At 40.8% G+C, this 129,166-nt stretch overlaps 5 protein-coding genes across 9 annotated transcripts; 3 read left to right on the top strand and 2 right to left on the bottom strand.

Annotated features, from left to right (window-relative positions):
* Positions 1-8,396: 8,396 nt before the first annotated feature.
* fam78ab (family with sequence similarity 78 member Ab) lies at positions 8,397-24,349 on the bottom strand. 3 transcript variants are annotated; one of them, XM_080510015.1, is made up of 4 exons: positions 24,221-24,349; positions 21,287-21,564; positions 20,121-20,424; positions 8,397-13,605 (listed from the first exon to the last, which is right to left on the bottom strand). In XM_080510015.1, exons 3-4 carry the CDS (start codon positions 20,381-20,383, stop codon positions 13,080-13,082), a joined length of 789 nt encoding a protein of 262 aa, XP_080366141.1. In that variant the 5' UTR covers positions 20,384-20,424; positions 21,287-21,564; positions 24,221-24,349; the 3' UTR covers positions 8,397-13,079. The 3 variants fall into 3 exon arrangements, with proteins under 3 accessions (XP_080366141.1, XP_080366142.1, XP_080366140.1); XM_080510016.1 differs by lacking the exon at positions 24,221-24,349 and adding an exon at positions 21,687-21,769; XM_080510014.1 differs by lacking the exons at positions 21,287-21,564; positions 24,221-24,349 and having other exon boundaries at positions 20,121-20,655.
* On the top strand, positions 23,962-30,985 carry LOC308140307 (inactive phospholipid phosphatase 7). The gene is made up of 2 exons (XM_080510013.1): positions 23,962-24,516; positions 29,495-30,985. Exons 1-2 carry the CDS (start codon positions 24,033-24,035, stop codon positions 29,881-29,883), a joined length of 873 nt encoding a protein of 290 aa, XP_080366139.1. The 5' UTR covers positions 23,962-24,032; the 3' UTR covers positions 29,884-30,985.
* A 3,070-nt stretch (positions 30,986-34,055) lies between these two features.
* On the top strand, positions 34,056-55,502 carry prrc2b (proline-rich coiled-coil 2B). Its single transcript, XM_080510519.1, is given in 33 exon segments — positions 34,056-34,189; positions 38,891-39,068; positions 39,180-39,357; positions 39,658-39,760; positions 40,050-40,113; positions 40,250-40,393; positions 40,638-40,954; positions 41,058-41,182; positions 41,271-41,434; positions 42,031-42,118; positions 42,212-42,374; positions 43,456-43,792; positions 43,897-44,087; positions 45,186-45,384; positions 46,474-46,681; positions 46,792-48,831; positions 49,373-49,539; positions 49,759-49,874; positions 49,968-50,109; positions 50,350-50,426; positions 50,584-50,874; positions 50,988-51,089; positions 51,210-51,402; positions 51,491-51,588; positions 51,668-51,795; positions 51,917-52,157; positions 52,275-52,442; positions 52,551-52,630; positions 52,761-52,842; positions 53,173-53,211; positions 53,213-53,287; positions 53,289-53,384; positions 53,896-55,502. Coding segments are annotated over 32 exon segments (6,699 nt in total). The 5' UTR covers positions 34,056-34,189; positions 38,891-38,953; the 3' UTR covers positions 54,064-55,502.
* A 3,522-nt stretch (positions 55,503-59,024) lies between these two features.
* On the bottom strand, positions 59,025-60,311 carry plac8.1 (placenta associated 8, tandem duplicate 1; the record flags this gene model as incomplete). The annotated part of the gene is made up of 3 exons (XM_080510067.1): positions 59,025-59,129; positions 59,216-59,340; positions 60,227-60,311. 3 exons carry the CDS (start codon positions 60,309-60,311, stop codon positions 59,025-59,027), a joined length of 315 nt encoding a protein of 104 aa, XP_080366193.1.
* Positions 60,312-68,725: 8,414 nt separating this feature from the next.
* adamts6 (ADAM metallopeptidase with thrombospondin type 1 motif, 6) lies at positions 68,726-128,327 on the top strand (the record flags this gene model as incomplete). Of its 3 annotated transcripts, none has more annotated exons than XM_080509581.1 (24): positions 68,726-68,825; positions 69,801-70,192; positions 72,609-72,783; positions 73,465-73,676; positions 74,769-74,852; positions 76,257-76,402; positions 77,918-77,961; positions 80,877-80,982; positions 83,694-83,840; positions 89,274-89,415; positions 93,454-93,561; positions 96,381-96,526; positions 99,467-99,530; positions 103,519-103,621; positions 104,858-104,991; positions 108,443-108,566; positions 109,978-110,058; positions 113,385-113,548; positions 115,808-115,946; positions 117,938-118,067; positions 120,520-120,724; positions 121,328-121,504; positions 125,857-126,013; positions 128,218-128,327. In XM_080509581.1, 24 exons carry the CDS (start codon positions 68,726-68,728, stop codon positions 128,325-128,327), a joined length of 3,390 nt encoding a protein of 1,129 aa, XP_080365707.1. The 3 variants fall into 3 exon arrangements, with proteins under 3 accessions (XP_080365707.1, XP_080365709.1, XP_080365708.1); XM_080509583.1 differs by having other exon boundaries at positions 72,609-72,787; positions 73,499-73,676; XM_080509582.1 differs by having other exon boundaries at positions 72,609-72,787; positions 73,481-73,676.
* Between the last annotated feature and the right edge of the window lie 839 nt (positions 128,328-129,166).

Here is a 129,166-nt window from a genome sequence, read left to right as displayed (position 1 = left end):
GTTATTGACAGAAGGTGATGCTCTTCAAGAAGAGAGGCTTATTTTTTATAACAAAAGGAATACAAAGATTGCAAGCACATATTAGAAAATAATTGTAATTTCAGAGATTATATCAAACATTAGAAACCCGGCAACGGGATTTGGTGTAAACGTGAAACATTTTATAAATTACTAAAGCTAAATTCTTTTAAAGTGTTTGCTTTTGAAAGCTCTAACCTTCTGAACATGTTTCCACTCGGTGAAGATCAAACATCCAAGATTATTCTTGTAAAACTCTAGTATTTAGACATGAAGGATGTCATGACAGCACGTTTTGAATGAGTCACTAATTAACAGCAAATCCTTTTTGATATGCAGCTTATTGATCCTCCTCCAGTCAAGACTCTTTCCATGCAAGTGTGCCGTGGGAGAATTCTGATCGGTAGCGGTTGGTGGGGGGGGAAATCTGTGGCTCGTATCGGAGCATCGACCTTGTGGCATTTGGTCTCCGGCAGCAGACTCGCATTCTCAGCTCATGGCTGTGGAGAATGTCACTGTCACTCTGTCAGCTCTTATCTCGTGTCTCCAGCCAAACGGATGGCGGAGGTCCCGCCTGCTTTGAAGTGGCGCTTGGAATGTCGGGGTCAAAACACATGACCTGTAAAAGACACCTGCTAAAATAGTAAAACCCACATTCCCCCTACAGTCCGTGTAAACAAATCGACTGAGATTTGTTAATGCATACTTCAAGTTTTGTATTTACGGATTTATTTTTGGAAGTTGTACATGTGGAATACGTTTGGTGTGAGAGTACTGAGATTTAATTCCCACAAGGATATATATATATATATATATATATATATCCGTAAAAGTTTTACCCTACTGATGATGTGTTGTTGCAATAGTAATCCTGACACATACATATATATATATATATATATATATATATATATATATATGTATATGTTTATGTTTATTGCTACCGTTTGTTTCCCAATGGTTTGAGTCTTTTGGGGGGTTTTTCACCCTTTTTCCTTTTTAGATTTTCTTTCCTCCATTTATCCTTTCTTTTTATCATTTCCATTGTAATTTCTTAGTTTTGATCTTTTTAAATTTCTCTAAATTTTTCCTTTTTCTCAAATTTCCCTTTATTTCCTACTTTTTTGTTTTCCTTTTCCTAAAGAAAAAAGGCTATACTAGTAGTTTTAGATTTCTTAATTTTTTTTATTTTTTTTTTTTTGGGGGGGGGGCATTTTTAGCTTTTTATCCATTTTTAGCAATTCCATCTATTCTGACTCTTTTAGCTGTTCTACCTTATTTGGTTGTTTCCAGCATGGAGATTGATTATTTTTTGAAAAGCAGTGTGGAATGCAAGTAAAATATAACTTAACAAAATCTTTATTCGCATTTCATATTCTGAAAGCTTCAGAGAGCCGCTACTGAGGGGCTGAAGAGCCACACGTTGCTCCAGAACCACATGTTGCAGATCCCTGACAGGCTCAGTTTTATCAACACAGGGTCGATCAGTTCCGGTAATGTCATCTATGAATTAAATCTGCACGAATACAGTGCATATTACTGTCATGAGGTCTTTATAGCAAATATAAGCATCTGAGAGTAAACAAAACCTATCACAGTTGAGGGTAAAGATGGATGTATTTACATGTCAGTATGCAGAAACAAAAGGAGACACTCGCACACAAGTAATTCTACTGAGATATTTTAGTTTACATATGTTGAAGAATCTTTACAAATAAGTGGATTGAATGGATGTTATTTCCCAGCTTCACATACATTCTGCTGTGGAATCTACTCCAGATCAAGTCTTAGGAATCTAAAGTCTGTAATGCTTTCTGATGAAGCGGATGAGCTTATGATCCACTCCACAGCTGGCTCCAGTGAAAGCATTCAAGCGGTTTTGTGTTTTTTTTTTAAATTTTATTTTTAGCTCCAAATCTCAGAAAATGAGAAGTAGCTTCACTTGTGTTTCCCATGTCATTGTTCCCGGTGATTCAGGGGGAATAAAAAGCCTCTCGGACACTCTGGAGGACGGCAGCTGTCTTCATGGCATCCAGATAAAAATAGCTGAGTCCAAAACCAAACACCCCACCCTCATTCTGCGCCCTCGCCAAGCCCCTCCCCTGCTGAGTGATGGTCAGCGGCTCCTGATCCGCATCTCATATCCTCCGCTGTCGTCTCCTCGGTGTCAGGCGGGTCAGGACTCACCCTGACTCACCGACTTCTGAAGAAGAATGCAAAATAATTGTCCGAAGGCGTGATTTGGTCTGCGCAGATGATCCGCGTCTATCCTGAGTATTCAGTGACCATGCCAGAACATTTTTTGTAAAAGGTCAAATGAACTTAGGTGGACATGAAGATTTCAGTAATAAATAGTAGGTAGGAATTACAATGTCACTCTGAAATATATCTAAATATTTAATGAGCATCCATACAGTTATTTATGATGCTTGATCCTGATTCCTCAACTCTTCCTCAAACACCATCAGCAGGTTAAGATTCTCTCTTCTTCATAGATTGATGTTGATGATGGAAGTGCCTCAGCAACTATTTATGTGCCCGTCTGCTTTAATTCTGATGTCTTATAAACATTACAGAGAGTTCCATCTTCAACTATTTCTGTCTTTCAGTAGCCATCCATTCATCTTCTAAATGCTTTACCTAATTTATGTATGTGCACACAGGCAATGAGAAAGACAACCTCACACATTCCCATCCACACCTAATGGCAATTTCTGATGACTATTTACGTTCAGGACATGTTTTTGGACTGTAAGGAAGCTGGAGAAACGGGTACACCCAGAGCTGATCAAATATTTAAATATGCATCTGTTCTGTGCTCATTTAAATTTGCTTTGCTATCACAAAAATATTTCGCAATGAATGCATAGCTTATTATACGAGCATTTATTTTTCCGGCCATTCTCAAGCTTTCCTGCAAGTTGATCAAAGTTGCATTGACCGCTTGTAATTTGACATCCACCTCACTGTCGACCCGGCAGATGCTCACAGAGCGAGTAAATAACGACATCCATGTCAGCCCATCTTAACCTCCCATCTTTTAATTACCACCCTGCCTCGACTCCTCCTCTTCCACTTTCGCCTTTAACCGACTCACGGGGATTACGCCGGTCAGTGTCATCGCTTATCTTGATACTTCAAAGGAGCTTTATCGTAAAAGTTTTAATTTGATCCCGAATCCGTTCGCTCGTCCAAAAGTGATGGAGGGAGTGTCGAGACGCAGCTCTGCCCCTGCAGGGTAAGCCAAATACACGTGATGCAAACAACAACGACAACAACAACAACAAAAAACAGGTGCAATGCTGCAGCAATTTCACCACTTGGAGCATGTGAAGGGATTAGTGAGAATGGGCTTAAGGACTTATCTAATAGACATGATCGTGGATGCCGGGCTTTACTGCAGATGTCAGTCGGAAGGATTTCAGTACCACCAGAACTGTACAAAGTCGCTTTAGTCTTTGGAGGAAGGCCCAAACGCTCGCGATGAAAACTCAAGACACCTACTAAGGCTCTGCTGTCCCCATTTAAATTTCATGATACTGTTAATCCCAAATCCCTCCGCTGGATTCCAGCTACTGGAGCTCAGTTCAGTTGCAGTGGTTTTGATTTACCTTTCCTACACTTTGTTCCTCTGCAAACGACTCAGTTGACTTATAGTCTCTTTAATATCTCTTTGGGAGTATCTCAGTTTATGTTCATGAACCTCTGTCCTCACGGCAGCTGAGTCTCTCGTTGGAAGATTTTTCACTTTCTCAGTTACAAAGCATGTTAACATATTAAACATTGCTGGCATCAGCAGATGTGTTGCAGAGGCCAAGGGCAGGCACATAAAATAATGGAAGTCGTGTGTTTACGAAATAAACTTTATTTAACTTTTTTTTTTAAAACATTGATGTGTTTCAGAGATTTTCTACCAAGTCTGTTGTGATTCAAGATAAACAAACATGTAACAGTGGTTAGCACTCTATCCTCAGAAGGGAAGGAGGTGAAGAGCATCCATTTGCATATTCTCCCTGTGTGGAAACATTTATGATTGGTTTTTTGTTTTTATTATTTGTCCATCGCACTTTTTGAATTTGCTACCATATCATGGAAATTATTAATTGAAAGTTTAGAATTGGCAAAAATGATTATTGGATTTGCTTGTTTATTTTGTAATGTGTTTTTTTAATATGACTATAATATTATCTTTAATAATAACAGCATGAACAAGAAAAATCATAAAACATTCACTTTGGTTTTTCAGAACATTTCTATTCTTTTTGCCACATACCACTTACCATTTCAATTTTTAAAAAAAGTGTCCTTTTTGATCAAATTATATTTAGGAATATGTGAAGCCTGACTTCAGGCCTAGTTTTCCTCCTGGTTTCTCTACTTTTATGTTCAAACTGCTTCAACCAACTCACACATTCACATCACGAATTAATCTTTTTCTTGACTGTGGAAAAAAAAAACCAGAGTACTGACAGAAAGCCCCCAAATACTCAGGGACAACCTCCAGGCTCACAAGTCCAGAATCGAATCGGGAATGTTCCCGATGTGAGGCAACAGTACTGACCACTACACCGGCACTCGTGAAACAGAAAAAAGCACCAATTCTTTTGTTTCGATGCAACAATTCATGAACATTAAAATTATCGACAAAAAAACCCATCTATGGTCACACGAGGTGTTCCGTTAAAAACCTCTCAAAGAAAAGTTGTTGAGCTCATAATTAGTAATCTGGATGCCTTCCCCTGGGGAGCCGCTTACGAGATGTGAGTTTATTGCAAAAAAAACAAAAAAAAACCTTGGCAGTGTGTCGGAGGTGTGGGAAGCAGCTCCCTCACATGCTGTAATTACATTGATTGCAGTCAAAGGTTAAATATAAGTACCCCTTCCCCGGCTTGTGGGATGTTCAGTGCTTAATGACTGTCATTAATTTAAATGGGGAAAAAAATGAAATTATACAGTATGATAAGCAGTCATTGTCCTCATCCTGGCTTCGCCTGACAATCCAGATGTGCTTGTTGTTTTAGACGTCAGTCCCTTACGTAACTGTAGAGGGGTGGTAATGTGAACATCGGGCTCAAGATTAACCGTGATTCATCTGCTTCGCCGCAGCTTTTCATTTAAATAAAAGTTACATAATGTTCTCTGGGTGGCACCTGCAGGCGCTCCAAAACTTAGAAAAGAAAAATAATAAAACTTTGCTTTTGAATTTACTTACAAACATCTGTTATCGGTTTTATTGTCGGGTATGAATTATTCTTCAGCCTTGACTCATAGGGACCTTCAAACTACGATGACTCTGATTTCTCAATCTGTTCTACAAGTTACAAAAACTAGGAAGTTCAGTGGCACAGAAATCATGCACTTGTGGGGACAATAAATTAAATCTGATACAATAGATGACTTAGACAAAAGTTTATTGGACATTTCTTTCACTTGTGCATTTTCTGTCATTGAATTAATTGCATATTTACAATGTGCACCAGTAGTTTTAAATTCCACAATATCTAGAATATAATACTTTCCGCTATATCTTCCTCTGGAGCAGGAATAAACTGTAATAAATCTTCAAATTTCTTACTATAAAACTGTGTATCATGCGTCTCGGAGCTCTATGTTTGCCGCAGTGACGGTTCAACTCAATATGGTGCAATTCGGATTTAAAGATCCAGTTTTGCTGCAGGGAATATAGTTCTATACTGTACAGAGGCCTATCTGAGTAAAGATGTTATCAAGGCGGAATACCCGAGCCTGCAGGTTTCTGTGGATCAGTGTTGCCCCAGAGATCACGAAGAATGATAAAAGCGGTGTTGCCATCTATTAATGCCGACACCGCCGGGGTATTATTAGTAACGTCTCGGTCCAAAGATACTCTGGCGAGTTGATTATTTGGAATTACAGCCAGGGACAGGTGGATGTATGTGCGGCACACCCGCGGCCTCTTAGTCCATGTAAATTTAGCTGTGAACACACAACTTGGGAATGTGGTCGGGATAACACGGCGCGTAGAGGCTGCACGTCTGGAGCCGACTCCAGCCACGGAGCGTACTCCCGTACCACACATTCTTACACTTCATGTGTGGATTTATTGTATTTGTAAATATCTCTCATTATCACTCTCTGGGTGAACTGAAAGAGGGGGGGGAGATTATCAGTTTCCCTGGTTGTGTTGTGGTCCAGATTGCTGTTGCCAACTCTTACCTATGGTACCTAATGTTGTATTATTATATGCCGAGTAATGAACAGGAAATTAAAGAGCCCTACGGAGCACTTTGCAGTCCCTGGAGGACTTTGGTGAGAGTTATAATGGAGGCGCAATGCAGATGGAGTGGGAAGACAAATCCTCTGCTACCGTTGCTGCTCAGCCGACCTCGGCAGCCTCTTGCATTTCAATGACTTGGTTCAGATTTGGATGAATTATTTGCGAATTATTTCAGGGGGGGGGGGGGGGGGGGTTTCCACACAGCCCGATGAGAGTGGCATTTTTACATGACGCGTGCAATGTTCAGGATGACCACACTTAACTTAAACAGCAATGGGTAAAGGCGGACACGGAACCTTCGAATAATTGAATCGAGTGCCACGTGTGGCCCCGCATATTCAAAGTCGGTCCGTACCTCATGGCTGCGTAGCTCACTCCTCTGCGCCTTGAGTCTCAGTGTTCTCCCAGCAACAACACATCAGTCAGCTGCGCAGCAAAGCAAAGTCGAACTTCCAGTACCTCCTGTTCCTCCTGAGCTCCGAAGAAGTCTAATAATCTCTAAAAAAAAAAAATTCTATAATAGTGTAAAAGATTTAGGCACTGCAGGCAGCATAGGAAAGTGAAAAAGCTCGACAAGGAAAATCTAGGCTCACTCCTCAAATGAATTTACCACATAAAAAGCGTTAAAGCCGTCATATTTAAAGATTTATGAATTCATAGGGCATCTAAAAAACATTTCAGATGAGAGAAACCCCAACGTGCAGCTCACATTAGGGTGGGATAATGTTCAGGTGTGGTCGTTTTCAACACTCTGGCCTCATAGTGTGAAACCTCTTGGTTCAAGTTTGTGTTGGGCTCAGTCTTTGCGTGTTTGTTTTATCTGTTTTCAATATGCTTACATGGGCTTTCTCACAGTGAGGACATGCATGTCAGGTTAATTGGTGACTCTAAATGGCCTGAATGTGTTTTTAGCCTCTGATGGACTGGTGAGCTATCCAGGATGTACTCCACTTTCACCTCCAGCTGGCTGGGATTGGCTCCCGTAAACATTTGATTCGGTCTATTAACAGTTAAACCGTGTTAGTTCAAGATCAATGAGCAGTGCCCTCCCTAACAAACAGGAGTTTAGTAATACAGCAACTGGAGGTAGCAGTCACCTCAGTAGACAGAACATAGAGAGACTTACAGGCTCACATAACCTTCAGTAACTCAATTATGTAATATTTCGCAGTTGCTGCAAAACGTAGCAGCGTTACAGTCACATTATTTCATAACAGGTTTTCAACGTGCCTTTGAGCAAGACACTGGCTTTTGTATTGCTCCTGATGGATGGATTGAGTGCATCACATGGCAGCCGCTTCCACTGGTGCATGAATGTGTGTATGTGTGTGTGGAAGGCATGAATGTGACTAACATTACATTTGGGGGGGGGGGGGCTGTTAATTCAGTGGAAAAGCAATCCCCCTGACATGTCATATTTCTCGTGCTCTTTCCCCCCAATCTTGCCTCATTTATTCACGTAGAATCAACGTATTGTCTGAACTTAAATGTCCCCTCATGTCTCCTCCTCACTGCCTCCTCTATTAGCTCTTTTCCAACAGCAACAACCACAACGGTACTGACAGGCATTCAGTGCATCATGTGCTCTGCTGTGCATGCCTTGGGGAGATTTCTTTTTTTTTTTCCCCTTCTTCTTCTTTTTACTATGCACTATGCAGGCTTTCAAGACTTCTCAACACAGCACATTAAGACTACATGTTTTGTCCGGGCTGTGGAGGATCCTTTTGGTTTGTGCATATTGAGGAGAAAACCACCCTGAAGAGGAACATGTAAGGATGAAAGGAGTAGCCAGCTGTGCACTTGCAATGTAACGGGTCATTGGAAAAGAACATTTGATGTGTAATTACTAGTTAGCGGAATGCAGTGTTGATAAAAGCCTTTAGATATATAACAAAAAAAGCAAACAAATATAGCTGCTGATGATTAAAAAAGTTGCTGACTGAGCGTACTGATTATGTCCAGTCTGCAAACATGGCTATATTTTCAGACATTTAAAAAAAAAAAATGTTTATAGGGCATCTCATTAAATTAAAACAACTGTGTGTGAATATATGTAGATGTGGGTAGAGCTCAAAAGAAAAAGAACGACAACAATATAATATTTGTACATTTTATTCATTCATGAAAAAGAGCTTCTTTTTTTTAATTTTTATTATTCATTTTCCCCTCAGGGGTTGTTTCCCCAGTGTTGTGCATTTTCACAGTTTTAAATATTTGCCAGAACTGACCCATTTTCAAGTATTGGTGGAGAATTCAAAGCTGAACAAACGAAGACATTCTGTTCCATATTTCAGTGTTGTAGTTCCAGAAACAAACAAACCAGACAGAATGGCGCTCGTATCATCATTTGTGCTACATTTGGGGTTTTATTTTTTAAAAACAAACAACAGTTTATAGCTTCTGATGTGAGGAGATGAGAGAGATGACATATGGAATACTAACTTTAGGGTTTGTTTTTTTTCTCCTGATAGAACTAAAAGAGCCAGGGAACAAAGGCAAGTGGTCCTGAGTGTGAATTTGGTTTGAATAATAAAAAAAAAATAAAAAAAAGGACAGAGACTCATTGAGGTTTTATGGAGGGACACATGACTATATAAAGATGAGAAGCAAAGATAGCAGCCCTCAGAAGAACTGTAAAAGTGTGGGTTTAGGAGAGGAGACCTTCCTCTTGGCACAGCCCTGCATGCATGGCGACATTTTGTAATTATGTTAAATCTTGTTGATTTAATTTTTTTTGTTTTAAATAAAACAGCTGAAACTAGTTCTTCATTGCTTTTGTGGTGGTGGTGGGGTTGGGGGGGATTCAGGGTGTCGCAGCAACTGGAAAGAACATTTGGGTGAATTTACCCAGCAACTTTTTTTTTTAAACTCTCGAAAAGATAGTGATTCAAATCACCCTCCCACACTTTGAAAATGTGATTAAAAGCACTAAAGATTGACGACTAAAGGCTTGTTATTAACTGCCAACAGGTTTTTGAATTCACAAGTGCCCTGCTGCATTGTTTTGGCTTTGTCCAATTTTGACACTTATTGCATTTTTTTTTTATTATTATTATTATTTTTTGCTGTCTGTCCAACAAACGAAAATGTTTTGGGTTTTTTTTTTTTTGTTTGTTTTTTCTGTGGCTTAGTTGAGCAAACCTGTAAAAGATCTATAAAGTTTCACATCAATAACACAACCGACAGACAAACAGAAGACCATTAGTGCCTTTAATAGCCGACACGCGCCCACTCAGTGACCTCCATACGTCTGTGTCTCATGTTCTCATTTTGAATACGAAAGTGTTCACTGACAGAAGAGCCGATTATCCCCCCCCCCCCAGTTTATCAATAAACATGTGTGTGTCTGTGCATATGGCTTAATCACATGTGCGTGTGTTCAGACGGTCCACGTGCGGCACTGATAAACAAGTTCACGCTGCCAATGTGACGCTGCTGTGACAATCAGATACCACGCCAGGCCAGGCCTGCGCCTCCCCCCCCGGGGTATTTCTGTGTGTTTGCGAGGGTGAGTTCGCCGTCCACCCCCACCGCTTTAAAACAAGGACACAAACTCTCTCTGCACAACGAGGGAGGAAGTCACAGTAGCAGAAGTGAAACTCCTCATCCTGTTTAAATCCGTTCAGCGGGATTGACCGTACACACACACACACACACACACACACACACACACACACACACACACACACACACACACACCTCGAGTCTTTGCTGCTCTGCATGTCAGCGTTTAATTACATTACGTGTAGTCCAGCCTCGGGTCGGTGTCCTCGCTGACGAGGTGCTCCGTAAGAGTGGCGGATTTCTCCGGCAGCCTTTTAATACAAACCACAAATTGAAATTAACTAACCTCTTGGAAAATGTCAATGTTCTTTGAAGCGTGCATTACTGTCCGAATTGGATGCACTTGCCACCCGATTGGTTGCCGCCTTTGTTTTTGCTTCGCTCGCAGACACCGGCGGCCTGGGTTGGATATTTTGGGGCTGTGACAGTTCCGCTCACACAAAACGCTCCTCGGCCTCCTGGGCTTGGCCGTTTGACCTCACTTAAACCTCGGGCCGCGACTCTACAAAGCCGCCGCGTTGCGCGGCACGGTTCGACCCATCTAGGGCATCAAAGTGTGTCACTTTGGGTCTAATTAGGACGGCAGGCCACCATAGCTCCTCGCTTTTCTTTTTCGTTCGCTCTTTGCCACGGCGCCCTCAGACTTCGTCTTTATCGTGCTCAAACGGGCAAGTCAAGAGTGTCGTCATGTACGAAATTGAAAACGTCACAGTGATTCATCTCATGGCAGAAAAAGCATCTTTGAGCTTTCAGCTTGATTATATAAAATGATCTGCGGAGGTTTCAGCTGGGATCTCGTGCTACTATACTGGCTAACAATCAGATTCAGATATCGGTGAAGGCAAATTGGCCAATATTTATACTCTTGCTATGAGTTGGATGAGAAGACACACTGCTCAAGCAGGATTGCTTCTCATACCTTGTTGTCAGAAAGACAACTAACAAGCCAATTCTAAAAATATTGGACCATTCCTTTTGACTGGTACTACTGTGCGTATTTTTAGACCTGAAGTACATTTGCTGGATGAATGATATTCACAGTCAAAAAAAAACTGCAGCAGCCGCTTAATATTTGTGAATTACAACAGACTTGCATGCAAATTCATTCTTTCCTTAGAGACAGAGCACAATAAACTCTCCTTATATATATATATATTTTATAAAACAAATCTGACTATCTAACTCATATTTTCGGCTTTCCATCGCAAAATATAATAATAAAAAAAACAAAAACCTAGTGCTGAATGCTGGCTGCCTTTTTTTGTTGTTGCTTGTAATGAAAGATTCAGGTTGCCACTGAAGGCCATCTCAAGGATTCACAGTTGAACAGACACCACCTCGCTGAATGTTGATATTCAGCTGGCCGGCGCTGCTTGTTTATTCGTGCATGTGCGCGCGTGTGTGTGTAAGTGTGTGTGTGTGTGTGTGTGTTACACTTGCTGGCGGTGAAATAAAGGAAGACAAGACCCACATTTCTGCAACAAGAGTTACAACTGGCAAAGCAGAGAAGTGGGTCATCTATATGCCAACCGAGCAGTCAGCATCAAGCTCGCATGCTCTCCTGCTCTCCTTTTCAGCCTCGACAGCAGATGAAAAGTCAGAGAAAGAAGACGAGGGGAAGGGCGGAGGGGAGGGGGGTGGGGGGGGGGGGGGGGGGAGTGGGAGGAGAAACACTAGCGGAAGATGAAGATTAGTGGTGATCGAGGAGGAGGGGCGACAAACAGGAAAGTCTGTTAATATAGACGACAGATGTTTGGAGCTTTAATTCTATGAAGAGGAAATGAATGCTACCGTTTCAGCAATAAAATAAATAAATGCGTGAGCTTGTCTTACAAGGGGAGAGGAGACAAAAAGCGGATTGCACAAAGCAGGCTGCTGTTATTATTTCGTGGATATAAAAAAAAAAAAAATTTCCTTAGTCTGTGGCTGCTTAGCAGTAAAACTATCAATTGTTCAACGTGAGCAATGCAAACATGGCAAGAAGGGGCAGAAAAAGAAAGCAATAAAAGGGAGGGAAGTAAAAAGAGGCCCTGAGATGGAGGGATACAGAAAAAAAAAAAGTTGGTTTTGGCGGTTTGGACTCTGCTCCAGCCCATAAACAGATGAAATTGGGTGAAAAGAGGTCAGTGCTTTCGAGTACAGTTTTTGCCCCAGTTGTTATTGCGTGTTCACTTAATTGTGCCATCAGGTTAAGAGTTGTATTTACGTCTTTGTACGTCCATCTGCACAGATGAGTCTGCTCTTGTTGCATAATGCACTTGAAACACAACTCCACTGCTTTGCTCGGTTGTATAACTGTGTCTACCCGCACCTGCCAGGCCATACATCCATTAGGTAAATTCAACACATCATTAAATCCAGAATCAGAGACCCTGGTCCTCCTCTGTGCTGCAGCTCCTTTCCTAAACCCACACACGCACGCACACACACACATACACACACACAAGCACCATCAGTCTGGAAGAAACGGGACAAATGTGACCACGTACTGCATTGCACTTCGTTTAAGGCTAAAAAGTTTGCAGTGGAAAGCAATGTAAACTTAAGGCAGCATGGATTGAATGTCTTGCATGTTCTTAAAAAAAAAAAAAAAGCCAACATCTAAGCATGTCACCCATTGCAAATTGTCATATAAATGACACTACAAATACATTTAACACAAATATATGCACGCTCTTCCAGCCCATAAATAAAAAAAAACAAACAAACAAGCAACACAACTGGTAATCAAACATGGAGTTTGTGCATATCCATGTACGTAGCATGTGCACACACACATGGTTATGTAAATACTTCAACCCACCCTGCATTCACAAAACTTGCGTCACGTGGCTCAAACAGCCAAAATGTAAAATTCAAAAATAAAAACAAAAATAAAAAAAAAAGTCTTTCATTTTCATCATTTAGCACAGTGAGACCCAGTTTGAAGGTAGAATGGTTGCAGTTTGTTGTTTTTTTTTTCACTCCAGTTTTAAAAGTTTGTTCAAGCACCCACCTAAAAGCAACTGCTGGTCTTATGCTCAGTGCTGGTTTTGCGTTTGTCTTCTTTTTTTTTTCTCCTTTTCTTTTATCACGTCTTCTGAAAACATGAGAGGCATAAAGAGGCAAAAACAAGAATAAATATAAAAGGAGTTGGGTAAATGCGGTGGCGGCTGGTGAAGAGCAGGAGTCAAAACAAAGAGAAGAAATAAAAAGTGATACTGTTCAGGTATCCAAGGCCAGTCTGGTCAGTGAAAGCAGGTCAGTATTTGGGCGGGATGACCACCACAGGGTCACCGCTCTTTGGCCGCCACATCAGCACCTGGGCGTCGTTGGCGTTAGGCTTGACCATGGCGTTGGGGGCGATGGCCTCGTTCTTCCCCAGGATCTGGGGCTGCTCCTGGGCCACGGGCTCTTTGAGGACGGCCCTGTGACCCAGCGGCTTCTCGGGGTCCACTTGGACGTGCAGACGCATCCTCCAGCGGATCGTCTGCAGGACGAGCGTCTCCGAGGTGGCCTGATTGATGGCCACCAGCCAGGTGGTAAAGCTCTGGTCACGGCGAATGCTGCTGAGTTGAGGCACGTTGCTGTCACTGACCGGCACACCCCAGGTCACGCTGGGGTAGAAATTGTCGTTCATGCTAACGGTGAATTTGCTGTCCTTCTTGGTGGGACCCACGATGGTGCAGGTCTCCGTGGTGTTGCCGTACCACGGGTAGTTGACCCCGTCCGAGTCGCTGATGGCCTGGATCTTACCGTCACGCAAGTCGGGGAGCTCCCAGCTCGACCTGCGAACGGAAACGAGTCAGAAGATCAAAGATTAGGAAATGTAAAGATTTCTGTGGATGAACGTCACTGCAGTAGTCTTGTTTGGCGAAATACACACAAGTAAACTAAAGTGCAAAGGTTTGCTTTAAACCTCTTTTACAAATGTGGGAAGTTGTGAGTTGTTGTGTAATATTTCTCAACAGTACGAAGCAACTTCTGTGTGTGTGTGTGTGTGTGTGTGTGTATAGTGTCATAGTAACAGAATCACATTAGATCTATAGGAAAGGTCACAAACTATGAATATAAATAATGCAATCACAAAGGAACATTGCGATTGCATTATTTATATTCAGATTTACTGTGAAAATAATGTAACGTATTAAGGTCGATTTATTTTCAGCAATCACATGACATTAATCCACGGTATGTTTTTTTTCTTTCTTTAATTACATGCATGATTTACCAATCTAATGGTGAATAGACATGGACCACATCATTATCAACGCACCACTGTGGCACAAGGTTCAGTAGGAGAAGCAAAAGCAACTGGAGGTATACATGAATGTTCAGTAAGAGGATGAGAATGTGACAGTGAAGTGCAAACTGTGCAGGCAACCGAGCATCATTGTTGCCGAGAACATTCTTGTGTATACTTTCTTTTCACTACAAATCGAGTGGTACGACACAAGTGTATGTTTTTTTTTTCTTGTCAGTGACAGGAAATTTGGCAAAAAGAAAAACGCAAATACAATGCAACATTTACTCACGACTGCAATTCTGTGCATTTTAAAGAAAATTGTCAGGATTAACAAATAATACAAGTCACTTTCAAAAGGAATCTTGGCTGAAAAGACCCTTAAAAATAGGCAGAAGTAAAATTGTGAAAAATGGCTAAAACCAAAAAAAAAAAAAAATGCTTAAAAATCCTGAAATGACTAAAATTTCTAAATAAAAATAAAATGAAAACATGCAAACCTGCTTTAAAAATAGCCAAAACTGTAAAAAAAAAACACTAAAATGTCAAAATGGTCCATAAAAAAAGAATGAAACTGCTACATTCAGGTACAAAAACAGGTCAAATGTAATGAAGTGTTCCCCATCCTGAATTGTAATTGAAATGCAACATAAGATCCAGTTTGTGTACGTGTATCAAAACTATATATAAAACTTTATAAGCTTTAGTGTCATTTTAGAGGTTAAACTTCATGGTGGCTCCACTTAAACTTGATTTGGTGGAAAGTAATTCATATTGATCATTTGGTCATAAAGGTTACAGACCCCTGGTTTGGGGCATAATGAAGCAATCCACAATGATTTATTGTACTATTTTTAGTAATTCGGTACAGAGAGCTCGGAGCCCACCCTAAACTTATCTGTGCCGCTTCAGCCAGGCCTTTAGAGGGCAAAGGAATTCCGTCAAACCGTGACAATTTTGATGTCTCTAGCAATTTCCGTCCAACTGAGATGAAAATCAACCCAAAGAAAAATATATTTGGACACGCACAGCAGGCGACACGAACGACCCGAGCTGCTCTGTCCACCTATCGATTTTCTGCCCACAGCGGGAGAAAGATTACCTCTCGTTCCCTGAAAAACCCAGAATGAGCCGAACAGAGGAGATAACAGTGTGATCACCAGCCACATGACTTACTGCCTTGCTTGGCCTGGCCTCACATTGTGATTTATGAAATCGTCTGGGGGGGGGGGGGGGGGGGGGGGGAATTAGCATGTCAGGCATGATAATAGCGGGCCCCTGTGTGTGTGTGTGTGTGTAGATATATGTGTGCACGCGCACATTTCTGTTCTGAAGGATCACATAATCTCTCAACTCATCTCTCATCGCCAGTTTGCAGCAGCTCTCTACTTTCATGCAGCAAGACAAATGACCTCGCATGTACGAAAGAAGTGGGTTGCTTTGGCACTTTGTTCCGCTGCATGTGCTTTTGTCTGAGCGCGTGCAGGTAAAATGTCAACTCGTCTGATGTGTGACTTTCATCACCACTGAGGGAAGCGTTGCGGGCATGCGGCTCGCTTCCTGTTTGCGTCTTCGCTGCCTGCTTTGTCACAGTCGAGTGGTCTGAGTGCGTCTGACAGAACCTCAGGCAGACTAAAAAAAAAAAAAAGAAGAAGAAGAATTCTTCTATTCTGAAAGCTGAGCAGCCGTCTCGCACTGTGACACCTGAGCACGTCGCTTTCTGGAAATGTTGGGGGCATTTATATGCACACAAGACATTAGGGTATTTTCAGAAACCATTCATTATAGACATAGAGACAGTTTGATCTGACTGTTACACCAGAACACCACATATGGATGATGTATAAAAAAATTGAATGATCAAAATACTTGGTCTGCAAACTCAACAACATATTCACACTTACTTAAGTGAATAGTACTCAGAATAATCTGTTCCATTGATACAACTGAAGCATGATGTGTGAAGCATTCAGATTGTGTTTATTTTTAGATTGAATTGAAACTTTTACCCACCACATTCACAACTATCAGCACAGGTTTGTCAACTCATTTTAGTTGAGTCACATACAGCTATATATACTCAAATGTGCCAAAACGGTAAAAAAAAAAAAAAAAAAACTTTACATAAAAGGAAATAAAGAGCGTGTATTCAAATAAATGCCTCCTGGTGCAAAATATAGTTATAAATTATGTCCATCTGATGATCATATTATCCCTTAGATCTCTTTGAAATCCATTTGATTTTGTGCTGCATCTGAAAATGCCACAAATCACTTGAGGGTTGTTTGGTTTTTACGTAAAAGGTCTCAGATCCATCCTGTCACTTCTCGGGTCACATGATTCATGGAGACTTCAGCAGTACGTTTTTTTGTTTGTTTTGTTTTTTTCCTTTTCACTTCAGAGCTTTGATGCTAATGCTATTCCACTTGCACTAAGGTGGCTCGCTTCCACCACTGCACCACTGACCCGTCAGCCACAGGCATCACTGCCATTTACTTCTGTCCTTCAGGGGTCAAGTCTGGCGATTCGAACTGAAACCATCCAACCCACAGGAGTTACTTTATAGGACAGTAGTACTGAGAAAATGCAGCACTTATGCATTTCCATGAGTGCATGGTGGGCGTAAAGTTTCTAACCAGACAGAACAGATGAGACAAAAGACCTGCGTCAACTCCAAAAGCTACTGTGGATTGGAATATTCTTGCACATATTTCTGTACTATATATTGCTTTTTTTTTTTTTTTCTTTCAAGAGAAGTGTACCTTTGCCACCTCTGAATCTGGGTCACTTAGGTTCATTTGACAGGTCTTTAAAATAAATAAATAAAACAGCTGTAGTGCATGGTTGCAATTTCCTGTTCTGATTAAAAGAACATCAAAGCTCAGCGCAGACATCAGAAGTCCGCCAATAAAAATGGTCATGTATAATGCAATATGTTAAAGCTCTGGACATGTTGAGAGGACATGGCTCAGCAGTAGTTTGTAGTTTCTTCCACTGTGAGTTCAGCTATCTGGGGGGGGGGGGGGTGGTGGTTGTTAACACGTATGAGCGAAAGCAATGTGGAAATGGTTCATTTCCTGTTACTGTAACACACTGCCATGTTCACTTACATGCTGCGAGCAAAAAAGTTTGGAACGTCAACTGTCCGTAAGAAGTGAACAAAAGGTAAACAAACAGGATGCCAATGCAATCCAATGCCAACGCAATCTAATCAATCCGAGCATGATTAAACCTCGCAACGTGGGTCAGTGTGTTGATGGCATTACTGTCTGGCAGAAGAATCATGTGTCCATTTAGCAGTTTTCCCAAATTTAAGTTTCCGCTCCATGTGCTTGTGATTTTATTAACACTCAGACTGTCTGCACTCAGCAAACTGCCTCTCAGCAGAGCCCACAGATGCAAATGGGGAAGGGCTCGCTGAATGTGTACAGAATCCTGAGCACATCGACCAAAGCCAACAGAGAAATCATCCACATTACCATCCTCAGCTGTTCTGTCCAATTACAGCTCGGCGAAGCTCTATTACCATCAAAGAAACTACTTGGTATGAGAATGTGTGCGGCGAGAGCAGCTCCATCTCCCCAATCCAAAAAAGTGACTGCAAGAAATGTGCATGGAAATTAAGGTAGCTTTGATATTTTTGGGGAAATTCTGCTGTCAGCCGCCTTTGTGAAGAGGAGCTATTTAATGCCTTCAGTGGTTTAAGTTGTATAAAATACATCTCTGTATGCATGAGCCCTTGAAGTGGATAGGTCTTTGTAAACACTGCTACAAAAGGTGGCTGGGTGCACCAACAGCCCCACATACAGAGCGGCGCTATTAATAAACATATCAGTTACACTCATGTTGGTTAACTCTCAATTATGGTTGCCGTTCGTCTTTGTAAACTTAACCTCTTTGTGTTTTTGATTTGCTTATATGAATTTTGAGAAAAGTCACACACACACGGCTTTAAGGTGGCGTCTAATATTAAATGTTTATTACCAGCTTGTATAGTAAATTCCCATTGTTTCATTGTGTCTGGAACAAATTGAGTTTTTTGAATGTTTCTGTGTCTTAACATCACAAAAATGTGTCTGCAAGAGGCCTCCGTTGAATAAAAGCATACATTCCTGCTCCTAAGAAAGATACTACTACTATTATTATATATGTAAATGAAAATTCAGTTCATAGCATGAAAAAGTAAGTGGGGGATTTTTCTTTTCAAACTTTTTCCAAAACACTTTTTTTCCACACAAACATGCAGACCCACACAGGGGTGGAGGTGTTGTTGGGGAGGGGACGGCGTCTCTAATCTTCGTTGTGCAGGACTCAAACATCCTCTGCTTCAGTGTGTACAAGATACTCAGAGATCAGCTTGTGGCCATCCACCACATATCGTGACAGGATATGAACATGACATGTCTCTAGCTCCTACTAAAAATAAACGGTTAAAGTTAATGAGCGAAAGACGTGCGCACCTATGTGTTTGTTTAGTCGATGGCCTGCTGATGTAAAACCATGGTACAAACGAGAGGAGCCATTTGAAAGGTCACACCAATTATTTCCCGTCACACTGTCCCACTCTCACATCTGTCAGCTTTTCAAGTACATCGTAGCCTGCAGGAATCCAGTCGCACGTCCACATACTGTCGACAGCTGAGCTCCTGACTGAATACTAAAGCGCTTTGACAGACAAGTCCATTTAAATGCATTTTCGACAACACATATTTTCCACTTGTGATGATTTCTATGTAAAATTCTGACTGTACGATTTCAGACTGAGCAACCAAGATCTGCCCAAAGACAGATTTCACTACTGTGGAGTAAATGTCTTTAAAGGCTAATTTTAGAATGAGTCAAGAGTCAAGAGACAAAAAAAAAAAAGGGGGAACTATGACACTCTTACAACACAAGCCATGTTTCATACTAAAATCAAGGTTCTGCTTTCACAACTGGCATTAACAGGGTCTGCTTAAAGAGAAAGACATCAAATTAAAATGCAAGGAACCGACATTTGCAACCTTTTCAAAGCTTTTTTGTTGTTGTACTTTTGGAAACAAAAATTATTCCACTGAAGTCTCTGAAGTGGTTTGATGTTTAAATCAGCTTTGTATTAAATGTATGTCTCAACACTTTCCAAAGTCATGCATTGCCTGTTTAATCATGTCCACTGGAGTGTGCAACTTGTTGGGTTTTTTTTTTTGGGGGGGGGGCAATCTTTAAAACATTATCATTTTCAAAACAAAAATAAAAATAAAACTACAGCAAATTCTGCTGCCTGTGTTTGTCATATATGAGAAAGAAATCTATGGAGTGTTCAAATTCTGGCCTGTGGGCCAGTGACAACCCACAAAGCATTTTTTGTGACTACCGAACAGTTTACCTATAAGCAAATTGTCTTTCCGAACCCAGAAAAGGCTTTGTGTGTGTGTGTGTGTGTGTGTGTGTGTGTGTGTGTGTGTGTGTGTGTGTGTGTGTGTGTGTGTGTGTGTGTGTGTGTGTGTGTGTGTGTGTGTGTGCGTGCGTGCTTCAAGTCTGGTTTCCTCCCACAATACAAAACCTTGTGATTGAGGCTAAACTGGCAACTCTGTTAGTGCGACTGTGAATGTGTGTCTCTCTGCGTTTGCTCTAGGACGAACTGGTGACCTGTCCAGGGTGTACCCTGCTTTCCCACAATGGCCCCAGTGCCCTGTGAACCGGTGCAGCACAAGGGATGCTGCAAGGATGAATTTACCTATTGACACTGCGAGGTTCAATACACTAGAGGTAGGCTAAAGGAACATTCACTCTGCAAGTGATCCATCCTTCCTATACATCCTAGACATTCCTTCAGACATCAGCTTGAGATTTTTCATCATTTTAATGATAATAAGATTGGATTATGTTCTATTTCTATTTGTGTTGAATTAAATAGTTGTGTTGTGACTGACAGGAATGGCATAGGCCTCCATAATAAACACAAAGTAATAGAGACAGTTGGAGTCGCACCCATCAGAGCTCAGGTTCAATAAGGCCCAACAATTACGCACCACCTGAGCCTCATAAGAGGAATAAACTCAATCCATGACGGATACTTACATCCCTTTGTCCCCATACGTGTTGAAGAACTCCATGTGGTTACACGCTTGGATCCAGCCGATGGTCCACGTCTCCTTGGCTGCTACTGGCGGCACGAGGACGCGAGCATTGGCTCGGAAATGCGGCGTCCTGTAGCGCAGGACCACGCTGGACGCCTCGTCGATGCTGGTGGGGTTGGAGTCAATAGATGTGTTCAGCTCCAGGATGATGATGCTGTCTCGGAAACTCTTGGGCTTACACCTGATACTCTGGATGCAGCCCATTGCATTAAATAGCAACACAATCCGCAACAACGTCCAGAGGTCTGGAGGAGAGGAAAGACGCATGGAAACAGCAAGAGAATCACCACAGTTGGAAGAAGTTTTGCCCTTCTCCCAAATAATAGTTTACCAGATCAGAAAAGTGTGGTTTTTTTATATAGCAGACTGACTCATAAAAAGCCATGCATCGTTGATCCAAAACTAATGCCACAAAAAGTGAAGAAGACAGGCTGAGGAAATCTTGCTGGACGCATGCTTTCCGGTGCGTGAAAGCAACTTCACCCAAAGCTGCACAGACACAAGAACTGTCCTTATCCGTGCACTGATGTTTTCATGCCAGTCATGTCAAAAGGCATTGCCTTTTAAATATGCCACGTTGCAAGAAAAAGGGACCAAAAAGTTAAAAAAAAAAAATCAAATCAAAAAATGGCCTTTTGGCAACATGCATCCACTGCACATGTGCACATGAGAGGTTTAGTTTAATTGTGCGCTAAATAATTAACAAAACCATCTCATGTTTCAGCTTGGCGTCTGATTCTCTTCTGTAACGTTGTTTATGTCATCAAAAGATAATCCATTGACAATAAACTCTATGTCCAGCTGATGACGAAAAAAAATAAACACATAAAAAATGTGTTTGATGAGAAGAGCAGATGAGGAATCTAAACTCAGACTTGATTTAAATTGCTTTGTTTCCAAGGAATTAAAAAAAAAAAAAAAGATGTAATTTAATGATTTCACAGCTTTGCAGGCTGCTGGACGTTTTTTTTTTTTTTTTTTCTACATTTAGCCTCCGGATTAAAGGCTCGTGCAGTGCAATCACTCCAATGCTACTCTATTTATAGGCGACAAAAACATGCACACCAAAAAAAAAAACCAACAAAAAAAAACAACAAAGTAGTCTACCTATAAAATCATTTAGTGGAAAGTCTCCAGAGTCTTCAGCGGAGGTGGGGGGATCGTGGAGAAATTCAGGTTGAACGCAGTTCTCCGGTCACGGAGGTAATTCCGTTATCTCCTCCCGTTATTTCACCCGCTGGTTGCAGCTGCAATTTACTTCACCGTCCCATGGGAGAGGTGGCCGGTCCGGGAGCACTGAAACGCGGTCGACTTTGACACGGAGCTCCGCAACATCCAGAGGACACCGCCGGGTCAACTTTTGCTCCCATTTCACCGGATCCATTCTTGAACGTTAACAAAAAATAAATAAATACATTGACCAGAAAAAATATCTATCTATATATACAAATATATACATTTAGAATGAATAACGCCTCGGATGGGAGCAATGCCAGCTGTCACATACTTCGACCGAGCTGACAGTTGCAATCCTCCCCGTCAGAGGGGACGCAGTTCAGCCTAAATTCCTCCACAAGCTGTCATTTCTCCGAGCTCGTCCCATCGCAGCCGCGGCAGGTTCACCCCGCCACGCACGGTCTGTCCGAGCCGCCTGGGAAGCGGCTTTATAAGGACATCTGGGACGTCACTTCCGCCCTCAACCGCGGGCATGCTGGGAAATGTAGTGCGTGCAATGAGTGTCTGAAAATGCATTAGAAATATGGCAGTACGTTTTCTTGTTTTTTCGTCTGGTGAAGATTTAAAATAGCCGAAGTGGTTTATGCAAACATGTATGTTTTTATCACAGCAAAATGTTTTGAATGGCATTGTTGTGTGCCACATTTTGTTCACTGATGTAATCATTTTTCTAAAATAGGAACCAAAATGTGACTGATTTAGCACATTCGAGCTTGATGTAAACATAACTTCTAATAAATTTAATGGAAATCATTAAACATTTCTCAGTGATTTATATTAATGTATAATCCAATTATCATTTCCTATTCTTTTATAATCTGCTATTTTGCACATCATCTACAATTGTTGTCACACGGAAGCTTATTTTATTATTTTGTTGCAACATCACAACCACACAGGATAATTAGAATGACAGTTTTTCACAACATAGAAATCCACGAAATCTCCACTTTGGAGAGAATTTACATGGTAAAATTGTATCCATTATTTTTGCACCCAATATCAAAATTAATCCTTTGTGTTTTGGAGGCGCTGTGGAAGTAAAGAGGCAAATCATTTTCAGGTATTTTGGAGTTGCCCTGCTGTGACTCCATTTTGGCTGAGCATACTTCAAATCCTGGAGACTTTGTTTTCAACAAAAATAACTTTAAGTATCAATTTGTTCTATTTGGTTGATTTGGATCCTGGAATGGAGGAACAAAGATAAATACTTTAAATACTTGCTAAGACTATTACTGGTGGCCTGTAAAACGTCCTTAACCAAGAAGGGGCTGAAGGGGGAGGCACCCAGTGGAGATTGATATTGTGCACAATATCTTTGTGATGGAAATAATGACTTTTCATCTATGATGACAAGAGAAGGTATTTATTGAAAATATGCAGAAAATGATCGCATATGTCTCTTCCTCCAGACCGGACTTCAGTTAAACTTTGTTTGGTCTTTTGTTATCACTTTAATTCATTTACTTTACTGTTTACACTATTTCTTGTGCTAATTTTCACAACTGGGGGTGTTTCCCAGTCTCTTTATGTATTTGTTTTCTCCCTGATGTTCATTATTTGTTTATTTCTATATAAAACTAATAGAGCAAACAACAACAACAAAATAAATAAAAAAACAACCTTTTAAGATTTTTTTTAGGTTTCCCTGTGCAAAATTGAAAGGAAATAATTATTTTGGAAGAAGACATCTTCCTTAACAACTCCCCTGTTCCTGCTGCGACAGACACGTTGAGAAGTGGGCTGAAGCATTGCTGTTTCCTCAACAATAAACAAGTGCTTTTATTGATTTTGTGACTGTGTTTGTACGCTTTAAAGTGGGTGGTCGCTTCGCTCTGTGGGTCAGCGTGAACGTTCCACTCGTCCGTCCACCCGCAGCTGTCCGTTTAAGCACCATGGAGAACTCCGCTCCTCCGCACGGCGCACCGCTGCAGCTGAATCCCACGTTGTGCGTAAACTACGTCAGATCCGAACGGGAGCGTCAGATGCTGCGCAGGCAGGGCTGCCTACTCCCAACCCATTGTTGTCGGTTTGTGCTTGCTGATAACTTTCTCAGATTCTCCCTGCTATGGGTTTATAATAGGGTACACCTCTTCGCTCGCGCGCTCTCTAGATATCAGACGTTTAGGTGAAGCTGCGGGGGCTTTTCAGTGATGTTGTGCGGTTTGCGTTCATCCTTCGTTTGGTAAGATAACAACACGCGCCTTGCGTATTTCATGCGCATTTTTCCACTGACATTGTTTTTACGCGCTGTTTTGGACGCGGTGGGGCACCTGTTCGCCGTGCGGATGTGCCATTCTGTGGCGTAACGAAAGGCGCACGTTGTTATTTTATCTCCATGCTGTAGATCGGGTTTCTCTGGATTGGCCGAGGCCAGTGCCATTCAATACACTCCTTCTGGCTGCACGCTATAAACAGCATGGCCACCGCAGATTCCAGAGGGTCTAAATATATCTAATAAGGTCACAGGAGGGGGGGGGGAGGACTGGTTTAGAAAGGGTGGGGGGGTTTATCCTGGGACGTTTCACTGTCGTGGCGGACTGGCACCAATTGAATTACCCGGAGATTGACAATTGCTTATTGTGCCCACCGGAGGAGAACTTAGCCTCGTCCAATTATGCCCTCAACTTCCAACGTCAGATCCAGGACGCGGGACAGAAACAACAGCGTCCTGAGCAGACCCGAGTTCATGTCCCTGAACCACCAGCCCCTGCGCGGCGCCGCCGGCCCCTCGGAGAGCCGCGCCGGCTCCAGGCGAGGGGGTCAGCTCAAGCAGCAAAGCAGCCAGCAGGGCGAGGAACCTACCGACACTGGCAGCAAGGACCGGAGGGAGTCCACCAGGATGCCGGAGGAGGACTGCATGCTGCTCAACCCTTCCTTCAAGGGGATCGCCATGAACTCCCTCCTCGCCATTGACATCTGTCTGTCCAAGCGCATGGGGGTGTGCGCCTACACGTCCTCCCCCTGGGGAGGCTGCCGCTCCATGGTCGCCCTGCTGGCGCTCACGGGGCACGGCATCACGTGGATCATTGGCACGATCGTGTGTCTCACACGGAGTAACACTCTGGCTGGACAAGAGGTCCTAGTGAACCTGCTGCTTGGTAAATGCCACGACACACTCAACTACAAGCTCTCCAAAGCATCAGCTGCAGAACCAAAAAGCACAAGCGCACCATGCATGAGTCCTGACATGCTCCCAACAGTGTTCTTCCAAATCAGGGGTGTAGATCCATGTAACACAATTTGACCCTGAGTTGGCAAGACCTTTAGCATATTGGACTACTCACTTTAGTTATTGCATAATTGAATTAAAAATAGTCTCCATGTGTGCAGTTCAACTGTTGTGTTATTTTTAACAATAACGTGTAAAATATTAGGAAAGTTCCAAAAATCAAGTTGTTGATTTTTGTCACTTTGCACCCTTGACCATGCATGTGTTTAAACTTTCGATCTCTTTGTATGTGTTTAATACTACTAATTAAGGTAGCTATCTTCCACTACAGAAAAACCGATGCACCAGCTTGGGTCTCGGAGTTTATATATATATATATATATATATATATATATATATATATATATATATATATATATATATATATATATATATATATAGCATGCTGTGGCCCCTGGGTCACATGTTTAACACTTTTGTGCTAAATGAAACTCATGCACAACCACATTATGTGTTTACACCTTTTTTCCCCATCTAGTAAAAGCAAATAAATCCATGTACACATTACGTGATTACATCTTTTTTCCCATCTTCTAAAAGCAAATAAGTGCACAAATAAGTGCATGCACTAGCGGCATCTAAAAGTATAAAGCAGTAGAGCAAAGTCAACATCACCATTTAAATGCATTTTTCCTGCTGTGTATTAATTGTGTATTTGCAAAGGTACTGTAATTGCACATACACACAAATATCTGCAGTCTCCCCAAGTACACAGATTATCTTCCTAAAGCAATACAAATCTTTTGGCTGTAGCTACAGTGGACTCTCTGTGGAAGCCAGTAAATCTCAGGATTTAGGACACTGCTGTATTGTGATTAGAACATTGTTTGGCCTCAAAATACTTGTTCATTATTTGTTGGTTCTGGATCATTTCAGGGTGTGTGCGTGGAGGGGTGGCAATGTTAAATGCTGGCTGAAAATAGTGTTTTGTTTTGATCCATCAACAAAGTAATCAGGCTTGGCTGCTCTATCAGGGTCAGTTTAGTCCACTTAACTGTTGAAACCTTGTGAAGGGAAGTACTGCGAAAGTAGTCTTTATGTTCCACGGCGACTGGGAGACTTTTATTATGCCAGAACTAATCTGCAGAAGATAATCACTTTCTTCCCTTTGTTGATGGTGGTGTGCTCTGGTTTGACATAAATACTCACTTTGTAGTAAAAAAAAAAAAACAAGTTGTTTTTAAGTTAGTAAATAGTGTTCTATTTATTGTCTTTCTCCCTAGGTTGTTTTTTGCCAGCTTTTTACAAGCATCCCTTCAGTGTTGAGATTTTCATTGTGTTAAAGACCATATTTAAAATGATCTTTTTCAGAAAAGTGTGGAGAAACAGTACAGTTGAATGACACATGAGTGCTTGAGTGCACTCCCATCAATACTGTGGAAGAGACCTGCCGGGAGAGTGACGGCAACAAACAGACATGATTAGGCCATGCTCACACAGCTGCTGTCTGTAATTAATTTTTCATTGTGCATGCTGGAACAGATAGCTCGGCATTGTGTTTGAAGGGCTCACCTGTTGGCAGCTGTCTATTTTCTATTAGAGACATTTTTTTTAAAAGATGTGTCGCATCTCAGCTTGTGTCTTAGAAATGCTTGCTGGAGAATTAATAAAAATGTTACAAATCAATTCTCCTGTTATACAAATGCAAAATATTTGGGATTGTTTGTGTTTTAGAGCAGCACTGTAGCACAGGAATAATATGCACGTGTGTTCGGCCATCATATTTTTTGAACAATGGATTATTGATTGCAGTGAGCGACAGCTTTTGAGCCTTTTTGGAACCGAAACTCACAAGAGCCATAACATAAGTCATGGTGCCATTATTCCTTTATCTTTGCTCACCATTTTGAGCAAACAATACGTATTGTTGGTTTCTCCTACAATATAAGGTGAGCCAGGTTCTGCATGATGCTGTGGTGGTTGGCACACTCTGTATATCCCTTGTTTGAAGCTAAGTGTGAGGGGATTATAGTCATTTCCTATTTGTTCATGGATTCTTTCCTAGTCTAAAAAACATGCATTTAATGTGCATTAGTGATCATAAATTGCCCGTAGGTGTTAAATGTGACTGTCTGTCTGTGTGTTTACCATTTGATGGACTTCACCTATAATCAGCTCGGATGAACTCCCTTTCCTGTGAGCCGAAGTGTGATGGAGCAGTGAAGACGAACAGATAGAAGAATGGATGGATAAGTTGAGCTTGAACAATTATCCTCCTGCACACATTGCTCCTTTTGGAACTTGAGTTTCCATTATCAATAGAGTGGGTTTCCTTCAAGCAGAATATTAGTGGCTGATTACTGACTGACTGTGCGACTTCAAATGCGACTGTCCTGACTTCACTCGTGTCCGTCTGTCTTGGCACTTTCAAATGCACAAGAAACTGCAGCCTGCAGTGGAAAACACCCTCCGCGAGTATTGCACTCAGTATAAGATTATGATAATACAACTGAGATCTGTGCAAGACAGATTGCACCCTAATTCTCCCCAGATGTTCCCACATATTTCCCTCTGATGACATAGAACAAACCCACCAGGACAAACTGAGTCATCATTGTTGGTCTGGTCGGCTGAAGGGCATCACAAACAGACTTGTGCTTACAGCTGATAATACGATGCGTCACTGCTTGGCTCACCTTCTGCCCCAGTACGTTGGAGAGAAATGTGCACTGCCAGAGGGCAACATGGAGCCCTGCATAAAAAAAAATAAACAAAAAATACCCAACTGTCCTCAGTCCCCTTTCACATGATCCGTTTTTACTTTTTATGAGCCTGCTTTGCCCTCCTTGAGCTTCTATTAGAACTCGCATTGTTTTCCCATCGCACATGGAAGTGACATGTCACCAGCCTCCCTTTAAGCAACTGGGATTGAAGGTAAAATAATGGCCCCGCTTGGACTGCGCGTGGGCGAGTAGAATAAGAAGTAGGGTGGCGTAACCAATATGTCAGACAACTGACAGCACGGGCTTGGTTGAATGTGTTTGTGATGATGGGACACTGGAAGCAGTGTTAAAGATAGTGGAGATATTTTTGGAAGTTCTGTGGAGTTAAAAAAAAAAAAAAAAGGGACCTACAAATTTGTGGTATGCGGACTCGGAACAAATGCAGTTCAACATTGTAAGCTTACTGGTTATATCTGTCACCAGGGTGTCTGTTTACTAATTTCCTCCAGTTGGTCACTGCTTTACACAAAGGCACATCACGATACATTTTTTTTAAAATCCTCACAAAATGTAAAATGATTGTTGGATACAATTATGAAACATAATTGTTGTGAAAATTACTTTATTCATAAAGCACATTTAAGACGCTGCAGTGCTATAGTGAATAAATAAGATGTAAAGGTTCACAGATCACACAGTTACATACAATTGATTAAAGATACAGGGAATACAATAAAACCAATACATTTAAAAATATATTAAAAGGGATAAAAACATAGGTCATATAAGACATTAAAAGAGGAATAAAAATGATATAGAATAAATAGTCAACAGCTCACATGGTGTTGAAGGCCACGGAGAAAAGGTGGGCTTTTAGGTGTGTTTTAAAAACTGAGAGACGGATCCGGTCTGTTTGACAGGAGCAAGTTTTTCCACAGCGTAAAAACAATGATTGTAAAGACACGGTTTGTGTCGTCTGAAATAACATTAAGAAGTGTGATCAACACCAGTCTTTTACGGTCCACACTACCTTCATAAGCTTTTTAAACCAGGCTAAGCTATTTAATCCAAGTTGCAGCTTAATAGTAGTAATGAAAATATCAGGGGTGGTTTAACATTTATAATAATTCATTCATTTTCCATGGGAGGTTGGAGCTGTACCGAGCCGACTATGATTATCTGTCCTATGACATCCGGGACAGATAATAAGTCCATAACATGGCAAACACAGAGAGACAGACCTGGGTCATTTTATAGACACTCAGATCAGAGCACTTAGAGAAAATCCACACATGCTAAGGGAACATGCAAACTAAACAAGGAAAGGCCACCGAACCCAGAATGAAACAAAGGGTATTTTTCACCTCTTCAGAATTTCACAGTTTCTTATTGATGGGTATTAAAAGTGTTATTCGCAGATAAAAAGATATTGTTCTGGAGGTAGACAGATTTAGAGTGTGGCCAGCTGAAAAGCCATGCAGTCATTCTCTGTATTTTATAATAAAATGAACAGGATTATTGATTATGTTTTCAATTGGAATAACAGGTTGACCCCTCAAATTTTCAGTAAAATCTTTTTGTATTGCTCGCAGTTTAATCCACGTCTGGTTCCTGGTATGTTATTTACTTTCATATTAAGTGTCAAGTTACAGAACTTTCTGCTTTCTCACAAAAAACAATCTTTTGTTTTCCTTTCTACTGTTAAGCTCTGTTAATGGTCTTATCAATCATCTCTTTCATCTGAGGTGTATATGAGGTAATTTTACAGTAAACATTTTCACTGCAGAATGAATGCCCATTCTTTCATACAGGTACAACTTACTAACAATACTGGTTCAATTCTGTGCGTACCATTTTAGATTAATATTTTTAGCTTTAGTTGTGCATTTTAATGTATCATATACACAGTACACAATAAATCTTCTGGCAAATGTTGTGTTTTGGCCTGGAGTTACACAGTATGGGAAAGAGCTTCCAGAGCTCCAGCCTTTCATTATTAAGTGTTTCGTGTCGCCGTTGAGCTCCAATAAATACAAATGCTTTTGATTGAAAGTGTCAGATTTTAGTTATATAGTCGACAACTGTCAACATTGTTGCAAGAAATTCAGCTCTGAGAATGTGTTTAAAAAGGCACGTCATCCTCAATTCACTCTGTCTGGACTTTCTTATCCTCTTTTGTGATAGCCCTCATCCTTGATGTCTTGACTGTGGCCGGAGTGCAGAGGCTGGTGAAGCGTAAAGGACCGTGGGAGATGACGCCAGGCTTCCTGGACTGTGTCGCCATGGACATCTACTCCTTCCCCGCTGCTCACGCCAGCCGGGCCGCCATGGTCTCCAAGTTCCTGCTGTCCCACCTGGTCCTGGCTGTGCCGCTTCGCATCCTGCTGGTGCTGTGGGCCTTCCTGGTGGGCATGTCTCGGGTGCTCCTGGGAAAACACCACCTAACAGACATGGTGTGCGGCTTCGCTCTGGGCTTGCTCCACTTCAGCCTGATGGAGTCGGTGTGGCTCTCGTCAAGCACCTGTCAGACTCTGATTTCCATAAGCACGTTCAGCTGGAGCCCCTTTTTCTGAGCTTTAGATGCGAGGCAATGCTTGCACCCACACGGGGCTTATTTGATACTCTGACCTTGCATATCAAGGACTTAAGGAGGTCTAGTGAAGTTATTTTTGCAAGTGTCACAAGTTTCTACTGCAGGCTGGGAACGGACGAGCACTAATACATGGATGCAATTGATAACCTGCATGCAACACTCAAAACCGGCAGGTAACAAGAGCTTATGAAACTTTATGAACGTTTCATCGATGTCACAGGACTTGTTTGCTTTTATTTTAAGTTACAACAGCTAATAATAGAGGCTGAAATATCAGCAAATGTCATTGCAGGTGTAGATGACAGACCGAGGTTTTAGAAACCTACACCTATAATCTCTTTTGACGACTTTTACGTTTTTATAAACATTTTCTTTTGTAATTTTTTTTCTCTTCATTTACTTTGCGAGTAGTTATATTTTAAAACCAGGTTGATAACGGAATAGATTTTCATGTGAAGCAGTAGTAAAAGATATTAAATTATTGCAGTTTCGATACCCCACCTTGTTCCTAATTGGCATGAATTATATAATTGTGAATTTATAATGACATTTACCTTCCTTCAGTATGTCTATGACAACTTATTCCCAATTCAGCTTAGTAATGTGCCACTAATGTCACCCTTGCACTGAATATATCTTACAGATTCTGGCATATTTTACTTTAATGTGCCATTTGTGATTTAATGAGTTTCAATTTACTTTTTATGGCTAAGAGCTGTTTTCAGCTTTGTCATTCGAGCCTTTTTTATATCTTCACATTAGCCTAACAAATGTTTACGGTTTGTTAGTGATTCCCTGACCCACTAAACTACTGAAGCAAGTATGTGTGTGTACACATTGGCAAGCACACTGAGTAAATCTGTTTGATTGCATTTGTGTTGAGTAAATTATGCTTTTATTCTGCCTTTGTTTTATTCTGGATATTTGAGAGAAAGCTGCAGGTGGTGTGGTTTTGTGAGTTTTTTTTGTGCCAAAATATGTTTTCGTGCACTAGTTTGGTTAAAGACGGTAGAGTGTACACTACCTTACTTGTTCTGTACAGGGATGTTTTTACTCTGTTTTCTCATCTCATTATTAAAATGGTTGCCTTTGTGATTTTGCATTTTATATGTGACATAAAGATGTCAGTAACCATCCAAACTGTTTTTGTATTTCTTCTTTGAGCGTTGGGGGACTTTTTTTTTTTTTTTTATTACTGTTCATCATCTAAAGGGTAAGATAATGGAATTATTTAGCTTGAAAATGTGAGCTGGGCTGTGTTTCAAGTGGGTAAAATATCATTTCACAGGTTCATTTCGTAAAAGAATTGTACCCCTTTTGATAAAAGGTTACTTTGTAGATGTCCATGGATACCCAGAATTTGTTTAAAACAACAAAAAAAAGTATTGGTTTTATTTAACATTTTACGTGATTCCAAGAAATACATTTGTAATAGTATCACTCGTTTGAATCAGAATGACAGCGATTTCAAAAAGCTCTGTGCAGCATAAAGCAGGAGCGGTTGGCTTTTACCAGACAATATGTTTCCGTCTCAATCTCAATATTAATTTTATGCCCAGCTGGCAATGGAAATTGTGTTCCAGACCGCGAGCACAAATGAGGTACTGCAACCTCATGTGTGTTTCAGAGGTTTCAACACTGTTTGTGTCACACATCTGTTACCACATTCAGTCTGACAGGAAACGTATTCGATGTTGTGTGCCTGACAAAGTCCCAAAAGCAGGAACAGAAACTGCTTTAAAAAAAGTTGCAAAAAAAATGCTGTACCCTTGAGTGAGATGATTTATCATTCAGAAAATATTGTGTGCAGATTGTGAGTGATGATAGCTTCATTAGTGACTCAGAAAATGTCTGCATTTAGTCGGTGGTTTATTCAATCAGCAGAGATTGAAATAGTTAAAACATGTAAACCAGGAGGTACCTTTTTTGTGTGACTTTTAAACATTAATACAACAGATTCTGACCCATTCAGCTCGAAATGTTATGTTCCCACGTTGTTCTGTTTCTATCCTATCAGATGATGAAATTATCCAACAGTCGAGATAAGAAACAAAGAGCCATGCAACAAGATTTATGTCAATCCAAGCCATACAGATATAATACCGGTAAGCTTTTAATGAAAACATTTGATTCATACATTCATAGAAAAAGTAGTTTCCAACCGTTGCTCTGCATCAGGATTAGTTTCACAATTACCACAAGCAATACCTCAGTGGATAGGTATACACAAGAAGAGACCCTTGAGGGCCACAAACTAAAGTAGCCCAATCGATGACTTTAATTGAGATTTATTCCATATATTTTTGTTATTTTGCACCAAAGTGAAAACTTTTATTTCCATGTGCTCACTCTGGTATAGTGGCACTCTCTGCATGGTTTACAGAAACTTAACATGGTTCATCACCTTTCAAGTGTCTCTGCCTCGTCTGCACGTTGGATTAAATCTAAAGTTGTTTCCACCCCTCCAAGTAAATGCAGAAATGCTTTTAAAAAAATATATATATATAAAGATAAAGATTGCTGGATGGTGATGACTGTATAACAAAACAATTCTTAATCAGTGTCAGGTACTTCAGGAACGTTTGCAGGTCATTATAACGATAGTTGAGGCAAGTGCTCCCTCTAGAGGAATCTGTTACTTCTTGTACTTGTATCGTTTCAACAAAGGGTCTTATTTTCTTCTATTCATCTTCTACGCTGCTTTATCCAACTCAGGGTCATGAGAGGCTGCAGTGCGTTTAGAATGTGAAAATAATGCATCATAAAAGTTCTTGTATAGTCTTCTTGTTTTGGTGAAAGCTCTCGACTGAAGACGGCAGGCCACTTCAGCACCTTAAATCTTCAGTAATGTCATGCTGTTTTGACTGATGCAGTGTGTGGCCTGGGATTGTCTTGATAAAAACGGAAAAGCCTCACCTGAAAGATAGGTCTTGCTCTCAAAGAGCTAGTTTTTTTGCCTTGATGGTATCTTTGCAGATGTGGAGTCGGGTTCAAACCCTCAGGGATGCCGGTTTTTAAACTGTGTGCATAACCCGCATTTCTTCAAAGGACATGTCTGTGATTTACTTTGGAAAATCAAAATCTGCTTTGATTTATCTGTCCACAGAAGAGCTTTCCATTTAGCCTCAGTCATTTAAAATGAAAAAATATATAATAATTTTTTGTTCCCATGGTGATTTTTAATACAGAAGTAGGGCTGCGGGTAATGCAGTGTTGAATATGGGACCTGTATATCAAAGACTTCAAAGACTTTACAATTTAGTTTTGTGGAACATGTTTCTGTTTGACATATTTATTTATGGATTGGGGAAACTCTCCCCATTTCAGGCCTTCCATTAAACAAGAGATTTGACTGACTTAACGCATTCTTAATAAAGCTTTTATTTTATTTATTCTCCCTTTCATGCCTTTTCTAATCACTCTGATTGGATGCCTTTTATTATCTTGATTATTTAAGATACTTAATCACCTTGTGTTAATGTATTTCCTTGTTAAGTATTGTGAATTGGCTTGTGTCTGAATGGTGCTTTATACGATAAATAAAATTGCCTTGTCTTACTATTTAACTGTTGAAGAAAAAGACTTGGGATCCTGTGTTTGCAGGTTTGAATCCCCACAGCAGACGGGTCACCACTGTGAGTCCCTGAGCATGACCCTTGACCTCCATAGTCGTAATGTGGTCGCACACCTCTGCATCATAGAAATAAAATGGGTCAATGTGTGGAAAAAGGAATGATAAGTTTGTTTATTTGTTTTATGATGTTATATTGGAAAAAGAAGTAAATAAACACAAAGCATTTGAAAAAGGGATTTTAGGTCATTGTGTGAGACGAACAGGTAGTCCAAGCTGTTCATTTTATTTACACCACCACTCAGATAAAATTATAAAGATGGTACAGTAATACTACATACAATTCATACATACTCACAAACTAATTGAGAGTTTCCACTCATATGTTAATAGTTTAATCACATTTATTAACAGTATTTAATTATAAAACCATAAAACGCGTTTCTATAATTACTCGAATCCACCAGCAGATGGCGCCAATTTCAACTTCCTCCCGACGTCGCCTGGTGACGTAGGACGCAGAGAGCCGAGCCGATGCAGCCTGCACACAGCCCCGTTCATTCTCAGGCCGGGTAGGACCCCAGCAACAACACCGCGAGCGGTTCAATCCTGTGAAGATTGGGCTCTACAATCGCCATCCATCCTCCCAACATACGACACTTTGTGGAAATACATCACTGTCGCTGATCAGAAGACACCCACAGTTTTTCAATCGGTGAGTCCATGAGCGCGGACAGCGCCGTAAAATCGGCTGTTTTTGCTCGTCTTCTCCGCTGCCCTGTTTTATTGTTGCTTTGTTCTGGGCAGCAGCCATTTTTAATCGCCTTGTCCTACATTCCCTTCGCTGTCTTCAAGAGCGTCCAGAAAGCCGAGCGAGGGTTGAAAGCTACTGCCCTGGTCAAGAGGTGTGGCAGTAAAATTCACCAGAGGTGCTTTATTTTGCTGTCCGGATATGAGTGAATGTTGTTGCAGAACTCCTGGCCTGTCACGGTGTTTTTGTAACATAACCCTGGAAGTTGAACAGGGTTGCCGTGAGGCTAGTTTTCCAACAAGCTTCGATTGCCCTAGCCAGTTGGCTAAATGCTCAGTTTGAGAAATGTATTGCCAATTTACCCAAGTTAACTATATTAAGCACACGGGCCAGTGTCGCGCTGTGCTTTTACAGTTTAAATATTATAAACGCAGTAAAAAAAAGATAGCTCCACGAGACTTTTATCGGTGGTGTTTGATGTTTACATAGCCATTTTGGGCTAGCTACAAGCTAACGTATTTTAACACGGTTAGCAGCCACATTCTTTCCCCTTGGTGGATCTTGTACGCTTTAAGTCGACTGTTTAGAGTGTCAGACTAATCGAAATGACTTTGCTTCTTGGTCGTATCTCTTTGGAAATGGGCAGTGTTTTGTTTTTAGTGCAGTAAACTGGGTGGTGGTGGTGGTTAGCTTCAAGTGCTGGAACTGACTTTAGCGTTAGCTCTCAGTAAGGCTCCGGTACTTCCAATTAATGTCATAGCAATGTACTTTCACTGTTTTCCAGAATTTACATTGTTGAAATGTTTTTTTTTGTTTGTATATTTGTATGGTGAAACTGTCAATTAAACGTCGCCAAAACCGAGACATGCACATCATTAGGTTATGATCGCGTTAGCTTCCACATCTGGGGGGGGGGGGGGGGGGGGATTTTCTTTCTCTTTTTTCCCTGAATTTGGTGCTTGTCTCGCACATATCTGGGCTGGTTTAGTATAATGGACAACACCGAACGAACCGGGGCATTTTTATGTATATTAGACAACCTTGATGGCGAGAGATTCGTAGTTCTCTCTCTTTTGAACGCCTATGCGGGTCTTTAACCCGAGCGGCCTCGGATGCAGGGTGGGTTGCTGTGTTTTTACCACAAACGATGGCATTCAACCTTTTTTGTCGCCTCAGTATTTCTCCTGCAACAGACCTGTGCATGTCAACCTTTCAGCACCGAGTTTAGCTCCCGGTGCGTTTGTTAGGGTTGTACATCTGTCATACATGCATTGGCACCGTTTTAGGCAACACCTGTGATCATATACAACTATTGTTAAAGGCTTTATTAGGTATGTGTTTGACCGTTTAGAGTTTGGCTCATGTAAGTTTGTTTACACACTCGTGTTTGAGTTTTTAGTGTAATTGCAGCTGGTACTGTTTTACGTTGTAACATCATGCTCGTGGAAAGCATTGAAAGTTACGGTTGAAACTAAAATGTCTTTATCTTACAACTGAACGTGAGTGCAATAATATTATTATTACCTAAACTCCAATCCGACAAAACACACTAAATGCAATGTATATGAATGCACTTGTTATTCTATACCAGTCCCAGTGGTTTAGGACAAGAAGCCAAAACAGAATGCTGCAGAAAGTCACAGGCATTAAAGTCCCTCTTGACAAGATGAGCGGTCCTCCATAGTCTCAAGTAACTTTGTTCTATCTTGAAAAGACCTGTGGCATTAAGATGGATCACACCAAGTTGTGTCAGCTTGGAGCTTTTTAGTCCATGATTGATGTCTTGATGCTTTAATTGCCTTTAGTAGTGGGATAGGTTACTTTGATCACAGTGGGGGCTGCAAAAATATGATCCTCACTATCAGAGGGCCAAATTGAGGCCGAGTACTCCTACCACAAGGATGTATGTGAATAGTAGCTCCAAATTTATATAAAAATTAATTGTATGTCACTAATTCTAACAAATCTGCTTGCAGTAGACCAGTAATTTTGAGTTATTTCAGTTGATACTGTCCAAATGACCTGTGAAAGGAACATTTTATTCATCTTTGGATATTGGCAGTCAAAGTATAGGGACAGCAGTTGGATGTAGTGCATGCATCTTTACTGTAAAATCCCTTTCAAGTGTGTGAAAATGCTCCTTCAGAATGGGGGATAAATTATCTGCTATCTGGGTTCTTACTGAAATTTGTGTCTGTAGTTGAAGCAACTTCTACAGACATTAAATACTTTTTTACAAAATAGCTTAACCTGGCATATTTGATAGATTGAAATTTAATCATGGAGGAAAAAGTGAGAATTTGTAGTTTATTGACATCTAAAAACTCCTTCACTAACGCTATTCTTTGTTAACCAACACTATTGATAAAAATGTCAGACTTTTATTATTATTATCTAAAAGAAACCTAATTACTTTGTGCAGTTTTGTGTTGTTACACAGGTGGTTGCAGTTAAGTGTTTGGAAGTGCTTCTACTGCTCTATCTCAATTCAAAATATATTTATTTTGCATTTAAAGCAGTAACCAAGTTCTAATAAAATTATTGAAAGACTATAGGCCACAGGCAATGTGAATGTTTACTTATTTGCCACACTAATCTGATTAATTTCAGGTTTTTTGGGCAAATTCCTGAATGGTTGTTTGTAGATTTAATATTGCAGAGTACTAAATGTTCTTAACCTAATTCATACTGCATATCTCAAAGAAATGTTTGTGGTGTATGCATACCTGGACTAAATAACTTCTGCACACACACATAATTTGTGCCCATCAAGGGTGGGATTTATTTTTGAACATAAAGTCTGTATTGATCTGTATTTGTGGCGTGTAAAGCCTCAACATTATGTGTGTTTGACTTTTGGGGTCACATTTTCGTTTCTGAAACTGTGACCAAATCTACTTCATATGGAAATGTTGACTCATACATGACAGACACAGTCGCTGCTGAAGAAATAAACTGTAACCTAAATTCCACAGATTCTTTAGTAGCCTACTGCACAAAGAATATATGTATGTATGATAAAAATATCCAGGATAACGAGTCAATGAATAGCCTCATAAAATCTACTGATGGTGGATTTGTGCTGTTTTTAAGGGCCTCAGGGAAAATGTATGTATGTCAGGAAGTAAATGTGCCTTCCAAATTTTTCTGTTATATTCATGTGATCGGGTCCTTAAGAAAGGTTGCTTCTCCCCTTTTATTGACGTGGTGGGAGAGTTACAGGCCATGACCTTTTGTTTATAAGTTTACATTTTATTCTGAGCCTTTATTGAGCATTATGTTAATATGTTTGTGTTGTATTCATGCAGGGGCTCCCATCAATGTTGACTACTTATAGATTTAGTTTTTTCTATTAATCTTTTCATAATGAACACGCAGAGTACAGTACACTAGTTACACTTGGGCAAGAACAACTTCTTAAAGAGAAAAAAAACCTTCTTTTTTATATGAATTCTAACAAATCGGTATGCAGTACTGCAGTTGTCTTACTCTACATTTTTAATCACATTCCATTAATTATTGTGTTTAGTACTTGGATTATATTACATTTTTAATTAAAACAATTCAATATAGCCTATAATTTGTATGCGCCATGTGCTCCTTAGTCTTGTGATACATCAGTGTTTCTATCAAGTAGTTTTTACATGTTCAGTCCACTGCAAGGCATATACATTGAGGAATCCAATACATTATTTTAAGTAGGTGAGGGATCGAACAGCCAGTATTTAGTTAAAAGAAAAAAAAGGTTTAGATCAACCTTAATTAAAATCTTTAACTTTTGATACAGAAATGCTCTGCCTTGTCTGCTCAATCGCTTCATTATCATGGGGCAATAGCATCACCCTCAGAGAGGTCAAGTCACCCACTAAATAAGAATTAATTATTATTATTTTTTTTTAAACCAGATGCAAGGAAATGTTACAATGTTAGTGTCTTTTAATCATGGTTTATCTTGAATTTGCTCTAGTAGGGAAAAAGTAGTATATATATTTTTTGCATTTATTCTCTATACCTTTTGTATGTAGTGTTTGGTATGCAGCATGTCTGCACTGTTTTTTCTGATCAGTTTCACATAACACTTAAACCAAAAAGTATCAATTTGTTTCAAATTGCAAATATCCTACCCTCACCTCAGGTTACTTGTACAAGTTACACTTCCTGGCAGTGTTGCTCTGATATCAGCGTTTCATTGAAATGAACAAGTGAAGTGAAAATGTGTTCCCAAAGTTAATGTTCAGGTTACTACATTTTTCTTTTTAATATGAAATGTGCCTTAAAGAAACAATGCTAATAGCTGTTCTGTAAATATTATAAAGCACATCCTTTAAATTATGTTTGAGTAACTGAACACAACAGATTGTTGATAATGGCACTTTTAATCAACCTTGATCAAACCTTTTGTGGAAATGCTGGCTGTGCCACTAAAGTAACTAAACATAAATTCAAATGCAAATTAACCTATAACACTTCTTGTCCATCTCAACTTTGATCTATGCCATCTAGTTGCATATTTTTTAGTATAAAGGTAAACACTTGAGTTGTTATTTGTATTTTGCACCGCCTTGACACTCATTTTCTATCCCATAGGTCTGAATATTTCACACAATTTCCTGTCTTGCAGTGAGTTTATATTCTCAATGTAGAATTTTCTTCTGTTCTTTGCAGAATCAGAAGGCACTGGGAAGAGGCGCAAAGAAAAATTTCCATACTCGATGACCTTACATCGCAATGTCCGATCGTTTGGGGCAAATAACCAAGTCCAAGGATGGGAAAAGCAAGTATTCCTCACTCAGCCTATTTGACAAGTACAAGGGAAAATCAATAGAAGCTCAAAAAAACACAGGTATGGTCGATTTTTGCTTCCACTATTTGACAGTCTTTCCGGTTCCTCTGTGATCTTTGTGTCTTACATTATGTACTACCCCCTGTCTTTCGACCAACGTTTTCTCTCTAGTAGTTCCGCGACATGGCTTGCAGAGTCTTGGAAAAGTGGCCACAGCCCGGCGCATGCCCCCACCTGCTCACCTACCGAGCTTGAAGTCTGAAAACAAAGGAAACGATCCCAACGTGATTATAGTGCCCAAAGACGGTACAGGATGGGCGAACAAGCAGGAACAACCCGAGCAAAAGAGGTCAGTTGAAAAAAACAATGAGCTATTTAGTGTAACAAATAAAGCACTTAGGGTTGGATTTTGTTTGACAGGGGCCAGATGAATACATATTGACTGATTGATTAGTATCCATTCTGTGAGACCAACAGCAACGTTTAGACACTTTTCCAGTGCTTGCGTCTAATAAAAAAAAACATATTTGTAATAGTCAGCAGATTCAGTGTGTGAGAACCACTGTCTTGTGATGCTTGCTTTTCCCCTCTTTGCCTTCAGTAACACCACATTAACAATTGTCGTCTTCTTCCCCACTCTTGTTTTTAGTTCTTTTGCATCAATACCACAGCTGCAGGAGTTGCAGCCGCAGCTGGCTTCACAGAAATCTGTCTCCAATCTTCAGAAGCCCTCACCAGTAGCCATCCAGGAGGTGTGTATTCACTATTCTGTTATGTTAAACCTTGAGCATTTTTTTTTAAATTTCTGGAACAGCTACATCTTGTACTGTTTGTTTCTTCCTTAAAAATTCTGGTTTAAAATATAATCGCTGGTGGAGTCAATCGTGTTATTAAACAACTTTGCAAAGGAAAGCCACACCCCCTAATTAGATAAGAGAAATTATCCATATTTAAGTTCAAGAAAAGCTGCCAATCTGTGTTTTACAGATCAATTTGATTCAATCGGTTGAACTCTGACCCTGATTTCCTTCTTTTCCACAGAACACAAACACAGGTGGACCAAAGCAATGGGCCCAGCTAAATGGAAAGGCAGTAGAGCAAGATGGTGCGTCATCTCACTCATTAGTGTGTGACTCTGGTTTAGTTGTGTTTAAAATCAAATAAGATGTTCCCCGTGATCAATTTGTTGTCCAGACTTTGTTTCCTATTAGTGATTGTGCTTGTGTATTTGCACACATCAGGTTTAAGGGTCTCAAACCGACTTCAGCCCTTCTCTCACGAGGAATTTCCCACGCTGAAGGCCGCTGGAGAACAGGACAGAGCTGGCAAGGAAAGAAGCGGCTTCGATCCGTCGTATGGGCCCGGACCAAGCCTCCGCCCCCAGAGTGAGTTCTGCGTCTGCCCCAAAGCTCTTACTATATGAATAAACAAAATCATATTTAGAAAGATCAACTGGGAAATGTAAAAAAACATTTTCATAGTCTTTTTGAGAAATTAGATTTTGATATTTAGGAATTGCATTACACGTCAAAGTTTCTATCCTAGTCTGAAGAATTGCTCTTAGTACTCCAAAGTACATTTCCAACTCAAGCTCGGCCTTTTCTGAATCCCTTCTTTTTCCATTTCAAGATGTGACGAGCTGGAGGGAAGGTGGTGGCAGGAACCTTCAGCCCTCGTCTCTGACCCTCGGCCTGCCAGCAGATCCCGAGGGTAAACTCACTGCCCTGGGTGAGACTGGCACCCCTCCAGCCACATCTCACCCCACCTCTGCCACCGCCGGCACAACCTCCTCCAGTGTGGCGACACCTCAATCGCCAGGCCTTGACCCCAAGGAGCCTTCCTTGCGCCCTGCCCAACCAGTCCGCAGAACGACCGTCCCCACTGCCCTGCAGTACCAGCTCCACCACACTTCAACTGCTGTCTACCATGACATGTTGCCCGCTTTTGTGAGTACCACATGACTTCACACGCCAATCAGTAACACAAACCTGCATTTAGACGTTCAGGTCAATTCAGCTTGTTTCAAAGTTTAACTTCTGCTGTTTTCAGATGTGCTCTAAAGAGACGCGTGAAGCTCCGGGTACTGACAATGTTCCTACCACCATAGCAGCCCCAGCCCGATTCGAGAGCAAACCCACTTTCAGGCAGAGCTATGCCAAAACTGAACTTGTCAAGTGAGTCAATACCAAAACTCCAAACTGTTTTTCGTAATGACGTAGTTTGAAGTTTACTAATTTATGTTTATCTGCCCTTGTCTTGCAGTGGAGATGTAAGACGAGAGAACCGATTTATACGTGGGCCGCCCCGACTCTCTTCTCAGCCCATCCGCAGGCCCGGTGACAGGCCAGTCCGCCCAGCCATTATCAACCCAGAAGATTTGAAGGATCTCGACGAGCTTGACATTGACTGCGAGGACGGATGGGCTGGTCAGTACTTTCTGGACCTGAACCTTTTCAGCTAAACAGATATGAAAAAACAAAGTTCTGAGTTTCATACGTATTGTTTCTGCTGTACGTCTTCATCTTCTGAGTCTTTCGCTTGTGAAAATATATTTTCTAACATTCTTTATCCAATGTCCGCATGTATTATTAGGATCCACAATCCATCTCCTGGTTATTTTATTAGCTGATGAGTAAGCCAATGTATATATTCATTAGAATTTGAATAGAGAATGGAAACTCGGTATTCATCGTTATGTTTGCCCTTGGCGCTCTCTGCATTCCTCTGCCCATTGGTTTTTAATATACTCACCAGGCTAGGATTTTCACAAACCCAAGAGGAAAGGAGGAAATCCACAGCGCACATAGTTAATCAGGATTTTGAGGATAAATTACCTGCAGATGCATAAAGGCCTGAGATTACATATTTTCTTTCTAGTCAAGATCACTCTGCGTGTAATATGTAATGTCATGTTTTCATTTTAGCCAGAAACTTCAAATCTTGTGTATTTTTTTAAAGCATTCTTTAAAATTCTTTCTCAATCTCCAGCACTGCTGACTGTTCTATTTCTTTTTAATTTCAGGACTTCATGAAGAAGTTGATTACAGTGAAAAGCTCAAGTTTAGTGATGATGAAGATGAACACCATTCCGGTGAAAAACACAAGATGTGGTAAGAGCGCTTTTCCATTCCAGCTTAATGGTGCTCTAAACACATCACAGTTTTGTCATTCGAAGGGTGTCTTTTTCAATTGTTACTTGTCAGGACTGAGTGGGAGAGAGAGAACCAGCGGGACTGTCAATCCTCCCTGAGTTCCGGAGAGGCATCTTATCCTCTAGAGGGCCCTGACGAGAGTTATTCCTACCAACATCATCACCATGAGCAAACCAGGAAGACCAACAGCAGATATCTCTCTACGGACACCCAGGTAACTGCGCAATCTGCAGTGATTTTCCACTTTGATCCTCCTCTCATGAGATTGCTTATCTAAGATGAGCTTGTTATGTTATTCACAGTTCAAACCCATCTTGTCTTTTAATTCCTCTGTAACTACAGAGCATAAGACTATTGAGCATATGAATAGCAGTGTGCACTCACACACCCTCGACTCAGACTGTCACTGTGAATTGGCAGAGATGACCTTGCAGTAACCATAGCGATATGTGATGGCCTACTTTTTATCTGCTAAGCCTTTTGCTGTGCAAGCGAACATGATGTGACATGTATAATCAAAGTACAGATTATACCAGTTTGTCGGTTTTTAATTGTTTTTTTTTTTTTTTTCCCCTACCAAGTCTGATGTGAGAGGTGTTAAACCACCTGCCCAAAGTATACAGTGTACACACAGAGAAACTGCCTGTAGCCATGGTTTGAATATATAGTATTCTTCTCAGTGGAACAAGTTTCAGAGACTTTTACACTCTTGGAATCAAAGGAATCTTTCCGTTTCATTTCTCTATTGCAATCTGTTAAGTGGTTTAGTTGTCGTACCATTGTCACATTGATCCTTATTTAATATTTTGCTGATTTCCACTGGTTTGTGAATACTTGTAGCTGATAGCTGTGTGATGAGTTGGCTGTGTTGAAATTTCTAACACCATCACTATGATTATTGCACGTTGTCGATGGTTGCGTAACCTTGACATGAACCTGTGTCAATGCACCAAACAAGACCACAGATTTTAAGCCACAACAACAGATATCTTCACAATTGCTCATCTTTCCTATGATGCGGCCAGGATCACTGTGTGTAGCCAGAAGAAAAGGCATGATTATTTTTAGTTTGGGACATACAGTTGTTTGTCAGCTTAACTATATCATGTTTATTTCATCATTCGATTAACAGTCGCACTGTAAATGACCTGTTATCAAACAGTCCGTATTTGAAATAAATTGCAATCCTACAGTTAAGTGTACATTGTGTGTGTAGCTTTTAAAAATTTTTTTTTTTTTTTTTTAAGTCAGACAATTTTAGCATGCTTTGTCTGTACCACCTCTTGGCCCCACAGAAAAACCAAGGCGAGCCACTGGCTGACCCGGATGATCACCAGCGACAGCCTCACTCTCAGGCACCGGCCAGGACAAAGTACGTGTCGCCTGAACTCTCTGAGGCCGTGGAGAGAGCCCGCAGAAGGCGGGAGGAGGAAGAGAGGCGTGCCCGCGAGGAACGGCTTGCTGCCTGCGCAGAAAAACTCAAAAAGCTGGATGAGAAATTTGGGAAGACTGAAAGACAGACATCCCGATCTGAGGATGGTCAGAAGGAGGGAGAGGGCAAAGAAGCCCCTCTGTCCCCAAGCAGGGAACAAGATAAAGGCCATCATGAAAACTGGCAGTACAGCACAAAGGGTAAAATAGGGAACCACTTTATTTAGTTATTGAAAGGATTTTTGAACCTATTGCTGAAATTGAAAAGAAGCTAAGGATTTTTTTTGTGAATAAATGATTTCTAGATGGAAGCGAATGTCCACCGGACAACTCCCCTGGCCATAGTTTCCGTGAGGAGTCTGGGTTCTCTGCCTACCGCGGCAGTGAGGATGATGGCCAGGAGCCCTCCTCTCCCTCGGGAGACTATAGCGGACGTCACCCCTCCAAGCCAGTCCCACCTCGCTTTCAAAAGCAGCCGCAGCATCACCAGCAGCAGGTGAGAACCATATTGTCTCCCCTCCTATTTTAAAACACCTACACTCGCGTTGTAGCAATAATCTGTTAATGACATCATAATAACAAGGTTTGTCAAGAGTTTGCGGCTCTATACTTTTTTTATAAGACTTGTAAAAAAGTGAATTATTATGATCTTGCGTTGATATCGTTTCCAATACTCTGGTTCTTTTGGTCATACTAACTAACGTTCATTGTTGATAAATGAGGTCACGAGAAGTTTCAGGAACGCTACAAATCGGGGCAAAAACGCCAAACCTTCTGTTGTGTTCCAAACAAACAAATTAGCTGGTTGGAACAGCCGTTTTACTAAATGCATTAGCGATCTCCATCTGAGTCAACTTACTGGCTGACCTAATTACTCTGCATTGGATCAGCCAGTATAATCATTCACACATGCGAACATGGCCGTTTTTGTGTGTGAATATAGGCCGTCACTTGGCCGAACATGGCTGTTTGCATGTATAAGGCTGTGGATACTGTACAGTATAGACTGGCATTCTTCTATATTCTAATTGGAATTTCATTTCTTACTCTTTGATATTTTGATTATATTCAAATTTGCCATGAAAATGCAAATGAGATATACCATCTTAATTTATATACCCCATGTATTTAGTTTCTTGCTTTATCATTCTCACAATCAGGTAGTTTTTGCTTGTTTGGTCCACAAGAGGGCATACAAACACAGGAAACCAATACTCTTTAAATTGGCAACAGGTGACAGAACAAATAACCCAGTATGTACACATATAAAAAACTTTTAACGTATTTAAAAAGAAATGATCACATTTGATTGTTTATTATTCAAATTCTATTCTATTATACCTGTGTATTTGTTTGTTTTGAAAAGTGGGCTTCTCAATTGTGTTAAATGTTTTATTGTAGCACTCATTGATTTGCCCTTCACAATAAAGGACTTGTATAATGTGGATTGTGATAGATGCAGTGACACGTGAAAGTTAAATTTAATTGTATTGTTTTTTGTTGCATGCCTTTAATCACATGCTTTTTAAAGTAAAACTGGGAGAATGGATTTCACTATAATTGTTTGAGACTCTGTGCTTTCTGCATTCTTTAGGAAGTGTTCAAAATGCAGCATTGGCAGCAGCCTGGTCACCCTGCTCCATCAAGTTCCAGCCATGCCCAACGGGGATATTATCCCCCACATGTCCTTGGGTTTGATCCCCGCTGGATGATGATGCCACCCTTCATGGATCCCCGCATGGCCCAAGGGCGATCTCCTGTGGACTACTATCCTGGTGCTGTCCACTCTTCAGGTAAATATTGGGGCTGTGTGAGTGAACGTGTTGGTGACACTTTCCCCAATCAGTACTCAAATGTTCATGATGTATCTACACGGTTGCACAGTGTTGTGTGGCAGATAACGTTTGTGAAGCAAAGTGCTGATAACTAGACTTGAATAGGTGTGTGTGTGTGTGTGTGTGTGTGTGTGTGTGTGTGTGTGTGTGTGTGTGTGTGTGTGTGTGTGTGTGTGTGTGTGTGTGTGTGTGTGTGTGTGTGTGTGTGTGTGTGTGTGTGTGTGTGTGTGTGTGTGTGTGTGTGTGTGTGTGTGTGTGTGTGTGTGTGTGTGTGTGTGTGTGTGCGCGTGTGCGTGCGTTCGTGCTGTCAAGAACAACATGTTAATTGATTTGAAACGTTTAACTCGCTAAAAAAATGTTTACGTAATTAACGCCGCTTTGTTTACTTCAGGTTGGTTTGGGGGATTTTTTTGTGGTGTTTTCACACTTCTTTGCATTAGCTGCTGCATGTGCAGTGTCTCTGGGCGCAGCACTGTGACTCCAGAGCAATACAATGCAGAGTGGAATAATATTAAGGAAGAAAGTTTTACTTTAATAGGTTACCTGGTGGCTGATTGTGAAAGTAAAAGTCATTAGTTTTATTTTATATTGCCGAATTTATTGACCACATACATAATCAGCAAGCGTTTTATCTCTGCTGATTTTATGGGTTATTTGCTGATTGTGATTCTGAGGAGGAACATTAAATTAGCTGCATCGTGTTATAAGCCGCAGGGTTCAAAGCATTGGAAAAAAGTAGTGGCTTATCGTCCGGAAAGTACGGTAGTTTTTTTTTTTTTTTTGATGGATTGACAGCACTCGTGTATATATATAGATTTTTTTTTTTTTTAAACTACATCTGGGAGCATCTCACTGTTAAACACAGGAAAAATGTGAGCTGAGTTGTCCTGGTTGATGGTCAAGATTAAAAGTGAATAAATCAGAAACGCAAGTGAAGAAAATGTATAGAAAAACTAACACTAACTAATAATACCGGCCCCGGATGCCATTGGGGGGAAAAAAAACAAAACTACTTTTGACTGCAAACCTTCCTCTTCTTATTTCTAGCGGGAATGGTAAAACCCATCATGCATCAAGAGCACTTGAACAGTCCCGGTTCTGATGAAGGATGCCATCCCAACCTGCATCAGGAGAGACGAGCCCCTTCCACTGAGCCTTATCCTATGTGGAGCCAAGATGGCTACCCTTTGCGCAGCTTCACTCCACCTTACCAGAGACAACATGAGAGTTCAGATGGTGGCCAGCCTGATGACAGGTCAGTTATTGTGTTGTAACAAAGTGCCCAGTTGCTCCGGAATACACCACATGTTGTTTTCAGTCTGTTTGTGTTAATATATACTTTTTTGTTGGTTTTTAACCCTGCAGAAATGATCTGGTCTCCTCCCAGCAAGACTCCTATGAAGACAGAGGCAATGAAGGCTTGACCCACACTCAAGACGATCTCTCCCACCACTCTTACCAGAGCCGAGGCTCTGACAGAGAACATCATGACCGAGGCTTGCTCACCACTGCTCAGAACCTTTCTCAGAATCATTCAGACAATGAATATTCAAAGCAAGAGTCAAGAGACAAGCATCTGAAGGAGGGCCTTGATTCTCATGATGAGCCCCTAGATTGCTCCAAGGACAACTGGAAAAGAGAAGGACAGAAACAAGATGGAGTACTCAACAATCCCCAAAGCCAGTGGTCTGAAGTCAGCTCTAGCTCCAGCAGCAGTGTCAGCCAGCCCTCGGAGAACAGTGGGCGGACTTTGACTCGCAGAACTGGGCCCATAAAGAAACCGGTTCTTAAAGCTCTGAAAGTGGAGGACAAGGAAAATGAAAAGCCCAAGCCTGAGCCTGAGGAGAAGCCGGTCCCCTACCGCCTTGAGAAGGAAGTCCTCACTAACGTCTATGACTTGAAGAAAGATAACCAGCCAGTCAACAGCAGGCGCGCCGCCTCACCTGTGGTTGAGAAACAGCCTGAAGAGAGGCAACATCAATCACCAGCTCCAAATAAAATTGAAAGGCCTCAAATCACCCTTAGTGACGACTCTCCCAAGGAGAGCCCTTGGGGAAGTGGCAAGAGCCAATCACCTCGAGAGAGCCTGGAAAACCGAGAACCTCAGGTACCACGGCGCAGTAACTGGATCTTCATCGATGAAGAACAAGCGTTTGGTGCAGTCAGGGGCACAGGTAGAGGTCGCAGCCGTGGCTTTAGAGAATTTAACTCAAGAGGAGGAACCCGTGGAGGCCGAGGAGGAGATAATCTCAGAGGGGCATTTAACAACAATAACAGCAGCAGTAGCAGTGGTGCTCAGCGGGCAGGCCGAGGTCGAGCAGCACCCAGGGACCTTATCAAGGTGGAGGAGTTCCAGAGAGGCAAGCCCCGTAGGCGAAATGTCAGTGAGACCTTGAGCGAAGCCTCCGAGTATGAGGAACTTCCTAAACGGCGTCGCCAGAAGGGATCTGAAAATGGAGACGGTTATGTCGATGCGGGAGAAATCCGTAAAGCTGACAGAGACTCGTGGAGATCCAATAAAGTCTACTGTGATGAGCAGGCGGCTGCAGATTCCAGAGAGAAGACCAAGGTCACCAGAAGCTTCGGCGGCCGCGTCCTGCCTCCCAGACTGAACACCACTGGTAGTTACAGTCGAGGTTATGGAGGACCCAGGGACATTTCTACATGGCGAGGTCGTGGGCCTCAGTTTAACAGCAGCAGTGGCTCCATGCAAGAAAATGGCTATGGTCCCGTAGTTGACACTGCTTACACCCGCAGACCTCCAGTTGAACGTGACGGCTTGAAGTACGCTCCTAAATTTACTGGCTCCTTTGTGGAAAATGGTACAGAGGACCGTGACGGAGAGTACTATTTTGACAACGATAACCCCGACAGACAGATGTTAAGGAGACGGCGTCCTCCACGCCAAGACAAGCCCCCGCGCTTCCGCCGTCTGCAACAAGAGCGCGAGCCCGGCTCAAATCAGTGGACAAGCGATGAGTATATAAACGGAGACTTTGCAAACCCCTGGCCGGGTCGTGCCAAAGGCAGTGGTGATGATAACTGGCCCACCAGTCACTATGCTGGACGCTCCAGCCAACATGGTCAGACAGAGGAATGGGAGACGGGTTCAGACAATAGTGACTTTAATGACTGGAGAGAGAAGCGAGGTGGGGGTGGGGGCGTAGCGGCCCAGGTTCATGGCGACATCCCGTCAGACTCGGGCCCTAACGAACCAGGCTCGGGTGAAAAAAGGGAACTTTCCAAGAGAAGTTTCTCGAGTCAGAGACCACTGGTGGAACGGCAGAACAGGAAAGGAGAGCCCTCACTGCTTGAGGCCACCAAGATGGTGCGTGCGCCTGATGCTCCCACCTCCTCCGCCAGCAGGAGTGACACTTGGCAGAATGGAGGGACTTCTTGTAAAAGGTAAAAATATAGCAAATTATGAAATCCAAACTTTGTCAACTGACATTTTTGTAGTAGGTCTTCCTATATTAAGTGATCCTAATACAAAACAAAGGTTTTAGGCTTGTATGCTCATGTGCTACTAGTTTGTCTGGAGACTCAGTCATCCAGGTCATTGTATTACTATTTCTTGTCTTGAGAGGCAACTAGACTTCCTTTATTCTGAAGGCACTTTGTAAACATTTCAAAAATGTCTTTTATTCTGAGAGATGTTAAAGACAATTCATTTATATGGTGTATTTTCACTTCAGATAAAGACAGAGCGAAAGTCGTTTAGAAGATGAGTTGCTCTACCATCCCAATACAAAATGAATTTGTTACCAATCGGATGAATTCCTTGTGTTATATGATGATAGAATTCTAAATATAGGTTGTAATTATATAACACCACTTGAAAAGTGTTGAATTTACCCTGGCTAACACACTGGGTGAAATAACAAGAATTTAGTGTTCGGGTTTACTTTAGCCGACACAAAACATTAGTTGTTTTCGTGTTTTTCAGCCGAAGTCCAGACGAGCCAGGCTCGGTCTACGGCTTAGAGCAGCCGACTGATGACCGGGAGCCCAGTGAACCCACAGGGAAGAAAATGGACAAGGACCTGAAGTCAGGACCTGGAAAAGCAGACATGGTTGAACCTCTGTCCCAGTACGAGCTCAGCAGCTACCCAAGTGAGTCCAGCTTTTTCATTTGTCCTATCATAAGTTTTCCCGGTTAATAGGCAAAATTAGAAAGAATAATTTACTGCATGTTGACTGCATTCATTTAATCTTAAATGCTTAAATGGTTGCAATGCTCAGAATTCCTTAAATAGTGATATCCTTTTACACTGCGTTTGTTACTTGTCTTCATGTGATGTTGAACTGACAACATGCTGATTTATTTCCTAGTTGACGGTGACACAGGGGGGCCAGGCTCGAATTCAGATGGATACCAGGATGGTTTGACCAAAAAGCAAAGACGTCCACAGGAAGATGACAGGCGGAGGAAAGAACAGGGAGCTAATGTAAGTAAAACATGCTCAATTCTGATATTCTGTGATTGTGTCAAGGCTTAAGAAAAAGCATGTAATTAAAGCTCTTCCTTCAATTTGTTCTAGGTACCCGTGAAAAACAGGCCAATCACATCCAAAATACCGCCACGCTTTGCCAAGAAGCAGGGAAGCATGAGCATCGAACAACCCGAGGAAGCAATTTCTTCAAATAACCTTGGAACAGAAATCTGGGAGACAAACAGCTCAGGTAGTTAAAGACCCAGTTTGACATTGCTGACATGTCTTAACTCGAGAACTTTTGATATTCTACTAAAAGAGTTAGGACCTCATAGAAACAGCTGGAAAGTAAAAGGCTTTTAAAATGTTCTAGTATGTGTTCCTAATACATGCATGATTGGATTTGGTCTCTGGAGAGGATTTTTGTTTTTGATGGACACATACATCTTAACTCTTCCAGATAATCACTGGTGTGTGTTTCTATTTTTAGCTCTGTCAGTGCAATCTTCAGGAGGAGACTCGTGGACTAAGCAGGTGTCTTATACTGGTAGCGAGCCAAACTCTGAGGTACTGAGCTTTAATGCAAACTGCACATTTTCTGATTGGAAAATAATTGTTGTCCTTATTTTAATATTCATATAGTCACTTATATGTTGGTCTTAAAGTAAACACCGATTAAAAAAAAAACAAATCACTCTGTTTCCCGTTTATTCTCTTCGTCCAGGACTCTGACGCCGGCCCAGAACAAACTAAAGAACAGCACAAGCCTGGGCCCATCGGAAACGAACGCTCCCTGAAGCACCGCAAGGGCTCCGAAGGTGTTGATAGGCTGGAGGGCGGTCCCATTACTCCAGTCAATGGTGTTGATCTCCATGTGGACAATGTGTTGCCCGTGCCTCCCATTGAGTTTGGCGTCAGTGCCAAAGACTCCGATTTCAGCCTCCCGCCTGGTTCCACCCCGGTGCCCGTCTCCAATCCTGTGAACAAGCTTCAGGACGCACTTATTACCACCAATGTGAGTGGTCCTGACTTATTGTGGTGGCAAATATAAATGCTCCAAAAGTCTTAAATGGATTAAATGGTATTACTTTTGACCTTCTTTATTTGTTTTTGTTTTTTTTAATCCAGACGACTCTTAATCAGAGCATCCCCATGTTGCGCTCCAACCACCTGCAACCTGGCATCAATCTCAACCCGATTACCTTCCCCAGTGCTGACCTTACTCTCAAGGTACACGACTTATGAACATGGCTAAATCCTTCCATACGTGTTGAAGGGAAGCGTCAGTTATACAGTAAAAGTGACTATTTATAACCACAAATTGACCTGAGATTTCAATTTTTTGGGCAGATGGAGTCGGCGCGCAAAGCGTGGGAGAACTCGCAGTCTCTCCCTGAGCAGGGCTCTCCAGTTGGGGGCGCTTCAGGTACTCAGCCTCCCTGTAGTGTCGGCTCATCCACTGGCGTCAGCTACAGTTCTTTTGGAGGCGTTTCCATGCCTCCAATGCCCGTTGCGTCAGTGGCTCCTTCAATGTCAATGCAAGGTGAAACGATGCTTCTTTTGCCCAAACGATGGTTTCCGTTAAGAATACACCGCACTGAATGCCGTTCTGCTTGCTGTGCTTTGTGTAGGTAATCACATCCCTCCACTGTATCTGGACGGTCACGTGTTTCAGAGCCAGCCGCGCCTCGTTCCACCCACCATGACCCAGCAGCAGACCTACCAACAGGTAGAGAATTAACGCACACAAGCACAGGCTTGTTTGGGATTTGGCAGATTGTCACCGTGTTGCATCTCTTTTAATTCAGGCGGCAGCGGCCCAGCAGATCCCCATCTCCTTGCATACGTCTCTTCAGGCTCAGGCTCAGTTGGGGCTTCGAGGAGGTTTACCGGTGTCGCAGTCCCAGGAGATGTTCAACTCCATGCCCCCCTTCAGGTAGTGCCAACTACCTTACTTTCATCATAATCACATTTTTTATGAACAGGGCAAACCGATTGCACCAGCTTGTGTAGTTTGTCTTGTTTTCACTCACTCTGTTATGTCAATACGTTTCTAGGTCGCAGGTTTACATGCACCCCAACCTGTCGCAGCCAAGCCCCATGGTGCTGTCCGGCGGGGCCCCTCTGAAAGGACCATACTCGGCTTTCCCCGGCATGCAGCCCTCAGACATGGTCAAATCACAGTCAGGCTCTCACTACCAGCCAATGAATGGCAGCCAGCAGCTTGTGTATGACAGCCAGATGAATCAGGGCCCAGGAATGGGTTCCTCACAGCTGATGGACTCTCAGCTCATCCAGGTTAGTGGACTGCTTAAGCCTTTAAAAGTTTATCCACGGGCAGAAAGATTGATGTAACAAAACACGATCACATAACTTTTATCTTGTGACTTGAATATTAAACTTCATTTCCACCAGGTTACAATGCCGCTGCCTGGCTCTCAGCTGCGTTACGGTTCAGCTCAGCAGCATCTCATCCTGCCACAGTCCATCCAGCTGCAGCAGGGACAGAACTTATCTGTGGGAGCCCCACGTCGGATGTTACCACCGGGATCCCAAGCTGCTGTCATGAGCGGCAGCCGAGAGGTGAGCCTGTCGTCCCACTGAATGGTCATTGTCGTCTTTCCGTTGAGCACATGGAGAAAATCAGCCCACAACTGTGGAGTTATTAAAAAGTGCGCCTTTTATTCTCAGGGCTCCCAAATGGAAATGAAAGGTTTCCAGTTCTCTGATAAGCCCAATCACTCTTCAGGCATGCCCGGGGGCTCTTACAGGTGAGTGCTTGTGATTCATGCTTAGAAGTTAGAACTGTAGATGCATTTTAAATTTCATCCAGTGTTTTGCACTTTTGAGGAGCAGAATCATCAAAACTGCTTCTAATTTCTTCCTTCCTTTCCTCTTCAGACCTGGTTCTGCCAGCCCGAGTGGAAAGCCCTCTGGCCCTGGGGGGCCTGTCGGTCCTTTGCCGACCCATTTCACTCAGCAGGTATCTATTCGAATTTTTATTTTTATTTTTTAACATGACCAGCGCTGGAAGATCTTTTAAGTTCTGTGTTTGAATCTCTAAGTAATGATCACGCAATGAACTTCTAACTCAACCTACTTTTTCAAAATCAACGTGCTCTTCATTTTGAACATTTGTTAAAAAAAAAAAAAAAAAGAAAAGAGTGCGCTCAAGTGTGGATCAGATCTACTTCAAAAAGACACATCTATCCTGCTAATTGTCTCTTTCACTCTTTCCCCCTCCCCGTCATCCGCTGTCCCTCCCCCCCCCCTCCTCCTCCTCCTCCTCCTTGTCCTCGCCAATGGCCAACAGGTCCCACCTGCTCAAGGCAGCATGGTGATGCACATGCGCCCCCCCCCCCACAGGCCCCTTCCCCAACCCCATCCAAAGACCTGTCATGCAGGTCAACAAGCCCATCATCATCCGTCCCCCCCCCTTACTCTAACCCCGGCCGCGACCCCACCCACTCCACCCCTCCTTCGGCCCCCGAGCCCCCAGTTAAAGGGCCAGAGGATGGCATGAAGGTGAGCCACCCACTGTAAATATAGGTAATTTGATTTAATCTTTTTTCTTTTCTCTCTGACTGATTTGTGTATTTTCAGTGAATGCTGTATATTATATTTTGTAGATAGATAGATAGATAGATAAATACTTTAATGATCTCCAAGAGAAATTCACAGTTCCAGTTGTAAATGTCAATTAGAGATTTACTGTCATGTTTTAAACTGGTAATTGTAACACATTTGATGTTCAACTGCAGTAAGTTTTCCAAGCAAGTAACATTTGAACAGTTGTGATTGCTGTAATGAAGAACCTTTTACTTAAATGTAATTAACCGTAAACCGCTTCCAGTTTTTAGTCTAATAGTTGTCTAAGTAACAAAATATTCTTTCAGAAACTGTAAAATATTGTTGTCTTTACTCAAAACCTAAATATGAACTCTGTACAGTCTAAAACCTTAATAGTGCATGAATGTATAGTTTCCCCAGCCACTGCTGTAGATCTTAGGATTTGCACTTTTATTTTCCTGTACAGAGTAAAACAATGCGGGACATGCGCAAGGCAGTGGGAGAAGGCAAAGCGCCATCTGGGGGTATGACCAGCAAACTCCAGGAGCCCCTACCCTCCGCAGGGTCAGCCAAACCAGCACGCACTGGAGCCATCAAACCCCAGGCTGTCAAAGTAGAAGAGGGCAAGGCGTAACAATGGACCTTTTTAACCAAGCCCGCCGACATCAAACGGCCCCGACCAGAGTCTGAACCTCGCCATGACCCACCGTGATCCCACTGAACATGGCGGGGGAACACGCACACACACACACACACACGCACACACACACATACAGACGTCATACAGAAAAGCCTCGCTGGAACTTTCTGAACTGGACACTTATGTCACACCACGTATAGAGATATATAAATATATATAAATATATGCATACACACAGTCTTTTAAGCAGATCTCTTCAAGGTCCTCTTTAATTTATTGTTAGTCACTTTTAAGGGGAGATTGGTAAAAAGACATTTGTTTTTTTTTGTGTTATTCTCTGAAGTGGGATAGAGGAGAATAGCCGTGTCACACGGCTCATTTTTCACACCGTTTTTGCCAAACTGTATTTACTCCTGTTGATGGACTGTAGCCCTTAAGACCAAGCAGACACTTGGTACAAGTTATTATCGGAAGCAAAGTCTGTTAAACGTTTTTAATCGATTTGAAATGCAGTGGGGCATTTTTGTCATATATTTCTTTGGTGTTTTTGCTGGTAAATAAAGTTTGGAGTCATTCATGATATTGATAAAGGACTTATTTTATTAATCTGAGAGAAAAAAAAACAACAAAAAAACAGTCGTCTTAGGTCAAATTTGTTGGACATCTTTGCATGTCGACATAGCAAAAGTGAGACATCTTGTAGGGGACTTTACACACATGGACTGGCAAATCTGCTTAGATTGATCGAAATGATTTCTTAACTGTTATTTGCTTCTTCCTTTTTTTTTCTTTTTTTTCTTTTGGTTTTTCCATTCTGTTGCTCTTTGTATGCGAAGTGAAAGAAAGAAAAAAACAAAACAAAAAAAAGGGCGAGGAAGTTTTACTAAAATCATGTTGCTTCCATCGGAACTTGACCGGCGTTGATGCGGCGCGTGCATGCGATGTGCTGAACGTGTGTTTACTGCAGGACTCTCCCTATCTCTCTCTCTCACCCTCTCTCTCTCTCTCTCCTTGAAACTCGCAACATTTTACAAAAAAAAAAAAAAAAGACTGTCTGAATTTACATTCACCATCCATATATGTGTGGATTTTTGTCAACCGGGCTGGCATTAGTTTGGGACTCATTGTGAAGATTGTTTTTTTTTTTTTTTGGGGGGGGGGGGTGGCAGATTCACAATTGCTGTAAATTACCCCAAAACAGCTGAATGAAATGTTTGCTTTCTTATCTCTTTGCTTAGGTTCTAATGAATCAAATACTCTGTTCTAAACACACGATGTGACATTTGTTTTCTTTTTTCTTATAAAGACTCCTGAAATAGTTTTCTTTCATTTAGTTTAAATTCCACATTGTGGATTGTGAAGAAATACACGATCTGGTCTCTGAGGTGGCACGAGCAATAAATGCAACCTAACTGTAATATCACAATCAGGGTCCAAAAGGCTTTTTTTTTTGGTTGGGGGGGGGGGGGCTTCCACTTCTATTCAATGATCACAAATAAGGGGTGTTTAGTGTTGAATTAAAATACAATCCTTGCTTCAGCTTTTTTGTGTGTGTGTGTGTGTGTGCGTGTGCGTGAGCACAGCAGTTCAGCGAACTACGAAGGACTTTCTAAGTGTTTGTTCTATTTGGAAATGTGAAGCAGTTGAAATCATTATTTTTCTTTTTCTTTTCTTTTTTTTTTAATGGACACATTTGGAAACTCACAAATGCCAATGTCATAACCGGTCAAATGTTACTGCTTACGATAATGCTTCATAACACTACAAAAAATGTTTATGACAGTGTTTCACTGCTATATGTGTATATGCATACTTAACTGTACAGTCGAGCCTTGTCAGCGAGGGGAGGCTTAAAACCCACATTTCATTTTAGATATTGTGGCACTATAAAGATTTAATGTTGAAAAGGTCACTGTGTTCTCAGAATGGACTGCTTTCACATGTTGATAGGTCTCTTGGGCTTGGAGTGTTTTTGCCTCTTTATCCCTTACTGCAAAAGATTTTGATGCTTCTCATTGTACCTACACCAAAATGTTGCCCTGATTTTTTTTTTTTTTTTTTTTTTTGTATTTTTAAGATGCATATTTCTTTTTTTTTTTTCCTTTTTTTTTGTCAGAGGACCAGTGCTTTCTACAGCTGATCCAGCATTTTATTTATCCTACCTGACCTTTATCCTTTCAGGTATTTGGTCATTACCCTCCCTTGTTTAAAAAAAAAAACTAAACAAAAATAAGAGCTTATTGAAAGAAAAGAAATAAAGCAGTGGTGATTTCTTAAATGTACTGTCGATTCTGTATTCTCACTTTCATATTAAAATTATCCCTCAGACTCTTGTGACATCAAGAATTAAAGAGTTATTTTAGAGTTGGAACTAGCGGCTGCATGTTGTGAAAAATTGGCTACAACGACAGCTACGATAGTCACGCTTCAGAAAAATCTTTTTAATGTTTTTCTTTTTACTATTAATGCAGTAATAAACACTTTATTAGTCTTCATGTCAAGGCAACCTGCATCGTCCAACTGCCTGGAAGGGAATTAAACATTGTGCTGGATACTCGTATGCACATCTTTCTCACTGCCTCATGTCGACTCTTCTTGCCCCAGCTCTGTCAGAACAAAACTTTTCCACTTTGAAAAACATTTGATTTGCATGGATGGTTTTTAGTCTGTATGGTTACGCCATAAAACCAAATTTGGAACACGACCCCGTTTCTTTGTCTATCTTGTACACAATGAAATACAGAGAATCTGGCGGATTGTACATGGTTACGCTTGATATTTGTGTGTCGCTGCTCATCGTGGGGATGCAGTTTGGCGCGGTGGGCAGTGGTTAGTGTTCTCACCTCACAGTGAGATTTTGTAGTTTCAAACGCATGCGAGGTTAATTGGTGACCCTTAATTGCATCCAAGTGTGTGTGTTGGGGGTTGTTTGTCTCTGTGTGTTTGCCTAGTGAGTGGACTGGTGACCTGACTGGGGTGTGCACACCCATAACATTTGAGGTGATTTTAGAACTATTAAAAACTATGACGTTTGCCTTGCGTCATCACCCCCACGACAACGTACCCTGGTCACGTGACCACAACAGGACGTTAAAGTACGTGTGACTAAATTGGCATTTTTTACCGGTGTCACATGAAGAAATAAATTCTGACAATGAGCGGAGGTGACTATTTTTGTCATGTGAGTAAAACGACAGTTGTTTTCTTGCAGATATTGTTAAAAAAAACAACAACTGAAAAAGCTTCTAGATAACAGTTGGGTTTGTAATAAAAGGGAGGTCAATTAAGCCAAAATCCAATTTATTGTACATTGCCAAAAACACACAACTCATGTTTATACCATGCTACAGTGTAGCCTTTGTACTTCTTTCTATTACGTGTCTTCTTTTATAACAAAATACACAACATAACGGGGACATTTTAGAACTGTATGATAAAAAAATAATGATCACAATGAACAAAATAAAATATGTAATCTCTAAGAAAGCCCTTTTTTTTTTTCAAACATTGTCACGAATGTTGTTTTGTAGAATTGTTCTCAATGCTGATGGTTGGGAGAATTCATGAAGTGCATGTTTGGCTGAGTGTGCATATGAAAATGAATATATGGTGCAGAACTATGTAGTTGTCCAATAGTGTTCAGAATTGAGTTATATTTGAGTTGAATATACATATGGTTGTTTTACAAGATGTACTATGACCTCAGTGTCTGTGGCGCCGAAAAATGGGTTGATAATGAAATGTTTACAGTACATTCATGCAGCTCCTCAGTGTACATGAACCTGATGGTCTTCGGTTGCCTTGAAGCACCATGAAGGTAGCTAAATGATGATGACGGTACACCAAAACAAAATCAAATATCTGCAGTATGTCCAGGCAAGTCATCCAACATTTGAAGGATCAACAGTTTGCAGTTGTCGTAGCTGAGATCACGTAAAAGTAAAGGTTTTATTATCACTTTAACAACCTTTTAGCATGCAGGTCAAAAGTCTATGCACTTCGTCCAAGATCATTTGTTTAATATAGTACAGAGTGTTTATAACTGAGGCCGACAACAAATGAGTGTCATGAGACTTACAAATGAACAGAAAGTTTCAACAATTCTTATCAGCAGAACACAGTTAAACATTAATGACATAGACTGGTTCATTGACTGGAAGAGAATGAGAGTGGATAGTAATAATGTACCATGTAAAATGTGTCATAATTCAAAGCGAACATCCTCATAAATGGGTTCATGCTGCAGTCCAGTGGATTTACAACTTCCTTGTTGTCCAGGCCGCACCTAGGGTATAAACGATATCATGACTTCCCGTCATATCCACAGTTTTATTAATGTTAATGTCCAGAGACACTCAGAATTACTGGCAATACTTGTTTTGACGCCCAGAATTGTGATAACTTACTGTCACTACCAGACTCTATATGAACAATTTGATACAAAATGCTACATGTGTAAGAATATTTTCTAGCAATAAAAACGAGTTGTGTTTTTACAGTTCAATGATTTTTCTTTCTTTCTTTTTTTTTTAATATGCTCACAGTTCATAGGGAATAGTGATATATATGTAGTAGAGTTTCTAACAGTGTGTGAACTTATTTGTTTTTAATGTCAATGGATAACCTCCATGTTTGACATGTGGAAAGATACTAGAAAATCAAACCAGTCAAAAAAAAAAAAAAAAGTATGTTGAAAAAGCTTAATATGCTAAAATGGCTAAAAGATTTGAAGCAGCTCTTTCAAAATGTGTTAAAAAGAAACTAAAAGAACCAAAGAGGCTAAAACTTGTGTAAATAACGTATTTTCTATTTGGAGTCTGTATCTTAACAAAAAGAATGTTAGTCTGCTCTTGCTGTTATTACGAAACTTTGGACAAAAGTTTCATTTTACAAAAATGTGTTCATTTACGTTTGGATTTTCCAAATGACGCCTTTAGAAAATACTATTCACCTGCTCAGAAAACCCCCTGGCTCTTGCGAAGGTCGATATCTCTCTTCAGCTGGCAGATGGCGCAGAGAGCGCAGCAGGCAGCCGCACAGAAATCCCTGAACATTGAGCCCTGGGAAACAAAGAAAGTTGACAACAATTGTTGTTGCTTTGGCTCTGAATGCCGTCGCTATGCAGCAACATCCAGTGTGAACTTGCATTTATGTTGTATCGCGTCCTGTAGACACTGCGCATGGGCCACAACAGGCCGCACAGGCAGCACTCGTTCATGTCGCTGGAGATGGAGCAGCCGAGGCACAGGATGCAGCAAGAGGCGTAGAAGCCTGACACGACAAGAGATTGATTAAAGGAAAAAATTATATATATATATATATATATATATATATATATATATGCTTAAATAATAATAACCTTGAAACTTGATCATGACAGTTCATTAAAATGAAGACGGACTCTTTTTCTACAGTAATAGTTATTAGTCATAGCAATAGTATGTACTGAACCAAGTCAGAAATATTGTTTGATTCATGATGATAGAAGTCAGGGTTATGGTTATTATGGTGCAACAATATAAAAAAAAAAGGATTCTTTTTATGATAGATTAAAAGCCAAATCCACAGTAAGAGGGTTGGTTTTGAAGGAACACTTTAAAGTTTAATCTGTGATCATTCAAGTGAAACTTAAGCAACTGGGGATTAAATTTAAAAAGAAAAATAAACTCGACAGAAGTTATCACTAAGTAGTTGTTCTATATGCATTCAGATGGGTGTTGCTGATTTAGGATTTCTATACTTGGTGGACATCATGATAGTTTCTATTTAAAGAAACTAATGGGTTTTGCCACTTTGCACCAAAATGATGCATTTAAATTCTAAGGTTTAAAATAGAGAAATTAGATATTTTACACAGTAATACAATAGCAGGCAACTCAGCATGGGATGTGCAGAATGTAATTAAGCAACAACTGGGCACCTCATTTCATAGACATGTACAGACATCGTATTACATTTTTTTTTTTAAAGAATATAGAAGGATTCTATAATAGGAAATAGAGGATACTCTTGGGGCATTTTTAAGGGATGCCCAATAAAACTATGGGTATTTTGAACAAGAAAATTGATTTCAGAGAGAACAAAAAGTACTTGCAACATTCCATGCAAGTTTGGGTTTTATTTCTTCTTCATAAAACCAAGAAGAAGTGTCGCTCACAGGTTCCGCAGTCATCACAGCAATCACAGAGTCCGGTCTGGAAGTCGGATGGTGGGAATCGGCCCGGTTGGTTGACCACAGCCATGATGAGAAACACCTTTTTGAGATGGAAGCATAAAGGCCTTCATTCTTATCACCAAGAGCAAGATATTTGTCTTGTTCTGTGCCTATTACTTCTCTATCTTCTTCTTCGCTCTAAATCACTCCACTTTTGAACATCAAACAATGTCGAAGCTGAAGTTATCCGTCATGTTTTCCAGGCAGGCGGCTGTTTAAGAGTAAAGCTTACCAGATGTCTCCGGAGGGTTGAAGGGCGGTGAAGACCGAAGGCAGGAAGCTTTGAGACCAGGATGTATTGCAAACCTTTATAAGTGATCCACGCAGGTGACTCGTGTGGTCGTAAACTTTATAAGCCATTCCTCGCAAACACATTTACACAAGGCCCAATAAAATAAGATAAAAAATAAAAAAATAAAAAAATACATGGCATGATTTCCTGTGCACATTGGTCATCATATCAGGGAGTGGTTCTCATACTGGTAATTATTGCTCAATAGCTGTAATTCACTTGAATGGTTTATTACAGTATTTACAGAAGGTTGAAATTGAAGAACAAGGTTGAAGGGCATGACTCAATAAACTGCCATCATATCTAACTGCTTCAAGGAAACAGACGAAAGATTTTCATGAAAATGTGATTGATGTTGACATGATCAGTTTGTTGTTGAAGATACCGTATTGTATTTGTAGCTGTCAACTACTTCGACTTGGCTTTGAACTGATTCCTGGAGACTCGACTACTGAGCTATTATTGTCATCCTCTCCTTTGTCTTTGCCTAATTAATAATTAAATCAAGATATAGCAGAACTATGATCATGGCCATAAACATCATTGAGGTATATTATTTTTGTAGTATTTTATATAACTGTATACAGTGCTGTAAAAAAGTAATATTTGCCCTCTTCCTGATTTCGTACTTGTTTGCATATTATCCACAGTTAAATGTTTCAGATCCTCAAACAAATGTAAACATCAGTCTAAGATAACACAAGTAAACACAAAATGCATTTCTTTTTTTTAATGAAGGGTTTTATTAATGAGGAAGAAAAAAAATCCAAAGCTCCATGGCCCCGTGTCAAAAAGTGTTTGCCCTCCAGCTCCTGTTAAAACATAACTGTGCTTATCACACCTGAGTTCAATTTCTGTAGCCACACCCAGGCCTGATTACTGCACACCCATTCTCTATCTGGAAATCACTTTTAGTTCCTCCAACATCGTGCTGAGATCCAAAGAAATTTAGGGACACATCAGAAAAAAAAAAGTAATTGAAATCTATCAGTCTGGAAAAGGTTATGAAGCCATTTCTAAAGCTTTGGGACTCCAGCGAACCACAGAGAGCGCCATTATCCACAAATGATGAAAACACGGAACAGCGGTGAACTTTCCCAGGAGTGTCTGGCCGACCAAAATTACCTCAAGACCACAGCGACGACTCATCCAAGAGGAGACAAAAGACCTCACAACAACGTCTAAAGACCTCCGGGCAGGTTCCTGACTCCACCGTAAGAAAGAGACGGGGGGCAGAAATGGCCTGCATGGCAGAGTTCCAAGACCAAAAACCACTGCTAAGCAGACAGAACATTAAGGCTCGCCTCAGTTTAGCCAGAAAGCATCTTGAAGATCCCCAAGACTTTTGGGAAAATATTCTGTGGACGGACGAGACAAAAGTTGAACTTTTTACATCTGGCGTAAAAGTAATGCTACATTTCAGAAAAAAACCCAAAACATCATACCAACAGTAAAACATGGTGTTGTGCAGTGGGATGGTCTGGGCCTGTTTTGCTGCTTCAGGACCTGGAAGACTTGCCATAATAAATGAAAGCATGAATTCTGCTGTCGACCAAAATATCCCGAAGGAGAATGTCCGACCATCTGTTGGTGACGTTAAGCTGCAGCGATCTTGGGTTCTACAGCAGGACAATGATCCAAAACACACCAGCATGTCCACCTCTGAATGACTGAAGAGAAACAAAATGAAAACTTTGGAGTGGCCGAGTCAACGTCTTGACCTTAATCTTATTGAGACGCTGTGACAGGACCTTTAAAAGGCGGTTCATGCTTGAAAACCCTCCAATGTGGCTGAATGACAACAATTCTACAAAGATAGGTGGGCCAGAATTCCTCCACAGCGTTGTAAAAGACTCATTGCAAGATATCGCAAATGCTTGATTGCAGTAGTTGCTGCTCAGGGTTGCCCAACCAGTTATTAGGTTTAGGGGGCAAACACCTTTCTACACAGGGCCATGTAGCTTTGGATATTTTTTCTTCCTCATTAATAAAACCTTTCATTTAAAAACTTCATTATGTGTTTTACTTGTGTTATCTTTGACTAATGTTCAAATTTGTTTGATCTGAAACATTTAACGGTGGAAAACGTGCAAAAAAGTAAGATATCAGGAAGGGGGCAAACAACTTTTACCCACTGCTGTTCATATAATAAATATTGGACAATTGGCCCTAGAAATCCATAAATTATACTCAAAGTTTACTCAAAGATGATCTTACAATGTTCATGTATTTAGAATATTAAATTGTGACACCATCTTTGAGTATATTGTGTGGATTTCAAGGGCCAATTGTCATCTTTTCACATGCTTTCTTTCTCAATAGTAATTTATTTTCTATTCTGCAAGTGTGACACTGTTCTACTGATATTTCAGGTTTTAAACTGTTATATTAGATCCAGTTCTTTGTTTCACTGTCCTTACAATCCCGTCTATGGAAATTTATTTTTGAACTAAGTGAAAATCAGGTTGGTTTCTCAACATATCACCCCCAGAATTCTGTTTTTACTTTCTATTCTTAGTGGGGTTTAAAAAAAAAAAGAAAGTCAACAATTATCATGCTGGTAGTCATCATCAACTCGTGCAGCTTTTGGATTTTATCCATTTCACACATGGAATAGTTTATATTATCTGACAGCAATGCCTGCAGCCCCCAGATGCATCAACAGACATTTTACTAAACAATAATTCGCGCTGATGTGATCTTTGAAATAGTACACAAATCTGCACTGGAAGACAATTCTATCTCTTCGGAGTTTAAAACCTTTTTTGCAGAGCTTCTTTCTGACACACGGTGGCGCTGCTGCCCACAGAACAGGCGCATGTTGTGCATTGGGGGGAGTTTGTAGTGAGGAGCTGCCTGTAATGATAGAGCCTCCGACATAATGAGCGGCTGTAACTGAAGCTCGGGAAAAAGGCACGAGGTTCAATTTCCGACAGACTAAAGATAGACGACTGAATTACAACAAAGTACACAGAGTGGCTATTAGGCTACAACACACACACACACACACACACACACACACACACACACACACACACACACACACACACACACACACACACACACACACACACACACACACACACACACACACACACACACTTATATATGTATCCCTCATGTTCAATTATCTTTTTTGAAGAAGTCGATTAATTAAAAAAAAAAAGTTGATAAAGACAACCTACCCAACACTGGTTGAGCCAAGACATCCATGCAGTCCTGTGTACATGTTAATAGACTGAACTAATATTAGACTAACACAGCACTGATGTGGCACTTTATTCATGATGTGTATTTGTACTTCATGATCCCTAAAGTATATTTTAGTCAATGGTGGAAGGAGTTACACCTTTTAAGCCATTCAACACAAGTAAAAGTAGAACTGTGTCATCAATCAGCTTGACTCAAGGTATCTGAGTGTGATCGGAGTATCATTACTGGTGTGAAAGCAGAATTTTACAGTTGTGGAGTTGACGTTATGTCGCCTCCATAGGACTAATTGGATAACATCGAAGTTGAATATGTGTAGTACACACATTTCTTTAGTTTTGGGGGATTTTTGTTTTCTACCCGTGTCCTTATCTTTTGGTAAAATAATATCAATAGTTCAACTTTTTGCATTGTGTGTGCATTATAATGAAATCATGTGATACGTTTGAAAGGAAAACAACACAAAGGTTCCTAAAACACTCAGACATTGTCACTGATGGAACACATAAGTGCCAGCCTGAGGTATTTGTAAGATAATTTAAAATATGTTTCAATATGTGCTACTTTCTCCTTGCCAACCAATGATTTTCAGCCTTCTTCAAGTAGTAATTTATGATTATTTTACATTCATAATAGATTATCAGCTAGTGTAAATTCTTGATTTTGCTATAGTAATGAAATATTAATACTATTTTTATCATTTATTTTTAGACCCATTCAGTGGTGCTTTTTCATGGTCTGAATGTTTACTTTTGATATTTTGATCACAGTTTACAAATAAAACGTTATCACATACAATGCCTTTCAGATGCACCTGTGTGACATTCAAATGTGGCTGGATGTATGAGAGGTTGAATTTTTATATTTTTTTTGTGGATCTATTATTTTTCAGTGGCAAATTGGTAAGTAACGACTTAAATACAAAATGAATTCATGATTGATTCTGGCTTAAATTGCAATTGTTTTCCTACTAAACTATAGCACATGGAAAGTGATCATTCCCTGAATTAAAATGTGATGTCAGCGATTTAATTGATTTAGTATTGGTGAGTGTATGCAAAAATCGAATCTGTCTGTTTGCCTGTGAGGTCAACGTGACAGCGTGCAATGTAAAGGATTGGTTAAATGCCCATATTTGCTTTGTATTAATGATTTCTCTCAAAGCTCTGTACATTTGTACCTGCATGATGCATACATGTGCTGATTTCTTCTATCTTTATTTCTGATTTTGATCCAGATCTGTATCTACAATGGTCATTTGATAATAATGTGTGAGGTGACTGTTGGAAATGATACAATTTCATAACAATATTAATATTAATCTCTTTTCAACTCTGAATTTTTTAATGTTTAAAAAAAAGTTATTTGACGATATAGATGACATAGAGGCTCTATTCATAAGTCTTCTGACTTCTTTCCCATGGTCATTAAAAGTTTTACGCTCTTGATGCAGAATGAAAGTCATTAGTTGGTAAATCAAAGGGATTTTATTTATTTATTTATTTTTTTACTTTTTTGAGGTGGGGTTGCAGCTCCCTTCTGGGGTGAGTGATGTGAGGGTTATGCCATCAGGGGCTCTGCTGGTTGTAGAGCTGAGGGTTTTTTTTTGGTGTTATTTCAGGGCAGCACTGATAGACATGCGCACAGCTGATGGACGGGAGAGGCACATCTGCACTGACGTCACCCCCACCCTACTGAAAAAGCTGACAATTTGAAGCTGTGACGGACACAGCCGGTCTCTGCAATGTAGTGAGAAGGAGCAGCTTCCAGGCCAACTTCTTGCTGGTGTTTAGATGCACTTCCCCCCCCCCCCCCCCCCCCCCCCATCTGAGCCACAATCATCAACACAAAGTTCAGATTATAAAGTCGAGCAAGATAGGCTGAAAATAGATCCTACTGCTGGAGGAAATCCAGAACTGAAGGGGAAAAAAAGCTGAGTAACTTGCTCTGTCTTTTTCTTTTCTTTTCTTTTTTCTTTTTTTTGTGAGAGGGTGACAGCGTCTGGAACTGAGATATTGCTGTTGCTGCTGCTGCTGCTGCTGCTGCTGCTGTATGGTCTGGGCTGAATCTGAGCGCAGATTTCAGAGGATGGAAGAGTTCACATTGAGATGAAAAGAAGGCAGCAGAGGAGGTTTGTGTGCGGAACTTGAGCGCTGCAGAAACCTTTTGTCCTGTGCTCTCCCTGCACACTTGGACCGGAGCTGACAATGAAGATGAGCATGGTAAATATGTTTTTCTTCGATTCCTTTAAAGTTGTGTTAGTTGGAGTTCATGGCGTGATTCTCTCTTGCGGAAGCTTTGGGGAGGTAAAGTTGCATGGAAAAAACGCGCACTTCTGGCAACATTTACGCACGGGTTTTTTTTTCTTCTTTCTTTCTTTCTTCTTTTTTAACCACATTTGCAGTGTGTAAAGCTTACAACTCTGCAAGTTCAGACTAACGCTGAAAACTTCCACGCTTTAGTGCAACAAAAACCACGGTTTATTTGGACTTGCAGACGCTCTTTGAGGGTTGAGGTACCGGTGTAATGCACGCGGGCCGCCTGCCAACTGTCTGGGTCAGAGTGGCCAAGTAGGTAGCGTCTGTCTGTGCGTCTGTCTGGAACGCTGGGTCTGTCTGTCTGTCTGTGCAGCCGTGGGGGAAAAGATCCTCCACTCCAGCTTTGGAGTCCGATCGTCTTTATTTGGACACCGATCCGCTATCACCTGGATCCGTTTGACGTTTGTTTAGAGTCTTAACTTTGCGCATGCTGTCGCGAGGCGCGTCACCGGGTTGAGAAAGAGAAACGCGGCAATCTGCAGAAATGAAACCGGGCTCATTAGATTTATGCACCCCCCCCCCCCCCCCCCCCCCCCCTCGCTTCATTGCACGTCAGTTTTAAACGCTGTTTAACCGTGTCAAGTCATCAAACTGTCATCGATGTTTCATTTAATGAGGCGTTGGCGCTTTCAATTTTATATAATTTTTTCTGGCAACATCTGTTTAAATGGCACGTTCATGTGGGTCGATATGCTGAGTGAGAGCAGCAAATCCAAACATCAAGTTTCATTCATTCAGAGAGGCTGCAGCTTCAATTAGTTCACTAAACTGAGTAGATGTTCAAAGCAAAATGGAAAAAAACAAACTTAACGAGCTTCAGCTGCCTCATTGGTTTTCATCACTGTCAGCCTAATATCTTTGTGGTGTGAGCTGGTAGACAGATCTGAGAGGCATTAAGGGACATTTCCTCCTTGAGACAACATCTTACAAGATATACTTTCCCTAATAATTGTAATTTGCTCAATAACATCTGTTGAAATTGATGACAAATCTGAGTTTTATCCAACCAGGATTACAAAAAGATAAAACCTTTAAATAAGATCAGTGTCTCTCCCTTTTTTTAAATTTTATTTATTTATTTATTTATAGATATAACACACTGACATTGTCTATGTAGTGTCATTGTTTTTGCCTTGGCAACAGAATATTACCAGTTTGAGTCTGGCCTAGGGGCCATTGTCTTTGGAATTGCATGTTCTCCCTGTGCATGTGTGGGTTTTCTCCACATTTGAGATTAGCTGGAGGCTCTGAATTGCCAGTAGGTGTGGCTCTGTTTGTCTTTGTGTGTTTGTCTCTGTGAAGGACTGGGTGTACCCATCCTTTTGCTTCAGTCAACTGGGATTGGTGCCAACCACCCACACCTCGCAATTGGAATAAAGTGGTTTAGACTGATAGATATCCAGAAGAAAGTCTTGAAAGTGTGATATTTGGTCTGGTTGGATGTTGGTAAACCAAAGTTATTGAGTTTAAAATGATAGTATTGAGCTTATTGTTCATGAAAGTTATGATTTGGTCAGTAAGATCAAAAGTAATCACAATAAATTGGGGAGTTGTCCTCTGGACTCCAGGAAGAAAGTCTTTAGAGGAACATGTTTTGCCAAATTCCTACAAGTAATGGCTCGCATGGGGTGAAAATGTCAGATATCACTGAATATTTACCAGTAGAGGACAGATTGCATGTGGTGATTAGTTAGACCGCTCATAGCTTGCTCTACAGAATCTCCAAAAGTAGTGGAAATACATTCCACCAGATTAAACTTTAGTTTTAAAATGCTAATCAAGAACCAAAAACCTTGAATGTAAAAATAATATTACAGTACTGTCATCAACATATGAACAAACACTGAAACATGCTTATTGAAGACCAAGAGAGAAGGTTCAAATGGGCTTTTTCATCAAAATAACTTGAAATGTATCAAACGAAATGGAATTGAAATTGTTTACAAAAATCCCCTTTTGATTATAATTAGAACTGGGTGAATGTTTGTTTTATCAAGATAGGATTAAAAAACACAAATCGACACATAATATGTTGACCCAAACTGGTTTCAAAGATCAGTATCTCACAAGTATTGATAATTAAAATTTGCTTCCTAAAATTGTATTAAATGTGACAGTTTTCCTTATTGATTGTTTTCAACCTGATCACTCCAAAGGGCCTTATCACTCAGTTCTTGGAATATTAGCTCATTGGTTTAGCATTAGCAAACATATTGATTTCATGGGTTCATTGTCAGACATTGTCCTATTTTATTTTATTTTTTCTAGCGATGATCTTTGCTTGATTCCCTCCACAGGAATGCACATGGATTGGTCAAGACAAGTTTCCAATATAGAGCTTCCGGTTTGGAGTTACACCTGCGGACTGACAGTGTCTGATGGATTACAGTGTTTTCTGCGAGCTGCTGACATGAGTTCAGAGGCCACTGAGATGCGGAAGCGCTCGCCTTCAGGAGAAATCTGAGACCCGGGTGAGCCTTCGAGCGCCACAAGGGGAGCATCTCGGCAAAGGAGACGGGACCACGGACCTGTTATGGTGTGGCACGGCGGTACCAACTGTGTGCTTATGACCCGCTTGTAGCGCCCTCTGCCCTTACCCCATGTCACATCTTTTCCCGAATTATGGAAATTTTGTGGAAGACGCTGACTTGGACACTGAGCCTGGTGGTTATGGCCGCTTCCGAATTTCAGAGCGTCAACAGACTTTCACACAACTCTCAAGGTATCGTCGCAATGAATCAGTTCGTGAAGCGTCATTTGCACAGCACCTTTGGAGACAGTAAAGTTAAGAGGTGGTCTGAAAATATCCATGATAACAACGATTTAAAGTAGGTTTGTTGAAAGGAAAAGTCTTGTCGTATTCACTCCATCATATAGAGCTTTGGCTGTCTGTGATCGCTCTGCAAGAGAAAGTCAAAACCAATGTGGCACATGCACAACAATGGTTTTACTCATAGTGGCAGCTTTATTTTTAACAGTGTACATACATAGGTCATGATTGTGGATGAACCTTTCCCTGAACTTGACTGATGCAGAGCAGAAAAAAAAAGTACCTTATGAAAACATTCTGCTTTTCTATAACACATGGATTTAAATTGTTCAAAATTGAGTCAAATGTATAGCTCGGTCCAACTTTTTCATGTGCCCAACTCAAAAGAATGGTTATTCAGAATAACTCTTCCACAAAACAATCTTCATCATTATAAAATAATTGAAAAAAAAACTGATGAAAGCCATGTTATGATGATCACAGTTTCTAACATGGATTAACATAGTTGTTGAAGTTATCCTGTTATCTAGACAGATATCCGGACACAGAATTGCAGATGGACTGGTGTGTTTTATGTAAAAATAACAGAACAGACAGTTTCTATCATCAAAGTTGAAAAGCTTGTATTGTGCCAACCTCAGGACAAAATGTTGTGCAGAGAATGACTCTCAGAGGGGCTTCAGTTGAAGAATAGGATTTATGGCTATACAATGCTAATATGACTAAAATTGCGACCACCTGAACAATCCAGTACACCATTGTTTTATGTGAATCTATTTGTTAGGCTGTTAAACAACTATGTGTTTTGTTGTAAGTAGCATTATCGTAATGTAGTGTGGAGGAACAAACAACGTGAAGTCATGCAAGCAGGATGATGCTCTTGTTCATCTCTTATTATTTGCCTTTCACTCCTTTCTTCGGTAAAAGAGGAGTTCCTGTCCTACCTGCAGCACTACCAACTGACTGTTCCTGTGCGGGTGGATGAAAACGGCGAGTTCCTGAGCTACACTGTGAAGCACCACCGGCCGGGCCGACGGAGACGGGGGGCCGGGGACCCCGTGATGGGACCGCAGCCCGGGTCTGACCAGCCGGATCCCACAGACACCCGTCTGTTCTACAGACTGTCGGCCTATGGAAAGCACTTTCACTTGAACCTGACCCTAAGCCCCCACCTGGTGTCGAAGCATTTCACCGTGGAGTACTGGGGCAAAGAAGGGCTGGAGTGGAGACACAACTTAGTCGATAATTGCCACTATGTTGGATTCTTGCAAAATCAGCACAGCACGACCCGAGTGGCACTCAGCAACTGCAAAGGCCTGGTGAGTCCAAGACGGTGCTTTTATGGCTTCTTCAAATGACGAGTTCAAGCTGTTTGACAATGGAGAGTTTTCTTCAGTTATCTGAAAACAAATCCTCACATTAAATTCCCTATAGGAGAGAAATGATGTCACTACTTACTGCCAATAGACTCATTTGACAATATGTACATCGATCAAGCACGGAGTCACACGTTAATGTCACATCAGTTAGTCAGAGAGAAACGCTTTAAATTTTGATGTCAATGGTTTTTGAAAAAACATTTTTTTTATAAACTAATTGTAATATGATGAAAGCAGCAGATAGTCGTTATACAGTGAAGCGTACAGTAGAATAACAGTGGAATAACGTACTGAAAATAAAGTCGCGTCAGTCATTTGAGAAGTAACGCACTAGTAATTAATTATTGAAGGAATAATGTCTTATTGGCTTCGTCTTCTTGAAACTGTCGTGGAAGATTTTCAGCCAGGATCATCGTCAACTCTCGCCTGTATCCATAGTAGCTGTGATCCATTATCGGCCCTGAATGAACAGTAGCTTCCATTTATAGGAGCCGTCTGTCCATATTTCTAGTTTATCTTATCTCTTTTGATTGCTGCTTCTTTTCATATCTCGAGAACTGTTAACGTTCATGTTACTGACCATCGTCCTCCAACAAACTAATGTAACTTCAGCTCAACACAATTGAGGGAATCATTAGACTGACGCACGCAGTGCTGACTGTTCAGCTAATGAGAAACAGCAACACTGAAGTACTTCAGCTCAGTGACAGGATTAACTGAGGGAGTACTCCAGTGATACATTACTTTCGCCCCTAACTAATTACTTCAAAATACTACAAATCCTAAATCGAACAGCTCAGTGAGTAAGACAAAGAGAGACAGCGGCTGCACAACTCTCCTTTTGTACTTTTAAGTCACGAAAACTGCACTGTTATCCATAAACCGGTAACTGCAGCAAGACTCCTTAAAGTACTGGTGTTACGGTAAAGATGTTGTTTCATGACACATTTTTCTCCACAGTGGAGATCACTGACACACACGTAGCTCGGGATGCTCTCATCGCAGGCGGGTTTTTCGGAGGATTAGTCTGGTTTTTGTTCTGTTGGCTTCTTTCCACTTGGCAAAGTGAGTCTGCAGGCAGGTGACGCTAATGTTGAAGAATCACTTCATGTCAGTGACCTGCGATAAAGACCTTTTCTTCCCATTTGGTACGCTATCACACTTCACCGGGTGAGATCACACCGTGAGCCTGCAGTCTGAAAGTAAAATGCACTAACAAGGCATCTGATTAACCTGTCTGAGCTCTTAGTCCTCGGGCTTTTTTATTCACGCACACGCTCATTTGTTCTTGTTTCTCCGTTAATCAAGGAATTGGAAGAAATTTTAATATCCCTCATTGCTTCACAATAACTTGCAAGATGGAGCAAAAAAAAAAAAAAAGGCCCTGCTTCTTATTGGCAAATGTAATCATGTGAAAAGAAAAAAAAAAAAAAAAGAAGAAGCCAAATGTGTTGGCAAGACCTGCTGCTGAGTGTCATAAATCGAATTAGTGTTTGCCCTTTTTTTCTTACAGCACCAAAAATGGACAAAACTGTGTCTCTGCTTTAATGTAATCAGTTGTCTGGACAGTTTGAGATCTTGACATCACACAGTACCCCCCCCCCCCCCCCCCCCAAAAAAAAAAGGTGAAGAAATGTTTCTGTAAGCCGGTGTGATATGTGGTTAATTGTGCTTATTGTGGGTTTTTACAGAGCCAAGCCGGTGTTTCCTATTAACCCAAAGCTGAAGGACCTTTCCCAGTTTATATTCAAGAGGGAGGCACTGAAGGGTAGAGGCAAATGTTTCAGTGTTGGTCTTGGTGTAATTGATTGTGTGGGGTTCTGGAGTTTGACTGCAGATTAGTGGCTAATGCACTGTGTGCATTTAAACACATCCTTAATCAGAATGAGGACATTACATGAGGGAGTGTGTTTGGAGTTTGAAGCGGAGCCAGTGCGAGCTGCACTTTAACAAAGTGGTTGAATAATTGAAGCATTTATTCTCTTGAAATAGCTTATTGTGCATATTTTGCAAGATACATTTGTCTTTAGGCTCCGTTCACGTCGTAGGAAACCAATGCGATTTATCCCATATATATATGTATATATGATTAAAAATACACAAGGTTTACTTGTGCAGACTCGTCTTGGTGCCAACTTACTTTACTTTCTGTCCGAAAATATACAAATAAACTCAAATGTGACATTAACTATATGTATACACATGTAATTAATTGCTTCATGATTTATTTTTCTTTACTATTACAGTCCTACAGGTTAATGAAGCTGATATCTTTCTCCAAAGCAATTGAAACTGTATATGTATAGCTTGAATGGTTGCTGTTTATAACGTCACTGGTTTTCTCTCTCTCTACAAGCACGGCGTTATAACAACAGAAGAAGAACAGTATTTAATAGAGCCTTTAAAGAACCTATCCTCCACCACCTCCAGTGAATGGAGCCGGGAAGAAGCACAGCAACATGTTATTTATAAAGTGTCTGCCATTCCCTCGCCACAAGAGCATAGCCAGGAGTTCAGCTGTGGCATTTCAGGTTGGTGAACCTCCGTTTGGTTTTGGACTCTGTGTGGGTGGAACTGACGTAAAGGAAGAACTATACATAGCAGGTTGGAGGAAGTGCTGGTTTGGTTTTAGGCCCAGGTTCTGTGAGACATAACCGGGCCTCTTGTGTGCCATAGCTGCCGTTGGCCCGGGACACCTTTCAACCTGTAAGAGTGAGTTCCTGCTGCAGTTTTCATGAAAAGAGAGTCCCTTCAGTGTGTAAGAAGCACTTGGCTCTGACTTTTATAGGAACACACATCCTATTTATAGAACCAACAATCATGTTCAGATTTTGAAACTCTGACAACTCAGTTCAAGAGGCTGAAAAGAAAAAAAATGCTACGTATGAGATAGATGCTGAGATACGACGAATTGGAAAAAGAACCAGGTGGATATTTAGGTATTTGGGCCAAGGTCTTATAAGAAACAGCAAAGGCTGTCATCGCCAGGAAGCCAGCATGCCCTGACATGTACCATCTTATAGCTTTTTCCCAGAGCATCTGGGTCATAAAACAAAGGCTTTAGCTGCACGGTTCAAAGGGGCAGATTCTCTATATGCACCAATCACATACCAACCAGCTCTCCCTCCAACACATGACGCATCAAAATCCTGATTCAATATGTGTAATAGCACAGACTCACTGACCTGCCCTTGTCTCCTCATGTTTCACAGACCTCATTAAAACCAGTCCGCCATGCCAGTTCAGCACACCTTCGTCCTCCGCTCCTGAAAACGGTAACAAACAGTCAAATGCCACGCGCAGGCAGAGGCGGTCCATTAGCACAGAGCGCTTCGTGGAGACGCTCGTGGTTGCTGATAAAATGATGGTCGGTTACCATGGACGCAAAGACATCGAGCACTACATCCTTTCTGTGATGAATATTGTAAGTTTGAGAACTACTTTTTTCTTTTTTTTTGGTTTTATGACTGCCTGCTATGTTATGAGATATAATTCTCATCAAATGTGTTGATAAACTGGTACTTTTTCCAATAGGAGCCGTTTCGAAATTATATTGTCTACTGTGATGACATATTTAACACTGTCTGGTCTCACAAAGCTATACATAAGACTAAAAATATCCTTTCAGGTTTTCAGTATGAAACCAACAGCTTGTTTGGAGCACCAGGACATCTCATTTGTGGTTACTTCCTGTAATCATTCTAAAAATATAGACCAACATTTAAGTTAAAGCCCTCATTATTTTCATTTATGATCCAGCCCTATACTCCTATACTAAGTTTATTTGAAACAGTCTCCTACATGAAACAAATGAACTTCAAATGCAGTGTGTAATATCAACTGTATAATACCTTTAAAATGTATATCCATGAACTGAGCTGACTCTTGGTGAAAACAGAGACATACGGTCACAGTCATGCCTCCAGGCAACGTACAGTTAATTCATGTTTTACCACAGGATATTTTAAACAAGCCTCAGTTCTCCATAATTTTTATTCCATATACAGTTCTATCAGAATCGCTCCGAATATTTCAGAAAATAAACTTCCTTAAAAGACAAATCTAGCTCCTCAAGTAAATTACTTAACAATTATTTTTGGTTCACAATCCAGGATATTGCAGGCCATTAACCAGAAGAAAACAAAGTGGCTACAATTCAAATTGGCTTCTCTTACAGTATTGATTTTCAAATTTAATCAACCTTATGTTTTTTCACAGTTGAACTAATAACTCTGCATTGCATTATGAATTTAACAAATAAAAAAAAAAAGAGTAATTTAGAGAGACAAAGTCTCTCAGAGGCTAAGCTGGGCAGAAGTTTGCCAATTTGGAAAAAAAGAAAATCGAAAATTTGCAGAACATTTAAGAAATCTCTCTTTCCAAAGGACACTTCTTGTCTTTATTGGATGTTGGAAAGTGGTATCAACTACTTTTTGGAACTGTGTGTTTGGAAATTTGAACAGTGTCACGGTTCAGTTGTCTGACTTTGTGTCTTTTCTTCTTTTCTGGAGGTCAGGTTGCCAAACTTTACCGTGATGCCAGCCTCGGAAATGTTGTGAACATTATAGTGACCCGACTGATCGTTCTGACTGAAGATCAGGTAAGTCCCTTATTTCTGCTTTTGTCTTTTAAGTGTTTAGTATCTGTACCCTCATCTGTAGCGAGTGTATAACTGATGCACTTGGCGTGAGTGAGCTGCTGTGTTTTATGTGACATAAGGAGGGGGGGGGGTCAGAAGGAGCGAGGCTATTCACCATATGGCCACCACTTCAGATGAAAGATGTGCTCAGGCATCTTCCCTCAGGGAGCCTTGATTGAGGATTTTTACATGCACTGTACATGTGTATGTAAGTGTGATGCGAGAAACAGTGTTTTCCTACCATCTGGTTTTTCCCAAAGTGGGGAAGGGGCTCATCTTGGCTTTTTTTTTTTTTTTTTATCTAGCATCAGGTTGATAAATGAAATTTCCTTTCAAAGTTTAGTCTCATTCTAATCCGAGAGGAAGGCAGCATCAGTCCTCAGTTTGGATGACTTGCAAAGAAAAGTAGACATGTTTCGTTGAGTTGTTTGGTATTGTGTTTAATTTCTCAACCTGGAACCAGCACTGCCTGATTGGTCGTTACATCCGCGGAAGTCGATTCATTTTGCAGACATTTCTCCTTTGATCGACTCTTCTGACTCATCTTTTTCCTCATGCTGTGAATGGCTTTACCTTTACTACAAACGCATCTTCTCCTAAATCAGACCAAGGATGCATTCGCTCTTCCAAAATCTGGTCCTCTAACCTCCCTCTAATCTCAATACAGCACTCTTCCGACTAATTCAGCCAGATAATTGTTGAGCCCTGGCTCTGGTGCCTCGCGCTGTCATCACATGACAGTAGTTTATGGCTGCTTTCTTGTTGTCTTCTAAGGGTATGTTTTCTTGTTTTTGCATTTACAAGCTCATTGGAAAGCAAACAGATCGACATAGATCAAGGATTTTATGGGTCTACAATTCACCTCTCGATCAAATTTTGCAGAGAAATGTTCTGTTTAAGCAATTTTACGAGTCACGTCAGGTCGGATGTCTCATATATGCCTTCATGTCTGCTAACGAGAGGAGGAGAGATTAATGAGCAGCCAACCACAGACGGGGGGGGGGGGGGGGGTCAGGATGTTTTGTCTTTACAAGTCATTGATATTTATGTTATGTTACATATGATAATGTTCTATTTGGTCACTGTACTATGTGATGGCATGACATGACATAACAATACAACCTAATAGGACGTCAAACACTCAATATGGTATGATACAGCAATGATGCTAAAGAAGTTAATGGAGCAAGCCATAATAGGATGCAACTGAGGCCAATGTGTTATCAAATATGATATAATACGAGACATGAGCAAGAGAACGCAACTCTATTTATGATCCAAATGTAATATGTCACAAATTGATGCCCTGCTATAAGAGCAACATAAGGCAGTGTTTTGCATGTGTGCATCTCTTTCTTGTTGCAGCCAAACCTGGAAATCAATCATCATGCCGACAAGTCTCTGGACAGTTTCTGCAAGTGGCAGAAGTCCATCCTGTCTCATCACAGCGATGGAAACAGTATTCCAGAGAATGGGATGGCTCATCACGACAACGCTGTCCTCATTACACGGTAAGCTCATGCATGCAGGCCACTATTGGTTTGCATGTCAGTGTAATGTTCCCGCCTGGATGCACGTCTTTCAAACTGCTCTTCTTTTAGTCACTGTTTTCATTGTAATTTTCTACTTTTGGGTTGCATGTTATTTCCGATGAGTCCAGTAGCTCAAAAAGTCCTGTTCTTCTGCTTATACTTTACCTTCGGACTGATGCGACAGTGAGAAAATGCAATGTGCTTTTACAGGCGTACTGTACCTGTCACCTGCAATTTATGTCAGGGGTGTTACCATAACACAGCAAAACTCTGTCATTACCTGGAATCTGCTTCATTGTTGCCAGAACTGTTTGGGCCTCATTACTTAGCAACCACCGTGTATATTCCCCCCACTGGTGTTGTCTAGAGCATGTCTTATTTAAAATGGAGAAGGACAGAGAAAACACCCCACAGTGGCATGATAGTAGCAAAATCAACAAACAGTAAGTAGATATAAGGCTTTTTGTTGTTGTGATCCATAAGGCCACATGATGCAAATTACACAGTATGGTTGTTGGGCAGCCAATAAACCAGAAGAGAAATATATCAAATTTTCTTCATTATCAGTTCTCTGACCATCAAGACTATGTTTTCTTACTTCCTGATGATACTTCTGTCTCAAGCATACACAAGTCTATCTGCTAAGTTTATCTAATCAGTTTATTTTCACTGTCTCTGTGCCCCCCCCCCCGTCTCTGTGGATTATGTGTTTTATCAGAAAAATAAATGGTGAGTGAATGACACTGACCGAATTTTCGGTGCTACTTGTGTTAATTTAGACACTTTTCTATATTGTAATACTTTAAAAGACAATGGAGGCTTTGTACTGCGTGGTAATCAGACATCCTCCTTGCAGCTCTTCATTAACACTCTCTAACTCACTTACCACTTATCATCTTGGAAGTGATCTCTGCTGCTTCGTTGAGCCTTATTTGGACCCACGGATTCGGGGAGATAAATCACAATTGTACCTCTCTGGTTTGGAACTGCAAAGGAAAGAGAGCGAGCAAATATGGGGAGAAGGAGAGGAGAGGAAGGAGGGTGAAATTAAATTTGCAGTGCCCTTGGTTTTAATAGATTAAAAGCTTTAGGAATGATTGGATCATTCATTCGAAATGTATGATGTGTTCTTAAAGCACTGTGGCTCTATTGGATTACCTGTGTGTGACTTACGCGGGTTAACAGCAGGGACACAGTGTGACCGAAGCATTGCTGTTTTTTACCCCCTTTCATTCATGACGGAACGCTTCGCGAAGGAGAGTCTCATGCTATAGATGGAGGAGTCAAACCAGGTGTTTTTTAGAAACCAAACCTGTCATGACTTCATTATACACTATTGTTATGCTAAAGGGGGAGATTATATCTGGCCAGACGTCGTGATTAAACGAGGAAAGAATGAAACGGCAATAAGCCAAGGGGAGGAAAATTATTTAAGCGTAGAGTTAATTTAATTGTTTGTGTTCTTTCCCCCTTTTTTTCTGTGTCTGTACTTAGGTATGACATCTGCACCTACAAGAACAAACCCTGCGGTACCTTAGGTGAGTGGACCAAAGTGGAGTAAAGTGTGTTTTCTTGCCAAATGGGTAACCTTAGCCGTTGTTGACGATCCCCCCCCCCACACCCCCCATTTTCCCTCTGGAGAAGTTTTCTTTTTCTCGTCCAGCCTTGTCCTCAGACAAACCTTATTTAGCAGCCTTCGCAGTCTCCTTCAGAGGAACACCAGACGACTCCTGCGAGACATAATGAGAAGGATGTTTTCACTTGTGTTATTATAGCTCCTCGGCACAGCTCCCTCCTCGAGTTGGGCTGAACCCCTTCAAACCTGGACGGCGGCAGTCACCGCCTCCCCTCAGTTTATAAAACCGCTCTGTCTTTGTCCCGAGTTTGTCTCAGGTGTTCACACCTCCAGTTGAGGTTAAGGGAGAGCGAAAGGATGAGGCATGTTCAGGAAAGCCAAGCAAGATGAAGGATACGTAGAAGAAGAGGGGTTGAAAGGCAAATGGAAGGGGAAAAGGACAATTATAGGGAGTGTTAAGAGTATGCAGGAGGGAGATAAAGTGGGTGATATGCAGGCTCTGGGGGTATAAGGGGTGGGAAAGAGAAGACTCTCAACCCTCTTCAGCTCCACCCCACACCTCCTACCTCAGCCAGTCCTCCACTCTCACCATCTTATCTTTGTTAAAGGCCCCGCAGGCACCACAGTATATCTTGGAGGTAATACTGTGACTTCAGGGGTGGTTTGACAGATTGACCGCATTCGTCACATTCCCCGGTCGCTTTAATTGCCCTGGCATCTGCTTGGCTTCCTCGCTGTCTCTCCCCCTCCTCTTCCCACCCCCCTTCCTCCTTCCCTCCACCTCCTCTCCTCTCCTCTTGGCGGGGTCACGGTCTCAGGTCAGATCGCTGGCCTTTGGGGTCACCAAGTAATCACGGGGCTGGAGATAATGCACAGTCCACCCGGTGTTAAGAAAACAGCTTGCAGTGCACTGTGTGTGTGTGTGTGTGTGTGTGTGTGTGTGTTTACACACACACACACACACACACACACACACACACACACACACACACACACACACACACACACACACACACACACACACACACACACACGCACGCACACGCATTCTTAACCTAATCGTAGAGTAGCCTCCGCTCTTTCCCTCCCTCTCCTCCTTCTTTCTTCACCTTCAGGCTCCCTGCTCTCCTCCTCACAGTAATGGTTTCAGTGGCCTCCTGATTTGCGAGTCTATTCTTGTTTAGCCTCTTAGTAAAGAGGATACAAAAGCCATGCCACATTTAGCAAGGGGAGCCTGAGAGATCGTGGAAACTATACAGACAAATCTGAAGGTGTCACCGATTGCAGAGCCCAACATTGATGCAGCTACTTGACCTGCTGTGTCCACGTTTTTTGATGCTAAGCAAACCTGGACCCTTAGTCTGCGTGTGCAGGACATGGGGAGATAAATCTCTAAAAATCAAGTTAAAGGGTTAAATATATATTAAATCACAAAGATGTATATTTTTGGCTTGAGTTGTTGTGTATTTCTTTCTTTCTTTAAATAATGAAAATCATGGAATAATAAATGAAAAAGAAATAAAAGTGTAAGATGTATGGCAAAAGAAGTATAAATATTAGAATCAGAATCGTTCAGCTCTAATTAGTTAGCTCAACAAATTAAGAATTGTAATAACATTATTCACATTCACAAAAGTCAAGCCAGGTAGGAGATATGTGGATCTTGCACAATATCTGACATCACTGTATACCAGTGTTGGCTTCATGCACATTTTTACATTACTATATGAAAAAGCTTTAGTGAATTTGTTGGACAATAATATTACGCTTTTTTCATATTGTAGAAATTTAGCTAGGAAAACACACCAAGTAAAAAAAAAGAAACATTTAAATGAGAATTGGTTGTTTTATGCTCAAATTTATGTTTTCTTGCCATCCTACTTTATTTTCCAGAACTATTCTTTTTGATAAAGAATCTAAAAAGTGTTTGTTAGCTTATTGCAGTCCTATCGTGTCATAATGAATTATATTTCCCAAAGAATCAACCTAAAACTGAACATTTGGTTACAATGACGTTGCTGTTTTTTTGTTTGTTTTTTTTTGCCGTACTTCAATATGTTTTATGTAATTAATCGAATATTGAAGAGGACACAACTCTCAAGGTGTGCTAAAATGTGGAAACAAGGGAACAAAACTTTTGCTCAAAACAATCACTGAGGATACACATGGTGGTTTTGTAAACTGTGTGAATTGACCTTTTTGCACATTAACACACATGCAAGTCACACACTTCTACGCTGCGCTGTCATACGATCTGCTTTCGAGTCACCTGTAGATGTAATCTGTGAAGAATTGCCTGCAGTCTCCCAATCTGACCTGTCAGGCTTTGAGGAAAAAAGGACCTGTGACACCTGGTTTGCAGAGGGGTTTTAACTTTAAGCACCTTCAACTATCCCTCTATTTTTTTATTTTTTATCCTCCCTCTCCCTTTTCCTCCCTCATTTCTCGCAAACTGCAGTTCTGAAATGAGGAAAACATCGATGTTTTCCGACAGCTTTCTGGTGGGGGCACGACGTTGGACGGAAGGTTCTTATATTCCCTCCTTTGGCTCACGTCGGAGGTGATCCCTTGTTACATGAAAGGAAATGTATAAATCTGACTCTTGTCTAGACGTTTTCCAGCAGTCACTGTCTTTTGCAAGAAGGAAATACACAATTAGCTGTGGGTGCCAAGCTGGACCCCCCCACCCCCCCCCCTCCCCACCCCCTCGTGAATCTCTCTTTCAGCACTGCTGCAAACAGCAGTTCATACGCGTGGAATCCCACTTTTATGACCATGTCTCTAAAGACTGCTGGTACACCTTGACCCTGAGTTTGTATGTTTGTCTAGCATACATGTGTGTATTTATGTGTGTGTGTGTGTGTGTGTGTGTCGTAGGCTTGGCCTCGGTGGCTGGAATGTGCGAGCCGGAGAGAAGCTGCAGCATCAATGAAGACATCGGCCTCGGCTCTGCTTTCACCATCGCGCACGAAATCGGCCACAAGTGAGTTTTAAAAGACGTTTAAGATCCTAATATAAAAATATAAAACTTTAACGTCGCTCCCTGATGCAGATCACAGAGGCGAGACAGCGTCAAACAAAGCACGAGCGACTGACCCAGATGTTTCTTTCGAGCCGTGCTGTGCAAGTTGCTCAAAATTAGTAATTGCTAGTTACTGCTTTGAAAAGTCGTAAAGTTACTTTACATTCTTCTCCGCATAGAAAATAATACATGGGAAAGTACTGTTTGTCTCATGTTTAATCGTCTCTGCTAGTGGGATCTGTCTTAATAATGAGCCCATAGTTATATTATTACAATTTTTCTGTCTGGCACTGTGTGGGTCATTCTGTTTAATTACTGTTTAAGCTCACTTTCAGTTTTATCGGTTAGTTGGAAGAAGATACTTGGAAACTATAATAAGGATTGGCAGCTGAGGCGAACTAATAACATACAGACTGCTCTTACAAAGTTAAACCAACGTTTATTTATCTCGGCTAATGCAACCCAGCGACTGTAAATACAAGTTATTATCAGTGAGACATTGTTTATGGGGCTAAGAGAGGGACACATAATCCTTCATGCACAATTATCAATTCACCTCACAAGCATGACTTTATATTGTGGGAGGAAGCCAGAGACAACTCACGCACCTATGCAGAAAACATGAAAATCCCTCACACAGAGTGCCCTCAAACCTGCAACAGAATGTGAGACGTTCAATACACGTTTTGCCTTCTGCTTACAAATCATATCACAGATTCACATAATGTGCATGTAATGTTTATTTTCATTTAGTGTGATTTACTCATTGCAGGACAGTTTGTGGGTTTTGTGTTTGTATGTTCTGCTTGTGCAGATTATCTCCAGGTAATCCAATGTCCACCCAAAGTGGACATTTAGCTGTAGTTATGCTGTGTTTTGGCTTCGTTATAATTGTTTGAGCATAACTCATTCCATATTCGCAATTTTTATGGGCCTAAATTAGACGCATGATGATCAAATCTTACAGACGCAATCCGACTCACGAGCAGGTGGTTTTCGTCGGGTGGGAACAAATCCTACCTGGTTGGCATTTGTGGTTGTCAGTGAAGCAGCTCAACAACAATGCGATGGATTCCCATGAAATTTGGTACAGACATTCAGGACTGTGCTTGAATTTTCACCTCGCTTCATCATCACTTCAGAAGTTCAGCTTCTCCAACACTTTGGGTTTCTTTTTTTTTTTTTTTTAATAAACACCTGCACAAAACCATTATTCCCTGCATCCTTGTCAATAGAGCTCCAGTCCCAAATCAAACATGTCTGCTAAATTTTAACAGACATGTTTAATTTAGTTTCAGACTATGTTTTTCTATAAGTTCCTGGAAATATGACTGAACCCATTTACATATACTTAAAGTGCACACTTATAGTAAACCTCTTTTTCTCTGGCTCATCCCCAACCTTTTTTCACAGTTATGAATTGCTCCTAAACAAACATTTCTTACTCCTCGGGTTCACCCGACATGTACGTACCCCCTCCTTTTTCCCCCCCTCTGCAGACATCTTGAACTGTATCTCCACATATTTCCTCATGCAAATGTCAGTGTCCACATACCTCTGGCTCTTTCTTCCTGAATATAAAGCAAAATAATGATGATGTATTAGTCTACGTATCTCCCTCGAGAGAGTTCAGCAAGATGGCGATTTCCTTTATTATGTCTCGTGTCTGCTTCTGTTGTGGGGCAGTTGTAAAAATAGTCTCTGCTTCGAGAGGATGTATAAAAAAAACATTCTGCAGCAGGGTTTCAGCCGGCCTGATTTATTTCCAGAGTAGGGTAAAATGTCATAAACGCCAGCCTTAGAAAAACAGGGTCAGACTGTGCGATGTGGTCAGGGTTTGTTATTTACATTAGACCTGATTTGTGCTCCTAGACCGTAAGGAAAAGTAAGCTTTGACATCCTGCTGTAACCCGAGATATTCACTTAAATGATATCCAGACAGATAAGGGGTTTTTCTTTCGGTTTTTTTTCCAAGTGAATTGTTAACATGATTTATTCGCAATTAGAATCTACTGCGACAGATGATAACGATGTGTTCTAATTAAATGAAGAATCTTGTTTTCTTGGCTTATTGAATGATTTGTTTTATCTTTACACGTCTGAATGTCATACTTTTCAATGAAATGAAAGAATGTCACCTGCAGATTTTCTGAGAAAACCCGTAGTGAGTTCACTGTTTTTTGAGTATTTATTGAAATCACATTTATTTCGTGCTTGTCACCAACAAATGCAGAACGACATTATGAATAACATTTAGACAACAGATAGAAGTAAATGTAAATGTAAAACGTTCATTATTACATAACCTGCCAATTCTTAGTAAAAAAACATTTTGGATTTGTCTTTTCTCAGTGATCGAACCAAACGATCCCCTACGTCACTCTTGCTGCCTGCTCAGACCTGCAGGCTATGATTGACAGGCAGGCATCACAGTGGTGATTAGTACTTTTTTCTCGTTCCTGTCGAGCTCCAGACAGGGTTTGACCCTTGACCCCTTCACACAGCTGTTTCGGAGCTGCCGATCTGCAGCTTTACTGCCAGAGCCACTGAGGCAGACATCATTCAGTGCAGTTTACTGCCATGCGTGCAGGGCCACTTTTATAATCAGACCATCTTTAGAATGGATCATCACTCACGTCAGCATTAATTAACCGTTATTTTGTTTCTTTCAGTTTTGGGATGAACCACGACGGGATCGGGAATTCCTGTGGCACCAAAGGCCACGAGACGGCCAAGCTGATGGCCGCCCACATAACAGCCAACACCAACCCTTTTTCCTGGTCGGCTTGCAGCAAGGACTACATCACCAGCTTTCTCGAGTAAGTGGATGATGGTGGTTTGCTGTGGGACACTCTTGACTGTGCTTGGCTTGCATTCGTTTGTGTGCGAGGAAAAAAAGGTGCATTCCTGTTTTTCTGCTTGCGAGCAGCTGTCACGCTTTTACAACGCGCCGCTGCCACTCTCTGGCCCCTGCGGTGACCCGCGAGACTGTTTTGTATGCAAGGCCTTCCCCACTTTATTCACATCCATTTCATCATCGAAACTCCCGCCAGACCTCGTTGTGGCCGCGTGTGATAACCGAGCGCTTTCCGTTCTTGCATCCTCGCACCACAAGGCGGGCGATGTCGGAGCTCATGCGGTCCTCGGGAGCGACGTGCAGGCCAGATGCCTCAAACCGCCGCTCTGTTGTTTTGTGGATAAGTTAAAGAAGGCGTAAAGATGGAGAGAAACAGAAAAGTGGTTACTGGGGGACTTTATGGATGAGACCTGCCAGTCTCAGAACCAGATTGTAACTGAATCCACACAAAACTAGTCATTAGTAGCAGAATGAATACATATGATGTTGACTGTCATTCTGCTCTCTGCACAACACTGGGACAGTCGTTTAGAAAGCTTTCAGTATGTTTATATTAGGGATCCAATAGAACAACCCTAGTTCACAAGTGGATGATGAATCTGGAATCAAAAAAATATACGCATGAGGAGAAGACTAGGGATATTTTCACTGTCACTATCCACTATTCTACCACTCACTTTTGAGTGTGGATTTATTGAGGATTCTGCATCCTGGATTCAAACAAGATAAAGAGCTTACAACCTGCTTAATTGAGGAAAAAATGAATGATTGGGTGATTTGGCGTCTTTCTTGGAGCTCTCAACAACCTTCCTGACAGACATTCAGGTTGTTTCCTCCAACCGGAAAGTTAAACAGAAACAGAAACGGAAACGGGGTGAAGGTGAAATAAAGTGCATCCAAAAACATCCATCTGCAGCCTGGGTATGTCACATGAGATGAGATGAGATGAGATGAGATGAGATGAGATGAGATGAGATGAGATGAGATGAGATGAGATGAGATGAGATGAGATGAGATGAGATGAGATGAGATGTGATTTGCGTGAAAGACAAATAGATATTAATATATGAAATACTTTCAAATATTCCAATATTGATATATTCACATAAAGTATTACAAGTGTTTACTTGTGAATATTAGCCCATTCTGTTAATGCTTTATCTTACTCTAGTGTGTTGGGAAATGTTGTTCTACTTTACCCTTGATAATAGAACTGATTTATTCAAGCTTGCTCCAGCGAAGAAGCTGAGGGAATTGCAAATATCTCAATTCGTAACAGCAGTGTACAGTCACGCACATGGCACACATTTTCCTTTCTTTCCAGTTCATCCCTATTCCTCACGACTGTAGACCTGACTGCAGGTCCCAGCGCACAGCGTTGCGTTGCAGTGTTGGTTTGCGAGTCTGCGGCGCGTCCCTCCGTCTGTTTGTGTATTCATGTTCAATCGGCGAGACCCTCCAAGAAAGCGGATAATAGCAACTGCGGTTGTCAAAGGATGTTTCCGGCTGAGAGCTGCAGGAGAAGCGTCGGTGAACACCGCTTGTGACAGAGATGACGGTGTGAGATGCCAGCTTCCGACTGGGACACAAAGAACAAACTTCTCCACCATGCCGTCGAGTTCCCGTCCACTTCCTGGCTCCAGCATGTGAGGATGACCGTCGCAGACAAAGCTGTTTCGCTTCATCTCCGAGCAGAATGGTCTAACTTAGGTTATGTGGCTCTTTGTAGAAGCCTGACAAAAGGGTTCTGTCTGTAAACTCCAGTTATTCTCCCTTTTTCTCCCTCATTCAGAGTTTTGGATATTGCACACGCGTGTCCCTGCCAAGTAAACAACTTTGGCTGCGGTATTGGCCTAGATTCACCGTTTTGCTTGATGCAATATGTGGCGCTTTGTTTGGGTTTTTATAATCACACTCACAGTTCAGTCATAGTTTATTCTCCCAAGTTTACATGCCAGTTGGTTATACATGTCAAAAGGAAGGCAGTTCAACACTTTCTATTGACTCATGTGACTTCTGCCGTCTTGCCAAGTTCAAGGTTCGCTGACGCTTCCCGCTTTATTAGAAGATACATCCGCCCGGCGTAATGAGTTTGGCTGAATCCGCTGGACAGGAAGTCTTTGCGACAATGTCAAATAATAGTTGCTTATGTTTAAACTTTGACTATTTTGTCTCTCTCCAAACCAATAAATAGAGAAGCTTTACCCTCGGAGCACTCAGGGAGTCGGAAGGGGGTGAGGGTGGGGGAGGCTGGTTTGTCTGCCTCTTCCTGTGATGAGACGGGTCCTCCAAGGAGCAGGAGTCATTTCTCTGAGTAATTGCAAAGACAGGAGTGAAAGAAAGACAGAAGACAGGGAGAATGGATCAAATGAACATGACACTTCTTAAATGTATTTTTAAAGTGTAGCTTTTTTTTTCTTTTTTCGAAATCGTGATTTTGTCCTTCAATACTTGCTGCAAGTTTTCACTCCTTGACTAACATTTAATCTCTTCTTTGGTTTTCCAGATAGTTGTTGAATCCTTGTCCAGTCTGCTTGTGGTTCTTTGGCACCTCTATTGCAATGTCTCTTTGCCTGCTTGTTCTACTTCTTCTGAAGCTTTTTTATATTTTAAATGCTTTCTTTTGTCCCCTTTTATGTCTTCTGTCTACTCAGTCTATCCTTGACTTTAAATTCTAAAGTGATTCAGAGGGTAAATTCCAGTTAACTTGGGAGTGTGGTTTTTTTCCTGCTTCTGACTAACACATATTGACATGTTTTTTTTTTTTTTTTGCTTTGCTCTCAACACAACAAAATGATTCACAGAGTCACCAGTTAGGTTCACAAGAATGTGGGAGAAAGCCACAGCATCCAGAGAAATCAATGCATAGAGAGAGAGAACATGCAACTGCACAACAGAAAAGCAACAGTCTGAAGTCTTAATCCTTTCTTCTTTTTGGTTCTGCATAAGAACTTGCATAACCAACTTAGATTTTCTTACAGCCTTCAGTGTCACAACAAAGCCACTGAATCCTCACTGGATCCTTTATAACAAGGAATGGCATGTTTTCACCAGTTGTGACAGAAATAGATTGAAACTTTTCGCTGTCCACCACAAGGACAAATAATTATAATCTCCTTTAAAACAACCCTGAAATGGGCTCTTTGAAAGTGCTGCTCTTGACTTATCGAATTTGACTTATCGTATTTGTGTTGCTTAGTGCAACTTACGAATTTTGTCCAACAAGCTCCTTTTAGTTTCTGCTGGAGGAGGGTGATCACTCTGACGTTTGGATCCCCCTACAATCCACAGCTGTATTTGACAATGCTATCAATAATAATAATAATTTAAAAAAACAACAACCTTACTCTGATTCAGAAGACTTTCGACTTTAAGCTCAAGGCACACCACTCCCTGGCTCTAATGTAACTGCTTGCTTTACAACATTGATAACTTTGCAGCAGCATCTCTCTCTATTTCTTTTCCCATAGAAAAGTCTTGTAACTACCACCTTGTTGCATGTACTGCATGTGCCTAAACATGTTTAATTTGTGTTTTCCTGCTTCCTCTCATAATCCCAAAATGCACTCTTAGTCCCATTGGTGATTTTAATGTTGCTTAAGGTGCGATTATGTGCATTGATATCAGGACTCCGGGTCCCCTTTTCCCCCTGTCACTAATCTCTGCAAAGCACAGCTGACAGGCAACCTTTTGGGGTAAAAAGTAAAAGGGTAAATTGACAGATTGAACATCACACCCCTTTGCATCTTTTTATCTAAACCAGGCAGTAGAGAGTGAAAAATCAGCTCAGCACTGATTCAGCTGGGTGAGTCTCTAACTTAGAGAGTATGCCTGTTGTCCTACATCTCTCTGGGCATCCATCATACAGTTTTGCTTCAATTGAAGTAGTAATCCTTAATGAAATGACAGGCTTCAAAAATTATCCTAATTTCCATTTGTCAAACTTGTTTAAATCAAGGCTTTTCTCTACGTCTCATTTAAATACTTGGAAATCAAACTTTTCCATCACAGAGGTTCTTTATTTCAAGACATTCCAAAATGCTTACGAATTTTCATGAAAGCCAGGATTGCAGAAGAACCCACCTCAGTGTTTAACACACCTATTTCGTACTTGGTGACTGTGATTACATCATCATTGTGAGATTGGAAGAAATGTGTGATTCAGGAAATGTGTTGATTTGCCTGCTAAAGAATTCATTGATTTTCAAACACCGGTGGAGAAAATGTATAAACGTCTTCATGAAGCACTCATTTCTTTCATTTTCATATTTTCCTTATGCAATATTTTAATGATATTCTTTTCTCCTGAGAAACTAAAAAGACAAGAGAGAAAACAAAAAAAGTTCACCATTCTAACGTTTTCACCGGCGATTGGCAGCAGGTTGTTGACAAGAGATATTAAAGTTCGGTTAATAAAGAGGAATGGATGCTATTTAATTGTCCTTTGGCTTTACCGTTCACTTTTCTCCACTCTTTGATCCCTTTCTGATCCATCATAAAGTCAAACTCTACGTTATTGTTGTCACCGGGCCCACTTTTTCTTTCTTGGAGGCAAGGGAATCGTTCCACCTCACGTTGCAGCTGCTGCAACTGGAAAGAACACAGTGTTACAGTAAATAGGCATGGTAATGTTTTGCCTCGAGAGGATCTTCTGAAGCAGAGAGGTTCGAAATGAGATACGTCTGCGTTTGTTTATTGGCACTCAACTTTATACTCGCGCACGTCGACAAAAAAGCATCCGCACTTGATTTTTCTGTCTTCAAGCTCATCAGCGTAAACGGCTGCACCGGCTAACTTTCATGGTTTCAGCTACTAGAATACAGAAGTACCACATGTGTGCGTGTGTTTTCCCTGAATTTTATTTGAGTTTTCACCGAGAGCACATATTTCTATCTGACAAAACAGACTAAACATAATCTCAGGCCTGGACGTATGACCCACGGCTCACTCCAGACTTTTCCCTTCCTCTCCCCGCACTGTCATTTTATTGGCTCCTCAGTAGGATTCAGTCTAAGCAGTGACACACGAAACAGAGCCGTATAATCAGAGAGGGCTGGTTCTCGTGGGCCGACCTCACCTCCGGTAAAATGTCTCTGCTTGTGCTTCAGCGCTGGCTTTGATGAGGAGGTGCTGATGTGTCATATCAACATTAATTACATGGCATTCTCAGAGCTTTTGACAAGCTTCGTTATGATGGTAATTTTGTGGAAAAATTAAATGAATCGAACTACACGAGTCAACATGCCGGCGGTCGAGGGGCCAACGGAGTCGGAGAGAAGGGTGGAGGCCGCCCTTTAATAGTCCCATCCTGGCACGTGTGTCTCTGCCTTCAGCAAAGTGCAAAACGCTTCCTTTGTGTAAGAAACAGTCCTATTGTAGGTTCTTTTTTTGACAGCTCAGGTCGGGGGACGTGTCTGGACAATGAACCTCTGAAACGAGACTTCCTGTACCCAACAGTCGCCCCGGGCCAGGTGTACGATGCAGATGAGCAGTGTCGCTTCCAGTATGGAGCCTCCTCACGCCAGTGCAAGTATGGGGTAAGAAACCAGCATCTTCTCTCCTCAGTTTTTTTTTTTTTTTTTGCAGACATTTTAGTTAACATATTCACATGTGGCTACACGTTAATAGCACAAAAGTAATGAGTGTGTGTTGGGTAAATAATTTCTTTGTTGCAATCATCATAATTCTTAGTAAGAAAGCTCATACTGTTGGAACAATGCCATATGGAAAGAATCTGCATTTGTGGGATGAGCATATGGAGCTAAATATAGAGATGCAGCTGACAAACACACTCGGGAATGTGGCCAAAATTTGATTAATTTTCTCATTGCTATTGCCAAACTGTTTATTCTGCTTCATTGTTCCTTATATATAGACACAATTGGGAGTCTAAAACTTTAATTTAAACTTTTTTCCATTTTTTTTTGTCATTTCTCTCTCGTGTTGTTGTTCATTTATTCCCGTGTGTTTCAGAAAAACTCAACATTTTGGGACTCCTGAGCAAACTTCTTCAGAACTTTTTATTTAATTAGCTCACAAAATATTTGTCATGTCTTATAACTTCTGAACATTTTAGCATTCATTTATTTTTCACACTAGAATCATTTCTGCAGGTACCTTGGTTGAGTTTAAAGAGGAGCGAGGGGTTGAGGGTGTTTCTCCAAAGAATTAAAAGTTTGACTTTAAGGTGAATAACTGGTGTCAATGATATGAATGTCTTCAAAATAGAGAGACTTAAGATAGAATTCTTTTCCTACTGTCATTGAGTATGACACACAAACACATTATATGATAAGAAATAAATCTAATCATAATATCTGGGACGAGGGCTGTGAGTAGATTAGAAATGTTTAAAATCCTTAAACTCTTTAACATTTTGGATAATTTTGTAATTTCAGATCCATTTTGGTTCTGAAATGTGTAACTTTAAGGTCAAATGATGCTTTAACGTGTTGTGATTTTTTTTTTACCAATATATTAATATTTAGGTCTTTTCTCCTCAATCTGTGACTGATTTCTGGGAAAGCTTAGGTTGTGTATGTGTATGTACAGTATGTTAATTCCTATTAAATTAAGTCTTTATTTTTCATTAGGGATGTTAATCTTTAATCTCTCAAAAATGTTACTTCTTGTGCTTCTCAAAAAAACCTTGATTTCAAAGAATATCTTGTTTTTTCCCATTCATTTGTCACTTAGATCTAACACAATATGCTTTCACACTCATTCAATAATCCTTTTATATGCTGCTACATTATGTCCAGTTCTTAACAGATTTTCTTTGTATTTCAGATTAAAAGCTAGCTCAAAGGCATCTTTCCTCACACTGACCTTGTTTCTAATCTTTGCACTTCCCAGAAAAGACTTGAAAGGTTGAAGTCAACCCTCCCTTCATCTGTTTTCTCTTCTTTGAATTTTTTCTAAGTCTGTAATAATAATGATTCACCCCCTGCCCACTGATGAGAAAACCTCAGTATTGAAGGTGACATATGCAGTGAAAGACGAGGAACAACCACAATGCGTGGCTGACAGATTCCTCATTAGATTTAATGAACAATAATGTAGTATTGCTTTGAATTTCATAAATATTTGGGCACACAATGGTGGTGGTGGTGGGGGTGCCAGGGATTAGCTGAGATCATAGACTTATTTCATTTCATTGAAAGAAATATCTGACAGCAGATTATAACAGCTCTGTAATTTTGGCTTCTATAAGCTCATAATTGTGGTTTTAGGTCAGCATGACAGACACATATTTATGAGTGGATGAGATTCCAGCGCCACGGTTTTTCATGTGGCAATCAGAGCTACTTTACGTAAGCAGCTGTGAAAGCGATGCCCTCTACGACAGGACAGGAGAAACCATGCAATATCATAATGGTTCTAATAAATGAAAGACTTTCTATAGCTTGGACACGACCATGAAAAAAACCCCACTTCATCTATTGTTTTTTGCCGGCAAAGAGCACAGATGAACAGGGAGAGAAAGTGTAGCCACAGCATCTTAAAGTTTGTCAATATGGCTCGAGATACCACAACACATTCAGTCTGTAATAGTTATATAGTATTTCAATGTTCATCCGTCTTTATCAGAATGTTACCACTGCGCATGACCTGGTGTGAACTACATCTGGTGCAGTCAACATCCAGACTGGGAGTGGTGATCATCAGGCGATAACTGGAGTGATAAATGAGTTAAAAATAAAATTAATAAATTTTCCCACATGAAATCAGGCTTATTGAGCAGATACTTTTCTTCTGAGTGACTAATGTGTTTTTGGGCAGCTTGTATTCATTTTGTGATATCTTTGTGTTTTATTTGGGCTCCTAGAAGTATAGCATGCTACTGTTATGCCACTGCCTTTGGCTTTTTATTATGGCTTTTATTAATGGAGTTAATATTACTGAAGTCGAGTGGGTTCACTATCTGTTTTTATTGGACATAAAAAGATTCAGGGAGTCCCTGTCTTTCTCTGTGCCATTCACTGAGCTGACTGTTGACATTAGTATTCCCCACGGAGAAAAGTAGTACTGTTGCTAATCCACTGAACACCTGCATACTGGACTAGTAGTGCCTCATTAACTCTGAACTAATCCAGTCCTGACAGCATAATGTAAGATGTAGCATTGGCCTAAATAAACATCAGCTTCAATTCATACAAGATGTTTGCCTGTTAGCACTTTGTGTCAGCTATTGTGTTGCTGCTTCTTTTTATTGTCATTCAAAATCCCCTCTAACATCCAGATTGCAGAGCTCCTTCCTCCAACGCACTGATTTATGGGGATGGGGAAAGTGAAAGACGCCTTGATTATTGATTTGGACTGCAACCGTTAGGGTTTGAGAGTTAATCTAAGTTCCAAACTTTTAAAGATGATTAGATGGGTCAGAGAAAATGACACAATGGAAAGCTATATGGACGTTTGCCATACTGGAGCAACACTAGAACCTCACACCGAGAAAAACAAACACCCATTGATGGCTGTATTAGCAAGGCCTTTGCACTTTTGTTGATCACTAGTGTGTCCTCTCTTAAAAGTGCATCCATTGGGTCTACCTACGTCCAGCACTCTGCCTGTTGACCTTCCAGCAGGGCAGAGATGCTAAATGGAGCAGGGCAGCTTATTGAAACCAGCTGGCCGAGCCATACAAAGTCTCTGCAAACCAGCGAGTGGCACTTTGCAGTTTTTTATTTTTTTCTATCTGTATTGGCTAGGGAAGCAGTAGGGCCACAGTGTATTTACTGACCCCAGAGGTCAGATTGTATGCCTGCGATCATAACTCTCTTTCATGGGCCTGCTCTTCTGCTGAACACAATTGTCCTGTAAAAGCCTTTGAAGAGGACTCACTTTGGTTTAACTGGAAATCTAATGTTCACTGCTGCCCTTGTGGCATGTGCTCATGGTGTACTCTTACGTATTTGTGGGGCAACTGTCTACCTCCTCTTTCAGTAATCTAAATGGATTTTCTTCATGTTCTTGACCACAGAGCGATGGTGTTTACTCAGACTGCTCAGTAATACTAAAGATATCTGTCAGGCATGCAGGTCATCTTTATCTCAAGCTTGGGAGGCCGATTGCTCACTCTTGATTTCCCCTAAGCAGCCAAAGTGTGATTTCTTGAACTGATGTCATGGTCCCGTGTGGTCCTGAGGGGAACGTTAGCAACGTTAGTCATGGTGTTGATCCAGCTGACTCTTCATTTCTCATAAGAGAACATTAAGAGCAGCCGATGACCCTTGGCATGTTGCTCAAGATGCACGGTGATCCAAAGCATATGGGCTCTCTGGGTCTGATGCCTCTCAGCAGTCTGAATGTGCTCTCATCAGCTCCACTCATCCTCTGATTTTGATCTGGAATGATGCAGAAAGATGAATTTCTCTTCTGTTTGTGTTTCCTTTTTTTTTTCTTTTTTTTTTAAATCCTCGTCACAGCTGCCAGACTGCAGAAGAAAAAACACTTAAAGGAAAACCACCAAAGGCTGATGATAAATCACTCCCACCCTTATTTAACAGGCTGCTGCCCCATGGGGCTCCTGAATTGATTTATTCTGACCAACTTGCTTTTGCCTTCTTTCCTAGGAAGTGTGTAGAGAGCTCTGGTGCCTTAGCAAAAGCAATCGCTGTGTAACCAACAGTATCCCAGCTGCAGAGGGGACTCTGTGTCAGACTGGCAGCATCGAGAAGGGGGTGAGTATTCAGGACTGTCTTATTCCTTTAAAGCGAAATGAAATGTTTTTTCCACCCACAGCTGTCTGATGAAGTTGTAGCCCAGTGTGAGTTAGTTATCAAGCTTTGACATATCGTCACAATTTGTCAACAACTGAGATATCCACAATTTTGAAGATAAGTCAACAAAATATGAGTGTGTCGTGGATTTGTCATTTCATACACTTTGTATTTTAACTTTACACCAATATTTATTTAAGTTTAGGAACTTTTCCCAGCATCATTATTAGCTGTCTGACACTATTTTTTTGAGGTATTAGATTAGTCATTAAAGTCTTAGATATGCAGTTGAAATATCCAACTTCAACTGCATTGGTATTCTCATCACATGGTAAAGGTCTGAAGCTAAGCGGAAAGGATTCATTGCAGAGCTCAAAGACAAGTTGTGAGTCTGAGAGGAGATGAGATGTTGAGATTAGAGACTTTTTGGTGAGGTGTGAAACTTCAACAGCATTTCTGGGACTGGTGACTAGTTGCAGATGTCCCAGGAAATGTGCCATTGTCCAGCATAATGTACATCTCCCTGGATTTGTGCTTTTACTTAATTAATTGAATTTGTAGAATCGTGACAATGTTGAAATGTCTCAGCCTCCCCCCAGGAATCCAATTAAGGTTTTTACCTTTAAATTGACTGAATTTACTCAGCCTGTGCTCCTCTGTACAGTCCACTCTATACTTCCCTGTGGGTTTCTTACTAATGAAACGGGTTTGATGAAATGTGTTAGATGCTTCAGGGTTAATTTAAGTGCACTTATTTCACTTACGTGGTTGAGATCAATTAAACTCGAACTTTTCTTTAGAGTAGAAAGTCCTCTCAGTATCATTATAGCTTTAAAATGATCGTATTGTTCCTTATTTTGTCAACCCCCCCCCACTTTATCTTACACTTGGTGCAGCACCAGGTGCAACCATCGGCCTCTACTAATAGTACCTCACTGCTTCAGCCTCCAATCTGTTGCTTGGAGCGTGCACTCATGCAGTAAGAGCGACCACATGAGCACACACTCTCACGTAAGCAGGCAAAGCTTTAGATCATCGGGCCACTGTTGATGCCAGCCAGGTTAGAGGAGACGGTTTTAACGCGGATTACGACGGCCATTGTCACCCGATGGTCCGAGGTCTAAAAGGGAAGAATGGGAGAGTGTCACGAGCTGTCACCCGTCATTACCATTAACTCAGTGGAGCCTTTGAGGACCGGGGCCCACGGGCAGTGTCCTGGACAACACAGGGGGCCCCAGGTTGAGCCAGGGGGGCTTTGGAAGAGCTTTCGGAGCAGCTTTAGGAGAGCCGGTGGCACACCCTGTCTGCCCCTGCTGGGGGAAGGCTTCAAAGGAACATGAACGTCAGCCATTTCTCACCCAGCATGTCATATAGAGAGGCCCTTCCAACAGGATCAGGATTGCATTGGGGGAGGGAAGAGGGGCTCAAAATGACCAACGAGAGGGAGTTTTGTTTGAAATGGACTCAGGAATCTACAGTAACTTCCAAAGTTGTTCTTCTCCTGGTTTGCCTGTGCCCTCTGCCACACTGCTAATCTTGTTTTGACAGCATCCCAGGGCCTGAATGAGTTTGTCAGAAAAAGAGGACAGCGGCCAAACAAAGCCCTCACCTTGACTTCCCCGGTCTTTCGAGGTTATTAACCTACTGACACAGTTGGAGGGACAAGAGGGCCGTCACTGATCCCCTCGTCCCTCTTCAACTCTGAACAGCTTAGTGCGAGGCTTAAACACACCTTGTTGTTGTACCTTAACCTGCCGCACAGAAATATACAAAAACATCCCAAATCAAGATACAAATTTGGTCTTTTTTTTTCCTATATTTGCCTAGTTTTTTAGCCCACAAAACTCATCAATCAAACTCGAAGTCAGCACAAACATTAATCAATAATAACATCGTATTAGTTGCTTCCCTACAGTCCCATGAGTTGGAGATTCCTTTAGATGGAGCCCGGCTGACTGTCACCTTTTGCTTTCCACCATTAAATCAAGCAAGTTAAACACATTTTGAGTGGAATGATGCTAAATGCAGAAATGGCTGCAACAGTGAAGGACTGTCATAAAGTGAAGTGACTCAGTAATGTCAATATTTGGGCAAAGTTTGCTGACAGGCGTCGCCATATGCTCCAAGACATGCCAGAATACATACCGAGAGCAATGAATATCAGGGGAAAATGTTTATATTCTTTCTTCTTCTGGAAAGAGAGCAAATAAGTACATTTCTCAAAATATGCAGCATTTTATGTAACGGCAAATAAGACATAACCTGGATTACCTCAAGTATTTGTTGTGTGCATGTGTTTATGCGTTTCTGTCATTGTGGTGCCTTTAAACTGGGAGAATACTACACCTATGGGATTCTGACCCACTCAAAAATATAGGGTCTTACTACATTTTCCATGTATTTAAGGGGTAAGATGGGGTTTTAGAGTGAAAGATGCACTTAGGTTAATGGTTAGGGATAGGGTCAAGTTTAAGGTCCTGAACTTGGTTGTTATGGTGACCGGTAAGGCCCTATGTCAATGGGAAGAACATACAAAGATAGAGACACAAGTCTGTGTAGTCTACATTTCAAAATATAGATGCAAATTTATGTGAGCGCCTAAGTGCTGGAAAACCATAAAACTGACATTTAAGTATTTAGTTTTGTGAAGAGTTGTGTGTTATTGTGCCAGTCTCAGTAAGTGAAACAGGTTTTTGTTGCAACTGAAGAAATATTTTTTAAAAAACAAAGTTTTCCAACAGCACTCTCTTGTCTTTGTGTTTCTGCTCCTCGGGGGGCAGTGGTGTTACCAGGGGGAGTGCGTGGCGTTTGGTACCTGGCCTCAGAGCGTGGATGGAGGCTGGGGGCCGTGGTCGATATGGGGGGAATGCAGCAGAACCTGTGGGGGCGGTGTATCCTCCTCCATGAGGCACTGTGACAGCCCAGCGTAAGTAGGCAAAGTAAGCCACAGCAAGCTGAACACACACATCCAGGTCCTGCCTACAGGTGTGTGTGCGTGCATGTGTGTGCATGTGTGTGAGATCTTTTGTTTAGGGTGACAATTAAACTAGTTTTTTTTTATTTAAAGTAGACGTGTCTTCACAGATATTTCACTTTGAAAGTCAAACCTTTTCCTGTCATTCAGTTATGTGTGGTTTGAAACTCATGCACCATTTTGAATTGTGATAAATACTGTTTGTTTAGTACATCACAGTTTGTTCTGAGCTCTTGAACATTAGATTGGTAGGCTAACCTCCAGATTGAAACATCCCTCTATTTGTTGCTTAAATGAATGATTATAATTGGGGGAAAAAATATCCTAATAATGTTACATAGCTCTGCTTTTGCTTTTGTTTTTCATTCAGAAGCCAACAAAAGTTGTGATTTAGATCATTTTGATCCAATGTTTTGCCTTCAGTCTGTTTGACTGAAGTCAAGTTGTCAAATTGTTCAGTAAAAGCATCAAATGTAAATCTCGCGTGTGAGGTGGCAATCAGTGTTAGGCTCAGTTAAGTTTATCCTCCAGGGGCCGTCATTGTCTGCGCAAAATCTCACAAAAATCCAAGAAAGAAACGTTTCCAGAGCTAAATAAAAATGGTCGAGCCTCCCAGTAGAAAACCTGCTGAATAATCTGCAAAAGCCTTTTTAAGACCCTTTGTAAATTAAACTGAAGGTGCTTGAGAAGTGTTTGCGATAAGTTAAAACACAACCGACTCCCCAACAGATAATAGTGATGTGTACATTTATTTTAAAGCCTCCAGTGTTTTCCTGGCTAGACAAATCTTGAAGTGGCGCATGTTAAGCTGGCAAGCAGACACAATCTTCTTCCACCATTTCATTTCTTTGTTTTGGAAGATAAGTATTATGTCAAACATGGGGAGAGACAAGAGAAAGAGCCGGAGTGAACTCGGAGGGAAAAGAGGAAAAAAGGGGGAAGAGGAGAGGGGAAGGCTGCGATATAATGTGGAACACCTGTGAAAGGTGATCGCTGCTGCTCAGGCATCGGTGCAAAAGGGGAGTGAGGGAGGCAGAAATAACACAGCCAGACTAGCGTCCAACACATTCATTACGGAGGCTGTCTCATGCCTTCTTTTCTTTTTGCCGTGCAGTGGAAATAGTCCCAAAGTAAAGAGAAAAAAAACAAGGGTAGCGAAGGTGAGCGGAGAAAAGGAGACGATAGAAGAAGGGAAAACAAAGCCTTCAGAGGTGCATCAAACATGTAGTGAAGGAGTGGAAGAGGGGAGAAGCGTGAGTAGAGTTACAGACTTTTGCCTTCTCCCAAACCTAAATGTCATGTCACACTTAAAAGCTCTCAGAGCAGCTTGGATTTCATGAATGAATCACTGGCACACTGCAAAGTAGCGAATGCAGACATACACAAACACACTTTGTCTTCTGGCAGAGACCTTTTTTTTTTTTTTAGGTCTCATTTAGGCACCAACTTTGGGAGGGTTGGCTGAAGAAAGCCCCCCCCCCAAAAAAAAAAAAAAAAAAAAAACACCTGGTGAGATTCCTACAAGTTGTCTCATAACAAAACAAGGCCTTAAATAAAAAATAAAAAAATAAAAAAAAGTGGCTCAGTGACCTCTTCTTTACCAGTGACTGGCAGAGGGAATATTTCTTAACAGTTGATTTGACCTAGCATTAGCATGTCAGTGTCAGCGATCACTAACAAAGCAAGTGAAACCTTATGAACAAGTGGATTGTTCATGGCACTGCTAGTAAAGGAAATGACGTCACCGTGTTTCCAGATGAGGATGTACGTACACCTATTGCTGGCTTTGTTGTGTCTGAAGCCGCGTGACCCCCCAGAATTTGGCGGTTCAAGATAATACCACGCTACCTGTGGATCATCACAACCATCCAATAAAAAGAGTGCTTCCTTATCCCAGAACTTGTAACTCAAAATGACAGTAGCTCTGTCCGATTCTAAATAAACATGGCATAATGTATATTTATACTCAAAGTGACAGCAGCTTTTGTTGAGAAGAAATACAATATTGAACCATATGTCACTGACAATGACATTAATTTGACACCTCCAGACAACTCGATAGCAGAACTGAACATATGAGTCATTGATATTGCGAAGTTCTCTTGAAGCAACATTCAGACAGTGTTTATACAAACATGTTGCTCTTCATGCAGCCTCAACTGTGAGTCTTTGAAGTTGTTTGAATTAAAACTCAGAATTACAGACTACAAAGTGGCCGTTTTGGGTTTTGTTTTTTGTTTATTTCCAACTTCTGCAACTTCACAAGCAACTAGGAATTCTAATTTCCGAGGACAACTAGAATATACTATAATGATGGATTCCACATTCATCATTATGAAATCGCAAAACACATGAAATAGATGTTTTAAAATGTAAGTAGATCAGCGCTGCCAACCCTGACACATTGAGAGTGAGACTCCAGCAATAAACTTTAAACTCTCACTCTCATGCAACACATGCTTTTGTCTCATGCCAAGTAGTAATTTTTGGTTGAATGCTGGACTTCCTCATATACTTTAGATTTAAATATAGGATTGTTCACAGCTTTCGGGATCCTTAGACGATTACTGACATCTCCTAATTGTGGGTTTTAACTTAAGTCTATTATTACTGCCTGACACGGATTGTTTTCTACTATTGCTTACTTTTTAATGTGGCTCTTAATCACTTTTGCATGATATCAGTTTAAAAAAATGTGTTTTCGTGAAATTATTATGATATTCACACAGATTTTGACTCTGGAATTGTCACCAACTCATCACCATGCCCTTACTCTCAAGATACCAGTGATGATGTCTTTTCGTTTTTTCTATCCTAACATTGAATTCTCTGTCTAACTTAAAATGATTGCTTTCCCATTCTAAACTCATTTCATGCTGCTGTGTGTTTCAGTCCATCTGGAGGGGGCAAGTACTGTCTTGGAGAGAGGAAGCGATACAGATCGTGTAACACCGATGTAAGTGTCTGTTTCTTTGCCCCGGTTGTTTTACTTGAGCAACTTGAAAAACTGCTGAATCTCCTCTTCGCAGCTCCACATCTCTCCTACGGAACATGTTATCTTAGGAGAGGGTTTACAGGGCTGCACGTCAGCTCGCAGCGTCACGCCGCCTTTAAGCTTTCTGACATATTGTCTTCTTGGAAGCCAGCTCAGACATTGATAAAATTGCGCAGGCAGTGATTCAATATTCCCTCCGGTGACTCGGGGTTTTATTCTGCCTCTTTGTCACTTTATAGTTCCCATATTATTTGTGACATTTCGCTAAAGTCAAGCGATGATGACAGTTTCAGAATGTATTTCATTGAAAAGCAATTCACAGACCTGGAGCAATGTTTTAAACAAATATTTAACATGGCTGCAAGTGGAGACCTCTGTTCAACTATTTCTAGGTGGCCCGTTTTCAATAGGTGAAAATTGAAATACTTAGGGCCCCGGTGGACGTTTAACCACAAGTCTTAAAAATAACAGCTCGGAGCAAGAACTGAGTGTTTTCTTTGGAAAACAAATAACATCCCCAAACCACTATTTCATCACACTGACCACACTATATCCAAGGAAATGTGTGTGTGTGTGTGTGTGTGTGTGTGTGTGTGTGTGTGTGTGTGTGTGTGTGTGTGTGTGTGTGTATGTGTGTGTGTGTGTGTGTGTGTGTGTGTGTGTGTGTGTGTGTGTGTGTGTGTGTGTGTGTGTGTGTGTGTGTGTGTGTACGTGTAGAAGAAAGCACCAGATGTAGATACGATGACAAATCCTCACATCCTTTCAGGAACAGACTGATTAATTGCTTTGTGTCCTAGTTTGTTATATGTTACACTATTTTCTCAGGGATTGCAAGATACCCACCTGAGCCATGCGTAAAATAATAATCTTGAAAAGCAAGTTTTCTCAACAGAACTGGGACATAAATATCCCAAAGTTTCGACTCCAGTTGCAAATATCACTTCAATACAAAATATTTGGTACTAATTGAGATGCTTTGAATTTGTGAGAACATGAATGAATGAATAAATTTAGCATTTATAAACTTCACAATGTTGGTGACGCTCACACAAAGTTCTAAGAAAAGGTCATTTGAGTTCATTCTCTGGTATGTGTAAAAAATTGTTTAGGCCAGTTGGTATCCGCTTAAATCACAGAAATGTATACTCCACGCCACACACATGTCTTCATGCAATCGTTTTAAGCAACTGCTGGTACAATCCCAATTCTGAAAATAGTTGGAACAGTATAAAAAAAGGTGGTAAACGATACAACCAAAGACTTAATACAATTAATTTCCTAAGTATAAAAATGTCTCCACTGCATTATAAACAGGTAAAGGATAATTGTGATTAACTTGTTTACAATCAATTGCATTATATTATATACAACCATGAATGTTTGAAGATGTCAGGCCTGAAATTGGGGATTAAAATGAGTCTTCCTCAAGCTTCTCGGATGGACGAGCCTCGGTTTCTCATGGGATTGCTTTTACAGGTTGCATCATGCTTTTTGTGAAGTGATGCATGTGGTATTCCACTCTTAGAGTAGAGACACGATGTTTGACTATGCTAGTCTGGTGTCTTTAATAAGACGTTTCTTAATTTTTTTTAATGTATTTATTTTTTGCATTTTCCTGTGAGGGGTTGAGCATCATCTTCTCCTAATGCCCTCTGTCTACTCCTTCCTCCATAGTCCTCCTTTAATCTTTGCTGGCAGCTCAATCCCTGGCATAATTTCCCCCTGCATAGTTATCATCTCTCCTACATATAAGAAAAAATAAAAAAAAACTATTTCAACCTTGTTTCAACTATTTCCTCCTTCCTCCACCAAACCTTCCAGTATGAGCCAACCCTCCGATGTGCTCACTCCTAATCCTATTCATTTTGGTCACTTCCCGTTAAAACCTCAACATCCGCAGCTCCGCCACCTCCACTTCAGTCTCCTGTCTACTTGTAATTCAATGATTTGATTAACCCAGAGCACAGAAAAGTGAGGTATATAAAGAAACTCTAAACCTGCGCTGGTTGCCATTCCAGAAAGCGCTGTTTATTTTATTTTATTTTTTTACTATTTGGTACTTTGTACGCTCTATGAAGCTAATTAATAATACACAAAATGCTTACTTGCAGCTTTGATAATGTATTTCTACCTGTTTTCGTCTTCCATTTAAACACTTGCAACAATAATAATCTGTCTCTTCTGAATTGATCTGCATGTTTGATGTGCAGGTTTAAAGCTGCCATAATGGCAAAACACTTGAGTGGTAATGGAAGTGGCCTGACCTCATTGTGGAACACTTTCAGCATGTGAAATACAGTTTTGACCTGAGAGCTTTTATTTGTCCCGAGGGAGAGTGTTTTGGGGTTTCTAAGGACCTTTTCAAACCCGTTAAGTGTTTCTTCCTTCCCTTTTTTTTTTTCAAGTTTTTGTTAAGATTGAGGGGTGGGGGGCAGTATTCACACAGACACACAGGCGAGTGGCATCCCAAATATCCAGCTTCAGAGGAGCCAGGTCTGCACCAGCCTGCACTGTGGTGGACTCGTTGCCTCCTCTGGCTCTGTTTAGGTTTCTAATTACTCCGACCGAAAGAAATGCTTCATTAGCTGCCATAAATCCACACTCAAGCGATCCCTCCAAACGCAAAACACAACTGCTCAGTATGAGGACTTCCAAGAAACAAGTCTGTTTTAGTGCCTGAAAATAAAATGTGACATCTTATACGGACTGGGTCCCGTTGCTAATAATTCTGTTGTCTGTGCAAATAACTCACTAACCCAACACACAAGCATGTATATCCCCGTACTTAAAGGCCTCACTTAAGTTTTGGTCTTTACTGCCATTCGCACAGATTTTTCTCTGACTTTTTCAGATGTTTTGATGTTTTATTGTTCTATCCATCACCTTCTTTTCCTGTTAAAACCTGCGTGCGCTAACTCCGTCATTCTCAACCATGATAGATTGCACAACCTGAGTGAGCTCATTTTCATTATTATTATATTTTTTGGGATACTTAAATTTTATTGGAAAATAAAATTTTATTTCAAAAAACAACAAATGAAAACAACTGCCTTGTTTCCAGGGACACACACATTAAACATTATGGACTGCGAGTTGTCATCCCGCCCTTTATAATTTGACCATCATTACTTATAATTGTTAAAGCGTGTGGCAAAAACATTGACTGAGGAAAACAAATGAACAGCTATGGTAATGTTTAAATATTTACATACACCTTGTTTTATGCACTTAGCTATGGTCTGAGGCACCGCTGTCCATTCCTGGTTCCAGATGGCCACTGTCATCACGAACAACACTTCTGTACATCGCAAATGAAAATAGAGAAAACCTTGTTTTTGTTGTTGTCAGGCTTTCTGCAAAGCTTGGTGATAAGGTTTTTGTTTCAGCTTGAATCACATGCAGGAGAGTTTTAGTTGGATGAGTCTGATCTAAGGCTGCCTCCAGACTGCAGGTTTATTTATTGTTGTTTCTTTTTTATTACACCATATTCAAATTACATGTGGCTGTTTACATAATTACAGTAATTGGCCAGGAAATCATCATTAAAATAAAACAAACAATAAAGGAGAGTTAAACGAGTTTAAAAAATGTGGGAACTGTCATAGGTATGTCTGAACACACATACCAACTCAGCATGTATGGTATGCTTTCTTTCTTTTCTTCATCTTACATATTCTAAACGTATTGAAAGATTTGCTTTTAGTGCTGCCAGCCTTACATCTGTTGTTTTTTGATATTGTACCTGTTTCTGGCGAACCTGCTGCGAGTTCTTCCATCAGTGGCTTGTTATGAGGCCCGATAAGAGCTTGATGATGATTTTAATTAGATGTATCTGATCCAGGATTGAGAAACACGTGCCAAAAAAAAGTACTGTAACTTGTGTAAAATATGTGAAAATAGCAATATGCTCCTAACATCCAAAATTCTGTTTTCTGTTTGCAATTTGCAGGCCTGTCCTGCGGGGTCTCGTGATTTCCGAGAGAAGCAGTGTGCAGATTTTGATAACATGCCATTTCGTGGAAAGTACTACAACTGGAAGCCTTACACCGGCGGTGAGTTGTCAGAGCTGGGTTGGATCAAAGATTTGTTTGGCATATTTACTTTACAACTTCATTCAAAACTCTGGTTAAAAAACACAAAGGTGAACTTATACATTTGATCGATTTTGATTAGATGCTTCTGGTATCTGCAACATCGGGATGACTATGTAGAGTGACCAAGATTAGTGAGAATACTGTCAAACAACGTGAAACTGTTTGCAAACAGTTTGACGTACAACAACATGAGGCCACCCAAGTCAGACTTCACAATTTATGAAATGGGACCCTGTGAGCAGCACATGAATGAAGCATCGGAAAGAAATGACCCGATAATGGGGAAAACCATCCATTTAGGATTATGCAGGAAGTGAGTTCAGTCTTTAAGCCCCCTCTTGTCTTATGATCACCTATTTAACATTTGGTTTGTGTCTAGGCTAAGTTGCTTATCTTCTGTAGATCCTTTCCATCAGCTTTTTTGTCTGCGGGAGGATTTTTTGGATTCCTGGTTACTGAGCAGGCCCAGCCTCTGTTACTGATTCAACCTTGAAGATTCCACATGCAGAACTGATGTTTGATGCAGGTTCAAGAAAAAGAAAAAAAAAAATCACAGAAAAGGAGGACTGGGGTTCTGTGTTGTTTGTCCTCTCTGGAACACTTCGATATGAATGAGTCAGAATTAGCTATATTATACTTTTGGCTGAGCTTTAGGAGGACAGGCCTTGCCTCGTTCTTCCTCTCCTTGATGTCTGTAAAATATCCACTTAACTAAAAACACAAACACCTCAAAGAAACCTGATAAAGTCTGAAGCATGTAAACACAGCTTGTATTTTCTTACAGAGATGGAGGAGCTTGGGTTTGATCTTGCTCTATCAAAGGGGGTCTGTTTTGTCACATCCATCACCTTCTGGCTTTTTAAAAAACAAAATTTATGGGCTGTGAGCTGTGATGTAAAAAACAGCAGATAACCTACGTGTGGATGTCAGATTAATTGTTGTTGGCAGGTTGCGCCGTCTCCTTCAGTGTTTCAGTGAGGTCAGGTTCAGGGTTTCAAATGTGAACACCCCTGGCTTTCTTCTTCCACAGGATTATTATTGTCAACACGTCGGGAGGAGATCGTAGAGCTCGGACAACATTAGTGATTGCTGGCCTCCACGTGCTGCGAGGGCTCAGATCACGCTCTCTGTTTCATTGCTGGGTGACTTGCAGATAGTGATGCGCCCTGTGCTACTGCATGCTGTTTAATCCAGGTGGTGTGAAGCCCTGTGCACTGAACTGCTTGGCGGAGGGTTACAACTTCTACACGGAGCGCTCTCCTGCCGTCATAGATGGCACCCGATGTCAGGCCGACTCTCTGGACATTTGCATCAATGGAGAGTGTAAGGTAAGGGAGCCGTCAAATATCGGCCTAAGGCCACAGACTCACAATCGTGTAATTCAGGTGAGAATGAGAAATATGCGCATGTATGACAAAATCTGCCAACTGCACAATCAAAATATAAATTTGAGACATTGGGGCAAAGTTTCACTTTGTTTTTTTTTTCAGGAGAAGTTGCAATAATCAGATTTACAATCAAGCTAAGAATTAATCAAATATACCCAGGAACTAGAATGCAGTAAAGTTGCTAGTAGTTTATGAAATATGGATTTTTGTAAAAAAAAAATCATATGGTCAACCCCAATTGTGGCTTGCAAAAAAAGGATTTATAAACCTTTGTTAGCTGTAATGAGTAAATGCATTTCTTCTGACAGTTTAACCAAAAACAAATTTATTGGGATAATAAACGTACCTTGAGGTTTAAGGGTGTTTTTCTTTTCTTTGATGGCCTTTTTGTCCAACTAATCAGTTAGAACTGTGCAAAAATTTTAAGAAATATGTGTATTTTCTTCTGTCGGGGGCATTTTAAAAGTGTTTGTGTATTACAAAGAAATATATATTCTTATTAGAACTACATTACAAAAGTTGAGTTGAATTTAAACTGATTGCATTACATGTGTGATATCTTTAGCAGTTGTTCTGTTGTTGGTTAAATCTATATCACACAGTTGTATATATTAACTTAGCTAGGACTTGCAAAATGAATCTATTTTTGATTAATTGGTGATGTCAATTATAAAAAAAACAAGGGTCAAATTTGATAAAGATCATCAGATTGTATTTAACTCTGGAGTAGATAGGGGGCTAGAATTGATTGTTTGAAAAGTGATGGCTTGCCCCCCCCCCCCCCAAAAAAAAAAAAATAATCAGTATTCTCTTGATAATGTATATAGTTATATATAGAGAGTTTAATCTCTGATATATTGCAAAAGTATCACAAGCGAGAATGCCATGTATCTGCATGTTTTCTCATGGTATAGAAGCTGAATGAGTTCATGACTAGGTTTTCTTTCTGTGCTCCACTGAGCAAGTAAGCGTTTAATCAGGTCATAAAAGCCAGTTTCTACACAGCTTGTTTGATTCTGCCTGACACAACTGCCAAAAGTACAAAACCGCAAAGTACTCCGGTGAAGAACAATCAGGCCTTTTGAGCTGCTGATCGTAATCAAGTACCGCTCAAATATCCGCTTTTGACTCTTATCAGTGCCCTGCAGGCTAAACTGTGATTGTTTTGTAGTAAATACAACACAAAAATCATTGTTTTATTATTGAATGATGATTATATACATTTGAAAGGGTTGATTTGAAAAAACAAGGTTTTATTGAAATGAGCCAGTAGCTGCTGCTGTCTTTGTTTTCATGAGCATGAATAATTTTGTATAGCTTTGTGTGTGTCGATAAGGATTTTTTTTTGCAGCTGAAATAACTTCTTCCCTTGAGTATTTGCTTTGACTTCCACCTGACCATACAGTTTGAATCCCGTTTGGTGTAAAAACGCAGCCTCTGTGCCCGCGACATTACTCCAATTCTAATATAATAACACAACATGATGTGTGTTTTAGCGGGGAGAAAACTCCGCGAGGTGGAATATTTCCTACCAAGAGGAGCCTCACAGGTTTATTTCCACTCTGAATCCAGCTCGCCGTATTATTTCGGAGGCTGGCTCTCGCCGGGTTTGCTGCCACGCGGTGATAAATCTCTGGAACACTGTCTGCTTGGAAAACTCTCAAAAACGTTTAAAAGTGCTATGCTGTGCACATGTGGTGGGAAGGAAGGGGGAGACGGGAGTGAGCGATAGAGAAGGAAGAAACAGGGAGATCCAACAGAGTATAAGTGTCCGACAGTGTGTCATCACTAATGCTTATGGTAGTTTTCTTTTCTTTTTTTTTCTGACTTTTGGACTTAAAGTTGCTGAATTCTATTTCTCAAACTCGTTGTTTCCCTATTTTTGACAAATTTTTAAAACAGGCTGTCCTCAGGAACTCACTTCCTTTTTTGGACTACAAACAATGTTGTATTTTGTTGGGTGTTTTTAAAGTAAACATTAAATTGAAATATTGTGCAGATTTTGTTTATCATTTTGCATACATTTTGCCAGCATATGGCTAAACGAAAACCTTGGAATTCACACAACGTTTGAATGCTAAGCTTATAGTGATCAACCTCCAAAAAGAACCAGGTATTAATCTTTTGTGACAGTGAATATAGAGTGGCACTATCGCCTATTTACTATGAAGAGAATTTAGTATCTACAGTAATAACTGTAATTGAGAAAACTTCAAAACGAACTCCTTTCCCTCTAATTGCTGATTGTGTCTGGAGGGAATTCCACCACATCGATGGTCTCAAAGTGCGTCCGCATTCACACAAACAAACATGAGGAGACGGCTGCCATGCTGGTGCTCCACCTCCATTGAGAGCACTTTGTGTCGCACGGGGAGAACACGTACACGCCACAAAGAAAAGTTCAACCTGGACTTGAACCAGGGACATTCTCATGCAAGTATGTGGCCCCACTGAACCTAAATAAATACACAAAAGAATAAACAAAAACATGAGTAATATGAAACATTGCAACTCTGAGTCAGAGCATGAGAAATACAGCTCTATATGCAGCAGCTTTGAGTTGCAGCCAACAACTACTTTAATTATTGCATGCAGTGCAGCTCGTTGTCTCACTGTGCTACTGCATTTGGTTTTGATCAGTCCCGTCTCATTTGATTTTGTGCTTGTTTATGTTGTCTTATTGTCAGTAAAACAAAAAAAAAGAAAGAAAAAAAAACATCGCTTAACCCAGCAGACTATTCTCTCATTTATTTATTTAGCTGTTTGGTCCATAAAATGTCATAAATGGTCGAAAACAGTCGTCACATTTTCCCACAGATATGCCAGACGTCACTGGATGTCTCCAGTCGTCTGAAGCTGAAAACTAAAGAAAGATTCTGTGAGGAAAGGCAATACATTGCCACTCTGAAAAGGAATTAATATGTTAGTCTAAATCTGCAGGTATAGTTTCATTTGTTAGGGACTGTGTGGATGCTGAATTAATACAAAGAAAAAAATGCACATTTATTAGCAAAAACAAGCAAATAATTTTCTCAAGAATCTCCCAGATTGTGCCAGCTTTATTTTTAACAGAAAGACACTCTATAGACTGTTGGATTCATCTTACAGCTTTCAGTTGGTTGTCTTTGCTGAAACAATAATAAAGCACAATAATTAGTACATGATATCATGTCTATTTAATCAATATGAACGCCAAAGTCTTGTCGCAATGAAACCTAATAGAGCTAATAAGTGCCAGTTTTTGGTCTATTTTTAGACAAAGCCGGACTATCAACATCCCAAACTTTGTTGTTTATGCCATGATATCTTAAAGTTCTAAGCAAACGGATCCAGATTTGAGTAAAAGCAATGCTCTCTTTAATTCTTTGATTTTTGCATGTTGGCTTTGTAGCACGTGGGCTGTGACAACATCTTGGGCTCCGACGCCAAAGAAGACCGTTGTCGTGTTTGTGGAGGCGATGGCAGCACCTGCGAGGCCACAGAGGGACTCTTCAATGACTCTTTATCCAGAGGAGGTAAAACATGTGACATCCAGCATGCAATTTTTTTAAAATTTTAAATGAATCTCAGCTCGGTCATGATTAACTGTCATTGTTGTAGCCTGTAACTTAGTGTCTTCTTGTAACTAATTGGATGTTAAAAGTACAATTAACTGTTGTACATTTTAAAATGTAAAAGTTAGTCCTCGAGGAGTTAATTCTGTGGTCACTGAAACTAAAGAAGTGACTTTCAAATATTTAATTCAGCAGATGATGCATCAGTTAGTTGGAGGAAGATACTCTCCAATGGATGCGAGTGCTTTGTAAAAGAAACACAATGATGATGGCTACAAAAAAAACCCAAAAAACTGCAGACAGCATGAGGCAGCTCTTTATAAGGGAAGCTCACATTAATTCATGACTGAAAACATATGTTATACTGTAGATGTAGGCCAATGCCACTGATAGTTTGCTGTCTTTCATTTTAATGGAAAACGTTTGTATTTTTAAGTGCATTGCTACTAACTAGTACATTATCGTTTAATAAAGGCCGTGTCATTATAGTATAACATAATAACACATTACTAACACTGGTTAAACTGAATCACACTATTGGGTCACTTTTAATATTATACTTGTGTTTTAGACCAAAGCATGCATGTACTGTTTGCATTGCAGCCATAAGAGCTCCAGCAGTTGTTTGAAGACGCGTGCAACTCGTCGGTATCTATTTCAAAAGGCATTATCTTCAAGAGGTCTTAGATATTTACAGCAATGTAAAATTGTCTGAGCTGTCTCCTCAACCGAAGGGCAGTCGCTGTTCGCTTTTGGTTGTTGACCACAAGTGACACGCTCAAAAGTCGCCGGAGATAACTTCACAGAAAGCAGCGTAATCGTCTTCCTTTTTGGCAAAGCCCTTTTATTTCAAATGCCAAAACATCCCGAAAGCCAGGAAGATAATATTTCATTGAAATGCATAATTTTAGCCTTTGTCACCTACTGATGACTGCATATGTTTTTGGCTGTTTAGCATTACGCTGTCAAAATGTTGATCAAGACATATTATCGTTACCATTAATTACGTCATACAGCTAAGAAATCAGGAGCGTAGAAAAAAAAAAAGACTGGATCTTGGCTATAGCCTCAGGTCGTCTATATAGAGCAGGAGAGGGAGAGAGAAAACATATTTCTCCTTCTATGGTATGGCTGGTAAACCATCTAAAAATACTGTGTGTGCATGTGTGTGTGACTGTAAAAAAAAGGGGGGGATTGTTTTGTCCTCTTGCAGGATTGCTTTGTCCTTTTTGGGTGATTTGGTATTTATTGTATACACACTCCTACCTTACCTGATGTGCAACTTTATGCCCACTTTGTGTTGTAAAGTAGGTTATGCAGAAATCGGGAGTTTAAAGAGAAGTGTGATGTAATGTTTATTCTTGTCTTCTAGGATACATGGAGGTAGTTCACATCCCCAAAGGATCGGTTCACATTGAAATCAGAGAAATTGCCATATCAAAGAATTACATCGGTAAGTGGCAACCTTGACGTACTGTATATACAGAGTTTACACTGTTTCGGCGAGTCAAAGTCTTTCAGAGCAGTGCTATGCAGCGAGCTTATTGCACTCGTGGTGATTATTGTGATGGTATTTTACCCTGCTGAGAGCTCACTACAAGCTTATTAAAGGGCGTAAGACTCAACAGTAGTGTTCTGTGTTGCACTCACTAATAGAAATGGTCCGCCACAAACAAACTCGGATGCCTGTCACGTCCCGTGTTTGATCTGTTTAAATATCCTTTATTCATGCTGTAATAAAGTGAGTGCTCGTCATAGTTTTAGATGACAGGATTCACACCACGACTGCAGAAGCACTGCAAAAGAGGTTTTTGTTAAAGCTAAAATTGCTGCACTTCTATATTGAAACATACTTATTTACGTTAAGAAGAGCTTCACCCTTTACTTATTTATTTTTCAATACCTTAGCTAAACGTTTGGCCGTGCCACTTTCATCGCATCAAACTCCCAAACAAAAGCTTGCATGCTGTGCAGAATAGAGAACAAATGCCCTTGTGCTTCAAATGTTTCTCTTAATCCAAAAAGACTAAAGTCTGAAGAATCAAGACTAAATGTTTATTTCTTTTTTTTTTGCAAAACATCACAAAAGTATCCCAGTTCATTCTGCATCATTAAATCCATTGAATTCTTCATCTTTGGAGTCATTTTTAAACAATGAAAAGGATTAAGCACTCTCCCTCTAACAGCATTTTAAATGGTTAATTGGATTTACTTATATAACTTATTTTACTACTTGAACAGTCTAAAAGTGCTTCGTGTGATCTATCCAAATGTATGCTCTCACAAACCAAAACAGATGGGGACAGCCGCTCTCACATTTTCTTCAGTATGAAAGAGTTTGGCCTTTCCGATTCCCAAAAATGATGGTTTTACTTGTCGCTGAAGTTCTTGCTTGATCAATCGAGGCCAAAACCTCATGGAAAGTTGCTTGATGCATCCTCCCGGGTGCCATGTCCGGTTCATATTTACAAGTTGCTTCTTATTAACATTTAAAAGTCAAATCTCTAGTCAAACTAAGAAAAGCACAACTCAGTTTGTGCCGCCATGACAGAAATTACTGCTATCCATTCCTATGATTTCAACAAGGGAAGCAGCCTAGTCAGCACAATTTTGTTTGATAACAGTTAAGAAAAAAAAGTTTCAGAAGTGGTCTTTTATACCCCAGGATCAAGCCTCCATTAACTTTGGGGGGATGGCCGCCGCTTCAGCTGCCTGAAGCTCCGCCCCTGGATGAGCTGCACTTACCCCAAATCACACCCGCGTTTATTTTAGTAAACCAAATGTGACAAATATAAATATAACTTTATTTCATTATCAATCCTTCCATCTCAGTAAATCCATTAATCTGCTCCAGTGAGATGAAACCATGCCACTGCAGCCTGTTTCACATTATCTGCTCGGCTCTGCCTGCGTCAACCACATTTCCAGTCATTTTCTCGTGTCTTTGTCAACAGCGAATTAGAAGAAGGCATCATTTAATTTCCTGTTGCCAAACGCAAAGCCACAAAGCCGAGGTAGTGGAAAAAAAAAAAGAAAAAAAAAAAGAAAGCCATGAATCTTCACATATGTGCCTTGCCACCGGCCCCGTCGGCTTCTCTTCCAGACTAAACAGAAATTATTGACAACACTCGCAGCATCAAAACCAAAACAATCAAGAGAACTGGATTCAATTAGGCATGTGTTGCTTTGTTTCTTTCTTGTTTTTTTCTTCCTTTTCCCCATTAACACGAGAAAAACATGTGACGGCATGTTGAATTCATAGCCGATGGTGTTGATGGATGACTTAACTTACACTTTGAACCATAGAGCAGGCGTCATATATTTATGGGGCCAAGGTGACACCAGCCTGCTCCACCGGGATTTCCGGGGACATGGTGTCTATATATCACAGTTTAAAGTGCGCAAATTTAAGATATTGTGTGGGATCTCATTTTCGTGCGTAAGCAACTTTATGAATTTCATCTCCGACCAGAGGGATAATGATCATTTTTTTTTTTCTTTTGTAATATTGTCTGAGCCTTTAATATTCAGGCCAGCACCATGAGTATTAAGATGAAGTGACACAATATAAATACATAGAGCGATATTGTGTGTCTGTATTATGGGCTCTTTTTTCTTTGTTTCTACAATAAAGTGTTCAACATTTATCAGTTTAATTCAACACTGAGAGTTTTGTTTTGTTCAGACATTTAGTTACTGTCACCATTTAGTAAACAATTACATAGCGCGTTTACTTCGACTTGACAATTGCATACAATTGAGTTAACAGCTGTCGCTTGGTTTAACATTAATAGTGATTTAGTTTGCCCATGAATTCAGACATACCATTATCTCCTGTTGCTTGTATAAATACCTCACATGCATGGTGGCCTTTCAAGCTCCGCCCACAGGAAGTGGTGGTGGTGGGGGGTGGGTGGGGGGCTTTGATTTCTACATAGAAACACGATTGTGTGTAGTGTTGTTTTGCTAGTAATGAATGTATGAATAATTTTTCTGTGAATAATTAAATTTGGTAGTGTTGTCACAGAACATGGCTCTTTTGTTTGGGTTGGATTGGTTCTTTGTTGACATAAACCCTTCTGTTAAATAGGTTGGTTTGATTATGGTTTTTTTTTAATCTTCTCAGCTAGGTTTTTATCACGTTTGTCTTCTTGCATTGAGTTTTCTTTGTGTCTGACCCAGTTTATATGTTTTAAAAGCATATTGAATTATATCTATTATTTTGTATTTAGTGTGAAATGTTCTAAAAATAAAACATTGCAAATGGGATTTTGATGAGTTAAAAAGCCGTAGACTTTTCTTTGTGCTAAATATGTAGAATCTGCAGGGGGCGGGGGGACGAGCCAAAGAGTCAGAACAGTGAGTGTTTGGAGGGTTTCTCTGTTTCAATGGAGAGAAAGTGGATTTTTTCAGATCTGTTGTGCTTGGAGACTGGCTTTTGTTTTGACAACCAGACAGAGTGGCGGTATTCGATCGTGATGAGGATTTGTCCAGGCTTTCACCTGAACAGTGTTTTCTTTCTCCTCCCAAATTAGATGCTCGTACGTGTCAGTGCATGCGTGTCTCGGTTGGCACCGTGTTTCTGCGGCGATAGCGAGCTGTCAGTGACATCAAGGAGACTGAGGGTGCTGATGATGATGATGATGATGATGATGATGATGATGATGAGAATGAACAATGGCTGTGATGTCACGCCACATGATCGTCTCCAGCTACCGCTCCTGTCTGCTTTTGATTTCAGCCTCTCTGAAAGTATTTCTCCTGTCTGTGATTACTCAGCTTTGAAATCCGAGGGTGACGATTACTACATCAACGGCGCGTGGACCATCGACTGGCCCAGAAAGTTCGACATCGCTGGGACGGCCTTCCATTACAGGAGACCCTCTGATGAGCCGGAGTCTTTAGAGGCACTGGGGGCTACCACTGAAAATCTGGTTGTCATGGTAATGTAGCTTTATTTTTCATATCTAGCAAGCACTTTGAAAACTTCCTAGTCCGTATTTTTGCTATTGTTACTGTAACTGTATTTTAAAATATGAAATAACCCGTATGTTATATTAGTTTTGATTGTGCCTAATTAAGTGATAATCCAAGTATCTTGGAAGTCGTGTTTTGTCTTTTACCATTGCATGGCTGCAAGTTGTATGATAGTCTCTGATACTGGTACCTTTCACTCATCGCTATTTGAGAGATTGTTTGACCTGAAATAAATCTCTGTCCAGAATGCTGCACCTTTGTAGAGCAAAAGTCATGCTTACAGAAATAGACATGGTTTCGTTTGTTCGTTAGTGGCTCTGAGGTGGTTGTAGATATGAATGAATAGATCAATTTCATTTCGGGAATTGGGTACTTTTTAAAGGATGTATTCCTTTTTGATGCATCTTTGTTTTTAAAGCGACTCTCGTGGATGCAAGCCACTGTTCATTAATAGATCATCATGCAAGTATCAGCCAGTACCGTTTACTGTCCATCAAAGGAATGCAAGTATGCAGACAACCTCTGAATGACCTTATATGACTCCACGTACTTTGCAACTCTGTGTTTACATCAGTTTGTTAATAATGTCCATTTGAGGCTGTGTCCTGCTGCTTATGCTCAACATCTGGCGGCTAACCTTACGTGACCCTCGGCCAGTGGTTTTAGGTTCAAAGCTATCCAAATGTTGGATAGTGGAGGAACAATGTCGTTATAATGTCACTTGGTTTGGAGAACAACTGTGTTATTGTATGATTGTATGGTAGTTTGCTCATCACCTATCATATACATGTTAATGGGAATGCATTCATCATGTTTAAAAGGTTTTATGACAGGCCTTTTTTTTTTTTTTTTTTGGAGTTGATGTGAGGCAGCTGAGGTTTTTTCTTGTTGTAGCACTCTGTGGTTTCTGCCTTGACATGAATGCCGAAAATACCAGACCACACAGCACCACTGGAATAGACAAGCAACTGGCCACTTGACCACTAGCCATTTCTTTGTGGCTTCCAGAGTCTGGTTTTCTCGGTCCTCTTCTGCATCCAGCAGACTAATATAAACCCCACAGAACCTCAATAATCCAGCCTGGTTTGAGTTATTACTGAATTCTGCTGTCCTCTTCAGCTGCAAGGAACTTTTTCAAAGCCTCTTAGCTCTTTGTGTTGGTTACGTGACACCCCTGACATGACTGTTTTCACTCACTCTTTGCCCTATTCAGCTGGTTTTAACAAAAAGCAGCTACCTACTCAGAAACAAACTGCAAAAAGACAGAAAATAGTTGGTGAAACACATTGGAGTATTTACTGGCAGAAATTGACAGACATATGCCTCAGGAGTGGACTTTGTCCAGAAAGCAAGCGGGCAAAGTTGACTTAGATTAGTTGGGTGGCCAAAAACATATCTCCAAAATATTTATAACGTGACCCCTGACTACTTCAAGGCTAAATTTACCACTGTTTGCAAACAGCTTTACTGTCATAAGCGACGAAGCTGATACTATCAGTAGTTTCAAGTTTGCATCCTGAGGCAGACAAAGTTCAATCTGGAGGTGATCCTTAATTTAGATGATATTCCAAAACAGAAAAAAAAGTAGACTCCGGGAAAGAATAGAAAAGGCAATCAAACTCAATGTGAGACAGCAAAGACCAAACAGATAGTGTTTCGGGGTAGAGTGACGGGGAGAAAAGCAGGCAGGGTGACAGGTAGGTCTGCAGGTCAGACATATGAGTAAGTGGGAAAGGCTCCACTTCGAAGTGTGGAAATATACAGAGTGCTGCTTTCGAGATGGATTGTGCGCCCCTTTTTCTGTTGTCTTACATATCAGTTGTGCATCTATGCTTGAGATATAGTATGTTCATGTAAATGTGCTCTGTAACACATCAGTCTCTTACAGTTAAGAGGAAACTAGATGGATTCTGCAATATCTGTCATGATACGATATTCAGTATACAAGCATCTATGTGTTGACTAATATAGAGGGAGGTGGATTAATTTTCCCAATGTAGGAATGCACCTTGAACCATTGTATACACAATTAGAGGAGAATGAAACACATGGACCACAATCACATTGGAGGCTTGAAATCAGAGGGTCATATTCAGTAAGAGAAAGGATTATGAGCCAGAGGTGGGACATAAGCTGGTCTGGCAGGAGATTGAATTAAAATGTACTGAGACAAAGAACGGTAAGGTTCACAAAAGCATTAAGACAACAACTTTTATTCACTGCAGGTCCTCCTTCAGGAGCAAAACTTGGGAATACGTTACAAGTTCAACGTGCCTATACAGCGAACGGGGAGCGGTGACAACGAGGTGGGCTTTTCCTGGCATCACCTGCCCTGGTCTGAATGTTCTGCTACCTGTGCTGGAGGTAAGCCAGACTGCAGCGTGTCTCCACATTACATATGAGGAAAGAGTCCTGATGTCATCAAGTCAGTCTTTCCAGTCACTCCACAGATGCCCAGACTTCCTGAGTGTTAGCGGAACAAACTATAAGATTTATTGAAGAGGAAATTTCCAAGCCTGATTTAAACTAACACAGTAACAAAGTAATTATATTTTCAATGATCACAACAGCTTTTGGCTGAACTCAATCTAATGTAATAAGTAAAGCATTTTATTCTGAAATTACAGACAAGAGAAAATTGTCATCAGTCGTCTGGTAAAAAAAAAGAAAACTGAGCCATGTTTTTGCTTGTTGAATGGTTTTACTCAAATTCTAAACATTTTGCAAGTTGTTAATGGGCATGAATTTGCACCTTGTGTTTAATTTTATTTCAGTGAAATAGTTATTTTATCTTTGTCAACCTACTACTGAGGTCTGGTGCTTTTTGTAAAATAGAGCCTGCAAAGCATTTAGGGTTCAATATCATAGCACAATTTATACATTTATAGTCTTTTTTAATTATTTCTAACCTTTTCAAACATGTAGTGTTTTTGTCTGTTTGTGCATGTGTGAGTGTGCATACGTGCATTGGTGCATGCGCTTGTGTGCCCATCTGTAAATCCTCTCCATCCAATATTGCCACAAATGCACCTCAGAGCAGTGTACAGAAATCCGAGATTATAATTTGAGATGGGTTTCTACCAGAATCATTACATTAAAGCTCGAGATTCAGCCGTCTAATAAATTCAATATGTATATTTTCCATATCTTTGCCAAAGAAATGAATATGGTGCAAGTTCTGTGAATGAGCTGCTCTGCATAGCTTCGGGTTTACCGGCGCTGTGCGGAGATGCGGCTGCTCTTCCAAAGCGCTTGTCCTACAAAGTCAAACATTTTAAAATCCCAAACCGCAGCGAAATGGTGACCACGGCCTCAAGAATGACTAAACCAAACCTTTTAGCCCAAAAGCAATGGGTTTCGTGTAACAATAAATAGTGTTTCTTCCCAGTTGTCAAGCGTGGCCTGGACGGATTTATAATATTTTGTAAAAGCATAACTGAATAAGCATGTGGGTTTTTCTGAGGAAGGATTTTCAAGTCCAGAAGAGACGTTTCAAAGATATACATTAGATGGGGGAGCACCCGCAATCCTCCAGTATCATAAAACATGCCTTGGCATTGTTGATCTTGATGATCTAGTTTGTGTCTATTGTGTCTCTCTGACTGCGCAGAGCTTTAAATCACCAAAATGTTATTTAATCCTAAACCCGTTTGATAGAGCAAGCTCAGCCAATCACAAAGTGTTTTTTAGTATATCACTACAGTAGTAAAATCGATGAAAAACACCTTCTGACAGTGTTACAAGAGAGACTCCTCTACCCCTTGCTTTGCACTGCTCCTCTACACTGTATTTCACTTTAAGCGCAGATGGGTAGATTTTCTATACTTCACACACACACACACACACACACACACACACACACACACACACACACACACACACACACACACACACACACACACACACACACACACACACACACACACACACACACACACACACACACACATCCATATCTCATTACATCTGCCAGACAAGTCTGCTGCGGGATATGTCCCATGAGGGTCCAAACAGACCCCGTCTTAACTGGTATGGCACACACACATGCACAGAATGCGTGGCGGCTCACACAGTGGGAGGTGTGACACCGATACGGTAGCCCTCGCTCTCTCCGACAGAAGCCAAAGAAAAGAGCTCTCCTCCCTGTAAAAGTGATTTGCCAACATATCCTGCAAAGAATCAGGAATTTACATGTCTGGATTTACGACAGACTGAAAATGATACCGTCCTCCGCTCCAAACGCAGCACTTGACACACTGTTTCCAGAATACTTTTTTATTTAATGTTCAATATCACCTGGGCTCTTATTGATCTTTTTTTTTTCTTTTCTTTTTTTTTTTTTTAATGCTGTACAGGTTCTCAGAAGCAGGAGGTGGTGTGCAAAAGGCTGGACGACAACTCAGTGGTGCAGAACAGCTACTGTGACCCAGACAGCAAAACACCGGAGAACCAGAGAGACTGCAACACTGAGCCGTGTCCTCCAGAGTACGAAACACTGAAGCTCCATTATTTTTATTAGCCAATGATTATCTAGGTTTCGTGACTGGCAGCTTGAGGAGGTCCAATTTGAACGTGGGTTTCAGCATCGTACACGATAAATACAGACAGAGCTTGAACTCCGGCCACACATTTTTTTCTTGTGTGTGTTATTCCTACATTGTGCTTATTAACGATAACAACATCATAAAGGTGAAGGTCTAATGACCGTTGTTGGGTAAAGATGCTCTGTGTGGCATCAGGTAAGCTGAATCTGATGCATGACAGATACAGTGGCTGGCGGCCAAACCTGATGTTACTTGCAATCATGGCATCTTGGTGGTTCGTTGACTTCGTTTAGCTTCTTCTTCAATATTGAACAAGTTGCTTAGAGCGAGATAGTAACTCAAATGCAAATGTTTCATGCATGACAAAACTTACAACTCACAAGCTCACTCTGACCTGTGCTGCTAATTTCATGAAAAGTAATCTGTGACCAGAAAGTCACGACCAAACGAAGTGCTGATTGAGCAACGTATTATTTTCTAATGACTTTTCAATTAAATCTGTTTATATTACCAATATTTACCAAGTTTGTGCGTTTAAAAGACAAAAAAAAACCATAAAACGGAGACTAACTTGTGACGTTAATTCATCTTCAATGATCCCTGGTATTAAAATGTGTTTTGCTGAAAAATAATAAGACAAAAGCACAGTGATCTATAACTTCATATGTCAACTATTTCCAATTTTTGCTTGTTGCCAAAAATAACAGCTCAGCGAGCGACTACCTGTATGTGATTGTTTTGTTTCTCGAGGGGCATCGTACACATACAAAGGTGGAATATGAACTTGTCTTTGGTGGCCGAGTGTCTTTGAACTCGTCTGGAATTCGCCTCGCAAAAAGAGGGATTAAATGCCTCATGTTAATTGATTTCAGACTGTCCAACAGTTATTTGTGCACAAGGTTGAGGGCCGATGTCTTCCTGCCAAAATCGCAATCATGCTGTAAATCTACTGTATGGACTGCAATTTGTTTTCATATGTTCGTACTATCGGGTTTTTATAATCACATCTGGATGCGGCGGATCCAGACTTTGTTTTGATTAGCACTTGAAGGCCACGGCAGCGCGCGTGTGAGTTACACTGTACACGTGGCATTCGTGTCTGTTAGGAGGGCAAACAGCCCCGTCTGCTGCGTCAGGACGGGCCGACCGAAGGAGACCATGTAAACACGATTGTTTTAGAATAGCCAGGGTTTTATGGGCTCGGGTAATGAAAGCTAACACAGATGTTTGAACACGTCGTTAATTCTGTATACATTCCAGCGGATGATGTAATATCTCGCGGGCTGGATGTGTTTAGAGGCCTGTTGTCTGTACAGTTTTATGATATTAACTTTCGGGTCTGCATACAAGGATTTGAATGAGGCTTGGCTGAATAGTTTTACGCTCGCGGTAAACGGACACTTGGATACCCTCGTCAAAATGTCCACGAGGTTTAACGTGAAGGACCTTAAATATTTCAGAGCCACCATTTGTATTTTCTAATTGACAAAGCAACTTTTACAAAAAAAAAAACCCCCAGAGAATCAGTGCAGCTGAATTTAGAAATGTTTGGATTCCAAATAGTAGTTTGATATTTTTGAGGGAAATTTCAAAAGAATATCACAAGGCTTAACATAAAATGTGATGGACCCATTTTTTTTATCCTGAGAAAGATTTGCTTCGCATCCACTACTTCTATCCTGGTATGAATCGACACTAAATAAGATGGCATGCTGGAGAAGTGGTTAACTTTCTCACCTCACAGCTGTTTATGCCTGTGTGGGTTTTCTGTATCCATCTCACTTCAGTGGATAAATACAAGAGTTTTGCTGGCTCAGCAGCTAGCATAGATAAACCTACTTTCTTTAAAAAGACAAATGATCACTTTTCGATCATTGTTTGTGCACTGATGGCCTGGAAAAGACACATTGTGCTAATAAGGAGGCTTTAGTTTTGCTGTGGATTTAGTGTGAATTAATTGAAATTCATCTAAATTTAGGCCATCTGTGATTTGATGCTCTACTTATTTTTGGCATTGTCTGCGCCGTGGGGGTGATTAGATTTTGACGGTTAAAGGTTGTGATGACCTCATGTTTGTCATATGTTTGTTAATGTAAAATTACCTCAGAGCGTGCACTTCAAAACTTGTATTAGATTTCTTAGGCTTCTTCGCAATATCTATTATAAGAGTCTGGACAGACATTAATATCAGCTGTGACCTCAGTGTTTTGAAGATAGATTCAACCAAAGCAAGTGGTTGTAGTTTGAACTTGTTGATGTCAAACTAGATGAAAACAAAAGAGACTATGAAATTGAAGCAATGCTGTCTTTTGGCTTTGAAAGACGCTTTAGAACAGTTTTCTGCCTCACTGATGAGTATTACAACTGAGCCGTGGTTCTTTCTTGTTTCGCAGGTGGTTTATTGGCGACTGGTCCGAATGTGGGAAGACGTGTGATGGCGGGATGAGGACAAGGACGGTCCTTTGTATCAGGAAGATCGGCCCAGCTGAGGAGGAGACGCTCGAGGATTCTCACTGTCTGACTCACCGACCGATTGAGAGGGAGTCCTGCAACAACCAGTCCTGCCCGCCAAAATGGGTCACTCTGGATTGGTCTGAGGTAAAGATGATCAGTTCAATTCAAAAGTTTTATATCATATCGCACCAGTTCCAACATAGTTTCTCATAGCGCCAAACATTCAAATACAATATTAACAAACCTCCAACAGATCGATCCTTTGGTGGATAGTGAAGAGAGAAATGATCACTAAAACAAAACAAAAAAGAATCAAAATAAACATTACATTGACTGATGGGGGTAAGAAATGTGGAAGTTTTAGCTCCACAGCCAGATACCTGGAGGTCGATACAAAAAGAGAGGACAGAAAGGAGAGTGTACAGACAGCTGAAGAGAAACCAACCTCAGCCCTAAAAGCCTAAAACAGCTCAACTAAGAAAGTGGCTTAAATTGTAAGCCTTGTCAAACAGTACAGTTTTTACATTGATCTTTAAAATGAAGTCTATGTTCAGCTCCTGAGCTGAAAACCTGAAGAAAGACGCCTGTTAAGAGCTTTGTATATTAAAGAAAGGCTTATATATTTCACTGGAATGCATTGAAAACAATTCAGTATTGGGAAAATTAGACCTCTTAGACCATCTTGCAGCTGCATTTTCAATCAACTAGAGTCTTTAGTGTTGGCAATATCTTCTCTTTTCTGTTTAGTGTACACCTAAATGTGGCCCCGGCTTCAAGCACCGGATCGCCTTGTGCAAGAGCAGCGATTTGACCAAGACCTTTCCGCCCTCCCACTGCCCGAGCCACAACAAGCCTCCAGTTCGAATCCGCTGCAGTCTGGGACGCTGTCCTCCCCCTCGCTGGATCCCCGGTGAATGGGGACAGGTAAGACTGCACTTCATAGCCCTAAAAATATGTTTTAGCCAAACAACTGGCTGGTTAAAAAAAAAGAAAAAAAAAACGCTTTGAATATTTAAAAGACAAGATATGCTGATTGATTCCATGTGAACGTGAGTGCTTAGTATAAATTATTGCTGGATGACATGCATGGGGGGGAATCCAAGCAGGCCTGTGACGCGCGTGTGCGTAGACGTCGTGTTTGTATTTGGGAGTCCAAGTGCTCCAACAGGCCTGGAGTGTATGATCGGTGGCAGTCGTATCCCGCAGGCCGTTTGAAGTTTATCTCTACGTCGGAGCCGGGCCTCTCTGTCACTTCCAGGAACATGACTTTGAGGAAGACCAAGGAGTTAGCATTCCTGGGCTTACCCCAACATGACTTACTGAGCTCAGGGAAAAAAGCTGCAGTACACTTTACAGCACAGCTGACTCACGTTGGGGAGAGGGTGCCAGAAAATCGTGCGTCAGAGATTTTCGCATACGCAAAAAGTATGACTTGTTATTTTGCGGTATTTACTAATAATTTAGCGTAAAAGTGGGTGTTTAAACAGTGCGGTCAGATATTTAGAAGGCCCTCATGCAAGTCACTTTGCAGAGATGATATCATGGTTTTATCTGTGCCGCTTGGGTCAGAAGTCGGGCAGTCCAGGTTCCTCTTTGCTTTGCTTCTTATCAGTCTCTCGTGTGTTCACGGGTGCGTGTGAGAGCGTGGATAAATATGTACACCACAAAAGCAGAGCCTGTTTAAGGTCACAGCACAAAGCTGATGAATCGTGCATATCAGACTCAATACTGGGCGATTTTTCCCCTCTTCATCTGAAAACTGTGTGTAGTAACTATGGCAATGGATTATGAATTCTTCATTGAATGTCCACTTGCATTCACTTCACGCTATTGATTTGCAGTATTATTCCACTGTGTCAATGTGGCTTGTATCCAATTGTATAACCAGCTTCATTTTCACCTTTTCCAGTTCACCATAACCAAGCTTCAAAAGTGATAAATATCTCATGAAAATATGTTTAAAGAAAGTAATATTTGAAAATCTTACCAAACTGTGTGTTCTTTTTTACCTGTTTATGGTGCCTGGCAATTGTAGCCAATTACTTAATGTATATACATTTGCTATTCAACAGTTGGTAGACAAGTTATAACTTTATTTTGTAATTTATCCTAATATTTTCCTTTTGTTCTTTGTCCCTTTGTTCTTCTGAATCTGTTTGTAGTAACACATCCACGTCCCCCCCCCCCCCACAAAGTATAAAGGTGCTATAGTGTAGCAATAGAACAAAAAATGCTGTTTGGCCAATAATTAACTTTCTTTCTGTTTCAAAAGTTTGGTAAAAAAAAAAATGTAATTTAACATCAGTGAAAAATTAAACATTTCAATCGATTCATTAATACTTTTAGAAGATCATTAAGAAGTATCATGCAGAATAAAATGTATATGTAAAAGATGAAAATTAAAGAAAGTTTACTTGAACATGTCAGTGCAAACAACTTCAAAGTACTGCTGCAAGCAGCTGTTAAGGTCCGTCTTTGGTATTTGATATAACACTTTGAGTCATTATGCAGAGTAACACCACCAAGAGCTTTGCAGGTGCAGATGAATGAGAAGAGAAGACTATATAAACGCTATGGAAGAAATGGACCTGCACTATAAATTGCACCACACTGGGATGGACGATCAAGGAATATTGTAAATTTTTCCAGAAGTGTTTCTTCAGCCATTCGATAGAGGCAGGGACACAAACCTGCTTAATGAGTTCAGTTTGAAGGTGTTCTCACCAACACCAGAACTTTCACAAGCCCAAGCATCAGCGCCTCTCTCCTTCAGCATTCAGTCAGTGCCAATAACAGTCATAAACAAAGCAGGCCAAGCTAATAATCGCCGTGTGGTCCCATCAAAAAGAACAAACCATCACCACGCCGGGCCAAGGTTAATACCTCGTAGAGCAGCAGCTGGAGTCTACTCTTACATGCCACTTTCGTCGTCCCCTCCCTCGGGCTGTAATTAGGCGCTTCGGCCTCACGGCTCGCCCCGTGGCCCTCGAAAACGTCAGAAAGAGGAGATTGTTGCCAGCTACTGAGCCCATGCTCCTCCGGGGCCAAAAGGTCACCAGTTCAAATCACATCTAAGTTGCACCACTGACGTACACCATCTGTCATGGCTGGCAGTGGGCCCTAATAAAGACCCTCTAATTGGGAAGGGATGACATGCAGGCTGAGTGATCTGAGAGAATCATTGAAGGTGACAGAAAGGTGGGTGGGGGTAGTAGCTGTGTTCATATCATGCACTCATACATGGGCGTGCGCACACACACACACACACACACACACACCACACACATACTGATGGCAGACAGGTGTGTTATTTCTCAGTGTTTCCAATGTCATATTCATTACCCAGATATCTACTTTATTCCAGACTTGTATTATGCCCAAAGTGAGTTGGCATCCGCAAACATTTTTTTTTTTTTTTATTAGTCTTTCTTTGTTTTTGTTCTTTCCTTTGCCTGCAAAAGGGTTTAATGGCCACCCATTGGCCCAGTCTGCATTTTTATTACAACTGGCACACTGATAGAGGTTAGTCAGACAAAGGCAGGAGCACATTCTGGGCATGGTAAAGCAAAACCTCTCACGTGTCAACAAACACTTTATTAGTTTGCGTCTTTTCTTGTCGAGAAAATAAATTCAATATGGGCCATATGCTAGAGGAGGTTTCCTCAGGTTGTTGTTTTTTTGCTTTGGTTTGTTTTTTTGTTTAGTTTTTTGGACTTAAAGACAGCAGACCAGAAGACATTGTGGATTGTCCGAAGATTAGAGAGCAGATCCCAGAAAACTCCTGCCCTTACTCCACAACGTGGAGTACTTGAACAGCTGGTGTAACAGTACAATTTTGCCTGTTATGTATTAGTCACTGACTACTATTACACAATTAGTAATGTAGTTACAGTTACTGGAGTCTCAGTGGACTCGCCACTCATTACTGATGTTGGAGAGATGCAGAGCCGCTGTCTCTCTCTGGCCTGCTCACCGATTTCACTGTTTATCAGCAGCTGTCATTTTCTTTGAAGAGCAGCTGTGTTACTATTACGCCGAACTCCTGTTTACCGTAGGGGCAGCACACCTCATTAATCCCGACCAAACTCAGTGCTTCAGACAGCAACATGAAACATGTCTCAGTATGAGTAACGTCATCAGTAGCGTGTATCTGCAGGATGAGTTGGATTACCATTAGCTCATATTCAAAAGAGCTGTCTGCATGTTGGTAGTTCACTTCCGCTGTTCATGTTAGTGTATGAAGCTCGTTCTTTCAAGAAGCATTAACATGAAGCTCACAGAACATCTTCCACCAATTTACTGAAGTAACATCAGACAAACATAATGAGAGAATATATTACTGGACTGATCCACACAGAGCTGACAGCCCAGCTAACGTGCACCTATAACACTACAATAATACTACTAAATGCACATTATCAGACAGGAAGAACTGAGGGGAGAAGTAATGATTTTTTATTTGCAATGAAAAGAAGCAAATTAGTAAGTGTAAATTATTAATAGGTTTCATCACATGCGCAGCACTGGGTAAAATAGATAATGGCATCTATAGGCAGCTGTAGAAATCTCCACTTTATATGATTTACTGTAGGCTGCCACATTGAGCCCATTGATATATCAATGGCTAAATATCATCCCAAACACAGGGTTTGCTTATAGTAGTGTGACTCTGCAGTTATTGACTATAACAATGTCTCTATTTCTGACAAACCAGGTTTTACATGAAGACTTGGAAATCTCTATATTAGCATTCAACATAATTTTTCTATTTTCTTAACAATGTTGACATGAGGATTTTGGTCTAAAGACAAACATATGTAGGTTAAGAAAGTGATCTTTTTTTTTATTTTTTTAAATCATCATTCTTATGGAGGTTTTTTTATTTTCTAAGCCAAAAATGTTCACTCTGTCCCTACAGCGAGCAAGCATGTGTAAAAGTGCTTAACCGGGAATAAATCTGCGCAATGAGGGGAATAAAACATTCATAAAAGACATAAAACGGTGGATAAAATGCAGAGAAGCAGTCAAGTGAATCAGATCGGGGAAGGTGACTCCAGCTGACTGTCTGCCTGCTGCCTTGATGATTGGATCAAGTTGTGGCGTGCATGCGTGGGGGATTACTCCTGGAGTATGCAAAGACTCCCCCAGCCGAACCCTCATGGTCACAGAGGAGGGATTGGTCATTTACCTTGTTAAATTCATTTCCTAAATATGGTCCTGTCCTACTCAGATAATCAGTTTTCCCCTGCTGTTTGTTTTTTTATTTCCCGTGACAGTGTTCGGCACAGTGTGGCCTCGGCCAGCAGATGAGGACGGTGCAGTGTCTGTCCTACACTGGGCAGCCGTCAAACGAGTGTCCAGAGTCCCTCCGACCGGCAACCATGCAGCAGTGTGAGAGCAAGTGCGACGCCACGCCGATCTCCAACGCCGACGGTGAGATGACGAAATGTGTAATACGTAAACATCTGACTCAACCTTGTTTGTGTGACCGGCTGTCTGAGGTGCCCCGACTGCCTCCAATCCGCAGACAGATGGTTTTATGTGAATCCACACTGAGCTACTTGTGCACCGCTTTCACACAAAGCCCCAATTGAAAAGCTTATAAACTGTCTTTATCTTTATCCTCACTGTTCTTCTATGACCTAAACACACTTGGATGACACACTCCTCTACACTTTGCCAGCTACATTAATCTTTCCAGTGAGGTTGGCTCCTGGTCAAAGCGAAACAGCTCAACCCTCCATATACACTTACAAATGATGGATGGCTATTCAGATACATAGAGAAGGGCCTTTCGATTAGCCTGAATGGAAAACGTGAGCAGCGTTTACAGGCTGGCTAATGGGATTAGCTGTAGGCTAATTGTTCCTTTACGGACAGCAGTGAGGCAATGTCTCGTTTCATTTGGCTCTGCGGAGGCAGGAGCCAAAGCCTAATAAGGGAAGACACTCTGATCGTGATAAGGCATTTAGAGCGCTGGCTGTCCAGCATCCAGCAAGCAGTTTGAGTGTGTGTGTGTGAGTGTGTGAGAGCATGGTTCGTGGGGATGGCAGTCAGCCCAGTTAGTGAACGAGGCCAGGATCTGCCTCAGTCTAAGCTCTGCATCCAAGTATAGTTGCAGAGTTTTATTGGGTTGAGCCCCGTAGGAGATACACCAGCCCTCATGTAGCAGGTTGGCTGCAGTTTATGCTTCTCAAAGTTTATCTCACGTCCTCCAGAAATACCTAATTATATGAGTAAAATCCAGGTTGTTTGACAACTTGAAAGTAGCCTTGTAATCATTTAGGACTCTTTAAATAACCTTTATATTTTTTTTTTAAATTAGTTTTTAGTGAATCTCAGCATTTGTATTATCCCAGTGGTTTGCATTGGGTAGAATTTGCATGATGTCCCTGTGCTTGTGATGTTTTTTTTTTTCCCCTTTTCTTATGGTAATTAGTGTCTCTACATTGTCGGCCTATGTAGGTGATTGTGTGTTTCATTCTGTTAGCGCTTTGTCTTTGTCCAGTGTGTACCCTGCGTACATTTCAATTTACTCTGTGATACCTGGAACTGGCTCCAATCAATCTATTTCATTTTAAACTACTGTAAATTATGAAAGGAACACATTTTTATCGTAGATTGAGAATCTTCTGTGGATAAAAATGTTGTTTTTTCCTTCAGCTTACTGACATGTTTGCTGATTTGGTCCTTCTCAATGCTGAAATAGACTTTGTAGTTCTCATTATTGCAAAATAGTCATTATACAAGCTTTGTTCAGTATTGGATGACATACATGGTGCATCTTTTATCAGCTGAACACCAAACATTTTGTACAACAGGTCATTAAAACCTAAACTAGAGCCCAAATAGAACAAAATGGTTTAACTTGCATGTATCATGAGGACAGATTATAACTCGAGATGACTGTCGTTGCTTTAAAAATACTGAATGATGAAATACATTTCATATACATACATTTTTCTATGTAGTCTATACAGTCAAAACTGTTTTAAAATTAAAATACAAGTATCCCCCAAAATTAATCTTATTTTTTTTAATGACAATTTTAACACTATCTGACAGTTTAATGTAAGAGTGAATAACAGATCATCTCAGATGCGTACACTATACACAAATTTACACTATATTTTTCACAGGCCCATCACAATATGAGTATACTTATTACCACAATCATTTGTCAAAAGGAGATTTCATTTTGTCCACAATTTGTGCAGGTATCTGTAAAAGGAATCAGCGAAAAGAGTTTAAAACTATTGCCTTATCTGATCTTCCTGAAACTTCTAATAGGATGAATTATCTTTTGCTTTTGTACTTTAATTTGCAGCATTGTCACACAATGTGTAAAATAAAGCAGGGATATATTCAAAGTGTGGGCTATGATTCTCTCAAAACAGATAAGATGAACTCTGCCACTTACCCGGTACATCTTTTCTCAATATTTCTACTTCTAAAGACAAATAGTTTAATTTTAATTTGCCAATTTTTGAATGAATCCATGCTGGAGAATCCTATTTATTGACAGATGCAGAATGTTCAGGTTGTGCCTTTTATGAAAACTGCGGTAATGAATAAGAACAGGAAATAAAATGAAACTTCTTCATTCTTTAACACGGCTCTTTTGTTTCCCTCACCAGAGTGCAAAGATGTAAATAAAGTGGCGTACTGTCCGCTGGTACTGAAGTTCAAGTTCTGCAGCCGAGCCTACTTCAGACAGATGTGCTGCAAGACATGCCAAGGCCACTGACCCTCGGAGCGTCAGTGAAACACCGAGACCCAGGCAAGAAGTCTGGAGGGGGACGGCACCGAGAGGGTGAGACAAAGAGGACAGGGCAGACTGAGACAACAACAGAAAAAAAACCCAGCTATGGACCAGAGGAAGAAAGAAGAATGGGCGGTGGGGGGAAGAGAAGTTAGGATTTCCCTGTTATCAAACCCAATCCTCCTGCCCTCCATCAAGGTGGAATCCAAACCACTGCTCAGCCCGCGACGCTGACACAAACTTTTTTTTATTTGTTTTGAATTTCACTTCTGTGAAGTGGAACATGGAAGATTATTTGTTGGTGATGTTATTTTTTATTATAATAATAATTATTGATATCATTGTTAGTCTTCCTCCATGTTTGTTGTTTTATGAATCCAAAGTGCTGGACACATCGCTCGAAGAGGATGTACCCCGGAGATTTAGAAGATGGCAATGGGGGACCTTGTTCTCCCGTCTTTTTTTTTTTTAAGGATGACCGCGATGGTGCTATTGGCAGGTAGACTTTCGGCTTCGGTGCACTTTTTCCATGTAAATACTTTTGCCAATCTCCCAGCTCAAATACGAGGCAGAAACCCCATCAGTGTACTGTATATTTATTGTACAAATCCAAGCAGAGCTGAGATATTTGTCCTCTGATCATATTTTTTGTCGGATAGTAGCCTACTGTCATGGAAGGGAATGTAATGTGATTGAATTCATATTCACCGTCTCTGGGCTGGAATGAAACTATTACATACTGTAACATACTTTAGGCCCTTATATACTGTAAGGATTTATATATTATATACGATGTTAACCCAGGACCAGAAAATACTGTGTGG

This window comes from Blennius ocellaris, assembly GCF_963422515.1.
Source record: "Blennius ocellaris genome assembly, chromosome: 15".
NCBI lineage: Eukaryota > Metazoa > Chordata > Actinopteri > Blenniiformes > Blenniidae > Blennius > Blennius ocellaris.
This window is presented reverse-complemented; position numbering and strand designations above follow the sequence as displayed.

Coding starts and splice junctions, on each gene's coding strand:
- LOC308140307 (XM_080510013.1), top strand. CDS start 24,033: ATGCCCTCAACTTCCAACGTCAGATCCAGGACGCGGGACAGAAACAAC. Junction 24,517..29,494: donor CCTAGTGAACCTGCTGCTTG/GTAAATGCCACG, acceptor CTTTTGTGATAG/CCCTCATCCTTGATGTCTTG.
- fam78ab (XM_080510014.1), bottom strand. CDS start 20,446: ATGCGTCTTTCCTCTCCTCCAGACCTCTGGACGTTGTTGCGGATTGTG. Junction 13,606..20,120: donor ACGTATGGGGACAAAGGGAT/GTAAGTATCCGT, acceptor TTCCGTTCGCAG/GTCGAGCTGGGAGCTCCCCG.